Source organism: Lactuca saligna, chromosome 1, assembly GCF_052625555.1.
Source record: "Lactuca saligna cultivar CGN05327 chromosome 1, ASM5262555v1, whole genome shotgun sequence".
In the NCBI taxonomy this organism is placed as follows: domain Eukaryota; kingdom Viridiplantae; phylum Streptophyta; class Magnoliopsida; order Asterales; family Asteraceae; genus Lactuca; species Lactuca saligna.
Window position 1 is genome coordinate 42,069,590 of NC_136417.1, and position 121,677 is coordinate 42,191,266.

Genomic DNA, 121,677 nt, shown 5'->3' on the forward strand with positions numbered 1-121,677 from the left:
CACATATTTGACATATTTATCATAAGAGTTGAAAATAACTCTTACACATTTGACATTAGGAAATGTTGTCATTCAATTATTTACAACACTCCCCCTTGGATGACATCATTTCAAATTAGAGTTCAACCTTGAAGTACTGCCTCATTAAAAACCTAGCTAAAGAAAACCCAGTGGGAAAAAACTTTAGCGAAGGGAAAAAGAGTGCAGTGTATAGTTTACTTCCCCTTATTTAGACATCTGTCACATTATATTCTATGCACATGTCGCATTCCGATGCCATGAACATGTTTCCTGAATATTGCAGTAGGAAGTGCCTTCGTAAAAAGGTCTGCTGCATTGTTACTGGATTGAAAATATTTGATTTCAACTTGATGGTTCTTTATAAGCTCTTGAGTGTACTCAAAAAACTTTGGAGATATATGTTTTGTCCTGTCGCTCTTGATATATCCTTCTTTCATTTGAGCGACACATGCTGAGTTATCTTCATATATTAAAGTTGGACATATATCCTTTTCAAGTCCACATGAAGTTAAAACTAGTTGTGTCATTGATCTTAACCATGTACATTCTCTACTAGCTTCATTTAGTGCAATTACTTCAGCATGATTTGAGGATGTGGCAACAAGTGTTTGCTTTTGAGAACACCAGGAAATTGCAGTACCTCCATTCATGAATACGTATCCAGTTTGAGATCTAGCTTTATGAGGATCGGACAAATAACCTGCATCTGCATAACCAATCAAACCTTGTTTTGAATCGTTAGGGTAAAATAACCCTAAATCACTAGTTCCTCGAAGGTATCGAAAAATATGTTTGATTCCATTCCAATGTCTTTTTGTTGGGGCTGAACAAAATCTTGCTAGCAAGTTTACTGCGAAAGAAATGTCAGGTCTAGTACAATTGGTAAGATACATAAGAGCTCCAATTGCATTTAGATATGGCACTTCTGAACCAACGACTTCTTCATTTTCTTCGCATGGACGAAATGGATCCTTGTCAATATTTAATGATCTAACAACCATTGGAGTGCTTAAAGGATTTTCATTGTCCATATTGAAACGTTTCAAGACTCTTTCTGTGTAATTTGATTGATGCACAAGTATTCCATTAGGCATATGCTCAATCTGTAAACCAAGACAATATTTGGTTTTTCCAAGATCTTTCATTTCAAATTCTTTCTTTAAAAGTTCAATCACTTCAAGGATTTCTTTATTCGTTCCAATGATGTTCAGATCATCAACGTAGACTGCTATGATCACATATCCAGATGTTGTTTTCTTAATAAATACACATGGACAAATAGTGTTATTTTTATAACCTTTACTTGTCAAATAATCGCTTAAACGATTGTACCACATGCGCCCAGATTGCTTTAAACCATACAAAGATCTTTGAAATTTTATAGAATACATTTCTTTGGGTTTTGTACTTAACGCTTCAGGCATTTTAAATCCTTCAGGGATTTTCATATAGATATCACTATCAAGTGATCCATATAGGTAAGCTGTAACAACATCCATAAGACGCATCTCTAAATTTTTAGATACTGCCAAGCTGATTAAATATCTGAAAGTGGTTGCATCCATTACTGGTGAATAAGTTTCTTCATAATCTATTCCAGGTCTTTGAGAGAAACCTTGAGCAACAAGCCTGGCCTTGTATCTTACAATTTCGTCTTTCTCATTTCTTTTTCGTATGAAGATCCATCTATATCCTAATGGTTTCACAACTTCAGGTGTGAGGATAATGTTCCCAAAAACCTTTCTCTTGTTAAGAGAATTTAATTCAACTTGCATAGCTTCCTTCCATTTAGCCCAATCATTTCTTCTTTGACATTCAATGACAGATTGTGGTTCAGGATCATCATTCATAATATCACATGCAGCTGAATAAGATAATATTGCATTTATACTGTCAGTTTCATTTTGGTCACATATTCTATTTGGCTGACCATAATTTTGTGCATCATCCTCTTTTCCTGGGGGAATTTGAATAATTCATGTTTTTCCAGGAACACTTTCCTCATGATCTAGTGCATTTTCTGCTCCTCTTCTTTTTCGTGGGTTCTTATCCTTAGAACCAAACGGCCTTCCACGCTTCAGGCGTGTTTTAGACTCTTGAGTGACTTTATCATCAGATTGTCCATGTGGAATGTCAATTCGAGCTGGAACATTGACAGCGGGTATATATGATTTAGTCACCCTTTTTGTGTCAGTAAATGCATCAGGTAATTGATTTGTCATTTCTTGGAAATGCATTATCTTTTGAACTTCTATATCACATTGCCTTGTGCGAGGGTCAAGATATGATAAAGAAGGCTCATGCCATGACACATCCTTTTCCATGATCTTCTTTTATCCACCTAATGATGGGAAATTTGCCTCATCAAATTGACAATCTGCTAGGCGTGCTGTGAAAACATCACCTATTAATGGTTCAAGATATCTTATAATAGAGACTGACTCATAACCAACATATAGTCCCAACCTTCTTTGAGGACCCATTTTTGTCCGTTGAGGTGGTGCAATAGGGACATATACTGCACACCCAAAAATTCTCAAATGGGATATATTTGGTTCTTGACCGAAAGCAAGTTGTAGTGGAGAATATACATGATATGAACTTGGTCTTATGCGTATCAATGATCCAGCATGTAAGATTGCATGGCCCCAAACAGACACAGGAAGTTTGGTCCTCATTATCAATGGTCTAGCTATTAGCTGGAGACGTTTAATCAGTGATTCAGCTAAACCATTTTGTGTGTGTACATGAGCAACTGGATGCTCAACAATAATTCCGACAGACATACAATAGTCATTAAATGCTTGTGAAGTAAATTCACCAGCATTATCAAGTCTCACTCTTTTGATAGTATAATCAAGGAAATGTGCCCTTAATTTAATAATTTGGGCAAGAAGCTTTGCAAATGCCATATTACGAGTTGATAATAGGCAAACATGAGACCATTTGCTGGATGCATCTATTAAGACCATAAAGTATCTAAATGGTCAAGATGGAGGGTGAATCGGTCCACATATATCACCTTGAATTCTTTCTAGAAATCTAGGTGATTCCCTTTCAACTTTCATTGGAGAGTGTTTTATAATTAACTTTCCAAGGGAACAAGATATACATGGTTTTATGCTATTGGATTGAGGGAACTTTTGGTCCTTCAATGGATGCCCATGTGTATTCTCAATTATCCTTCGCATCATTGTTAATCCTGGGTGGCCCAACCTATCATGCCATAAACTGAATGTCCCAGGATCACAATGTTTTCCTTCGATTACCATATTTGATTCAATCATATGTATATATGTATAATGTAGACCGGAATCAAGTGTTGGTAGTTTTTCAAGCACATGACTTTTGTCTATAATATACATATATTTCTTATTTTCAATGGTCACAGTCTTTGTGTCATATCCTTTGAAATATATGTCATTGAAACTTAATAAGTTTCTATTAGACTTTGGAGAAAATAAGGCATTTTCTATACAAAAGTTTGTACCATTTGGTAATATAAAATGGGCTTTCCCGGTTCCCTCTATCAAGTCTGCAGGACCTGATATTGTATGTATAATTGTTTTTGTTGGTACTAATTTTGAAAAATATTTCTTTGATTTCAGAATAGTATGTGTACTACCACTATCTGCTATACAAAGATCTCCAATCTTTTCTTGGTGTTGTGCTCCAGTTGGACTCATATTAAACTTCACATATGAAAGGAATAATCTATACTAATAAATAAAACCCATTTTCTGCCACATGTCATGTCCTCATTGATTTGGACACATGGCATTTTAATAGATTTTTAAAATTTACTTATTTCCACATGTAATTTTCTGATTTGTTCACATATCACAACTTATTTCGATTACAATATGAGAGAATTAAATGCTTCCTTGAAAAAGAATTGATATATTTATAATGTAATAAATGTCATAATTAATGAGAGCTCTAAAATTGATATTGATATTAAATATTGATTTTAAATTTAAAGTTTAAATATTGATATTAAATTTTTATTTTTAATAAACCCGTGTAGTACACGGGTCTCATACCTAGTAAGTGAATAAACATAATCATAATTATTATTAAAAGAAAGTTCATTTATTGAAGGAAAGGCATTACATGCAAAATAAACGAAGGAAAAACAGTTTTACTAGCACAATAATAGATTTTTTTTTAGTTAATGTCTTCCATGTCATTGCAGAAATCGGCAACATTTAGCGGAGTGAATTCAACATTATCAATGAGGTTTGCTTCCTTTCCTTTTCCTTTAATGGACTCTTGATAAAGTTGACAAAGATGTGCATGTGTGCGACAGGTCCTTGACCAATGGCCTATGCTACCACATCTATAACATGCACCATCAGATTTTTGTGATGTCCCAGTGTCATGCCTTGCCACTTTGGCCTTATCTTGTATGTGGACATTGTTTCTTTGTGAATGTTGGTAATTATTCCTTTTCTGGCCACGACCACGATTATTACCTTGTCCACGACCAGAATTATGGTTCTGATTATGGCTTTGGTTTCGATTAAAATAGCCACGGCCTCGTCCTCGACCACGACCACGCCCTCGTCCACGTGTATTGTTTCGATGACTATCAATATTTGTAGCATTTGCTTCAGGAAGTGCTACTGATCCCGTTGGACGAGATTCATGATTTTTCATCAAGAGTTCATTGTTTTGCTCTGCAACGAGCAGACATGCATTCAGTTCAGAATATCTTGTGAACTTTTGCATCCGATATTGTTGCATCAAGGTAATGTTTGTTGCATGAAATGTGGAGTAAGTTTTCTCCAACATATCTTCATCAGTAACTTCTTGTCCACAATATTTGAGTTGTGAACATATTCTAAACAAAGTTGAGTTGTATTCATTTACTTTCTTGAAGTCTTGAAACCTCAGTGTTCTCCATTCATCTCTAGCATTTGGAAGTATAACTTCCTTTTGATGATCAAATCTTTCTTTCAAAAGATTCCAGAGAATACTTGGATCAGTAACATCAAGATATTCAAATCTTAACATTTCATCAATATGCTTACGAAGAAAAACTTGTGCTTTTGCTTTGTCTTGTGCCAAGCAATTATTAAATTCATTTATAGCATTTGAGATTCCTATGGACTCAAGATGCATTTTTACATCTATCATCCATGGCACATAGTTTTTCCCGCTAACTTCAAGTGCTGCAAACTCGAGCTTTGCAATGTTGGACATAATGTAACTTGATTAAGATAGATGTGATTTCCACTTCTAAATAACCTTTGTTTGAGCTTTCGTGCTGATAACGTGTTATAAATTTGATGTAATTAAAAGAAGATTAGTAAAACTAAACTAAGAACCTTTAAGAAAGAAGAAAGAAGAAAGGAGATTTGGAGAGAATTTGATAACTTATATAAAGTATTCAAATTGGTGTACCTTTTACATATGTGATAATGCTATTTATACTAGTTAATCACTAAACATAATTAATGAGTTCTTACACATATTTGACATATTTATCATAAGAGTTGAAAATAACTCTTACACATTTGACATTAGGAAATGTTGTCATTCAATTATTTACAACAATACATATATATATATATATATATATATATATATATATATATATATGTATATATATATATATATATAATTTAGAAAAATGCATAAACAAGAAAAACCTATGAAATTATGTCGCCTCAACCTTATATGTTAGACAAGAATCCATTTAAACTTTGAACTAAATGATGATACATGAGAAATTGTTTTATATTAGCAAAATATGTTTTTTAACATTTTTATTATGAAAGCTTGAATTTAAAAGTTATTAAGAACATTAAAAAAATAATTGTTAAAACCACATTTGAATTTATATTATCATAATACCATCTAATAAAAATTTATTATCTTTAATTTATTACTAATAAATTTAATTTGTAAAGTATATATGTTTGATTTTTATAAGATAAAATTTATTTACAACCATGACCTCGGCATGGGACATATTAAGAGAGTACTTTTTCTTTCCATTTTTTTTAGAAACTATTTTATAGATAATATGTTTACATAAAGTATAAATAATATATCACAAACTTTTATATTTTATTTCCTATAAATAATAAATAAAGTATTATAATATTGAAAGAAGTCTTTTTTAACTGGTTTATTGAATTCTTTTTCATTTCTTTCTAAAATACTAAAAACTAAAATCTTACAAAAATTCAAAAGTTGTCTTTTTGAGGAAATAAATATATTTTTATTTTTTCTTTCTAGTATCTTCCTATCAATCAATATTAAATGATGATAAATATTATATTTTGATAAAATTAATAGTATTTTAAGTCACTTATAATTATTTTATATGAATAGAAATATAAATAAAAATAAAAATATAAATATAAGGATATTTAATATCTTGTTTCGTAAACACATCCCAAGTTTAAAACCAACCTTTTTTTTTTTTTTTACAGTTTTTTAATAAAAAAAAATCAGAGAATGAAAAATTAACTAAGTCAAACAAAAATTAAAATAAAGTTGATTTCTCTAAAATGTCTATAGAGACCAACATAGAACCTGAAACTAAAAAATTAGAATCAATCATGTCCTAAAAAAACAGTTTTTTATTCATTAGAATCAATCATTTAAGAATAAGAGGAGCAACCTACAAAACCGATCTTTCATCTTTATCCATCTATACTCGGTTGGGGATTGATATCGACCTCCTGGATTAATTTAACGATAAAAATGACTTCATTTAATATAGCAACAAAGACCCCCTACGTGCCTTTAAGGATTTTCAGATGTTATACAGTATAATGTTATCCGTAAGGATAAAGGTGGTGATGAGTACGGTGATCATAATAGTAAAAAAGAAAATGCAAAAAAAAACTTTTTTGGGTCCCAATAAAGTGTAATTTGATTTCTTTTTTATGTCTCATTCTACTAAACTCCAAACATGTTGTAAAAGTATTTGACTGTAATTCGTAAATTTCTTAATTCAGTATTGATTAAAAATATTTTAATACTTAACTATAGGATAAAGAAATATAAATATTAAATAGGTCAAGGTACGTTTTATATAGTCGACATTTAGGGTGTAACTAGATTCAATCATCAATTAGATATAGCCTCTTATCAAACTCACTAATCGATTTTTAATTATGGTGCTAAACAGTCGAATCTGATCGATACAAACTCAACTTATTATTAAGTAATAATTAAATCAAACAAACCTAAAATTTATATTACTTTTTTATATAAAAATATATATATATATATATATATATATATATATATATATATATATATATATATATATATATATATATATAACTCGTTTTTTTTATATATATATTTTCGAATTTTTAGAAGGTTTTCGATTTAATTTTGATGGAGCTACCGATTACCGATTGCTTATGTTTTCTGTGAGCCAGAAAACAAGCAGTCTCTATCTTGAGAGGCCACGTCACTCCATCCGCTCTTCAACATCATTCCACCTGGCCACTTTACCACCATAAACTCACCGGCTTTCTGCCCTTCGTACAAGTGTTCACCTACTTCGGTTCATTCCAAACAACAACAGAGACCTTTTAACCTTGAAAATAGCCACCAGTTTCTTACCTGAACTTCTACCCCCTGTATCTGTATCTACCCTCAGGAAACCATAACAAAAGGACCAATTATCACCCATCTCCAAACCATAAATACACGACCAAGCATATCGATCTTGCTTACAGGTTATAAAACAATTACATGCATGATCGATAATGGATGCTGTAGTATCATCAACCTCAAAAAGCTTCTCCACAAATTCTTTCTTTACTCCTTTATTCATCTCCATATTGGGAATCGGTGCCACTGCGTTAGCCATACTCATGTATCATCTCCTAGTTGTTAGATACTGCATGAGAAGGCAAGCTGCAAGAATGGCGTCGATTCAGACCATGGCCGGAGGAGCCGAAATACCCACCGGCGTCGATGAAAAGACGCTTCTTACAATCCCGATAATCACCTACACGGCACCTGATTCGTCCATGGATCCGTATGAATGTGCGGTTTGTTTAGGTGATGTGGATAATGGCGATAAGGTCCGATTGTTGCCAAATTGCAAGCATATGTTTCATGTCAAGTGTATTGACGAATGGTTCGTGGGTCACACGAGTTGTCCGGTTTGTAGGGTTCCGGTGGTTGCACCAGATGATGAGGCTCGTAGTTGCCCGGTTTGTAGATCGGTGGGAGCGTTAACAGATGATCATAATACGACGTCGGTGGGTTCTACACCAGAAGGTCATGATCATCAAACCGATTCTGGGATCGACGTTTTAGATGGTATTAATGATGGTGAATTGACATCTGGGCCAAGAGTTCGATCGGGTGAAATGCTTCGACATTGTAATTCCTTGGTTTTGCCAAGAGAAACGAAGGAAATGTTATCAGGAATGGAGTTAAAAAGATCGTTATCAATGGGGCAAACTGCATGTGTTACCATTGATATACAGCTAGACAATGTGGACAAAGATTGTCAGTATTATTCTTCAATCAGGGATCAATCCATCAAGGGGTTTCTACGTGTATCCTCGAAGGTGAGGCAGTCGATTTCTCGGATGTGTGTAGGACAAGAGAGTGGCATTCTTCCATACTGAAATGTTTCTATTCTTTTAGGATTACAAGAAATGTTTTCAATGACATGAGAGATTGTTTTTTATAAATAATCTAAAGATCTTGGATCCAATCTAGATGTGGCATCTCCTAGTGGATTACTAGGGATGCATTAATAAAAAGACGAGAGTTGATTCATACTCTCGGATACGGTTTCTTTAGTTTTCGAGCTTCAGTAAGTTGTTAATTTCCATGGGAGGGTTACAGAGGCTTGGGCTCTAGCAAATATTTTTGGTACCTTAATATCTGACATTGAAAAGGTCTAACAAGGATTGCTTCTGACTTCCCAAAACGAAAGGCAAACAGGATGCACCAGATTCAAGATGGTTATACATCAATTTCGTGTGATTATGGCATAGATTGAGACCTTTGGTGGCTATGTGTACAGACCAAGATAAACCAATATCGGAATGTATACATGTCATCTTTAGGTCGTTTGGTGGATTACGTGGACATTGGATTAATACTTGAAACTTGTAAGTGCAAACAACATTGTAACATTGTCCTTGAAATGAACACAATGCGTTTGAATCATACGAATGTCCGTTCCTAAAAGATTTTGACTCTTATGTAATTTGTATTTCTTCATTAGTTCAGGTTCATATTGTTAGCATACCTATATTAATCATAGCTTGAACTATATTATTAGCATAAATACATTAATAATAGGTTGAAACTATATTATTGAATCATTTATATTGACGACATGTATTTACGATCAATGTTGCAAAAGTCGTTATTTTCAGATCGGTCGAGCAGTGAGTAGCGAGTATTCGTTTTAGACAAGGAGTACTCGACAAGTATTATTCGGATTGAGAAAATTATAAGAAATTAATTTCAAACTCTCATGACTTTTCAATTTCTTTCTAATAATAATTATAAATTGATTAATAAAGTTAAACAAATATCATTTGAACTCTCGTGTATTTTTTCTTTCACCATATTCATTTGAAACTTTCATGACTTTTCAGTTCCTTTTTAATAATGATTATAAGTTGGTTAATAAGGTTAAATAAATATCAAATTTAAAGTGTAATCATATATAAACTAAATTTCAATATTAAAAAATATCTTTATTTCTACATACAAAGTTATGTTTTTTAACTTTTAACATATTCTACTTAATTTATTATTTTTAATATATTGTTGGATTTAAACAATTATCATTTTAAATCTGTAATTTTTGAACAATTTGTATAAAATACTTCAATTATTAATTTAAATATCATATTACATGGTCAACTTAAATATAAATTTTAGTTTAACTTAAGCAACCCAAAAAATATTTTGTAAATAACAAAAAGTGATAAATTTTAATGTCCTTCTAATAATGAGTATATTTGGTTAATAAGGTTAAATAAATATCAAACCTAAAGTGTAACTATAAATAAACTAAACTTCAATATTAAAATAATATCTTTACTTCTACTTATAAAGTTATGATTTTAATTTTTAACAGATTATACTTAATTTATTAAATTTAATATGTTATTGTATCAAAATCATTATCAATTTAAAGCTACAACTTTTGAACATTATGGACAAAATACTTAAATTGTTAATTTAAATATAATATTACAATGTCACTTTAAATATAAATTTCAGTTCCACTTAAAAAACCAATGAATATTTTGTGAATAGTTAAAAGTGATAAATTATAGTGTTAAATGCAAAAACTAAATTGTAATCTCAATTTAACTAAAATATTTCCTAAAAATATTTTTATAATCGTTAAAAATTTTCAAATAAGTAGCTTAAAATAACTTATAATAACAATAATTAAAAATAACTCTATATAAATGATTATATTGTTACCTTACAAAATCAAAAAACAATGTTTGATGTCTTAAATAATTATAATGATAACAATTAAAATATTAAACTAATAAATTTTAAAAAATTAATTAACAATAACAACAACTATAAATAACTTTAAACCATATATTATATTTAATTTTATTCATGAGTAACTCACAGGTAGAAGTCATTCAAACGATTGAGATTATGCAGTTATAATAGATGTATATATTATCATATAATTCAAAATAGTCAATATATTATATCAATTTAGTATACAAATTTAACAACAATGTTATTCTTATATTTAAAAAACATATATTTGTAAAGATTTCAACTATATAGGTATTTCTGCGCAACGTGTGGACATTCGCCTAGTGTGTGTGTGTGTGTGTGTGTGTATATATATATACTACTCGTTTGTCCGCGCAAAGCGGCAACGACAATTAGTTTCTTTCGGGCAATTAGTTTAATTCAAAACATGTTATATTTCTAGGAACACTCATACTGTTATTATCGGTTGGTTACACGAAAATAGAAAGTTGAATGCTAAAACCTGTTAGTTTTTTAGAAAAAAAAAATGAAAATGCGATGTTGTTAAAAAAACAGTGCGTTGGGGCAATATGGTCCTAAAACTGTAAAATTTGAATTTTTTTTTAATATAAAAACAGTTTGCAGGAGCAATATGGTCCTAAAATTATAAAAATTGATTTTTTTTTAAATATAAATACAGTGTGTTAGGAATTGAGAAAGCACGAACTAACCTTAAGTCCAATATATATATTTTTTCTTTTTTCCCTCCCTATCGACATCTTCGTCTTGCTCGTTGCTCCAGTGAAGATCATCAGCAAAACTGCAACATAAATTTATCGATGGTGGCATCCAATAGGTTGACAGAAGAACGTTTGTATTCAAAAAACTGAAAAAAAAAATTAAATACATCAATTGAGACTAAGAACTTGAGAAACATAAATTCAAATATGCTTGAGAGAGAGAGAGAGAGAGAGAGAGAGAGAGAGAGGTGCAATCAACATATACTGCGTTATAGAACCTGATGGGTAAGTGTCTTCGTTTCCAACATATCAGGTTATTGTTTCCGGCAAACGGTGGTTGCTTAGGGTAGGGTTTTTACTAGATATAAAGTTTAGAGAGAGGCGTAGGGTTAGAAATCATACAGAAGAAAGATGAACAACAAAATAAATTATACCATCAATAACCTAATGGGAGGACGACATGCGTAGTGGTTTGATGACGCTCTTGGGGAAACCTAAGCCTCTTTTGTTCTGATGATGATCTTTATGTTTCACACACTTACTGAATAAATTTATTAATCCAAAAGGGAAAAAATATATTAGTCGTGGTATGGTAGTTGTAGCAGAAGGTCGATCTAGGTTTCTAGGATCAAGAGAGGTGGGAGAAGAACAGTGACATGTTGACGAATGTTTTGGCGGTGAGCTTTATAACATGAGAGAGAAACAAATGGACGTAGAATTCAAATTTTGAAAATTCAATCAAACATGCAACATTTAAGGATATTTGCGGAAGCTATGGGATCTACAAGGTTCAAAATTTGAATGCACCAGATACCAAGATTTTGGGAGAATTATAAGGATTCAAACTTGGATAAAATGCTAAGTTATAAAATATTATTATTTTATTGATGATTGGTTGTACTTTAAGCTTATATACTTGAACGTCTTAAAAAAATATTATTATTATATTAAAATCATTTATAGAAATAGTAGGATTTGTTTTATAAGATAGTATATATATATATATATATATATATATATATATATATATATATATATATATATATATATATATCTAACTACGACGTTTTAACAACAAATAATTTCACAATCGTTTTGACTTTGCCTCTCTGATCGCCATGTGTACGGTCGTCCCACATCCCTTGATTTTAATTGGATTTTGTCATTCTCCTTCTTGACCTCTACCTTAATTTTCTGAAAACCTAATCAGTCCGGATAATATTCATCCAAAACAAATTGATTACACACCGTTCTTTGGTTGGAGTTTTAAGAGATTTGATGTTCATGTCGATGATGGGTTTTGAACATTCTAACACTGTTATGGTGTATATACAACCCTAGAAACCTTGGATCTATGTTTTCTCTATTATACATGCAAATTTGGTTTTCCAAGGTTTTCAACCTAACTAGCATGTTATGGGGTACTTGTAAAATAAAACCTTAGTAGAATAACATACCTTTTCTTATGGTTGATTGCTTGGAGTCTTGAGAGCCCAGCACCAAAAATGTGGATGCCTCAAGTAGAATCACAAATCACCAAATCAACTTGGAAAGCTTGAGAGAATAGTATGCACTTGTAGAAATCGGCTCACCCTTTGTTCTCACACACACACTAGTCCCATTTCATGTGCCAAAGACCTCTTTATATAGTATGGAGGATTAGGGTAACATCCATGTAGATCCTAATACCCATGACCTTTCATTTCCATAGGATCAATGGGTTAAAAACTCCATGGACTATCCATGCAAGTTTAGCCCATCCTAAATGAACTTGACCAATAATATATATATATATATATATATATATATATATATATATATATATATATATATATATATATATATATATATATATATATATAAGATTCCATATTTAATTAGTTCCTTTTGATCACTAAATTAATTCTTAACCAGTACTAATTAAATAATATGAATTCATATTAATATATTATAACTAATAATATATTAATAAATCAAAAATATAGTATTCTCAAAAGATTATCCATATAAATTGTCTCGTTAAAGTGCAATCCAAATGGACCATGTCGGGTCGGGTCAAGTACATACCAAATATATATAGTACGGACTTAGACACCTTATCCAACTCTCTCCCACTTGGATAAGTCTGATAACTATAATTGCAAGTATGAGTTTAGGAACCGGCCAGCAATCGTAGCTCTTAAAACTCTGTTGAACTATGAAGTGCCATTTTAGATAAGTGATCATATAATCCTCTGTTCTAGATATCACCCGGACAAATAGATGGAACAATGTCGTACTTATTGTCCGACAGTTTGTTTCCTGATTTCCAATTTGTTTGACATAGAACTAAACAGAACATGTCAATTTGTTTCTGACCGGGCCTAACACATAGGTCAAAACAAAATCATTGAGGGGACCAGATATCGCTTTTAATCCTCCTAGGATTAAAAGGAACAAATAAACTTCGACTAATATGCTTGTTCTACTACTTGTTGAATCATACACAAAGGCACATTTTATGGCATCAAGTTACTGATGCGTTTTCGTACAATCAATGCACAACCAACTCATAGTCAATAACTCATATCTCTAGGTTTGAAGACTTATTTGATATTACCTTTTCACGATCACTCGAGATAAATTCCATGAAGTGATACACGTGAGCGTGTTTTTAATCCAATACTCAGAACTTATGAGCACTCATGAATGTTATAGCAACTCTTGTTATGTCCAACACCTTAGACATCTACAAGCCCAATTCATGACAGTCTTGATTCATACCTACTTCCAACATATGACTGATTGTGGAAAGTTTGAATAAGGTAATTATTCTGGAAGTCAAAACATGCAAAATTGAAACAATAGTAAACAATTAACACAAGATAGCAACACCTTAGTTATAAATAAACAACATCTTTTATTTAATCATCAAATGTCAATTACATTTTACAAGTTTCAAAAATATCTATCTAATCTGTAAAACTAATATCATCCCTCATCCCGATGCGCCTCGCATGCTGTAAATGCCTAACCATATTCAATCCCTTCATGAGGGGATCCGATGGGTTCTCTTCTGACGATACCCTTTTTTCCACGAGGAGTCCTTCTTCTATCTTGTGTCTTATGAAGTAATATTTTATATCAATGTGTCTAGATCTGCCATGATCTCTCGGTTCCTTGGCTAAGGCAACCGCACTATTGTTGTCACAGAAAATCTCTATAGGCTCCTTTATAGCTGGTACAACGCCAAGGTCTCTGATGAAGTTCTTCAGCCATATCGTCTCCTTCGCTACTTCACTCGTTGTTATATACTCTGATTCACACGTCGAATCAGCTATCGTGCCCTGCTTGGAACTTTTCCAAGTGATTTCTCCTCCATTTATGGTAAAGATGCAGCCCTACTGAGAACGGAAATTATCCTTATCAGTCTAAAAGCTAGTGTCACTATACCTCACTACTCTCAAGTTATCACTCCCACCAAGGGTAAGGACCCAGTCCTTAGTCCTCCTCAGGTACTTGAGAATGTTCTTCACCACAATCCAGTGAGCCTTGCCAGGGTTCCCCTGATATCTGTTGACCATGCTCAAAGCAAAGGCCATATTACGGCGGGTACAAGTCATAGAATACATGATTGAGCCAACAACGAAAGCATATGGTAATCGACTCATCTCAGTTATCTCAGCCTCTGTACTCGGACTCTGAGCCTTCCCCAGTTTGGCGTTATGTTGGATCGGTAAGTCACCTTTCTTGGAATTATGCATGTTGAATCTTTTCAACACTTTTTCCACATAGGTTTTGTAACAACCCGAAGTTGTTCATCGCCAAAAACCCATTCTACCCGTATAACTCGTCGTATATCGATTCGTTCCGATGTCGTTTTTGGGTTAAATTAATTAAACTTATATGTTTAATTGATGCTAATGAGTGTCCAAACCTGTTAGGAACTCACGAAATTAGCCCAAATTGTATAATTTAGAAATTTTAGAAACGTCCCCGTCGAGTTGTGGAAACTTAATCGGGTGCGACCTAAAGCCCCGTTTAACGTCGGTATCGGGTAGAATTCCACCGTGTTCAAGTTTTGGGACCTATTTAAACATGTTTGAACATTCATTTGAAGCTTTTTCTTCCTCTCTCTACTCTCTCTCTCTAACCTCTCTCCTAAATACAAGTTTAAGGGTCCAAATCTCAAGTTTAAGGCTTCTAATCTCCAAGGTACCTTCCCTAACTTGTTTTGTAACCTCTTTAGCCTTCAAATTCGAGTTTAAACTATGGATTAGGACCATTATCATGTGTTTACGGCCCTAGAAATATCCTAGGCTGTAAACTCATTTAAAGGGGGTTTTTGAGCAGCAAAACCTTTCCTAGACTCAAACAAGGCTTCGATATGAATTTTAGAATAATGGTATTGGCCTTAGAACATTACAAACATAATTTTGGGGGAGTAAATAGGAGTTTATGGCCAAGGTTCATGCTTGGGCCGTAAACCCCTCAAAAATGGAGAGTAAACTCATTTTAACATGTCCAAATGCCTTGAAACTCAACCAATAGCCTTGTGGTAAATCCTAGGACCATCTAAAAATAGTTTGGGGGTCTTAAACATATAAAAATGCAACATATAAGAGTTTACGGCCATAGCTCATGCCCTTAGGCCGTAAACTCCTAAATATATGTCCAATGATGCCCTAAATTCATAACAAGGCTTGGAAAAATTACTAGAATCACATGTGATTATCCTAAGTGCCCTAAATCAATTATTCAAGACCATGGGAGAGTTTACGGCCATAAACTCCAAGGTTACAGCCGTGAACTCCCTTAAACATGGTATAAGTCCCATAAATTTAATCCAAGGCATTTTAGAAGTTCATTCCAACAATTCCCAAGTCCAAAGAAGCCATTAAGCACTCAAAATCACACCATCATGAGTTTACGGCCGTAAACTCATGTATGTGTGTGTTTTGTGGCTGTAAAATCCCTTAAATGTTTACTCTTGGGGAGTAAACTCAAATCCCAAGTCCCTAGTGCCATTACACGTCCGAAGATGTCACCCGGGTCACTCCAAATACTCGTTTTGAGGTGTTTTACCCCATTGGAGTATAATGTTCCATCTAATTAGTAATTGTAAATATAATTAAACATATTTGGACATTATTTCATTTTACATAGGGACATCGCGAGTAATCAGACCCCGAACCAACATTTAGTGTCCAAAACCGTGGCATTTCCTAGTCCGGTGAGTTCATACCCCTACCCTTTTTCTGTGTTTTCAATGGTTTTTCAATGTTTTCAGGGGGAATACAAGCAATAAGTACAAGTGTATTTTGTACTTAAATTAATTTTCAACTCAATGGTTTTACTTACTAAATGTCTTGATTTCCAAATATTTTTGATAACTGACATTTCGAATTGCAGGTTAAATATAAATTTCTTTTAAAAGTGTTATAACGATATTCTCTTTAAATAAGAAATCATACTAATCTAGTACGAATACGAATACGAATGTAATCTAATACGAATACGACTACGACTACGAATACGAATACGAATACGAATATGAATACGACTACGAATGCGAAATGACGCCTTTGGCTGACACTGAGACTTCGAATATACAGTTAGTGTACTCCTTGAGTGTCACCAGAGTTTCGAAATTAATACAAAAATACGCCTCTGGACCTCTACTGAGTTTCAAATATATCCGCCTCAGAATGTCGACAGAGCTTCGAATACACAACTAATATACTCTTTTGGAACTCAGCAGAACTTCGAAAATACTGTAATGTACGCTTCTGTGTGATTCCAAAACTTCGAAAATACAACTAAGCTAGTAGATAATAGTCATTCGAATGTAGAATAACTAAGGGTTTAGAACACGTAACTAATACTACTCACATGGTAATTACTTGTACTTCAAAATCAGACCTAAGAGCCAACCACCACACATAGGAAAATATGGGATTTTCGTGGGTTAACATAACAACTAGTAACGAACTTAGAAACGAATAGACAACTCAACACATAGGAAACTATGGGATTTTCCTGGGTTAACATAACAGCTAGTAACAAACCTAGATACAAATAGACAACTCAACACATAGGAAAATATGGGATTTTCTTGGATAGTACAACAACACCTAAATGGATAAAGTAACAAACGAATAACTAAAACTATAAGGAAAATATGGGATTTTCCTGGAATGATATAATCAACCGTTTTCGAAATTGTTACAAAGGATAACCAAACCGTTTTCATAAGAAAATATGGGATTTTCTTGATCAACAACTTTTCCAGAAAGTAAAGGAACTCGTCTTTTCAAAACTAAATCACTTATGAACTCACCAGCTTTATGCTGATTTTCAAACTGCTTGTATTCTCAGGTCAGCGATAGACAGGTACACCGCAACCTTTTGGAGATGACGGAGCGTCCCGAAGACTCATCTTTACTTTTGTTCATATCATATATGTATAAAACACTTGTACAACTTTACTTGCAAACAAATGTAAACAATATTATGTAATGTAATGTTTTGTGATTACTGCTTTACTATGTGCATTGGATTTGATACTCAACGTGGAGTCAACCCCGGAAATGTTTCCGCCTTTGGTTTTCGAGGTGTGACAGGTTCTTTGACTAATTCCAATTAGTGTTTTACTCCTTTCTCTCAATATCCTTATCCCTAGGATATAGGCAACTTCTCCAAGGTCCTTCATAGTGAAACACTTCCCAAGCCAAGACTTAATCTCCTGCAAAGTTGGGATGTCATTTCCTATGAGTAGTATGTCATCCACATAAAGTACCAAAAAGATAACTATACTCCCACTAGCTCTGACATATACACATGACTCATCTTCACTTCTCGAAAAAACCAAACTCTTTGACTTTCACATCAAAACAAAGATTCCAACTACGAGATGCTTGTTTTAATCCATAAATGGATTTCTCAAGCTTGCACACTCTATCAGGATACTCTGCATCGACAAAACCCTCTGGCTGACTCATGTAAACATCCTCAACCAACTTTCCATTAAGGAAAGCGGTTTTGACATCCATTTTCCATATTTCATAATCATGAAATGCAGCAATGGCTAGCATAACCCTAATAGACTTAATTTTCGCTGCTGGTGAGAAGGTTTCATCATAGTTAACTCCATGAGTTTGAGTGAATCCCTTCGCAACCAATCGCACCTTATAAGTGTGCACTTTCCCATCCATGTCGGTCTTCTTCTTGAAGATCCATTTGCACCCGACCGTCTTACGCCCCGGTACATTGTCAACCAAGTTCCAAACTTGGTTGTCATACATGAACTGAATCTCATTATCCATAGCCTCTTTCCATTTGGCAGACTCAGGGCCTACCATGGATTCCCTATAGTTGTTAGGTTCATCTAAATTTACCAGTGTATTATCACTGATAAATGTATCACCTTTCGCAGTTGATAACTTCATTTTATTTACTTATTTTTATAGTTTATTTTAGTACATTTCATTTGCATTTTAGTTAACTTTCATGCATATTTTCCCTTTTGTTATTTTTATGATCATTTCGGGGTACTTTCTAGTTTCTTGAGCATTATTGCAGATTTTCTTGGAAACTAGCGGGGCGGCACTCTTGCGAGGCGATTGGGCTTGAAGGGGATTGGAGATTTCATGCTTGATGGCTATGAAGGTGATTCATGGGGTGGACTTGTCAATTGCTTGAAGGCTTGGAAGAATTGAGCTTTAAATTTGAAAGATGCGGGGGAACATTCAAGCGTATGAAAATTATTAATCGGGCGAGTTCACGAGCTTTGGAGGATTTAGAGAGGTCAAATTGGGCTTTAAATGAAGAAAAACTTGAAGAAAATGGGCTAGGAGGTGATTGGATTCGATCTGGGCTAGTGGGATATGCTTTAAAGGCCCAAAATCTCAAAGGAGCCCATGTCAGGTACCACCCGCGCAACCCACCCGCGCAGCAGCACGCGGGTCGCGCAAGGCCCTGCAGGGGCAATTTCGGGATTCCTTCTTTTGAGCTATTTGAGGAAGGTTGGTGCCCATCTTTTGCATACACTTGCACATCCGATTTTTGGAGATTCTCTCTGGAGTTTTGGGGACTTTTGAAGGCCAAGAACCCTTGAAGAACATCATATTTTTACCTCTTGATTCTTGCTTAATGTTTGGTACAAATTTCTCTAACTTTGTTTCTTTGTGTTTAGCCATGCTTGGCTAAACTAATCTTGGTTGACTTTTGTTTAATCCTTTGAACTTTTGTTGAATGTTGAAGAATCCATGAACATGTTCTTGAATCTTTATGGAAATATTTTGTGTTTTAACATCTTATCATTACTTGTATGTTTTAGTTCATGAGTTTAAATGTGTTTGTGGTGATTAGTTGGCTAATTTCTTGATTAAGTAAAGGATCCTCAAATTAGCAAGCAACAAATGATTTTTGTGTTGATTTTACTTCACACAATCATAAAAACATTTCCTCCAACATGGTGGTGAAAGCATTTGACCCCTCTTGGATTTGGTGACTTTTTGGTTCTTAATGCTAGTTGACTTTCACTAATTACATGCTATTTGGAATTAGTGACTTTGACTAAGGAAATTGTTATGAGCTTCTCTAGCCATTTCAACAATTAAGAAAAGTCTAGGTAATCTCAAGCTCCTTGGATTACTATAGCCAAATTGAGGATTTAAAACAAGTATTGCACCATTGAATTCTAATGATATGTTCATCAAAAGTCAAAGTGAGAAAACTTTAAGTCAACCATCTTTCCCTTATTGATTTTACATCAAATTCTTATTTTTGTTGCAATTGTCTATTTAAATCATAGTTAATTCTAGTTAGCATCAAGTATTCAAAACACCAAAACCCTCCATTTTATTTTTATTGTTATTTTACTAGTATTTTTACAAAGAGATTTTTCATAGAGTTAGAAATTGAACCAATCTCCGTGGATTCAATCCCTTTACCACTATACACTATTTTAGTGTGTAACATTTAGGGTTATTATTTGTGTTGGCCTCGACAACCACCAGCAGTAATATGGAAACCATAGTAATGCTCAGGTAGATTCCTAACTCTAGTGGAACGCCTCAGAGGTACAGACTCGTCAGTTGATTCAATAGGAGTTTCCTCCTCAGGTTGACTGCTAGGGTTTGAGGTTCCTTTACCACTTGACTCTTGAAGCTCTTCAAGGTCAATTTGCCTCCCACTGTTTCCTTGGCTTAGAAATTCTTTCTCGTGAAAGACCCATCTCCTTACCACAAAGATCACACACTCACTGGGTCTGTAGAAAAGGTAACCAAAGGACATCCGTGGGTAGCCGATGAAAATACACCTCTCACTACGAGGTTTGAGCTTGTCCTGAGTCTCACGTCTCACAAAATCCTCGCAACCCCATATCTTGATGTGGTATAAATTGGGAATTTTCCAGGTCCACATCTCATGAGGTGTTTTGACAACCTTCTAGGTAGGGACTAGATTCAGAATATGGGCGGCAATCTCTAAGGCATACCTGCAAAATGAGGTTGGTAACGAAGCTCGACTCATCATGGAACGAACAATGTCCAAAAAGGTACGATTACGCCTCTCAGCCACACCATTCAACTGTGGTGTCCTGGGAGGTGTCAATTTTGAAACAATTACACATTCCTTAATATAGTCAAGGAACTCTGTACTAAGATACTCTCCACCTCGATCGGATCGAAGCATCTTAATGTTCCTGCCCAGCTGATTCTCCATTTCCTGTTTAAACTCCTTGAACTTTTCAAAGGTTTCTGACTTATGCTTGATTAAGTAGACATAACCATATCTACTGTAATCATCAGTAAAAGTCACATAGAATCGGTTAGCATACCTTGTGGCAGTTCTGAAGGGTCCACACGCATATGTGTGTATTAGGTCCAACAAACCTTCACCCCTAACACAAGTATCAATGAAGGATGAATTAGTCATTTTTCCAAGTAAACAAGATTCGCAACTATCATCTAACCTTAAATCAAATGACTCCAAGACTCCAGCCTTTTGGAGTTGGCTTATGCGCTTCTTGTTAACATGTCCAAAACGACAAGGCGATAAGGATGCCTTATCCAAATTAGTGGAAGAATCGATATGCAATACATTATTTCCTAAGTTGTCTACAACCAACACAGTTTCATATACACCATCACAAGGTAATGCTTTAAAATAAAGAACATTATTATAAAAAGAATTAATACCACCACATTAACTCACTTATTTAAATCTAAAATTAACTCACTGCTTAGCAACAAAGAATAAACTCCAATCTTGGTGACAGGTGAAGCTTTCCTATTCCCCATGATCAAGTTTATCTTTCCAGGCTCCACATCCTCACTTCTTCTTAGGCCCTGCAAATCATAACATATATGAACACCACAACCTATATCAAGGACCCAAGAATTAGTATGCGGTGAGTTATTAGACAATATAGTGTAAATACCTACATGGGTAGGTTTGACCTTCCCATCCTTAACATCTTGCAGGTACTTAGGGCAGTTTTGTTTCCAGTGTCCCTTATCATGACAATAGAAGCATTCAGCTTCCTTTAGGTTGGAAAAAGGAGTAACAATCATCAATAGACTTTCCCTTGGTACCCTTCGAAGGGGTCTTCCTATTCTTCCCTCTACTTTTCCCGATTGCAAGAACATGGGTGGTGTTAGAATGGGAGTAGTAACAACCGATTTATCTTTGAGACCACTTTCGGTGGTCTTCAAAAGTCCTTGAAGCTTGCTGAGTGTGACCTCCTCCTTGTTCATATGATAGGTCATTCAGAACTAATCGTAACAAGTATGTAAGGAGTGCATTATGATGTCCATAGCCAACTCCTCAGGGAAGTTCACATTCAACTTCAGCAAACGGTCCACAAACCTTTTCATTTTCTGCATGTGGCCCGTGATGGGTTCACCATCCTTCATTCGGGTTGTTATCATGGAAGAGATGATTTCATACCTCTCTTAATGTGCACTCTGATGGTAGCGGTCCATCAGGTTCATGTGCATCTCAAAAGAGTAAAAGTCCTCATAGGACTTCTGGAGTTGAGTTGTCATTGTGGCTAACATGATACATGCCACCTTGGTGGCATCTCTTTCATGTGCCCTAAAGTCAGCGATCTCCTGTGGAGTAGCATTAGACTCATCAATCTGTTTTAGCTCCTTGTCAAGGACATAATCTTTGTCCTAACCATGCTGATATTTATGATCCAATCATTAAAGTTTTGACCATCAAAGATGACTCTTCCACAAAGATTCATGAGAGAGAAGAAGCTTGTTGTGTTTGAGCCAGAAGCAGCAGTGTTGGAAGACATCTGAAAAGAAGAAAGACAAGTTAGATTAGATATAGGATCCTTAATAAGATAAACAAATGTAATATTAAAGGTAGGACCCAACACAATACTTTATAACTTGGAAGAGGGATGCCGTAATCCAATCTATAAAATATTTGAAGGTAGGCGAATAACGATTCACCAATTTCCACCATGAAAAACGAAATAAATTATTAGGTTTTAATTGAATTGAAACTCCTAGATTTTTTGTGATTCATTGAACTTTTCAACAGCATGTTTAAATCTCGATTGTGCCATCTCAAGTTTGTGACTGGGATGTTGAGGATCACAAACAAGGTGTGTATAACCATGCAAATTAACTTGGTACCCTTAATCTTTATCACCTAATCAATGTCCTGGTTACCCATGATAAACATTAAGTCACCCTTTGCCACTCTTACTAGTCCATGTTAGTGTGCCAGTTATGCACAAACGCTCCACCAACGACTTGGTAAGGTACAAAGTGTAATTTCATGGGATAACACCAAATTCATATTTTCCTGAAGTAACTAAGAATGAAAATTTATAAAATGTTTAGTTACTTTATATTTATCATTATACTTTTAGTGAGAATTATAGTGCTTTTCATACCCGTTCGGCTAACGTCCCACCACCAGTCAAGGAAGCGGTGGGTGAGAGTGGACACCCATTAAGCTGCCATTTTATAGGCAACAACCTTATACCCCCTTATAGATCGGCTTCGTGAATGAGGCTTACTAACGGTAACACTGCATTGATCTTATACATATATTATTAACTTATAATAGTATAAACTATAAGGGTTGAGTTTTAAATTTTAAAACTCTAGGGTTTGGAATGAAAGTGTGTGTGAGACTTTACAAATTCCAAGACTTGAGGGTAAGTTTTGAAACTATTCAAGACTTTTCATTTCTATAAGTTATGATTTTTAATGGTTTTAAAGAAAATACTTTTGGAATTCCATAACTTAAGGACAAGTTATGGAGTCCATTAATTAGCATTTAGATCAAGAATTACACTAACAAACAATTTACAAATAATTCCTAAGATCAACTAAAACTCATAAGCATGAACATTCATATCAACAATTTCAAGAATCATATAAACATATATAAAACTTGAAAATTTGATAAAACCATTGAAAATGGATTACCATAATCATTACCACATCAAAAACAGGTTTTAAAAGTCCAAAACAGTTTAGGGTAATGATTCTATGTAACGCCCGTAGATCCGGGCTAGTCAATTAGAGACGTTAAGCGTCAAAAATGACTTTTTGATGGAAGATTATTTTGAAGGAATAATCTTAACTAAGTTATAGAATATGTTACAAGGTTTCCTTGCATATAAAGAACGCCGAAATCCGAGTTATAACGAAGAAGTTATGACCTGTCGAAGTTTCGCGACAGAACCGGCACAACACAGCGCAACATAAAATGTGAATTTACGTTAGAGCGATATTTATCCTTAGCAATCTAAATGAAAGTCGTAGAATACATTAAACCATGAGCGTGCATAAAAAGAACGCCCAAATCTGACTTCGTATGAGGAAGTTATGATTTTTCGAAGTTTCGACTTAGCGGTATGCAGCCCGAATGCTCGATTTGAGACCGAACGGTTTTTAGCCGAAACAATCTAAATGAGAATCGAAGGTCTCGTTAATAGGAGTAAAACGATAAAAAGATAGGCGAAAACGGACGTCGGATAAAGAAGTTATGATTTTATAACGAAATTTTCCTGTCCCGACCTACTAAAAATAAATTCAAAATTAGCCGATGGAGTCTAAACCAAAGTTGTAGAGAGTAGTCTCACCTACGCGGGGATATAAAGAACGTCAAAAACGGAGTTCGTATGAGGAAGATATGAATTTTTGAAGTTTATTAAATATTTTCGATATTTAATTTTTATATATATTCCGATATTATCGGAAGGGGGGGAGTCAGCGATCTTATCGCCGTTACGCCCAGCGTAATTCATGTTTCAGCCCCCTATAAAAGGGTGTCGAGGGCAACCGACTTCTTTGCTCATTTCTTTCCGTTTTCTCGCGTTTTTGCATCGTTTTTCGTGCAAGAAACATCCCGAAGCCCCGGTATCATTCCCGACCCCCGAAGCAAGTCCCGAGGCCCCGAAGATCCCGAGAAGTGTGATTCCCGAGCCGAAGCTCTGCCTGCGAGGAGCCCGGTTTTTGTGAAGATCTTCCAGATCTACCGAAGAATACTACTTCTACAAGTCGTAGTGCTGTCCGATCATCTTCTAATCAAGTGAGTGTGTGGTTACTTTCTTCTAACGCATAATTATTAAGTATTTAATATAAAATATGTGTTATGTGTATATTTTGTTGTTATATGCGTGAATATATATTCACTTTCTTCTATCTCATAGATCTGATTTATTTTCTATGAAATACGTGTTATGTGGGTGTGCCTCATCTGTTGTGTGAAATAGGTATTGAATGAGAATGTTATACAGGTTTTAAACTATGTATAAATATATATATATATATATATATATTTTATCTACTAATATGCTGGGTAGAACATGGGTAGATAGTTGATGTGTGATAAACAGATGAGAGGCCCCGATGTTGTTGTTGATCTAGTTATTCAGCGAGTATGGATTAGACCAAGAGATTAGTTTTAGATCCGGGAGTATGGATCAGGTAAAGAGATGAAACTTGTTATTAGTCCGGGAGTATGGATTAAGACTAAGTTAATTGTCCCTAGTCCGGGAGTATGGATTGGGCACAGTTATTGATCTGAGAGTATGGATCAGATCAGGATTAAGGTATAGTTAATTGTCCTTATTCCGAGAGTATGGATTGGGTGCAATTATTGATCCGGGAGTATAGATCAGATCAGGAGGTTAGTTTTAGATCTGTGAGTATGGATCAGGTAGTTTTAGATCCGTGAGTATGGATCAGGTGAAAAAGGTTAGTTTTAGATCCGTGAGTAGGGATCAGGTAAAGAGGAAATTTTTTAGATACGAGAGTTTAGATCGTGTCGTTATGGGGTGGGATAAGAGTTGCCTTTATATGGTGAAATTGTACAAGTTTGAATGTTCTATATTTATAAATATATGATATAACATTGTGGGATGAAAACCCTATATGCTCACCAGGCTCCCAAGCCTGACCCACTCAGTTTTCTTTGTATCACATGTATTAATACGAAGAGAGATTTAAAGGAGATATAAATCAATTTTGTAATTAAATGTAAGTTCTGTTTATGCTTATATGTCTGTATCGGAACATGACATCCCGATGTTTTATTATTAAATGAAAATACATTCTCTTCGAGAAATGTTTTGATAAGTTATTATCATATCTTGTTTTGGGAACAAATTCCGCAACCGTTTTCTTTAAAAGATTACTCTGATTTTATAAAACAAAGCATAAACAAATCGGTCTTTTCTGGCCGTGAAAATGGGGATGTCACATTCTAGTCCATTTCCATCAGCAAAACTCGAAAATCCACACACAGGGCCTCCTACTCGCTGAGTGCAGGAACCTACTCGACGAGTATGATGAGTTTACACTTGGACTTGTCGAGTCCCCCCATGGACTCGGCGAGTCCACTGAACAGTGAACAATTTTTCGACTTTTTCAAGCATTTTGCATCAAGTATAATGAAAACAAGCCTAGGCTCTAATACCGTTGATGGGTTTTGAGCATTCTAACACTCCTATGGTGTACATGCAACCCTAGAAACCTTGGATCTATGTTTTCTTTATTATACATTCAAATTTGATTTTCCAAGATGCTCAAACTAACTAGCATGTCATGGGGTACTTGTAATATAAAACCTTAGTAGAATAACATACCTTTTCTTAAGGTTGATTGCTTGGAGTCTTGAGAGCCTAGCACCAATAATGTTGATGCCTCAAGTGGAATCACAAATCACCAAATCAACTTGGAAAGCTTGAGATAATAGTATGCACTTGTAGAAATCGGCCCACCCTTTGTTCTCACACACATTAGTCTCATTTCATGTGCCAAAGACCACTTTATATAGTATGAAGGATTAGGGTTGCATCCATGTAAACCCTAATACCCATGACCTTTCATTTCCATAGGATCCATGGGTTAAAAACTCCATGAACTATCCATGTAAGCTTAGTCCATCTTAAATGAACTTGGCCCATTCTATATATATATATATATATATATATATATATATGTGTGTGTGTGTGTGTGTGTGTGTGTAAGAGTCCATATTTAATTAGTTCCTTTTGATCACTAAATTAATTCTTGATCAATACTAATTAAATAATATAATTTCATATTAATATATTATAACAAATAATATATTAATAAATCATAAATATACTATTCTTAAAAGATTATCCACATAAATTGTTTCGGTGAAGTGCAACCCAAATGGACCGTGCCGGGTCGGGTCAAGTACATGTCAAATATAGTTACGGACTTAGATACCTTATCCAACAGTCGACCATGACCCAATGATAGTCAACAATTTCAACAAGACCAAGGGAGAGAACTGATGGGTTTTGAGCATTCCAACACTTCTTAAATGTACATGCAACCATAATAACATTGGATCTATGTTTGTCTAATTATCATGCAAAGTTGAATTCCAAGGTTATATTCCTATCTAGCATACATGGGGAACTTTTTTAACTTGAGTGAAAGATACAATAACTTACCTTGTTGTTGATTATGATCCTTGAAACCTTGTGAGCCTAGCACTCTAAGTGTGATGCCTCAAATGCTTCACACAAAACCAAATGCAAAGGAGTAAACTTTTGAGAGAATGCATACACTTGAAAAATCGGCCTAGCCCTCACTTGTTCTTGTGTAACCGATTTTGGTGGAGGAGATGGTCTTTATATAGTGTGACACATCTAGGGTTACACCATGTAAACCCTAATATGTCATGGCTCTTCATTTCCATGACCCATGGGTTTGTAACTCCCATGGAGCATCCTATGGGTTTAACCCAAATTGATAATCCATGGAGCCTCTTAGCCTACTATACAAGTTATGGATGATTTACATAATCAACCCATATATTTAATTAGTTATCTTTTTATCACTTAATTAATTTTAAATTAATTATTGATCAAACTAATTAAATAATACTATTAATATATTAGAACTTATAATATATTAATAAACCATAAGTGTTATTTCTCTCATTTAGTCTATCCAATTGCATGGTGCCATGAAACCCAAATGGACCATGTCGGGTCGGGTCAAGTACATACCAGAAATAGTTATGGACTTAGACACCTTATCCAACAAGAACGACTGATGTGTGTGAAACCAACTAGTTTTAATCCTACTAACTTAGACACAAAATAAACACACGAAAGGCAGTGTACCTATCAATTAGTAATATAGTTCAAGCAAGTAGGGTATCGAACACAGGGAACGGTAAACAATTAAAATAAATGCTAATATTATCTAAATAAAACAAGTAATAGAAAGGGGGTTTCTCTAGTTTTGCAAGACTAGAAACTTAAATATTTTACTAACACACAAACTAAGCAACTAATAGCTAAGAAAACAAAGATCAACTAAATTTAATGATTAAAAAGGCCTTCTGTTTAGGTTTGAATCATTTGTTCCCATGGATGATTTTATGGTAAATATATCGGATTAATTCTTCAATGGTTACCGACTAAAGTGATTAGATTTACATTCGCTATAGCTAATCCTTAGAAAACATATTAATTCAAGCAATGGACAGTTGTCTAAATTAATGAATTTCCTAGTTTGTTGATTCGGGTTTAGAAAGACTTGTAATTAGCTAATCAAATTGATGATTCAATTAACCTCTTGTTGATGGTGTATCACACAAGCTCACACATTAACTTACCTATCTTCAAGTTAATTCTAGTTTCACATTCGTTATTCCTAGACATACAACTATGTGGTCACGTAAATCATATGAAATTAGCAACTAAGAGATGTTCATACAACTTAATTACTGATTTATTAACAGAATAATAGTTATTGTTAACACATAAGGTTCTTTAACAAGCTTAATAAAACATAATCACCAATTAAAATTAATCCTAATCAAATAATCAATCCATGTTCACAAATTCATCTACCTAAACAAAAGTTATGAGTTTTTAGCTCATGATTACAGCAGAAACAAGCTCAAAAACGAAGTCAATTGGTAAAAACATAGTTCAAATAAGAGATTAGGTAAGAGTAAACTTGATTTTTGACTTGATTCTCCTTAAAATTGAATGTAAGGTTGATTCCATTGCTTCCCACGCTCCAACAACACCTTTAGTCGACAATTGGCCTCCAAGGGTTCATCTATCTGCTAGGGTATCGATCTGAAAGTCCCTTTATATAGAATTTCACAAAATAGGGGCTACTCGGCGAGTCCAGTGACCTACTCGGCGAGTCCATCACTTAAAACTCGTGTACGGCAAGTCAGCGCGTCCAGAATCGCGAAACTTCTGACCAACTCGGCGAGTAATCGACCATACTCGCCGAGTACGTTTGGAATCAGCATTTTCTCAAAACACGAAAGTCGTCCGAAATTGTGTCTAGTTTTCAGAACATTTTGAATCTCGTCAATCGGAGTTACGGTTCATGAGATATGGCCAAAACACTGACGAGGGGTCAAGCTGTCCAACAACATCCTTCTTTCTTCAAAATCCAAGATCCAAGCCTCCAATCGCTAGTTCCGCTTCATTTTCCTTTCGAGCATGTCTTTGTTGCTGAAAATAAAATATTTAATCTAATTAAGCACCTTTTGTTCATTAAATGAGACAAAATCAACATAAAGTATTAAGATCATGCTTGAATTTTATAACTAAATATGCCCATATCAACGACCAACACTTAGAACATGTTTGTTGTTTTATTTCTCAGGTTCACCATCCCGGTTCGTCAATTCAATCATCTTCTATAAAGTTCCACCATTTTTAAGTTTCTCGGATTGATGTCTAATTCCCAGCAACAATCAAAGATATTTTTTCATATCTTACTAAAGTTTCTCGGATTGGTATCCAAATTCGATTCATATTTTTGGGTTTTCTAGGTCGCGTGTTTTCGATTTACATTTTGTGGTTTCAATTTCACTAACAATTGTAGTATATGCAGCTCACTCACCACGTGTTCGACATAATTCCTAGATAGAGTGGTATGAAAAAGGGCTGAAAATGATATTTCAGTTAAAGAGGCGGCTGATTTATTTATACAACAGGCACATACAACACCTTAGGAGTGTAATAGATCATTTTTATCATTAATTATGATCAGAAACTTATTCATCATTTTGATCATCAAAATTAAAATAAAATAAAAAAAAAAAAAACTATCGTAATTGGAAAAAAAAAGTTGCTACAAGGAAGAATTCTATCAAAATTGCTAACATATTATGCATATTAAAGTATGTTTTGATGTTCAACACTTCCTATGAAATTAATTTCCTGTAATATAAGAGGTCTCACCAAGACACTTTGCTTCGTCAAAATTGTTAGACAGAAGTACATGTCTAGATTGTTACTTAACTATTGCATTTAAATTGACCAATTCCTAATTTCCAATCAATCATGTATGGTAACTTGCTCATGTGTCTTTTCTTGGGGACTAGTTGCAAAGCAATGATATAGATTTTGATTAAAAAACACACATATTAATTAGCCAAATTGATTTTATGCCTTATTGGGTATGCATTTTAGAGACCTTATAGGGGTATTTCTATCTTTTGAAGAGACGAGATTAAGAATGAGGATCCCAAAAGCAATGTAAGTGATAAAACTTGGTCCAGTTATTATGAATTCTTTAATTGCATGGGTTTTCATCTTGTTATTATTTTTTAATTTTATTTGTATTCTTTTGATCTAGCTTTGGGACAAAATTAAAGAACTTTTCTTGTTATATCTCTTCCATCGGTTGCTATTCTACAGTTGGGGGTGGGGGTGGATGCCACTGGGAAGGTGGTTTGAGATCAATAGAATTTTCAATATGATGTAATTTTTCTGTAAATGAATTTTTGTAGACATTTTATTTAATATTGGGGTGTTATCAATACCAAAGTGAATATATGAGATTGTATGACAAATGCTTTTGTGATAATAAAGTGTTATCAACTGTTGAATAACCAAAAACAAAATCTGAGTGTTATGTTGCATAATAGCATTATGTGAAAATAAGACAATCATTTTTTCTTGTTCTCTTGTTGCAGCAAGAAAGAATGGAGAATGAAGTAGAGATCAGGACAGTGAGGGAACTGTTGCTACAAGAGAACGAGGAAAAAACGTATGATGCTATTATGTGAACTAAATGATAGTGTGATGCTATTTCAGATAGAAAATGAAAAGTGGGTTGCTATTTATGCTCATATATGTAACTTGTTGGTTATGCTACATATGAAAAGTACAGTCGTACAACTGTTAAAAGTATAAGTGCATTGCTAATTTTGATTAAAAAATGATAAGTATATAGCTATTTCAGATAAATATGAATAATGGGTTGCTATTTCAGCTCAATCCACAAAACAATGCATGGTTTATAAACTTTTTGTCAACATATACATGGTTTAGTTACTATACAACACCCCAACATTTTCTAGTGTTTCTATAAGTCTTTCAATTCTTTAAGTATTCCCACCGAATCTTGAGCAAAGAAACCAAATTCAAGATGTTGCAGCGAGATGAAGTGTTAAAACATGTTAAAATGCAATTTGTAACATTCTGGTTACTGATGAGTTTATCTATTTTATGGTTTGTCCACTTCAAATTAGATGATGAAAATCATGATGAATTTCAACAACCTCGTCCCTCCGATGACTTCATAATGGTTCTTGACGACGAGGAATCCAGCAACTTACATCATTCTACCTCCAAGCCCAAGCAAAAGAAAAAGAAGAAGTTGGTTGTGTCAAGAAAATAATTCCTTGATATTCAGTCTAAGGTTGATCAAATACTGGTTGCAGTCACGTTAGCCACCCCAAAGACAACCGAAGACTCAACTCATAAATCACTGATAGACCGAGTTCAAGCCTTGGAAACAAGAGAGAAATTCTCTGCTGATAGAATTCTTTAACGGTTGGAAATGGTCATTCATCAGCTTGACAATCAAAGAACTATTGATCATAGAGAATTCATCTCGAAAGCTATAACTCTCATCAAGGAGGTGAAGGATCTTAAGAACGAGCTTTAGAAAACCATGCTTGAATAAGAAAACAAGTCTCAACAACTCATCAGTGAGACTCATACGGCTTATGAAACAGGTTATTCAGTTCTTCAAGACACTATCAAAGGGTTGAGGCGATCTCTTACAACAAAAGAAAGTGTTGATGAAATCCTTCGTTTTACCAAGGGAATTTATCAAACACTTCTCAATCCTGACATGCCGACCAAAAAGAAAGTGAGTGCTCAAATGGCAACCCAGTTCAATACCACCTTTCAAAATCTTGATGATTTAAAAACTTGATTTAAGGAGCAGATGGAGCCTGCTTCCTCAAAAGGGGGAAGTGATCCAAATCATGGAATAAGGATTGAAACTGTTTCATCCTCAAAATCTTCAAAGTCGAAAACCCCCTCGCTAAACCAATCCAACACTCCTCCTCTGCATTAATCTTCTTCAGAGCACATCAAATACCCAACTCCTCACAATTCTCCTCGGCATTCAACACCACAACCTCGGCCTCAAACTCCTCCTTGCTTGCAAAATTTACAGGAAGATGTTTCATCAATTCACTCTGATGACTCCCCAACCACGGTTAAAAGGAAACAAGATTGGAGAGTTGCCGAAATTTGCAGAAGAGATATGGAGAGCCCAAGGTTTCGACACCACTTTTGATGAAACCCTTATCAACTCTTGGGTGAATTCTACCCAAAGACTTTTGGATTTAGACTACATTCCATGTCTCACATATGCATAACCTCCTCATCATGTGTATTGGGATATTCCTATCTCACCCAACTCTAAGTACTTCCCTGTTTTTCAATCCTTTGAGCTTATCATTCTTGAAGATCAAAGACTTCCCATGGAATTTGAAAGGCTGAATCTTTTTCATGCCAGGCATGGTGATAAGTTTGAAAACATTTGGTCGAATGACAAACCAGAAGGAGTGAAGACCTATAAGGCCAAAAAAGTTCATGAAAAGTGTATTCTTATAATACACCCTTTCCCGCAAAGGGTATGATTACATAAGAACACATGCAAACTTTGTGTTCATGAATCCGGAGGAAATTTTCTTGATTGTCCGAGTATTCCAAGAAAGTTGAGAAGTACCTGAAGATGAAGATTGCATTTGGAAGGGAATGTGAGTTTTTTAAAGCCCTGGTATGCGACTTCGGGAAAATAGATGTTGAAATCCACCCGATACTTGCTCGGAAATTCGAATTCCCTCCATTCGAACCAGTTCCAACAATCACTGAGGGATATCAAGATATGAATCTCGGGGCAACAAATTTTCCAGAGCTTGGGATTGTTTACAAGAAGTCCCGATCTAGTCTAAAGTTCTTCATCCCAGTCACGGCCATTCATCGCCTTACTAAGAAACAACTGCAGATCACAATGATTGCGGTACAGAGATCCAAACACATAACTGAAGAGGTGATGTTTGAAATATCCAAAAGAATCAAATGGCTCTTTGAAGTTAGGAAATTTTGGTGGATCCTTATCAAATTTCTCAAACTTAACAAATGAAGAACTTAGCTGCGAGGTCACTTTGGGGGAAATTGTTGATACAAGAAAGTGACCCTCTGCAGCTAAGAAGGACCCGCAGACCCAAATGCTCTTGTGAACCGGAGAGGTGGATGCTGAAGATTGTTTGTCATCTTTTGGAACCCGAAGACATGAAGACATCTGAGAACATGAAAACTGTGACAAGTTATCTTTACTGACTATGCGTATAAACTTTGTATTATCCGGGGTACCTTGTAGAGTCATCGAAGTCAGTGGCTTTGTAACTGTTTATTATTTCCTCATAACTATTAGACCTCTATAAATAGAGGTTTCCACCTCATGTTTATGTACCAATTATGAACTTATCAATATAAGACTTCTTCATCGCTATACTATCTAAGGTTATCTGATTGACACTTTATCTGAGTCCCTCTTCACTTATGTTGTTCATTATTTACTAACATGGTTTTAGTGCAAACCATGTTACGATTCAACTAAGTGTCTACTTGTTTATGCTTATTGATATAACTTGTTGCTATTTACATTCCTTACTTTTCTGCAATCTAACTTTTATTGTTGAGCTAACAAAGATCCATTGAGATCAGCTTACTATCCTGCAATATATTATCTTGTTATTAAGTTCTTCACTCAACACTTATTCCTTTGTATCCCAACACCATCACTTGATCAAATTTCCGCCCGACATCTCAAAATTATAACATCACTAAAGCTAGGTGTTACAAATATAATCCAATTTGCTAAATAGAACAAACATAAAGATGATGTGGTGAAGTCATCTAATATGGTCTTGGAAGCTCTCACGATCAAATGAAGCAACATAAGCTTTATTTTGATATTTTAAAGAATAGTTAATGTTTTTTTTTGCTAATAATACACATCTTATCCATAATACACATCTTATCCATAATACAAATGTATTTAAATGTTTGAACACAAATAGATAGAGAATGAGGAGGGGCGAGAGAAGTCCAACTAACCAACTAAGTTTAATGGACAAAGTACAAAAAAAAAATGTGTACAATTTATTATGTTTAATGATATTTTTGTGCAAGGAAAAAATTATTACACTTATTAGCCATTGTATTAATTCTACATGAAAGATATTTAAGAAGAATAATAATTTTTGTTCTTTTGTATGAAAATATCATTAAACTTAATAAATTTTATTAATATAGTTTGTATTTATTGATTGATGATTATGGCTTTGTAACAATTATTGTTTATTTAAGATATAATGTTAAGGTATTTTGAAAAGAAGAGTGAAAACAATAAGAGGTTATGGGTTCAAGTCTCATTAGAAAACATAGGTGCTGTTTAGGATTAGATTAGGACTAGAATAGTTTGTCGTTTAAAAAAAATTGAGTGAAACAAGTTTTGTATTTTATGATCTCGTGAAATATCAAATGAAAACAATATATATATATATATATATATATATATATATATATATATATATATATATATATATATATATATATATATATATATGGGTTGACGGGTTGAAAACCTCAACCCAACCCAAACCATATAACTCGTTAAAGTATATGGGTTCATGGGTTTACATGTTAATGGGTCAAATCCAACCCATATAACTCGTTTAATAAATAAGCAACACAATTTCAAAAAATGAGGTTTTTTCAACGTAAAGTCATAAAGTGATTAAAGTCATTAAAATCAAAAAAGTGGTTTCCAACATAAAGTCATAAAGTCATTAACATCCATATAAAATAGAAAAATAAGCAAGTGAGTGAGAGTGGTCGATTTGTGTGTTTTTTGACTTTTCTCGTGTCGGTTGGTGGTGTGTGAGTTGAGTAGCCGACGAGTAGACGACATGTAGTCGAGGGATAGTAGGCAATCGGAGAATCGGCCATGAGTGGTGGTCTGGTGGATGCGTTCTTCGTTTGTGACTCGTGAGTATCTCAAATGATGACATGTGTGTTTTCTTTTTTGATTAGGGCACCGCAAACGCAAACTAGTCACATACGAATACAGAAGGAATACAATAATACATAATATTACAAATATGGAAGGAAATCAGATTTCATTAATAATTAAATATATCTATTTTTTAAATGTAATATATATATATATATATATATATATATATATATATATATATATATATATGGGAAAAGTGAATATACCCTTAAGGGTATATAACCTTAGATACCCAAAGACACCATAATACGTTGTTTTGTTTGATATATTCGTTTTAATGTTCTTTAACTGCAACCTATAACTTGAGTTACTTTCAAGATTTTCGAAATTTCACGATTATCTTTCTCTTACATTACATCTTTTACCGAACACCTACTAGGCTATATATATTGTAGTTGAAAATGAAAAATTATGTAAGAGGAAGATAAATGTGTAATTTATAAAAATCATGAACGTAAATCAAGTTAGAAGTCAAATTATAAAAACATTGGACAATTACAACGTATTATATGATAAAAAACGACGAAGTATGGTGTATTTGGGTACCTAAGCTTATATACCCTTAAAGGTATATTCACTTTTCCCTATATATATATATATATATATATATATATATATATATATATATATATATATATATATATATATATATATATATATATATATATATATATATATATATATATATATATATATATATATATATATATATAGACACACACACACACACGGGTTGGTGGGTTGACTCGCGAACTTAAACGGGTAACTCAACCCAACCCATGAAATAACCGGGTTGGTGGGTTGACGGGTCAAAAATCTTAACCCAAACCCATTTATTTCAGGTTGTGTCAGTGTCGGGTTGTCGATTGGGTCGAGAATTATCATCCCTAATTATAACTCTATAACCAAAACTTTTCACCTATTTATTTTATAACATCATTCAACTTGGACACCCGTAAATTTTAATTCTAGATTCGGTTACTCTTTAGTATTAACAATAACTTTTTTTTTTTTTTATTGTTTGCAATATTACTGTTTAAATCTCATATTTCCAATTATATTAGTGTTTTTCTAATAGTTTAGTAAAATATAACAGTAATATATATATATATATATATATATATATATATATATATATAAAATATAAAGTTTAACAATATTTTTTTATTAAAAACAAAAAAGAGTTGTAACTTGATTTTCGGTTATTAAAATTGTGGAAAAGAAAAGAAATGTAAGTACAAGAAAGGGGCGAGAATTGTTTTCAACATAAATGGGCAAAGAGCGAACATGACCGATAGACGGACCACTTTCATCCTCACAACATCAACATGGCTTCCGTACATGCACTCTCTCCGCTCGCAGCCACCACTAACCACCACCGTCTCTCCTCCGTAGCTCCCAAATTCTCTCTACGAGTTACAAAGCGCCGATCGCTAACAATCAAATCCTCAATTGAAAAAAAACCCAAACCCAAACCCGCCTCCACCGCCATAAACGGGTCATGGGTTGGTCCAGGTTGGCTCACCGCCTTGACTCGCTCTCTTTCCCTTATCCAATCCGACGATTCAAACATACCCATTGCAAATGCTAAGCTGGATGACGTATCAGAGCTTCTGGGAGGAGCCCTTTTTCTCCCGTTGTTTAAGTGGATGAACGAGTATGGACCTATCTATAGACTCGCAGCTGGACCAAAGAATTTCGTAATTGTTAGCGATCCAGACATTGCTAGACACGTTTTGAGGAATTATGGAACTAAGTATGCTAAAGGTCTTGTTGCTGAGGTCTCTGAGTTCTTGTTTGGTTCTGGTTTCGCCATCGCAGAAGGTTCACTATGGACGGTAATTCTCTTTCTGATTTGTTGTAATTCGGTTCATTTGATCCTCATACTAGCCTTTGATGTTGGTTTTTGGATGTGATTTGAACAGATTAGTTAGTTTTGAGTGTTTCCTGAATATGATTTTAGATTATTTAAGGTCAAAACAATCACAAGAGATGAATGAAAAAGATTTTCACACTATCCCTTTCTTTAAGCATTTGATTATGGGATTTTGATTCTTCAAATCCCAATTCACAATAACCTTGATTGAGCAATTGAAGAATGTCTGTTACTTTATATATGTTTTTATAGGCAAGACGAAGGGCAGTAGTTCCATCACTTCACAAGAAATACTTATCAGTAATAGTCGATCGTGTATTCTGCAAATGCTCTGAGAGATTCGTGGAGAAGCTCAAATCGTATGCACTCAATGACACCAATGTTAACATGGAGGAGCAGTTTTCTCAATTAACCCTTGATGTTATTGGTCTTGCATTATTTAATTATAATTTCGATTCACTCAAAGCTGATAGTCCTGTCATTGAATCCGTTTACACTGCATTAAAAGAAGCTGAAGCTCGTTCGACTGACATTTTACCATATTGGAAGGTAAAAAGAAAAAAAAAAAAAAAAAAAAAAAAAAAGACGAAAATACCCTTTTAGTTGTCATCTTTTTTGCTTTGATTTCGGTGGCATTCTTGACCTTTTTTTCGTGCAGAGTAAAACTTTATGTAAGATCATTCCAAGACAAATAAAAGCTGAAAAAGCGGTTACTATAATCAGAGAAACTGTTGAAGAGCTTATTTTAAAATGTAAAGAAATGGTTGAAAAAGAAGGCGAAAAAATCAACGATGAAGATTATGTGAATGATGCAGATCCAAGCATCCTTCGATTCTTGCTTGCTAGCAGGGAAGAGGTTTGTATTTTGTAATTACAATTTTAATATTTAAAAAAAAAAAAAAAAAAAAAAAACAATTTTTTATTTCTTATAAATTATAACATTTTTTTTGTAGGTTTCGAGTGAGCAATTACGTGATGACCTTTTGTCAATGTTGGTTGCTGGACATGAGACGACTGGATCAGTGTTGACTTGGACTGTGTATCTTTTAAGCAAGGTACAAGGGCATTATTGTCATTTTAAGATTTTTATGTCTTTTTATAAAGCTAACGTGTTATGTTATGTTAAATTATACAGGATCCATCTTCTTTAAAAAAGGCACAAGAAGAAGTTGATAGAGTTTTACAAGGGAGAAATCCAAGTTACGAAGATATAAAAAACCTTAAATTTATAACAAGATGCATAAATGAATCTATGCGACTCTACCCCCATCCTCCGGTATTTATTTTCATTTTTTTTTTTTTTATTGAATAAATTTTACCTAATTTTTAAAGATTCTGATAGGTCTTGATTAGAAGAGCTATAGTCACGGATGAGCTTCCGGGAAATTACAAAGTTACCCCTGGTCAAGATATTATGATATCAGTATATAACATCCATCATTCATCTCAGGTATGATTACATCATACATTGCAAATAATTTATAATTCTCTTTTTTTTTTTTTTTCAATTTTATGAAAAAATATTTAAGACCTTTTTTTAAAGGTTTGGGAAAGAGCAGAAGAATTCATACCCGAAAGATTCGGCTTGGATGGACCTGTCCCAAATGAAACCAACACCGATTACAAGTAATCTCTTTGACTTTTGTCTTTGTCAAACGTTTGACTTTTCAATTTCAAATTTCTTTCGTACTTTCTGGTAAATTTGACATCAACTTCTTGAAATCACGAAAATTGAGGAACTATTGAAGTCAAAATTTAGTTTGTCTGACCTTAAAAGTCAAAATTGTAGGTACATCCCGTTCAGTGGGGGCCCACGTAAATGTGTAGGCGATCAATTTGCTATGATGGAAGCAATTGTTGCTCTTTCAATTTTCTTGAAGCATATGGAATTTGAATTGGTTCCTAATCAAAAGATTAACATGACAACGGGTGCCACTATACACACAACAAGCGTAATTTTCTCTTAATAATTATTTTATCTCAAAAAATAAAATATTGGCTAAATGCAAGAAATAACAAATATGATTTAATGTACTTTCAATCTTTTGAAAGTATGATTATAGAATTGGAAGAAATGAAAGTAGGATGGTTTGTACATATTTAAAATAAATGTTTATGGGTTTTGCAGGGTTTGTTTATGAAAGTTAGAGAGCGAAAAGTTAACTATATGGCAATGTCTTCAACATAGATCGAATGCTTCTACAATATCGTAAATCTAAATGTATATCCATTTTTATGGAATTTTTTTTTCCTTTACGTGCAATTTAAAGTATATAGGGGGTAAAATATAGATGAAACATTCTACTATATTTTAACCGTTTGTGTTTATTGATACCGAGATCAAAATATAGTTTACTGTGCTTGATGAGAACAAAATGGGCAGAAAAATTTCATATTAAAGTTCGTTATCCTTATAATTCACTATCTGTCTTAATATATAAAATGTTTTTATTTTGTTCTTACTAAAAAAAACTCTACTAATTTATACAATAGTCATATTAATATGCTTTTATTTTGTGATTTCATTTTAAATCCGTGGCATATATTAATCAAAAGTAATTAAGGATTAAAAATGAATATACCAATTACAATAAGTATAAAGTAAACATTAATATGGTTGGCATTTAAACTTCAACTTCACTTAAAAACTTTAATATGTTTTAAGTTTTTACAAATGAGAATGTCAAATGGATAAGAACATTAAACATTTAGACCAACATTGGAGTGATACACATAGTTCTAAAAGAGAAAATGATTTGTTCTTAAAGTATTGAGATTTTAGACAATTTATTAGCATATGGTTTGAGTTTTGGATCTCGTTTGTGTGTCGGTGTGTGGATACCGTTAGATGAAGTTTGAATGCTAATCATAACATTTTTTACTTATTATAATTATCGAGGTTGGTAATTCATTTTAACGCTTAATTACTTTTGAATTTTGATCAAGATAAGGAGGAGGTTTAAATTGAATTATGAAATAAAAGTTTTAAAATATGAATATTTTATAAATTAGTAGAGTTTTCTTCATAAAAACAAAATGAAAATTTTTTCATATATTAAAATGAATAATGATTTATGAGGATAACGGATTTTAACTTTTATTCAAATTGATCATTTTCTTTTTTTAACATTATTTACATGTGAACTTTGATTTTGGTGTTTAAAAAATACCTTATAACCAGTTACAATGATATTTTTTGAACATAAAAAACAATTTAATTGGTAATAGTTTATAAAAAATAAAAGTTCGAGTGAGTATTGATATAATTATATCTTTTCCATTTAACATAACCAATTTTTTATCTGTACTGTTTCTAATCATAAATGCAAAAAGAGAGATGAAACACTAAATATTAGAGCTGAGTAGTCAGTTTGGATCATTTTTAGGGTAAACATGAATCCAGACAATTTTTGTTTTGACTTTTGAAATCAATTGGGTTTGGTTTTTGGTTGGTTTTTCGGTTTCAATCCATGGGTTGATGGGTTTCAGTTTATTGGTTTCAAACACATGGGTTTTTTTTGTTTCAATTTAGGTTGTGTTTTACGTGCCACAGTTAATTGAAAAACTAATTTATTTTTTGAGTTTTTTTTAAGTTGTCATGTTTGGTAAGTCACAAAGTAGCTTATAAGCTAGCTTTTTTAAAAAGTTACTTAAACTAGCTTTTAAGGAACTTTTTTTTTATTTTCCAAATATACCCTTAATTAATTATAAAAACACATTATTTTAAATATCATTTTATATCATTTCATATTTTTCAGCTAGTTTTACTAAATGTCATTTTTTATCAATTTGCTTTTCAGCTATCAGTTAGTTTTTTATTTAACAACTAGCTTTTCAGGTATCAATTGCATTCTCAGTTAACAGTTAACTTTTCAGCTAGTACGTCAAATATAACCTTAGTAAATTAATATATAGTAATTGTTAATAATATACTTAATGTACTAAGTCATGCTTACACACTAACTTATGCTTCTAATTCTAACCTCTAACCACGTAATACAATAATTATTAACAATATATTAATGTATTAAATAAATTATATAATGTATGGTCGGTTTCAGTTTTTTGGTCGGTTTATAATTTAGTTTTACATATTGGGTCGGCTTTTGTTTTATGGGTTGGCTACAAACATTCAAACATAACTCAAACGAATATTTCGGTTTTAAAAAATCCAAACCCAAAACTACGATTTGAGTTTGGTTTCAACTTTTGGTTTTGTCGGTTTTTCAGTTTTCGGTTTCGATCATGCTGATCCTACTAAATACAAAATATGAAAACTACTAGTTATCTTCGTTATTTTGTTAATTTAGATTTAGATTTAGTTGGTTTTAAATACATAAATCAAATACAAAATTATCCAAAACTTTATGTATCCCATTTTGAACAATCGGTGCCACACTTCCGCTCACTTTATAAAGCCATTGGATCACTTATTGGATAGATCTTTTAAACGAGATGTTCAAGCCTCTATTTGATGCCCCATAAAGCATTTATTCTTTATCGTCCTTTAATGCTATAGTGTAATTTAGGCATTTTGTGGTATGCATCTACTAGTCAAACACAAAGTAGAAGAAGATAAACTTTCACTTTAAACCATCACAATCATACATTCCAAATACTTTTCCATGATTACCATACAATCATTTTGCTTTTTGAAACTTATTTAAGATATAACTCAGTCATTTATTTTGTAAGTATTTTCAATAGTAATGGATACAATAAAGAAGATACCAAGTAATTAAAACAAACAAGACATACATTAAAAACCATAAGAAACTCATATTTAAAAAATCGTTTTTAGGCTATGTTTGATAGATTAATTTAAAAATTTGTTAGTATGTAAAAAGATAGTTGATAACTAAAAAATTAATTGGCAGTTGAAAAGTTACCTAATAACTGAAAAATTAAACGATTAAAAATAAAGTTTGGTAAAAACTAACTGTTAACCTAACAGAGAAATGTAAAATAGCATAAAAAAATTTTAAAAAAAAAAAATCTTATATATTTTGTCATCTCATAGCATTGCATCATATTTGTTCTTTAAGCTTTTAACATGAAATCTTTTATCAATATATTGTAAACTATAAATTAACAATATTGCATTTATAAAATAAATTATGAAACAATATTTAATAATTTTATACCAAATTACCTTTTAATAGATGGTGTTTATTATAGTTATGATCTAGCATAGTACAAATTTATTATGTCTCTTGATAAATAAATAGGTAAGCAGCATACCTAGTTATTATTGGTGATTTTATATCACTAATGTTATTTAAGTGTAATGGGGTAAATTTGTTGATCAATGTTACTTTGACAATTATTGAACAAATCTGTGTGGTGCGGAGTGCACATTTGTTTAAATTTGTCTTTGTTGAAAGTGTACTGCTATTTAGAGGCGAAACCCCTGAATCGATGGGGGTCCAAGGGCAGCGCCCCTGGGAGCGGGGTCCAAGTGGCGGCAGCCCCTGGCGGGGTCCAAGGGGTAGAGCCCCTGGCTGGGGTAAATATACTCGGTTTTGTGATCCATATTCTAGACCCGAATTTGAGTTAGTTTATGACGTTTTGACAGTTTTAGGATATAAAATTGTCATGTGACAATTTTAAAATTGGAAGTTTTTCTAGTTATATGATCATATCCGAAATCTGTTGTTGGTACTCTTCTTCTTCATAACATCTTGAACATTCTCTTTTCTGTTTTCTCAATTCCGAGTCTTGTTCGATTAAAGATTGGAAGTACCATCGAAATACTTTAATCTGAAAGTGAAAACACAATTCTCAAAATTTCCAATGCTATTTTTATCCCGATTTCTTACACTTATCGTTGAATCTTTTATATTTTTATTTCACATCGAAATAAAAACAATTATATTTAGAACTAAGTAATAACTAAGAATGTGTTTGGCACAGAAAGTTTGAAAGTGTTTGATGACTTCTAGCTTCTAGCGTTTGACAAAACACTTTGTTTCAAACAAAAAACTTCGTTTGACACTACAAGTTTTTAATGTTTAGTTTTAAAAAAAAAACGTTCAAAATCTAAAAGCTATCTCATATAATTTTTAACAAAACGTTGTCAGCTATCAACTATCAATTTTCCGCTACCCATTACCCGTTAGTTTTGCCAAATACGTCATAAATAATATAATCTTTGACAAAACAAACAAGAAAACAAAACAAAGGGCTTATAAAGCGGTATCCGGATTTGACGGAATGTTGTCCCTCAGCCAAATGTTGAGGGTTTAAGTACCGTTCGAGACAAAAAAAAAAATATAGATTTAAAAGTAAAGTAGTAAATGTGCGTTAGCCGTTCTAACAAAAATAAAACAATAACCTACATTATAGATTTTATATGTCCAATAATATAATTTTCAATAAATATACAACACATGGAATATATTTTATTTATAACTAATAAAGGATGTACTTAAGAAATTTTCAAAAAAACTCCATAAATTGGTTGAAAATGTATTCTAAAAATAGCTTGGTAAAAGACTAGTTTATCAAGTATTTATTTGCTTGTAAATCATGACAATTTTTTTTTTTAAATTTTATCATTTTTCCATGTTTACTCATTAAAATCCAACATTTTTGACAAACTTAATGACCTTAATGAACTAGAAATAGAAGACGATAAAATCGAACAATTGTGCCAACCTTAAGGGCATTAATGAACTTCTAGCTTTAATGAACGCAAAAGATAAAACCAAACATTTATACCTAACTTAAAGGTTTTTACGACATTAGGCCTTAATTTATATGTAGTCACATACATTCTATTTACCTAGGATGAGAGCTATTTGTATTTTTGGCGGTTGTAAAAAACTATAATATTAACTAAATTAATCATAATTGTAATGTGTAATAAGAGTAAATGACATAAAAACTCTTAAGTTTAATGCAATAAGGGCAAATTGTAACATCCCGAACTTCAGGTAAATTTCAAATCCCTCCTCTTTTGTAAGTTTCAAATTGTAGCCTTGGGATGTTTGAGTTGGGCCATGAGAAGTATAAGGACTGAAGTTGCCACTTTGAGTCAAGAGGGAGTACGTTGAGCGTACATAAGGGTACTATGAGCATACTAGGCGCGTTCTAGTATGATGGGGTACACTCATGTACGTTGGGCGTACTAATGTCTAGAGAAAACCCTAATATTTAGGGTTTGGGGGCTATATAAACACCCTTATGGATCATTTCCCCTGATTATCCTCAACCTCCACAGCCTACATACGTCCATCCCCCCCAAACCCTATCTCTTCTTTGTGGGTGTAAGCTTGATTGGTGTGTGTTTTGGAGTGTTTCAAGAGAAAATCATTGCATTCAAGTGTTGGAGAAGAAGATCAAGTTCATAGATCTGAAGTTAGTTTGTGCTCAAGAAGCTCCTAAGGGTATAAAGTTCCAAACTTTATACACATATGCTTAGATCTAATCATTTTACCTTATTAGAGGCATCTTTTGTCCCAAAAGCCATAAAATGATGTATGTTGTGTTATGAACGTAAAGAGCTGTCCTTCCAGACTCTTGGGGGGGGGGGGGCTTTGCGTGATAAAAATCTGGTCCCATTAGGCTATAAGTGCTCCATACAAGATGAATAAGGTCTTAATGGATTAAGACCAAGCATTTAGGACCTTATGGACGTCTAAAGTGAAAAAGGTCGTGACTTTATGGACCATGGGCATGTTAGGTCTCTGGATCTGAGATTTGAACTTAACTGCTTAATCCATTAAGCACTTAATAAGGTTTTGTCAAGAAATCAAGTACGCCCGACTTAGTTTTGGTACACCCAGCGTACTGGGTCAACCACCCCGACGGTGGTCAACCTCTGGTCGAGTACGCCCCACGTACGACCTCTATTGGACCATGGACATTTGGGCTTCGGGTTTTGGGCCGTCTTATGGACTAGGGGAGTTTGGGTCTTTGTTGGGCTTAATAAATAAGATGCCATGGACCATTAGTGGTTGTGGATCATGGGTTTAGGCCCAATAAGGAGGTTAGGCCCAATTTGGTAAATTGGGCCAAATAGTGGATTATGACTTGGACCATTAAGTTAGGGAATTGGTGTGGGCCTTCGGCCTAACATGTAACGCCCGTCGATCCGGGCTAGTCAAATTAGAGACGATAGGCATCAAAAGTGAATTTTTGATGAAAGATTATTTAGAATGAATAATCTTAAGTAAGTTATAGTATATGTTACAAGGTTTCCAAGAACGTCGAAATCCGAGTTATAACGAAGAAGTTATGACCTATTGAAGTTTCGCGATAGAACTGGCACGACACAGTACGATGTAAATAGTGAATTTATGTTAGAGCGATATTTAGCCTTAGCGATCTAAACGAAAGTTATAGAGTTCGTTAAACCGTGAGCGTGCATAAAAAGAACGTCCAAATCTGACTTCGTATGAGGAAGTTATGATTTTTCTAAGTTTCAGCTTAGTAGTATGCAGCCTGAATACTTGATTTGAGACCGAGCGGTTTTTAGCCAAAACAATCTAAATGAGAATCGAATATCTCGTTAATAGTAGTGAAAAGATAAAAAGATAGGCGAAAACGGACATCGGATGAAGAAGTTATGAATTTATAACGGAGTTTTCTTGTCCCGACCTAATAAAAATAAATAATAAAAATAAAGTCAGAATTAGCCGATGGAGTCTAAACGAAAGTTGTAGATCATAGTCTCACCTACGCGAGGATATAAAGAACGTTGAAAACGGAGCTCGTATGAGGAAGATATGAATTTTTGAAGTTTATTAAATAATTAAAGTATTTAATTTAAATAAAAATTCGGATATTATCCAAGGGGGGGGGGGGGGGGGGGGGAGTCACCGGGCTTATCCAGGTTACGCCCAGCGTACCTAAGATTACGCCCAACGTAATTTGGGTTTCCATCCCCTATAAAATGAAGTCGAGGTTGCCGAGTTTCTTTGCTCATTTCTTCATTTTCTCTCGTATTTTTGCATCGTTTTTCGTGCAATAAATATCCCGAAGCAAGTCTCGAAGCCTTGAAGATCTCGAGAAGTGCGATTCCCGAGCCGAAGCTCTGCCCGCGAGAAGCCAATTTTTGTGAAGATCTTCCAGATCTACCGAAGAATACTACTTCTACAAGCCGTAGTGTTGTCCGATCATCTTCTGATCAAGTGAGTGTGTGGTTACTTTCTTCCAACGCATAAATATTAAGTATTTGCTATCAAATATGTGTTATGTGCATAATATAAAGTTGTTTATATGTGTGGGTGTATAGTCCCTTTTATAAACACGGGTATAATACAAGTATTGTTTGAATGTATTAAGTATATGTTTGGGTGAATGTATAGTTACTTTCCTCTAACACATAAATATGAAGTATTTGTTATAAAATACGTGCTATGTGTTTATATATTGTTGTTTATTTGAGATGAGTGTGGAATGGATGTTTTATATAGTTTTTTTCTTTAATAAGTTAAACTGTATATGTATTTTATATCTACAAATATGTTGGGTTGAACATGGGTAGATGAGATAGTTGGTATGTGATAAAATGATGAGGTATGAAAGATGATTAAGAATAATATCGGTAGATGCACCAAGTAGTGAATGTTGTAATCCTGGCAGATTCGCTTATAGGATAATGTCGGCAGATGTGCCAAATAGAGAATGTCATAATACTAGTAGATGCGCTTATAGGACAATCCTGGCAGATACTCTTATAGGATAATGTCGGCAGATGTGCCTAAAAGAGAATGTCATAAACTTGGCAGTCGTGCCTCATAGTATATGACGTAATCCTGGCAGAGGCGTTTAAAGGATGATGTTGGTAGATGCGCCTTATGTAGCAATAGATTTTGTGCTAGTTCCTTAGGTCAATCCTTAAGAATGAATGAATGACGGGTAGTTGAATTCTTAGGGTAAAATCCTAAGAAATAAAGAAGATAATGGGGATGGGTAATTGAGTTGATTGTTTGATGGTTGAATATAATAATTATATTATTGTGGGTTGAAAACCCTATATGCTTGATATGAGCATATTTAGTTATAAACTTCATGCATTATCTTAATACTTTATGTTTTTTTTGTCTCATTTAATGAAAAAAAGGTGCTTAATTAGTTTAGAATTTAATTTTTTAGCAATGATGACATGCTCGGATGGAAAAGGAAGCGGAACTAGCGATTGGACGCTTGGATCTTGGATTTTGAAGAAAGAAGGATGTTGCTGGACAGTTTGACCCCTCGTCAGTGTTTTGGCCATATCTCATGAACCGTAACTCCGATTGATGAGATTCAAAATGTTCTGAAAAGTAGACACAATTTCGGACGACTTTCATGTTTTGAGAAAATGTTGAATCAAAACGTACTCGGCGAGTAGGGCCGATTACTCGCCGAGTTGGTCAGAAGTTTCGCGATTCTGGACGCGCTGACTTGCCGTACACGGGTTTTAAGTGATGGACTCGCCGAGTAGGTCATTGGACTCGCCGAGTAGCCCCTGTTTTGTAAAAATCTATATAAAGGGACTTTCAGATCGATACCCTAGGAGATAGATGAACCCTTGGAGGCCAATTGTCGACTAAAGGTGCTGTTGGAGCATGGGAAGCAAGGGAATCAACCCTACATTCAATTTTAAGGAGAATCAAGTCAAAATCAAGTTTACTCTTACCTAATCTCTTGTTTGAACTATGTTTTTACCAATTGATTTCGTTTTTGAGCTTGTTTCTGCTGTAATTATGAGCTAAAAACTCATAACTTCTGTTTAGGTAGATGAATTTGTGAACATGGATTGATTATTTGATTATGATTAATTTTAATTGGTGATTATGTTTTATTAAGCTTGTTAAAGAACCTTATGTGTTGACAATAACTATTCTTCTGTTAATAAATCAGTAATTAAGTTGTATGAACATCTCTTAGTTGCTAATTTCATATGATTTACGTGACCACATAGTTGTATGTCTAGGAATAACGAATGTGAAACTAGAATTAACTTGAAGATAGGTAAGTTAATGTGTGAGCTTGTTTGATACACCATCAACAAGAGGTTAATTGAATCACCAGTTTGATTAGCTAATTACAAGTCTTTATAAACCCGAATCAACAAACTAGGAAATTCATTGATTTAGACAACTGGCCACTGCTTGAGTTAATTTGTTTCCTAAGGATTAGTAATAGCAAATGTGAAACTAATCATCTTAGTCGGTAGCCAATGAAAAATTAATCCGATACATTGAAATCATCCATGGGAACAAATGAGTCGAACCTAAACAGAAGTCCTCTTTGTTATTGAATTTAGTTGATTTTTATTTGCTTAGCTTTTAGTTTCTTAGTTTAAGTTTTAGTTAATTGTTTAAGTTTCTAGTCTTGCAAAACTAGAGAAAACCCCCTTTCTATTATTTGTTTTATTTAGATAATATTAGCATTTATTTTAATTGTTTACCGTTCCCTGTGTTCGATACCCTACTTGCTTGAACTATATTACTAATCGATAGGTACACTGCCTTTCGTGTGTTTATTTTGTGTCTAAGTTAGTAGGATTAAAACTAGTTGGTTTTACACACATCAAGTTTTTGGCGCCGTTGCTGGGGAACGGTTCTAAATAGTTAATTTTATTTGCTAATTGTTATCATTTTTTTATTTTATTTGTTGATTAATTTTTTTATTTAGTTTAATTTTTTATTTTTATTTTTATTTTTATGTATTTACCAAATCTCGATGCTTTTGATGCTTTTCTTGAGGAAGTAGTACAGGAAATTGAGCAAGGAGATGAGGAGTATGACTCAGATGAAGATTTGCAGAAATTTGGAAGATGGTTAGATAACATCTTGCCCAACACAGAAGGGACATCTGAGTTACAAGATGAAGAATTTAATCCAGAAAGAGACTTGGAGGAGCTGGAAAGATTGCTAGCAGGAGGGTCAGATGAAGAACAAGAACAAGCTGAATTGCAGGAACCAAGCTGTGGTTTGACCATTACCACGACATGGCCCCCTGTATTTTTGGTTTGTGTTTCGAAGCATGGGGTGACGATTCCAACTTTAGAGAAATTTCTGAGGCACGATCCATTTTTGATTAGTATCCAACCGGTTCCAACCCTTGTCAATATTCTCGGGTTTTATGAATTCAAGCTCGTTTGGCCAATTTTAGAAGAAAAGAGCCAAATTTTACAAATTGGTCCAAAGAAAATATTTAATGCAATGGATGGATTGGCATTGAGTTTATTGGAAGTTTATTAGGTTGGGAATCCAGCTAAAGACTCTCACAAAAAGAAGCGCTTGCGGGAGGCAACCCGTCATTAGAGTTTGCTTTTCTTTTTCTTTCTAAATTCTAGTATTTAGGGATAATTTAGGATTTTTATTTTGATTTATTTTTATTATTACTTGGTATTTGTTTTTGATCTTTTCAGTTTGAGTGTAAGGATGCATGTGAGGGTCTAGAGTCAAGGTTGATGAAGTGAGAAATCGAGTCTAGGCGAGAGAGGAAACGAAGTTTTGAGTCAAGCTATGAGTCCAATTGATAGAAGGGTTATATAGTGTTTATTACCTAAAGAAAAATGAGGGAAATTATTAGTTTATATAACCCCCCATACATCATAAACGGACTTGGGCAGAATAAAAGTTTTGTCACCCAACGGTCTACTCGCCGAGTCCATGTGAAAATTCACGATTCTTCTGCCATTTACGCTTCAACCTGGCGAGTCTACATGCTTACTCGACGAGTCGCTCATTCTTCTTACTTTTGAGTTGAAGATTTGATGACATTTGATATGGGCATTGGTTCTATTCTTTGAAGATCATTTTCCGAGCATTTCCAAGAGTTTTTCCCTTATGTTTGGAGCTTTTATAAGGACTGTACCACACGAGATTTTGACACCCAAGACATGGATGAGTTGTTCCCATGTCTAAAGTCAATTCGAGATGGAGCTGAATAGATAGATATCAACCTCACCACTACTATCCCAGGAAAGTTTGTTCCAATTCTCTCCTTATTTTTATTGTTCTGTATCATGCATGATATGCAATGGGGACATTGCATAAATTAAGTGTGGGGTAGAGGGTTGGTTAAATTAGTTAAAATTTGAAAATCTTGAAATTTTAGTTAAATTTTGAAATTTTTGCGTAAAATTTGCTAGGATTAATTTAGAAAATTTTGGTAAAGCAATTAGGGATTATGCTAGTATTATATTTGATAATTGCATGAAGACCCAAATGTTTAGTTGAGCTTATATACGTTCTAGTGCATTTGTGGCTTCCTTATTCCAGTGAAATCATGGGACAAAAACACGACCTCGCTTTGTTTGAAGGATGCAATATGTTTAGCATCGTGTACCAGAAATGTATCCAGGAAAATTATTATCGTTAACCAATAAAGGTTGAAGTTGAGCGCCCCTGCTTAAGCATGTACGGTTTTGAGTGAAAAAAAAGTAAGTTACATGTTAAAAAGAGAGAGAGAATTAAAAAAAAGGTTTGAAGAATTTTTGGAGCATCAAAGGTAAGTATGAAATTAGAAGATCGAAAATTCCGAAGAAATTCAAAAAGTTGAAGATACCAAAAATCAAACAACAAGGTGGTGAATTCAAAGAAATTAAAGATCAAATGTCAAAGAAGTGAAGAATTCCAAAGAGCTCCAATGTGGTATCATAAATTGTAATTGTCTAGATTATGTATGCTTGGGTTGCTCAACCAAAAATACCTTGAGGTTAAGAGGTTTTCTAAGGATGGATTCGGAGGGATGCATAAAATGAGCATTGTTCGGAAAAAGTGGGCGAATGTTTATGAGGATTGTGAGTATTTGGAGTATGGGGGGTTATTAGGAAAATTTTAGACACAAATGCATGCGTTGCGGTCTTGGCATAATGGCTGGGTTTGATTGGGATTGTCTTATGTAATATTAGTGTACTAAAATTCAGTTTTGCTTGGGGGCAAGCAAAAGTTAAGTGTGGGGTATTTTGATATGAGCATATTTAGTTATAAACTTCATGCATTATCTTAATACTTTATGTTGTTTTTGTCTCATTTAATGAACAAAAGGTGCTTAATTAGTTTAGAATTTAATTTTTTAGCAATGATGACATGCTCGGATGGAAAAGGAAGCGGAACTAGCGATTGGACGCTTGGATCTTGGATTTTGAAGAAAGAAGGATGTTGCTGGACAGTTTGACCCCTCGTCAGTGTTTTGGCCATATCTCATGAACCGTAACTCCGATTGATGATATTCAAAATGTTCTGAAAAGTAGACACAATTTCGGACGACTTTCGTGTTTTGAGAAAATGCTGAATCAAAACGTACTCGGCGAGTAGGGCCGATTACTCGCCGAGTTGGTCAGAAGTTTCGCGATTCTGGACGCGCTGACTTGCCGTACACGGGTTTTAAGTGATGGACTCGCCGAGTAGGTCACTGGACTCGCCGAGTAGCCCATGTTTTGTAAAAATCTATATAAAGGGACTTTCAGATCGATACCCTAGGAGATAGATGAACCCTTGGAGGCCAATTGTCGACTAAAGGTGTTGTTGGAGCATGGGAAGCAAGGGAATCAACCCTACATTCAATTTTAAGGAGAATCAAGTCAAAATCAAGTTTACTCTTACCTAATCTCTTGTTTGAACTATGTTTTTACCAATTGATTTCGTTTTTGAGCTTGTTTCTGCTGTAATTATGAGCTAAAAACTCATAACTTCTGTTTAGGTAGATGAATTTGTGAACATGGATTGATTATTTGATTATGATTAATTTTAATTGGTGATTATGTTTTATTAAGCTTGTTAAAGAACCTTATGTGTTGACAATAACTATTCTTCTGTTAATAAATCAGTAATTAAGTTGTATGAACATCTCTTAGTTGCTAATTTCATATGATTTACGTGACCACATAGTTGTATGTCTAGGAATAACGAATGTGAAACTAGAATTAACTTGAAGATAGGTAAGTTAATGTGTGAGCTTGTTTGATACACCATCAACAAGAGGTTAATTGAATCACCAGTTTGATTAGCTAATTACAAGTCTTTATAAACCCGAATCAACAAACTAGGAAATTCATTGATTTAGACAACTGGCCACTGCTTGAGTTAATTTGTTTCCTAAGGATTAGTAATAGCAAATGTGAAACTAATCATCTTAGTCGGTAGCCAATGAAGAATTAATCCGATACATTGAAATCATCCATGGGAACAAATGAGTCGAACCTAAACAGAAGTCCTCTTTATTATTGAATTTAGTTGATTTTTATTTGCTTAGCTTTTAGTTTCTTAGTTTAAGTTTTAGTTAATTGTTTAAGTTTCTAGTCTTGCAAAACTAGAGAAAACCCCCTTTCTATTATTTGTTTTATTTAGATAATATTAGCATTTATTTTAATTGTTTACCGTTCCCTGTGTTCGATACCCTACTTGCTTGAACTATATTACTAATCGATAGGTACACTGCCTTTCGTGTGTTTATTTTGTGTCTAAGTTAGTAGGATTAAAACTAGTTGGTTTTACACACATCAATGCTCACCCGGCTCCCAAGCCTGACCCACTCAGTTTTCTTTGTATCATAGGTATCAATACGAAGATATATTTCACGGAGAGATTAAAGGAGATGTAAAATCTTTAGTGTAAATAATATAAGTTCTGTTTATGCTTATGTGTCTGTATCGGAACATGACATCCCGAGATTTTGTTATGTAATGAAAATACATTTCTTTAAAGAAATGCTTTGATAAATCTTTATCATATTTTGGGAACAAATTTCGCAACTGTTTTCTTTAAAAGATTACTCTGATTTTAAAAACAAAGCATAAACAAATCGGTCTTTTTTGGCCGAGAAATTGAGGATGTCCCATAACAAAAGGGAATGGGCTTAATGAGTAATGAGGAAACTTAGTTAAGGAAATAATGTTGGGTATTAACCAAGTAATTTCGTTATGTAGCAGTGCGGGATTTTAGGTAAGTCAGCAACCAGAGATTTACAGTATTTCAGCACTACTTACGAGGTGAGTTTCCTCACTATACTAAGGGGTATAAGGCACCAAGGCCGACCCATTGGATATGATATCCCAACAGTTGGTAGCATGTTGAGTATGAGTCAATATTATATGATAGTTGCTATGACAGCTAGGTAGATCTATCGGACTACCTGTGTTATTATGTGTTTATCTGTATGCGTATTAGTTGTTTTATATGTCGACATATTCTGTGGGGTGGGTTGAGGATATTGCTTCGTGCGGTAACCAACAAACCCGAGAGCATTCCAGATACGAGTTGAGGGTCAGGTGGGGCATGCCAGACTCGTACAGTGGGCTCGGTGGCAATCCAGATGTGAGGTGTGGACCCGGAAGGCAATTCAGACTCACATTGTGGGCCCAGGGGTAATCCAGTCTGCATAGTTGTGGACCCAGTTCATGCTGTTATTTGTATATATGTTATGTACAATGTATCGGTATTTTGGGGGACTCACTAAGCCTCGACTTATAGTTTCAGTTTATTGTTTCATGTACATCAGGGGATCGTGGCAAGACGAAGACGAGATCGTACATCTCCTCATAATTTGTTTATGTTTCTAGGAAAATTCCGATGTTAGACAATTTTTGAAACATGTTGTATTAACTATTGACTGTAAGTGTTTTGAAAAGTTTAAAATTGGCTCGAATTTTATGGTTGTTACACAAATGACAAAAAACCCTTATGTTTAACAAATACATACAAATGTATCATTTTATATATTTTAGGTTCATTAAAATTGGATATTTGCAACTTTTTTATTTTTAAATTTACCATTTTTATGTATTTATTATGGCTTTAGACGAATCGAACGAACACAAACAATGATTTGTTTATGTTCGTTCGTTTAAGTTATCCGAACAAACGAACGAACACAAACAGATAAACAAACGAGTTTTCTTGTCCATGTTCGTTCGTTTAACAAATTACATTATTCATGTTCATGAATATGCCAGATGAACATAAACGAGCGGTATTCAACATATATAATTGATCATATATGACCATAAACAAGCATATGTTAAATATGACTTGAGCATTTGGAGCATTCTCATGGAGTAATTAAGTTCGATGGAGCACTTGGGGTTCATGGAGCATGTAGCAAAGGAACATATCTTCCGAGAAAGGAATGGATCATCATAAAAAGGAACATATCAATTGACAAAGAAACGGATCTTCCAAAAGGCAGTTTGGATCAACTTGGAGTCGCTTTGAGCAACTTGGAGTGGCTTGGTGCATCTTGGAGCACATGGACCAACTTGGAGCAACATGTTGTACCATCCATTGGGATGTTACACCATATGGAGGCATCTTGTACCATTCATGAAGATGTTGGGCCAAAGGGAAAAGAGTTGTGCCAAAGGAATGGATGTTGAGCCACACATAGGAGATGTTGCGCCATAAGGAAATTACCAAAATACCCTCATAAGTCAAACTTAGTCAAAGTCAAAGTCAATCGTCTATGTTGACCCAACTTGTCAAGTGCAACTTACAGACTCGTTAAGTTCCTTCGGAACTCAGAAGACCACGAAAACCCCAGTCAACTTGTCGAGTCCATGCAGCATCCAAAATATTGGGAAAACCTTAACCAACTCGTTGATTCATCTTGCTAACTCGTCGAGTTCATGCAGAATCTAAAAAGCAGGAAACCCTCATCCAACTCGACGAGTTGACTATGCAACTCATCGAGTTCCTTTAGCCATTTTGCATTCAGCTTATTCCAGTCGAGTTCATAGCTCCAAACTCCAGATCTGGCTTTCTAGGGTGAAGTTACCACGTAAAGTTGCTAACTTTACGTGCATGCAAGGTCTTAAAAAGGCTTAAAACACCAAAACTTAGTCTAAAAGAAGTTTAGGACATGGGGAAGGGACACAACTTGATAAAGTTGATGACTTTATGAGTATGGGGGCCTAGAGGAGTCTAGATCTGAAACCATGTCCTTGTGACTAGCTCAAACCCGAAAATGACTCCATTTTGCACTAGAAATGACCATTTCTTTCACAAGGGAAGATCTAAGAAATGAGAAGTCAAGGTATTAACTCTGTACCTCAAATTGGTTGCCAATACAAAGTAGATAACGGATCTACAACCTTCTTCTTGATCCAAGCTCCTCAACCTTCGAGTTTCCTTTCAAAAGAGCACCCAAAATGTCTTCTAAGCTCACTCACTCACACAGTGGGGAGATTAGGGTTTTCTCTGGTAACGGGACAATGAAAAGGTGGTAAGGAGGCTGGAAAGGGGACTTAAGGTCCTTTAAATAGGGTGTAAACCCTAAAGATTAGGGTTTTCATAAACAACCTCAACTCGTCGAGTTGGGTCCTCCAACTCATCGAGTAGGTTCCATAAATCCTGCGACATGATTAATCTCTACACGATGAGTTAGGGGCAACCAACTCGTCGACTAGGTTTTAAAAATGTGAAATTTAAAACTTCAAATTAATACTTGGGAGTCAGGATGTTACACATGAGTAACCAGGGAGGATGCTATACAAGTCAGGCAGGGAACAAAGATCAGGGTGCTAGCCAGAAGGTGGAGTTTGCGTCTTAAACTCCAGACAAAGTTGTGATAAGCGATGAAGAGCAAGGCAACAATGAAAAAACTAGACAAGATGAAACCCAATAGCACCCCATGGGATCTTCGTCCAATAGTGATGCCAGGAAGGATGATGGGCAAGAAACTATAGCAAGGAGGAGATCCAAGAGGGTTATTCGGAAACCAGATAGATATATGGGATGTGTGGCTTCAAGTGACCTTGACTCGATTGCTTTTGATTTAGCAACTGGAGAATACATTGACACTAAGGATCCTTATTCGTATAAAGAGGCAATGACGAGTAATGAAGCAACAAATTGGTTGATGGCCATGAATGAAGAAATGCAATCACTAGAGAAAAATGAAACATGGGGTCTAGTTCCATTACTAAAGGGAGCAAAACCAGTGGGATGTAAATGGATTTTTATGAAGACGAAAGGGATACCAGGAGTTGAACCAGATAGGTTCAAAGCAAGGTTGGTGGTGAAAATGTTTTCTTAGAAAGAAGGAATTAATTATCATAAGGTGTTCTCATCGGCCGTGAAGCATAAGACAATTCAGGTTCTTTTTTGCCATGGTGAGTGCATTTGATCTAGAGCTTGAACAACTTGATGAGAAAATTGCATTTCTTCATGAGAACTTAGAAGAGAATATTTATATGTCATAGCCAGAAGGGTTCCATGATTTTAAGAAGGATCATGTATGTTTGCTAGAGAAATCTCCGTATGGTTTACAGCAGTCTCCAAGACTGTGGTACTAGAGGTTTGATTCATTTATGATCTCGCATGGCTACACTCGGAACTAGTTTGATAATTATGTCTACTTAAAGGAATTTTCACGAGATTCCTACATATATCTATTGCTATTTTTTTGATAATATGCTCATCGTAGCCAAGGACATGGCTATAATAAATGACTTGAAGGCGATCTTGAAGAATGTGTTTGAGATGAAGGTTTTGGGAGCAATAAAAAAGATAATGGGGATGGAGATTAGAAGGGATAAAAGAATAGGGTGGTTGTGTATTACTCAACAAAAGTACATTGAAAAAGTTTTGTGGTCTTTAAACTGTGATTATTCCAAACCAATTGGAACTCCTTTGATAACTCACTTTAAACTTGGTCCAAATACTATACCCACAACTAATGAAGAAAGGAAGTATGAGTAGGGTTCCTTAATCTAGTGTCATTGGAAGTCTTATGTATGCAATGGTCTGTACCAAACCTGATTTGGCTCATTCAGTTAATGTGGTAAACAGGTTTATGAGTAATTTAGGGAATGCTTATTGGGAAGCTGTCAAGTGGATCATGCGATACTTGAAGGGAACGGCGGATGTTTGCTTGGTGTATGAAGCTAATACGAAAACTGACTTGGTTGGATATGTTGACTCTGATTATGGAGGTGATTTGTTGAATCGTAGGTCACAGATATGTTATATTTTCAATTTGTTCGGATGTGCCATCATTTGGAAGTCAACTTTACAAGATATTGTAGCTTTGTTTATAACTGAGTCTCGGTACATGTTTATGATGGAAGGAACAAATAAGGAGATATGGTTACATGAGCTTATTCAAAGTCTTGGTATAAAGGTTGAGAAGCCGGTATTGTACTGTGACAATTAGAGCATGTTGAAAAATAATTAAACATATATAAACATAAAATGAACCTAAATGAACGAACATAAATGAACGTTCATGGAAATAATTGGACAAACAAGACCAATGTTCACGTTCGTTTATTTAATTAAATAAACGGACAAACGAAAATTTGTGTTCATGTTCATTCATCTATTAAATAAACGGACTTCCCATTGATGGTTCACAAACAGTTCGTTAGTTCCTAGTATTTATGGCTCATTAAAGCTTTTATGTTTGATATAAATGTTTGTTTTTATTTATTATTATTTTTTTTGGTAAATATTACCATGTAAACCTGTAAAAAAATAAAAGCGTTTTTTTTTCTATGAAATATCCAACTTTAATGAACTAAAATACACAACAAAAATAAATGCATAAAACATAAAACTTTATTGTCGTTTGTCCTGTGTAATTAACTGTATGAAAGAAAAAGAGAAAATTTACACATATTATGTAAAAAGTCAACGGATCAGTTGTTGCTTAACTGCCTAAAATAGAAAGAAAATTTGTAAACGTAATTTTTTATTTTTATTTTATTTTACATTTTGCGATTTAGTTCCGAGATATATATTGCCCCTGTTTCTGTTTATCGAGAAAATCTAGGGTTCTTTTTGTTCTTAAAATTGCAAGTCATGTAGAGAGCACCGGATCAGATAAACTCAGATACATACCGATGATTTTGTAGCGAAAAAGTCTTCGGTCTTTCAATTGGGTTTCCAATATCCTACATTCTTACAGATTCACCGCTGAATTTCTGTTCAGCCCCTTTTTTTGAAACCTAAACTTTGATAATCAGTCGCCATTAAAATCAAGAATGAAGAGAGAACTAGCCTTCGCATTGGAAGCTCGATCTCAGTTCTCTGGCTTCATTGGTCGGACTAGATCTTCGAAAAGTCCACCCCCTCAGTTCACTAAAAGGAAAAGCAAAGAGCGATCGTCTAATGATCGTTCAAAGATTTCGATTGACGAAGTGAATATGAGTAGACGGAGCAAACGGGTTAAAACTGCGATTCCAGATGGCGATTCGATAAATGTCGACGGATCCATAGGCGACGAAGTACCGCTCAAAATGAAAGCAGGTAAGAGCGAAGAAGAATCGTCCGCGGCGGAAGTAGCCATGGTCGAAGAAGCAGCCGATGTGTTAGTAGCCATGGGCGATAAAGAATCGACCGCTCCGGAAGTAGCCATGGGCGAAGAAGAATCTGCCGCGCCGGAAGTAGCCATGCGCGAAGAAGAATCTACTGCTGCTGAAGCAGCCAAGGGAGAAGAAGAATCGGCAGCGGTGGAAGCAGACAAGGGTGAAGAACAATCTGCGGCCGTGGAAGCAGATAAGGGTGAAGAAGATAGTACTAGAACGACGAAGAAGGTGTACGTGAAGCGTAAACTTAGAAAAGATAAAGTGAATAGCAGTACTCCAAAGAGATTTACGAGATCAGCATTGAAGGAGACGGAGGAGAATGTGGAAAAATTGGGGACTCCAACCAGAAAGAATCTAGAATTGAAAATGTCTAAGAAGATTGGATTGAGCAGAGTACCAATTAATATGAGGGAACTTCTTGAGACCGGTCTGCTTGAGGGTTTTCAAGTTTCCTACAATCTCGAGGTACCCTTGCCTACCAATCTATCATAGTTCGTTTTTTGTTGTTTCACTTGTATCTCTTACATGTCTGCATGTGAATCAGAACAAAGTTTTTATATTTCTGTATCTGTTTTGAGCGAAATAAGGTACAAAGGTAGAATCTTCAATGAGATTTGATAATCATGCTTTACGAAAGGAATTCATATTAGATTCAGTATAGTTATTTAGGCAGTTAGGGGTCATCCCATCTGCGTAAGTGACCTTTTGGCTTTCTTTAGGAAAGGAATTCATATTAGATTCAGTATAATTATGTCCTTACTCCCTCTTTCCGGATATACCTGTATACATAGTGGAAATATGTAAGCTTTAATCCTTGTTCGATCAAGCAATCCATGTATAAATTAATGTGCTTTTTCATATTGATAATCTCATAAAAGTTGTCAAGTTTTTAGGTGTGGAAATGATAAATGATTGAACTTTGTCTTTGTTACAGGGAAGTAATCTACAAGGAGTTATCAAAGGTACTGGCATACTGTGTTCTTGCAAGTCATGTAAGGGTACCAAAGTAAGTAATCTTACTTCCAACATAACATGATCATATAAAAGATATGATTTTTTGTAATGGGTTTAAGTTTGACTTTTATTTACTTGTCAAATGGTAGGTTATTGCGCCTTCTAAATTTGAGTTTCATGCATGTGACCAATATAGACATGCGATTAAATATATTTGTCTTGAAAATGGGAAAAGCCTCCTTGAACTACTTGAAATATGTAAATCATCAGCTTTGGAATCTCTAGAAGTAGCTTTTGAGAATGTAATTACTTCATTGCCTGTGAAGGAAGTCAAGGAACCTTCCATATGTACAGACTGCAACGGTAAACAAAACCCTAATTGACCTAACTCTCTGTACTTTTTTGGGTATTTTTTTTCTTTCTGAAATTTGGTATTCTTTTTATGATTTACAGGCCCAATCGAATCATCTTCTACTGAAAATATATTAAAATGTGACTCTTGCTTAAATCAGAAGAATCAAATTCAGTTTCAGAAACAGGAACAAGTGGTGGCCCTTGCTGCAACCAATGTGGAAGTGGAAGTGGAAGTGGAAGATAGGTGTGTATTATTTTGACACGTGTATCTTTATTCTCTACTACATTTTGCTTATACATTCATGTTACTTTTAGTATTTATTGATGTATCTTGATTTTTAACAACTTTAATGCTCAATGTATTTACTTTTAGGCCATCAAGTCCAGTACTGAAGGCCATTACAAATACAGAGATGCCAGTTTTATCAGAAAAAAAGAGAGGAAGAGGGAGACCAAGGAAGTAAGTATTTGTTTTCTGAATATAACATTTAACTTGTAGCCTATTTATGACAGATATATGATTCGACTTATTTCAGGTCAGATTCAGTTCTGAACTTACCTAAAACTGCTAAAAGTGGTAAGTTATCACGAAGTAAGATAAAAGACAAGATACTAAAAAAGTTCAGGTCACCAAGGTCAACTTCTGTAGCAAAGCCACTGGGGAGTGCTTTCTCCTCACAACAGAAGAGTGGAAAAAAGCTGACAATAAAGTTAGATTCTAATCCCAATAAAATTAATTCCTTCCAATTGCTTGATGTAAAAATGTAAAATAATAACTTTTGTTGATATGCAGGAATCAGCAGTTGCATTGGCCTGTTTTTGAGGAAGGAGGTTTACCTGATGGAACCGAACTAACTTATGTTTCTCATGGAAAGGTTATAATTTTTTTTTTTTTTTTTTTTTAAAATATTTGTTAACATCATATCATTTTCTTGAAAAAAAATCTGACATTCTTTTATTAACAGAAGCTTCTAGATGGTTATAAGTTAGGCCATGGAATATTCTGTTCATGCTGCAAGACTGAGGTATATATATGTATTTCCCATTTTGACCCTGTGTGTGTGTTTTTTTTATTATTTTTAAATTCAATAACATTTTTACATCCATGAACAGATCAGCGCCTCACAATTTGAAGCCCATGCTGGTTGGCCTACACGCAAAAAACCGTGAGTTTTTTTTTACATATGTTTCCTTCTATTTTGTTGTTAAGAGAGTAGATTACCTTTTTGGATCCATGAATAAGTTTTTTATATAAATGTTGACAGATATGAAAACATTTACATCTCAAATGGAGTATCTCTCCATGAATATGCTGTTTCTTTAAAGAGAGCCGAAAACAAAAAATGTCCTGTGAAGTTTAATGATGACCTGTGTAGAATTTGTTGGGATGGTGGAAATCTGTTGCTTTGTGATGGATGCCCTAGGTCCTTCCATAAAGGTTAGTTTTTAATTTTTATAGAAAAACAAGATCAAATATTTACAATGAATTAATCAAATATGTTTTTTTTTTTTGGTTGATACATACAGAATGTACTGATGAAAAGGATATCCCACAAGGAAAATGGTATTGCAGATTTTGTAAACAGGCAATGAAAGTCGGTGAAGATAGTGAAAATGCTACAGTAGCTGGAAGAGTTGAAGGGATTGATCTTATTGAACAGATAACAAAACGTTGCATTCGAATAGTCAAAACCCCAGAAAACATTGATCTTGTTGCATGTGTTTTATGCAGGTAACATTAACATTTAACAAACACTTTTTGCGAAAATAGAAAAAAAATGATTATTTGTTTCAGGGACTGTTTTTGTAATTTACTCTTCTCTTTATAATGTTATGATGTTATTGTTTGCAGAGGACATGATTTCAGCAAAAACGTATTCAATGAACGAACTGTTATAGTATGTGATCAGGTAACTAGATTTGAATGTATATGTGCAAATTAGGGTAGATTTAGGTTTATGATCCACTAATCATTAAACATTTTTAATGACATTGTTAGTGCGAAAGAGAGTACCATATCGGGTGTCTAAGGGAACAAAAAATGGCTGATTTGGAGGTGTGTATATTAAATATTATGCAATACTATTTTCGTTGTAAAAGAAATCGGTTGATATATGTATATTTTTTAATTATTTTGCATTTTTTTTATAGGCATTGCCAAAAGGGAAGTGGTTTTGCAGGACGGATTGTGAGAGAATTCATTCTGTTTTGCAAAATTTGTTGACTAAAGAAGCAGAGATTGTTGATGATGACCTGTTGACTTTTGTGAGGGAGAAGCAAAAGGAGAAGGAGGAGAAGGAGAAGGCGGAGAAGGAGGAGAAGGAAAAGGAAAAGGAAAAGGAAAAGGAAAAGGAGGAGGGGGATAAGGACAATAATGTAATTTCTGATGAGGACAAGGATAAGGACAAGAATGTAATTTCTGACAAGGAGAAGGAGAAGGAGAAGGAGAAGAATGTAATTTCTGAGGAGGAGAAGGAGAAGGAGAAGGATGTAATTTCTGAAATGAAATTTGTGCTTTTAAGTGGGAAGAATGCCACCCGTGAAAACAGACCGATGCTTACACAAACAATAAATATTTTTCATGTGAGTTTGTTACTATTTTGCTATAATCATAACTGCTTATATCTTTTCTTTTCTGATTTTACTATATTATTAATTATTATATTTATATTTATATTTATATTTATAATAGGAAGGGTTTGACCCTATTATTGATGCAACTAGTGGGCGTGATTTTATTCCATCCATGGTGTATGGGTAAGAATTAGTTAACGGAACATATATTAATAAATTTCTCCCTTTTTTATTTAATAATCTAATACACACACACCCTCTCTCTCATCTTAATAGAAGGAAAATTTGGAGTCAAGATTTTGCAGGGATGCTTTGTGCCATATTGACTATAGAGTAAGGCCATTCTTTCTTTTTGTGCTTTCCAATCATTAAAAACATAGTAAATTTTTTAGCAAACTCAGGGACCAATCTTGCAATATAGTGAAAGCATAATATAAAAATATAATTTGATGTTTTGAATTAAATAAAATGTGCAACAGCTCAAATGTAGTAAGTGCGGGGACTCTTCGAGTTTTTGGACAAGACATTGCTGAACTTCCAATAGTTGCTACAAGTAAATGCAACCAGGGGAAGGTACCCTATATAAATATAATTGATTAATTTCACATCACTTGTTACTTACTGCTGATGTGGCATTTGATTTTTTATTTATTTTGTTTTTTTTGATTGCCAGGGATACTTTCATGTATTGTTTAGCTGCATTGAGAGATTACTTTCATCTTTAAATATAAAGAAGCTTGTGCTTCCAGCTGCAGATGAAGCTAAATCCATATGGACCAAATTAGGCTTCCAAACAATAGAACCAGAAGAGGTAGATTTTATCATGCATCTTAACGTGTATATATATATATATATATATATATATATATATATATATATATATATATATATATATATATATATATATATATATATATATATATATATATATATATATATATATATATATATATATAAAAGTCTATTATTTTATTTGGATTAATTTTAAAATATAAATATTTATTTTTTGGGGTGGGGGGTCAACAGCTTGGTGACTTGAGGAGAAGATGCTCGGCTATGATGACATTCAAAGGCACATCCATGCTACAAAAGGATCTTATTGCCAAACCTCAAAATGGTGGCCAGGATAATAAGGTTGATGTTCAAAAAGTGGATAATATTATAGGTGATGTTGATATTCAAAAAGTCGGTGGGGAATAGTAGGGAGATAAAGGAGGAAACTTTTTTTTTTTTTTTTTTTTTTGGTGGAGAAGGAAAGAAGGTGGTTGTTGATGGAGTTTGGGTGATGATTATAGTTGGTTTTAGACAGAGACTACATATAGAGTAATCTATGGAAGAAGTAATGTTTTTTCTTTTTCTTTTTTGTGTGGGCAAATTGTTCAAAATGATAAATATATATTGCCTCATGGTTTATGATGGTTTTAGCGGTTTGTCTTTGTACATTTCCCGTATGTGTGTTCTTTTGGTATATATGTATTATTTGTTTTGCTTTATTTGTCTTATTAGTTTGTTTTGTGTAATCTTTACTTTAAAGGACAGTTGAAAGGAGGCGAGAGGGGGTTGAATGTATCACATTAATATCACGGTAATTGCCATCACCGTTTTAAAAGGTAACTTCATTCTACACTATATCTAGAATGAACTATGGAAATTGTCCTTATGATAAGTCAAAAGGTTTATATGTAGTCAGGCTGTTGCATTTGTTACAAGAATCGTCTGTAAATTATAGTCATGTTGCATGTTTGGTCCCTTAACCGTTTAAATTAACATTACATCCGTTAAGTCCATTGCTAAATCTTCAGTTGTTCCAAAAGGAGTATATCCATATTTACCCTTGTCTACTCCAATTCTTTATCTCCTTCAGACGGTTTATCTTAAGGTTTGGGTAGAGATGGATACAAACAAGGTCAATATGGTCATTTGTAGTAAAATGAATTAACGGGTGTATCCTTAAGTTAGATAGCCAAGTGAACAAACAAGCAAAAAAAAAAAAAAAAAAACCTTTTAAGGACCATCTATGCAACAAATGAAACATTCAGACTACATCCATAACTTTTGAGGAACATTAATGCAAAACGTTTAGACGAAATCCATAACTTTTGAGGACCATTTACGCAACAAATGAAACGTAGGGTTAATTTAATAAAGAATCAAACACTACGATCTAACCATATAACCATACATGCATGTTCATGTCTAAATATAGGATTCTACATAAACTGAAAACAGATGTTCATGTCTAAACATATATATGATTATATGTTCATGTAGGTTCGGTTATAAATACCCATATTCAGACATAAACATGTGTGATTAGGTCGTATAATTTAGTATATATGTGTTGACCGAACTCTATTACATACACCATTTCAATAATTTTCTCTTAAATCTATAATAAACAATGCTTTTTGCTATATTTTGTTTGTAATTTGCCAAATAGACAAAACTTTCACCCACTCACTCACCTTTCATCATGGTCTTATAAAACCTGTGGTCTCTTATCTTGGCGTGTGGACCATTCTTCCTCCATTTGCCGCCCTTGTTCCAATTCTTTTTCCATCCCTTAACTCCCAAGCGAATCCTCACTCTTCAAATTAACAAATCATTAATTTAATTAAGACCACGTTTCTATTTTGGGCAAAAACATATCCCAATCCAAAATCGTGTTAAAAAGTAACATGTAAATACAATAAATAGTGCATAAAAGATAACACGTAAAATCTTTCACATGATAAGTGGCTACTAATTGGCCGATATATATCTTTTCTTAAACACTATTCACAACATATATCTACCTCTAAACGCTTTCACTTCAATCACATCCATGGTAGATCTTATCTGTCTTGTAATAATTTGAAGGTCATAGGTTCATTTCTTCTAAGGTAATCATATGCTGAATAGTGTTTAAGTAACATGCTTTAAACGAGACATAAGTGCTTGAGTGCTGGAAAAAATAAGTCCTCATTAAGCACAACACATTGTAAAGGCATATATAATATCTTAAACAATGCTTTTTCCTCTATGTATATATAACAACACCTTGTATATACCCCCACGACAGTTCTTAATCTCACAATCCTTTAATCCAAAAAAATGAACACCAATTCAAGAACCATATTCTTTTGGATATCTGTCACTACCATTGCTCTTCTTTCCATCATACTTTCTTTCTACAACACTAACTCAACCATAGCTACTACCATCTCTTTACCTGGCTTTCAAGTCACTTTTATCAAAAGGGTCGTTGAGAATAGTGGAATTTACGAGTTATTCTCTTTCATAAGCCAAATCTCCGGTCATCATCACCACCACCACCATCATCACCACCATCATCACCAGAAGGTCGCCTGTGTCAACAAGTGGAACTCTAGTCTTGTATCAGAATACCGGGTGTCACTTGTTTTGACCGTTGACCAAGAGGGTTGTGGGAACTTCAGCAGTTTACAACAGGCCGTTGATGCTGTTCCTGATTCTAGCGTTGGTGCGACTCTTATCATTCTTGATTCAGGAACATACAGGTAATTCATGTTTATGTTTTCATGATCATGAGATCTTTTGTTAAGTTGTGCACAATCTAAAAAGAAAGAAAATGTTATTGTTATCGAAGGGAGAAAGTGACAGTGAACCAGAGTAAAAGCAATTTGATAATTCAAGGCCAGGGTTATCTCAACACAGAGATCACATGGAACGACACTGCAAATTCAACCGGAGGCACTGTTTACAGCTCGACAGTTTCCATTTTTGCTCAAAAGTTCACTGCTTACAACATCAGCTTCAAGGTAATGCATGCAAGTAAATCATTTTTTTTTTTTTTTTTTAAATCTTTTGAAAATCGATCACATGGTTGAATTGTTATTCGATCAATGGAAAATAAGAACACAGCTCCTCCCCCAAACCAAGGCGCAGTTGGAGGACAAGCCTTGGCACTAAGAATTGCAGGTGATGAAGCAGCTTTTTATGGGTGTGGGTTTTATGGAGCTCAAGACACTCTTCATGATGATCGAGGAAGACATTACTTCAAAGAATGTTTCATTGAAGGATCGATAGATTTTATTTTCGGAAATGGTAGATCACTTTATGAGGTATATTAAGTAATCGTTTCTTCAAGAAAACATAATGAACTATTAAATAATGGGTTTTGACTTTTAATAATTTCAGGATTCTACACTGAACTCCATAGCCAGTGATGCCGCGAATGATGGTGGGGTAACCGGAGCAATAACAGCACAAGGGAGGAGCTCCGAGAATGAAAAAACCGGGTTTTCGTTTGTGTCTTGTAGAATAGGAGGAAGTGGTAGGGTGTGGCTTGGAAGGGCGTGGGGTCCTTATGCAACTGTGGTGTTCTTGAAAACCTACATGTCTCAAGTTGTTTCATCTGATGGATGGAATGACTGGAGAGATTCCTCTAGAGATCAGTTATGTCTAATTTAGTCTTTTCACCCATATACTAAAATTAATGATATGAACTATATATAGTTAGTCGTAACGTTTAAATGCATTTTCAGGACTGTTTTTTATGGAGAATATGGGTGCTCGGGTCCTGGAGCAAATAGCACATCTAGGGTCTCATATGCAAAACAACTAAGTGCAGAAGAAGCGAATCCATTCATGGATATCTCCTTCATTGATGGAAAGGAATGGTTATCAGAGTCAAAGTTGGTCAACACGATTTAAGACAAGTCGTAAACGTTATTAATATAGTGGTGTAAGGTGTAATACGACATGCAGTAATAAGCGATCGAGGATTATAGAACAAGTGAGAGACATCCATCAATTCATTAATAAAGTAGTTTCATATCATATTGTTCATATCACGTCAGCGTTTTTTTTTTGTTGGGTGTAACAAAATCATTACTTAGATATTGTTGATAATGATATTGCATACCCAAAGATCAGTAACGAATTTGATGCCTTAACATAATTTATAAAATAATTTCTGCTACTCTCGTTTTTGTCATGGTTATATGCTTTCACTTAAATTGCATCGGTCAATCTGCCCAGTAACAAAAGTAAAACATTAGGCATCCATAATATATTAAATTTTATAAAGTTTAATAGATTTCTACATTATTATTTTATCTTTTATTTTTTCCTCGGCAATGCATTTGAATTTTATAAAAATTCAATGGAACATATTTTAAACATAAAAAAGTAATATTTTTCAATTCAAATTCAGTATCCATTAAATTCTTTATGTATTGAATGCAAATATGACATCTTCGTTATAATTAAGTTTAATCCATTTAAATAAATAGTCTTTCTTTCTAATTCAACTCTTCCATTTGTGCATCCGTAGTCTTTCTTTCTTATAATAATCAAGTTATATAAAAGTTCATAACATGTATGTTATATAGACCAAGATTGTATTCACAAGTAGAAACATGAACCATAATTTTTGTTGATGCAAACTATATAAATTAAGACGAAAACATCTCAATCACAAAAGAAGAAAAAAAAAACATTATTATGATTTACAACTAAAGGCTTAAGATCACAAATGGAATATGATTAGTGTAAAATGTTTAATTGATGATGAATAGATAAAGTGATGATGTTTTATGAGGCTTCAGCTTCGTACAACTTGCAATACTTGATTTCATATTGAATAGACAAAATTTTCATTTTCGAACCGAGCTTGATGTACCATATTAAATTGGGAAGCACAAATTATTGTATATAGAGAAAAATTGTTGTGTACGGATCAACTCCTATTAAATTAGATAGAGACTAATTAATCACATAAAAAAGTAGAGGCGAATTTGATACCGGAACCGGATTGAACCTATTGGTTGCAAAACCGATTGGGGTCAAATGTAAGAAACTAATACCAAACCGATTAAGGGTATACAATACCAAGTTCAAGTTTTCGTTACTAATCCCATGTCAGTCTCGAATATGCATAATACAACTTTCAAAGCAATAAGTACAAACTGGAACATGTTTTCTGAAGCGAACCGATATGACATTAACACATGCAAAATTCGTATAACTTCTGGTGAAGTGTACCATCTAGTTTCATATAGTTGAGGTTTTGTATATCTAGACTTAAATTTTCTAGCTTTTACATTTCTACCAATAGTTTGGAATACCTTGAAAACCTCTATTCTTCCTCTTTCATCTACACTTCCACACTAAATCCCTCTACACCAAAGGTAACTTTTTGTTATATATTTAAGTATTGATTCTTGTTTCTTGAGCATTGCTTTTGTTTTACTTTTGAATTTTGGGGTTTTTATAATGCCATTGAAGGAGACAAACAAAATGGAGAAGCTACGAACGAACGTAATGGTCATTTTTATAAATTTAACAACCCCGTATTCATAGAAACTCATCAACTAAACGGATTGTCTGTAACTTATAAAATAAAGCAAAAAAGTTTCAAATCAAGAAATTGAAGGATTATTTTGTAAATGTGAAAATGTCTTCTAATGTGTTGATAGATTAATTGGTCTGTTGAATTATTGTCAGTCTTTTAAACCCCCCAATTTGAATGGTAATTTGTTTACTTTTCAAGAATCTACATTTTTCCAAATTTTTACATCCGTATGAGACCAAAAGTCTCTTTTCAAAACTGGAAATTTCTTAGAAAACCACTAACAACAAAGATGCATCCAGATCAAGAACCAAGATTCTCCTCTATAAAAATGAAGAATTTATCACTTCAAACCAATACTTCATCAATCCTCCATCTTCACGAGAATTGGACAATGGCTTCAGAATCCATTCTTCACTTCCTCTTGATTCCCTTACTAGCCCCTGGCCACACCATCCCCATGATCGACATCGCCAAACTGCTTGCACAGCGATCCAATGTCAAGGTCACCATTGTCACCACACCCATCAACGCCATTCGATACATCCCTACCCTTCAAGACCACATCAACTCCGGACTCCCCGTGCGTTTCCTTGAACTCCCATTTCCGGCGGCTGAGGCTGGACTACCGGAGGGATGCGAAAGCGCCGATGCTTTACCTGGTCTACATCTACTCCCAAACTTTTCCGTTGCAGTTGACATGTTACAAGAAAGACTCGAACAACGTTTTGATTCTCTGGAGCCTCGGCCTAGCTGTATTATATCCGATAAATACATGCTCTGGACTGCGGATACCGCGATCAAATATCAAATACCCAGAATCATATTTGATGGTATGAGTTGTTTCAAACAGGTGTGTACTCATTATCTTTACGCATCCAAGGTGCTCGATGATTTGTCTGACTCAGAACCTTTCTTACTCCCTGGGTTACCTGATCGTATTGAGATAACCAGAGCACAACTGCCACCCGAGTTTAACCCTAGTCCTTTCGCTTCACCTGAGCATCTTGAAAAAGTAAGGGAAATCGAGTCAAAAGCTTCCCTTAATTACGGGATAGTAATCAATAGCTTTGAGGAATTAGAGCAAGAATACGTTCACGAACTCAAGAAGCTAAAAGGAGGTAAAGTCTGGTGTCTAGGACCTTTATCACTATCAAACAACAACGATTTGAGTAAAACCCTAAGAGGAAATAGCACCTCATCAATCGATGATCATCAATGCTTGAAGTTTCTCGATTCCAAAAAACCCAAATCTGTAATCTACGCCTGCTTCGGTAGCAGCAGTCAGGTCATCCCTGCACAACTGATCGAACTAGGTTTAGGGCTAGAAGGATCTAATCACCCATTCATATGGGTGATTCGAGCAGGTGATAGAGCTAAAGAACTCGAAGAATGGATGACACAAAATGGATTTGAAGAAAGAATAAAAAACAGGGGGTTAATAATCAGAGAATGGGCCCCACAACTCCTGATCTTATCACACCCTTCAATTGGAGGGTTCTTGACTCATTGTGGGTGGAATTCGATTCTCGAAGGAGTTTCTGCTGGAATCCCGTTGATAACTTGGCCACAGTTTGCAGAGCAGTTTCTGAACGAGAAGTTAGTGGTTGACGTGTTGCGGATTGGTGTGAGTGTTGGAGCTAAAGTTATGGTGCATTGGGGTGAGGAAGATCGGTTTGGGGTTACAGTGAAGAGTGAGGAGGTGAAGAAGGCGATAGAGAAAGTAATGGATGATGCGATTGAAGGAAATGAGAGAAGAAAAAGAGTTAAAGAACTTGGAATGAAGGCAAATAACGCAATAGAAGATGGAGGCTCTTCTTACCTCAACTTGTCACTACTTATACATGATGTTACACAACTTGCAAAAATTAAATTGAACTTTTAAATATTTATGGTGCTTTTATTGTATGTATTCGATTGGATTGTAGCGTACAAAATATCTTAAATAACTTTAGTATTCTTTGCTAATAATTGATGAATAACATCTTGAATCATCAAAGTCATGTTGACATGAGAAGACCCATCTTCCTCCATAGCTCTCTTCGCCATTTCACCAAATTCTCTAGCTCTCTTTCTTCTTACTTCTCCTTCTCTTTCTTTCTCCATTACCATTTCAACACACAACTTTATGTTTTCCTTCTTCACCAACTTATCTTTCTCTCCAACCTCCATGTTTACACTCACTCCAACTTTCAACACATCTACAACAAATCTTTCATTCAAAAACTGATCCGCAAATTGTGGCCACGTAATCATCGGAATCCCAGCAGAAACACCTTCAAGAGTCGAGTTCCAACCACAATGTGTTACAAAACCACCAACGGCTCTATGGGACAATATCAACACTTGTGGGGCCCAACCACGGATAATTACACCTCTACCTTTTACTCTCTCTTCATATCCTTCTGATAACCATCTTTCCGATTCCTCTGTTGTGTTTCTTATACACCAAATAAAGCTTACTTTTGATAACTCCAATCCTAACCCAATCTCAAACATTTGATCTGTGGTTATGCTTGACATACTTCCTAAACAAACAAAGATTACAGATCCTTGTTCTTTCGTGTCAAGCCACTTTAAGCAATCGTGTTCATCGATTCCAGCTTTGTTTCCTCTCTCAGCTAAATCAAGGAAGCTTCTGTTATGTAAAGAAACAGGGCCTATACACCATACTTTTTTCTTTTTTGCCTTTGAGAGTTCTTCAACGTAGTTAGGCTCCAACTCCTCGAAACTGTTAACCACAATTCCATCTGCAGCTTCTTCTGCAACTTCCATTCGTTGAAAGAAATCCACCATCTCCTTCGTCTCTCTTTTCCCCCAACCTGAAGCCTGTGCTTTTGTAACTTGAATCCGGTCGGTGATTCCGGGTATGATGAAGTAATCGGAGTCGGATTCGACTTCGTTTAGTATATTGGTATTCATTACAATGTGTAAGCATAAGAACGTGAAGCATCCAGGTCCATGGAAAACGAGTCTGGGAATACCTAACCTCTGAGCTAAATTGGTTGTCCATGGGAATTGGTTGTCGGAGATGATGCAGCTTGGAGCGGGAGTTAGTCGTCGGAGAAGGTTTTCCGTCGGTTGTTCTAGCATGTCCATGGCGGCGTACATTTTGACAAAGAGATCGAATGAAGGAATCATGTCGAAATTTTCGCATCCTTCTGGCAACCCGACTTCAGATAATGAGAGTTGGAGTTCGAGAACTTGGATCTTGAGATTAGCTTCGATTGCCCGGGCAATGGCTGACCGGAAACGATTGGCATTGACCGGAGTTGTGATAATGGTGACGGTGGCGTCACGGTGGGCTAGGATTCGAGCAATGTCCACCATGGGTATCATGTGGCCTTGCTGCATTAGAGGAATCAAGACGAAGTGAAGGTCTTTGGAAGCCATTGGAGTTGCAGATGATAAGTTTGCTGAATCACTGAAGATGGTGTTTTAATTTTGGCTTATTTTATATTTTATACTAGTATGTAATAACATATAATAACATTCTTGATTTATTGATACACTCGTAGCAAGTGGAAATGACGTTAGCATTGACATCATCTATGTGCTCAACACTCCTCTATGCTTGATCAATACGTTTGGACTTTGGATATTTCACCCAAGAGTATATTTTAATTTTAATATTTTAATGTATAATACAATATTTGAAATGTTTTATTAAAAAACTTCAACTATTATTATAATGAGCGGCGGATATGGATCTGAAACCCAAGTCCACCAACTTTGACTTCCGCTCCATCGCAGGAAGATACAAAAAGGATGACTAGAAGAGTTGAATTTACCAATAGTGATGAAAACATTATATAAAGCGTAACAAAGTATAACTTCTATTCGTTAGTAAATGTAATTTTACATAATTAGTCCCTCAACTTCTGTCTTTATTCTATATTCTACCCCATAATCTATTTCTTTTACTTATTTATTGGAACTTTTATACAACTCAACTTTTATAATTTGTCATTTTTAGTGAAATAAATTACGAACATTTTTTCGTGCAATATGGTTGTCTATAATGATTATAACGGCGTGATTAAGTTCAAAATCGAAAAATATTTAATTATAATGTTTTAATTCTTTTTACGAATTTTGTCTAAATTTATTTCCATTTTTTTAACAATTTTGTTTTTATATGTTTTTAAGATCTTTATTTTTTTAATATTACCTTTTTTAATTGTTTTACATCTTATTTTACAACTTAGTTCTACGAATGCATTTCTACATTTTTTATATATATTTGTGTGAATATCTTTTTAATTTTTCTTTTTTAATGTTTACAAATATTTTTTTCAATTTGTTTTCTTTTAGGTGTTGTCTGGTTTGCAGAATGTTTTTAAATTAATTAGAATTATAATTGAAAAAAATATGTTAGGAATTTGATTCCAATTCTATATATTGTTTGATTGGCAAGAAACAAAATTAAAATTAATGATAGATTCTGTTTGGTTGATAGAAAATGAAATTGTATATCCACGTAAAATGACAAAGTTTTTTTTGTTTGTCTGTTTGTTTAATTTTACTTTGTTTTCTATCTTACATTTAAAAATATATATTATATAAACTACAAAATAGTAAATTTTCATTTTATTAATTGAACATTCATGTTAGTTGTGGTGATCGATGGCGGTGGCGGTGACCTTGGTAAGTGTTGCTGCTGGTGGTGGGTGGTAGTGGCGGTAATAGCGGTAGAGGATGGTGATGGTGTCGGTGATGGTAAGTGGTGGTGGCTTGTGACAGTAGTAGGTGGTGGTGTTGGTAACTATGGCAGTGGCGGTAAATGGTGGTGGTGGTAGCAGTTGTGGTGACGGTAGGTAGATGGTGGTGGTGTAGCGATAACGATGGTAGGTGGAGGTGGCGTTGGTGATAGTTAATGGTGGTGACGGTGGTTGGTGGTGGTGGTGGCAGTGATGATTGTAACATACTAAAAATACGATCCAAAATTTTCATTTTAAAATCATTTAAGTAAACCATATTTCATCAATCGTCACAATAAAGATCATAAGTCATGTATCTTAAATCATCATAACAAAATACTGTATCAAAAACATATGTCAAAATATCAGAGTAAAAACATCCCAGGCTAAATCAATGGTGTGTGCACTGTAGTTATCCTGAGCTCTTACCCTTGCTACTGGAAGTAGTTGAAACCAAAACTGAAAACTGAAAGCACAAAGCTTAGTGAGTCTTCCCAAACTACCACACTCCGTTTATTAAATAAATAAATAGATTAATGAATGTATAGTAGCCTTAAAATCAATAATTATATAGCAAAATGTTGGTCTCGATGAGCTAATTGTCATAATTTAGACTTCGGGGGTTAAAAGTGTAAGTTTCAGATTGGTTTCGTAAATAATTACGAAGGCAGTGACTACTTCGTAAATTACTGGGACTTAATTTGAAGAGATTTTGTAAGCTAAGGGGATGAATGGTAACTTATGGACTTTATTTGAGAATAATTTGTAGAGGAGGGGTTGTTTGGAAACTATTGGACTAAATATGTAAAGAATTGTGGGAGCAGGGGTATGAAGAGTATACTATAGGCCTTAGTTTGAAAAGATTTTTGTAGGGAGGGACCATTCCTGCCATTATGGGATGAAGATTGTTAGGGTATCGGGTATTTAACTGTTGCATTGCCCTAACCCTAGGAGCTGGATATAGTCGCCACCCTCTTTCAGCTCTGGCGCCGCACCACCCATATACCCCCGATCCTTCCCCCCGCCACCGCTCCATCGCCACCGTTCACCTCTCCCGTTCTTCCGATTAACTGATGGACGCCAGCCGACTAACGTTAGCAGCCGAGGCCTTGCCACTGATACGAGCTGTCAACCAACAACAACAAGGATCAAGGACGGAGGTCCCTTCTTCTACTACTACCGTCGTCGCTCGTGACCTCCAACCGCCTTCTTTCCAGTTGAAGCCGGAGTAGACCACCGTCGATGGAGCCGATGACCACCAGGATATGTTTGCTGCCACCATCCTTCCTTTTCTTCCCTTCGTTCTGCCGCCCGTAGCTCCAAGCAACCACCGATTTTCTTTGCTCCGGTTGCGTATGATAGCCTTTGTGTGGCTGTGGGTTCGTAAATGTATGTACATGGCAGATTCTTAGCATTGTATAGTTATTGTATGTGTTTATGGGACATTCTAAGCCGTCGGAAGCAAGGGCATCACCATGGCAGCCAACCATGGTGGCTGCCGCCATTTACACCCTTTCTGCCGCCACCAACCACCGTGAGGAGTGGTTGTGTACGAGTTGTAGTGTGTGAGTGAGTGTATTTGATGAGTGTGTTGTCGTATGTGTTTTTTGGCCAGAGTTCATAAAAAAGCCACCAGGTAACGCCACGTTCCCGGTACGCATTTCAGTTGTTAAAATATTCATTTTGTAAAAGCTACTCGACGAGTAGAAGCCTTAACTCTTCGAGTAAATGCCAGATTTGGACGCACATCTTAAGTGACCTACTCGGTGAGTCGAATCCTTGACTTGACGAGTAGGCCAGTCAAGGGCAAACCCTAACCTTTAGGGTTTGCACCCTATTTAAGCATCATTATAGGCCTCTGCCCCAACCCCCATCACCTCTTCAACTCACTCTCGAAACCCTACTTAGCCTTGTGTAATATTAAGCTAGTTCTTGCCATTTTTGTGATCTAAAGCTTGAAGAAGGAATCAAAATCTTGGAGTTTCAGAAGGAAGGTTGAAGATCCAGAGATAAGGGCTCAGTTCTATCTTCATAAAGGTATAACACTTATACCTTGGCTGTTATCCATTTAGATCTCCTTTCTATCTTGAATGTTGTGATTTTGGGGCTATTCTCAAAGTCATTCCAAGATTTGAACTCTTGGGGATGATAGGGCTTCGAATCTAGGCACTATTGAGAGTTAGAAGCTCAAAGTTGCCACCTTTATTTGGATATGACTCTATTCTATGCCTTAGATCTTCATTTCTTGCTTGTATTGGGTGGTTTAGCTTCATAGCTTCATGCATGCACGTAAAGTTAACAACTTTATGTGTTACACTAGCCTAAGGAGTCCAGATCTACATGTTAGAAGTAGTGGAATCATTTAGAATCGACTGTATGGTCTAGCATGCAAGAGACTTGCCGAGTCGGGTCGAAGTCCCCAAACCCTTTCCTGGTTGTAAGTGAAACCATTGAGTTAAGGAGATGACTCAGTATGTTGGGCATGATTGGGACTCAGAAGCTGAAAGAACTCGACGAGTCCAAGAGATACTCGACGAGTAGAGTCGAGATGTCCCAATGATATGACAGATTGAACTCGATGAGTCAGTAGTGGGACTCGGCGAGTCGACTTAGCTGGCCACAGGTGGTCAATCCCGGTACTTGCTGAGTTGGAGGATAACTTGACGAGTTGGGTCGACTGAGACTTAACTTTGACTTTGACCAGGGGTAAATGGGTCATTTTACCCTAAAGAATAGTTATCAGTTTTTGACTGATTGTCTTTATGAAATTATAGTCGGAGCAACAAACAAAGATTTCTCACCCAGAGTTTTAGCAGTCAGACACACGAGGTGAGTTTTCCTCCAGTAGGAACGGGTCTAAGGCACCAATACCAACCCGTTTATGTAGTTGCAATATGTCGGGTTAGCCCGATGCAGTTTATATTTTTCGGGCTTCGGCTTGATACCGAGGCGGTCCCGAGAAGTAGTTATGTATGCTTGATGTCTTTGTGATTCATGCATGTTTATGTTATATGTTTCGAACTTCGGTCCGATGCCGGGCAAGCCCGATGCAGTATATGTGATCATGTTATATGTATATGTTTATGTTATGTTCAGCTTATACCAGACTTTGCTTCGATGCCGAACGGGGCCCAAGTTATTCCGGACTTCGGTCCGATGCCGGGCGGGGCACGATGTAGTGGGCGAAGCCCAATATATGATCCAGACTTCAGTCCGATGCCGGGCGGGGCCTGATGCAGTGGGCAAGGCCCAATATGTGTTATATGTGTTATTATATGGTATGGGATAGTTTGGGGGAGCTCAAAAGCTTCGTGCTAATAGTTTTCAGTTTTGGTTTCAGGTACTTCCGGTAGCAAGGGAAGAGCTCAGGGTGATCGCATGGCACACACCACAATATTTTAGCCTGGGATTATTTGAGACTCTAATATTTTATCATTTGTTTTGCTACAATGTTTTATATGATATTTGAGATATATGACACTTGGTTTTCTTATTGGTTATGAATGATTATAGTTTTATAATATTTTTCAAGCGAAATTTTTGGGCCGTATTTTTGGGGATGTTTCAAGTTGGTATCAGAGCCTTGGTTTGAGGGATTCGGGCACACTCTCGAGTGTGTCTGAACTCAAACTAAGGAAGTGGTATAGAATTTCAAAAGAAAATCATTTTTACAAAAAAAGGAATTGGAAAATAGAAAATAATTTTGAAAAGAGAAAAAGAGTGTGGTGCATGCAATCAGCCGAGCTCAAGTAAGTACTCCCAAATTACCCATACAAGTTTATGATATGATATGTTTTCCAGCTTTATTAGAACAACATGCTAGATTAGGACGAAGGATCCAGGAAGGATGCCTTATGTGCCTCTTATATGTGTATCAACTTTATGAATTGCATGCTAGTACAAATCAGATAATATGATAGCCAAAGTAGTATGTGCTTGATTATGTGTACTTAACGCCCGAATGCTGCTTGCTTTGTGCTTTTAGAAGCTCTAGTTGTATTTCTCTAATTAGTAAATGAATATGTTAAGTTACATATTGCAAGGACTAAATAATTTCAGAAGGTTAGGTCTAGCTCTATTTCCCAGCTCTTGTTTGAGTCCAACCGTTGTAGGGTACTTTTTCTCATTCGAAGAATAATCTAGTCTGAGTAATATGTAATAGTGTTCGCAAGCTAGTTAGGGGAAGAATACAGGCACTTCTTATGCAGCTGATGGCGGAGAGTGAGTTGGTGATTACGCTAGGGAAGCCTAGGATGAGAGTAGTAGAGAGCAATAGTAGTAGAAGGGACTTGGTGGAGTGAAGGCAGTTCTTGAGGAAACTACAGATAGATGTGGAAGGTAGTATGGGCCCGTATTATTGAAAACAGAGGATCCGTACTCGAATCAAGGAAGCCTGAGATAAAGCCAGGGAACTTATAGTGTAGTAACCCCACGAGTTTTATAATATTATGATATTAATTCTAATGTGTTTCTTTTCCAGAATGGTGGTTTTATGTCCTAGGCCAGCAGTTGACAGTTCAGGTAAAGGATCAGGCTCGGGCTCTAGAGCCGAGCAGTTGGATGAGAAGATTAGGGAGTTCATTTCCTTGGAGATTACGCATTGCATACCTGAGCAAACTTCTGTGATCTTCGGTACGATCAAGGATGGTATTCTGGAGCTTATGGAGGAGAAGTTTAGCACTTTCTGTACCAAATGGCGGCCATGATGGGGTCGCACACACTCACTTTCCGGGAGTTCATATCATGTGGATCTCCCGACTATCATGGGGCTCGAGATCCCATTGCTAGCACCAGGAGGTTGGTGGATGTCGTCAACGCTTTCCGCACTAGCAGATGTTTCGAGGGGGACAAGGTTAGATTGGCGTCCAGTCTTCTGAAAGACAGGGCACAAGATTGGTGGGAGGAGGCTAGGAGAGCTATTGGTGATGATACTGTGTTGGATGTGATGACCTGGAGTGATTTCACGACCAAGTTCAGGGCTGAGTTTGCACCGGTCATTGAGGTGCAACAGCTTGCTAGAGAGTTCCAAGACGTCCAACAGAAGACAAAGATTGTGGAGGAGATCACCGCCAAGATTAGGGAGAGGGCTCTTCTCGTTTCGCAGTATGTGGCGGACGAGGAGATGAAGAAGGCCCGATATCATGAGATTTTGCAGAGTGATATTCGCAAGTTTGTGAGCTGTTCCAGATGCAAGACGCTGGAAGACATGATTGTGAGGGCTCATGAGAGAGAGATTGATCTTGAGATGGAGAGAAAGAGGAAGCCAGAGGTGGCGTCTGGCGCAACGGGTTCAGGCAAAAAGCCCAAGGTGTCTGATCACTGGTCTAGGGGACAACAGAACAACATTTTTTGTGGTAAGTGTGGCAGGTTGCACGATGGGGTGTGCAAGGCGGGGAGTTCCGGCTGCTTCAAGTGTGGCCGAACTGGGCATATGAGTAGGGATTATACAACTACTACCACTACAACCACCACACCATTTGATATATTTTCTTTCATTACAATTAGAGGGGACACAAGAAGTCCCATTGTTCGAGTCTAGCATCAGTAGGACATGTGGTGGCACCCGCCCCTACTACATTGAGGAATACAAACAGCCGTCAGGGCCGGGCTGAGATGCCAGTGGTGAAGAGCAGAGCCTTCCAGTTGACAGCAGAGGAGGCACGTGCAGCCCCTGATGTGGTTACGGGTATGTATCTTCTCCATTATCTCTCATTTATTCCTGGTTATTTCTCATGTTTTTGTGTTTATTTATAGGATCGTTCTTAGTGAACGATATATCAGCTATGGTATTATTTGACTCGGGGGCTACCCAACCGTTTGTGTTGCTCGCACTTAGCAAACAATTTAGTAGAGTTCTGGGGTAGCTGGATTGCCCACTTGATGTGGATATAGCAGATGATAGGACTGTCAGAGTTGCGAGGATTCACAGGGGATGTACACTACGATTATTTGATGAGCAATTCTCAGTTGATTTGGTCCCTATTCCCCTGCGAGGGAATAAGGTAGGGGTGAGCAGAAACTGAACTGAAACCCAAAAAAACCGAAGTAACCGCATAAACCGAAACCGAATAACCGAAACCGAAACGAAAACCGATGGTGCGGTTTTTAATTTTGAAAAACCGAAAAATTGCGGTGTGGTTCGGTTTTAAGTTTAATAACCGCACCAAATTAACCGAAATAACCGCAAACCGCATAATTTAATATATTATTTAAATATTTATAATACTTATATTTAATTAATAAAATAAATTATCAATTTTATCATCTTAAGCTTTTATTGTTTAGTTTTTGGCGTGTAAATGGTGGTTAGTAAATGTTAGACATATTGTTAATTATTTAAATGAAATGAATTGAATATAACATAATAAAATGCATCTTGAAAGAATAAATATGGACGAAAATTGTGTATTATTTGCAATAAAGATCTTAAAATAAATGAAAGTCGACTAAATATTATGTTTTGAACATGAAAAACCGCACCTTTTTAACCGAAAAACTGCACAACCTCATTTTGTGGTTAAAAATCGAAACCGCACCAAAATAACCGCAAAACCGAACCGAATCAAAACCGCAATTTTCTATTTTTGGTTTTGAAAAACCGCAATTTGCGGTTGCGGTTTTATACAAAAACCGCACCGAACCACACCATGTTCACCCCTAGAATAAGGTTATAGTGGGTATGAATTGGTTGAGCCCTAAAGAGGCAGTGATCGATTGTGAGCTGCAGCTAGTGAGAGTTCGCACTCCTAGTGGGGGAGAGTTAGTGATCCAGGGCGAAAGGCCACAACACGGACCAAGTCTTTTTTCGGCAACGAGAGCGAGACACTACTTTCAGCAGGGTTGTACAGGATACGTCGCCTATGTCATGGATACCCGGGATAAAGGTAAGGCGACAGTTGATGATGTACCAATGGTGTGAGAGTACTTAGATGTTTTCCCAGAGGATTTGCCTGGGATACCTCCGGAGAGACAGGTGGAGTTTCGGGTTGACCTGGTCCCTGGTGCGGCTACAATAGCCAAGGCACCATATCGTTTGGCTCCTCCCGAGATAAAGGAGTTGTCTATGCAACTGCATGAGCTTCTAGACAAGGGTTTTATTAGGCCGAGCAGTTCGCCATAGGGAGCCCCGATTCTGTTTGTGAGGAAGAAGGATGGATTGCACTGTATGTGCATAGATTACCGCGAGCTGAACAAGGTAACAGTGAAGAACCGTTACCCACTTCCGAGGATAGATGACTTGTTTGACCAGCTTCAGGGAGCATCTTGGTTCTCTAAGATTGAGCTATGGTCCGGATATCACCAGATGCGGGTCCGAGATGATGATGTGCAGAAGACCTCTTTTAGTACCCGCTACAGTCATTATGAGTTTGTGGTGATGCCATTTAGGCTCACTAATGCTCCATCCGCGTTCATGGACCTCATGAACCGCTTGTGCATACTAATATTGGATTGGTCTTTGATAGTATTCATTGATGACATCTTGGTTTACTCCAAGACTCAAGAGCAGCACGAGGAGCACTTAAGAGAGGTGCTAGAGACACCGAGGAAGGAGAGACTTTATGCGAAGTTCTCCAAGTGTGACTTCTGGTTGCGTGAGGTGCAGTTCCTTGGGCACCTTGTCAACGAGAAAGGTATTTTGGTTGATCCGGCTAAGATAGAGGTCGTGATGCAGTGGGAGACTCTAAGGTCTCCAACTGAGATTCGAAGCTCCTTGGGTTTGGTAGGGTATTACAGGAGATTTATCCATGACTTCTCCAAGATAGTAGTTTCGTTGACCCAACTGACTAAAAATTCGGTGGTGTTTCGTTGGGGTTCTGAGTAGAAGACGACCTTCGAGACGCTCAGACAACGACTATGCGAGGCGCCAATTCCCACCCTTCCAGAGAGAGTAGATGACTTCATAGTTTACTGTGATGCTTCGATCACAGGTTTGGTAGCAGGTACGATGGGGGAACTCACTAAGCTTCATGCTTACGGTTTTTAGTTTTGGTTTCAGGTACTTCGTTTTTAAAAGAAAAAGAGTCGGCTCGATCGCAGCGCATTACACTATGTTTTCCGCACACGAGATCTTTGGGATTGCACTCTGATATTGTTTTATGATAACATGTTTTGATTATTGACACTTTGTTTTTGACATGGGATGTTTTATAGATGTTTTTATACTGTTGGTTTTTAAGAATTATTAAACTAAAAATGAAATTTTTGGCCTTGAATTTTGGGGTGTTACACCTTTGACCCGTTCCTACTGGAGAAAACTCACCTCACAAGCTGACTGCAGAATCCCATGAATAAGCCTCTTGCTGCTAGCTGGCAGATCCCTGAACTGCTGACTCTCGACTCCCCGAACTATCATCACCAGCGTAATCCTTAGTCAAAACTGATAACCCTTCTTAGGGTAAAATGACCATTTTACCCTTGGTCAAAGTCAATGCTTGGTCAAAGTCAAAGTCAAATTCAACACCCCGAGTTGACTCAACTCGTCGAGTTGCTCCAACAACTCGCCGAGGTCTATAAATCAGAATCCTGAAATCGCAATCCAACTCGTCGAGTCACCCCCTGGCTCGTCGAGTTCCATGGCTACTTATAGTCGCGATTTTGCGAATCAACTCGTCGAGTCCCTTCACAGACTCGTTGAGTTCTACCTTAAACTGGGTCGGGACATAATGACTCAGCTCGTTGAGTTCCTCAATGGACTTGACGAGTCCCATAGTTTGTTTGGGCCATCTTAACAGATTAAGTCTCTACTCTCCAGATTAAGGCTCCATACTTCTTCTACATACTGAAAAATCCATCTTAAGGGTAAAGTTTCCAACTTTACCTGTTAATAGTCCTTCTTAATGGGTTTAGCTCAAAACCTAGTTCTTTAGGACATAGATCTTTGTCCAAAAGTAATAACACTTCAAACCAAAGCATGAAATGAACACGTAAAGTCTCAGGCTTTCCTTCCATGCATGGCCTTTTGGGGCTAAAAAGGCGATAACAACACCTTAAAGCTTGCATGGGGCTTCCATGGCCATAAAGTTTGCACCTTTATGCCATAAAACCCCTTCTAGACCTCAGATCTGGAAGGTAAGTTACTTGGGACGTCCATTTCCCAAGGACTAAGCTTCTTGGACCAAAAAACCCTCATAAAGTGAAATAAGGAGATCTAAGAGACTACTAGACAAGTTAGAAGCTTGATTACCAGAAAATGAAGAGGATGAGATGTTGCTTCTAGATCTACAATCTTCTATTGGAATCCTCTACCTTCTTCTTCTATAATCTTCAAATCACACAAGGTTCACTCAAAAATGGCTCATAAGCATTAGGGTTTCGAGATCTAGGATTTGGACAATGGAAGCTGGAAATGAGGCCATAAGGTGGTGATTAAGATTCTTAAATAGGGTGAAAAACCCCGAATCTAAGGTTTCCCAAAACCATACCAACTCATCGAGTTGGTCCTCCCCAACATGGTGAGTAGGTTTCTTAACCTGTGTCCAAAAATGTATTTCTACTTGTTGAGTTGTCCCCTCTTGGACTCGACGAGTAGACTTTCATTTTGCATAATATCTTTCCTTAATTAGCCTTTTGGTTTCTGGGTGTTACAACAATGATGGTGGTGGTGGTGGTGGATGATGGTAATATAAGTTATGTTGTGAACTAAAATAAGGGTAATAAGGTAAAATGCCACTTTCCTTCATAGTATGGAATTAATTCCATCATCTTATTGAAGGAAAATGTTTTCCCTTATTTGATGGAAAGTTTTTTCATTTAGGATTTTTATTCCATCATACAAAGTTGTACTAAATACTGGAATGTGGTGGAATTGGATTCCTTTTTCTCCCGAATTCCATTCCATTCCAGAGAACCAAACGTATCCTTAATTTCTAAATAATTAATATTAATAAGGAAGCACTTAACTTATGGTAGTCATTCTCACTTCACAACACACTGCCTTGCTATTTACATTCATATTAGTAACTTACCAACACAAGGATCTCATGATATCAATGAACGACTACCAAACTACCATATTCAGTTGTCGCTAGATTTTGTTTATCAAACGAACATATGGTATCTGTTGCAACGCGAGGACGTGCAAACCGTAGTTATAGATATATAAAACACTATTTAAGGGTTTTATGTTGTTACATTTTAGATATATTCATGAGGATGTAACAAACATTCAATGATTTTGGAGCGGTAAACTCAAAAGAATTTCAGAGGAACAAGGATGTTTCCTTGGATGTTCTATTTTCTCTTGATGAGGTTAGACATGTAATTTGATTTTTGGTGGGATAAGGGTTGAGGCTGAACAAATCTTTGTTTATTTTTATCATGAGATTTTACTAACCAAAAAATTCTGTTTAAAATACCAACATAATACCAACAAGAGAACTTGGCGACATATTTGTGACATATTAACAACATAAATGTATCTGTTGGAAATTATCGAAATATGATATATATATATATATACATATATATATACATATATATATATATATATATATATATATATATATATATATATATAATAGAGCATTTATCAGTCAGAAATCCATTGGAAGTTACCGACATAATACAATGAAGGTAATTTACATTATCGTCATCAACAACTACTTTAGCAATGGTATCAGGAATAATGAGACCTAATTGAATCCATGCCTGATCCCCCTTGGGGAAAAACGGTCCATATCCCCATCTGCAATGCGGAATTAAGGATTTCCCCGTTACAAACTCCATTTATAGAATCTTACAAAATCACGTTAAAGAACTCCAATCATTGAATGTCTTCAAGTTTACAAACTACAACCATTTTTTTGAATAAAAAGCATAATAGAAATTTTAAATCATTGACATCCATTTCCAAGTTTCATATTAAACCATCAAAGGCCACCTATCAATCATAGGAATTTTTTTTATAAAGAAATGAAACTTTTCTAAATTTCTTCACATCCAAAATTTGGAGCTTTTTCTCTGCATTTTGAAGCCTTAGGAACACCAAGAACACTTCCAGAAAATCATCATTTTGCTCTTGCTATATGTTTAGTACTCTTAACTTTTATTTTGTTTTCTTGTGTTTAGCCATGCTATGCTAAACTAATCTTGATTGACTTTTGTAGATTTGCTTGTATGTTTGGTTGAATATTAAAGAACTCCATGAACTTGTTCTTAGATCTTTATGGAAGTGTTTTACATCTTAACTTCTTCTTGCTACTTATATGTCTTTATCATGAGTTTAGATGTTCATGTAGTGATTAGTTGTCTAATTTCTTGATTAAATAATGAATCTTCAAAATACCAAGCAATAAATGTGTAGGATCCGAATCCTTGAGGTACTTAAATTCTTGAAGTTTTTCATTTTGGAGGAGGCTCATGACGTGAGCCATAGTGGACATGACATGAGAATTCTTATTGACCATTTGACATGTATCCTCGAACCTCACGACGTGATGCATAAGGTCTCACGATGTGAGCCAGGTCTGATGACCCAAAACCCTAACTTTTGAGTATTTAATGGAATGAGAGGGATAGGATCGCCCATCCTCAACCTCTCTTACTCTCTAGCCCCTTGAAAACCCGAACTTCGACTTCCTTGAGACTTTGGGCCATTGTTGGTGATTTTGAAGAGCTTACTTGGAGGTTTTTGGTTCTTTGAAGTGGAAGAAGGCTCTTTTGGTGCTTCATTTTAGCAATCTAGCTTCCACCTCTTGGATTTTCTGAGATTTTGAGCATTTATAAGTCATAAATCTCTTATCTTTTTGCCCTAAGCATGATAGATGTAAACTTTAGAACCTTTCTTTGCATGGTTGGGTTGTTTAACATGCATAAGATCTATAAAGTTGGCAAATTTATGGATCCTTGAGACATCTTCTGTATGTGAGTCCTTGGATCTGAGTTTTGGTGTCGGTTTTAGGCTCTAATCTTGAGTCTTGATCTTAATACCCTTCTTTTGACCTAGTTAGTACCTAAGTCGTGAATTGGTCATGCATGACTGAAAAGCTATAGTTTCTATGGTCCTTAGGGTCGAGGAAGGTGTTTTGGAAAGTCCTAATGTAGTTCTTAAAGGATTAAGCGCTTAATGCTCAAATTTGGTTAGAACCAATCTCACGATGTAAGAAATAGAACCTCACGACGTGAGCCAGGTAGTTGTCCCGATATGAGGATCCCGTTGGATAAGTGAAACTGAGTCGACCCGCTGAGTGGGTACGGGTCGAGTCTATCCTTACGATGTGAGCCTTAGTGGTCACGACGTGAAGGGCAGATCTAAGGTTTGCCTTGCATGATTATCTAGATGTGGAGTAGCACCGATGTAGCTGATTGTGAGAGCAGCGATAGTTGATTATCGATCGAGAGGTAAGTGTTCCTTCCTGTATCTATGGGTTGAAGGCACCAATGCCAATCACCTAGTTATGATAAAGTATGTGATTGTCTTTGTGATAATTGTTAGTTATGCTTGTATTTGTTTGATGACTCTGTGATTCTTGTTATGATATAATGTGGTATTAGTAAAGGGTGAAATAGACCCAATATCCCGTTGAAATAGATCGAAGGGGATTGCAAGCACCCAAATATGCTTGACAATATCTGGTAAAATAGACCGAAGGGGATTGCAAGCACCCAGATATGCTTGATAGTATCTGGTTGAAACAGACCGAAGGGGTAAGCAAGCACCCATATATGCTTGGCTGTATGTTTGTTTAGTATGTGGTATTTTGGGGGAACTCACAAAGCTTTGTGCTTACACTTTTTGGTTTATGTTTCAGGTACTTCCAGTTCGAAGGGGAATGACCCGACCTGATCGCACAACATCGCCTTAAGGTTTCTGCATTTTGAGATTTTGGGAATTTGTACTCTGATAACATGTTGCAATGATACACTTTTGTCTATTTTGTTACTAGTATCGATGATTTGAATGAATTTAAAAACACAAATTTTATCTGTATTTTTGGGATGTTACAAAATGGTTCTTGTGTTAGTTATCACTTCACACAATCATAAAAACATTTTTCTAACATGGTAATGAATGCATTTAACTCCTCTTGGTTTTGGTGACTTTTTGGTTTTTAATTCTAATTAATTTTCACTAATTATATGCTTAATGAAAATTGTGACTTTAACTAAAGAAATATTTTACGAACTTCTCTAGCTATTTTAATAACTAAGAAAAGTCTCGGTAATCTCAAGCTTCTTGGATTACTACATCGAAATTAGAGATTTAAGACATATATTGCAATTTGGATTCTAAAGATATATTTACCAAATGTTCAAGTGATGAAGCCTTAAGTTAATCATCTTTCTCTCATTGATTTTACATCAAACTCTTGTTTTTGTTTAATTATGTTCTTTAAATCTTAGTTTTACTCTAGTTTTCTTTAAAGATATCAAAAGACTAAAACTCCCATTTTACTTTTATTGTCATTTATAAGTATTTTATATATAGATTTGCATTGAGTAACAAATTAAACAAATCTTCGTGGATTCTATGCTTTTACCACTATACACTATTTTAGTGTACAAACTTTAGGGTTATTTATTTTGTTAACCTTGACAACTACCAACCACTTAGTGGTGTATATGGAAGTTTAGGAATAAATTGATTTTTGAGGATAAACTTTCAAAGAAAAACCTTATATCTGATGAGATTGTATCTCAATCTCTTATTTGGAGTTCTAGTAGGATTATGAAGAAGTTTTACCCGATGGTTTGGAGCCAAAATCCTTCTTGTATTATGATATGATTTGTTTTTTTCTACCTTCTTTCTAGTGTTCTAATAATATCTTTGCAGTTCTAAAAAAATTATAAGAACCAAATTCAGGTTTGTATAAAAATAAAAGTTTGTATGAAGTTATAAAGAAGAAAAGTTAAAGGGTGAACAAATGAGATATTATTAAAGTTGAGGGATAATATAGAAATTTTAATAAAAATAAAAGATATAGAATTTGTGATAAATTATGGAATAAAAAGAAAAAAAATTGAAAACTAATACTGTAAATTGAAAAAATTTGTCCAACACACTCTCACTTAGGGGTGAGCATGGTGCGGTTCGGTACGGTTTTCAGCTAAAACCGAACCGAAAACCGCAACTTCGGTTTTTTGAAGTTTAGAAACCGCACCGTTCGGTTTTTTGCGGTTCGGTTTTTTTTTTGTGGTTCAGTTTTTTTGGGTGTTCTTTTACCTTTTTACTAAAACTCTGGTAACTCAACGAGTTAATTTGACTCAGATGAGGAGTATTAATCATTTCTTGAGAAATTTTATATAGAGATGAATCGATACCACCACTTATTGTTTTGAATTCAAAGTTTGAACTCAAATGACATAACCACTCATCCAACATGTTTTTAATAGTAGAATATAATATGCATAAAATATAATATTTGTTTTACAAGTACATGTGATAATATCAATTAATATATTTATAAAAATGATATTATCATCATTAGTACTCTTCATATTCAAATCTTAAAAAATATAATAAAGATTATTTGTTCTTGTCAATATCACTATATATGCTTAAAAATATATAATCATCCTTTCATAAGATAGATATCTATATTTATAAAAACATTAATTGTCATGAGTTCTTTATTCTTATTCTAATAAATATCAATACTTAATATATATATATATATATATATATATATATATATAGGTTTAGGTTATTTTGTTTTTACTAAGTATTGTGTGCCAGAATGCAAAGATCTGGACCAATGGATGAAATTAATCAATGGATATGATTTGAGAGTGTATGATATTACAATTGAGTAATATGTACCATATAATCACACAATTTTTAATAAAAGGGTATTTTGGACAATTAACTACATTTATAAAAGGAAATTTTCGGATTTTTAGGGATAATTAATTCTCCTAATTTAAAAAATCTGAATTTTTTAATTAATTCAATTTCAAATTTTACCGATTATATTCTGTCAGAATATTTTTTGTTAGAATGATGCTCTTTCAGAATTTTATTATAATAGAATATTAATTTGTTAGAATAATGCGCTTTCAGAATTTTATTCTAATAGAATATCATTGAAGAAAAACAAAATTCTTGAATCAGATGTTGAAAAATAACAAACATCCTAATATATTCTTATACATCTGAACTTAAATACAAATTCATACATATTCTTACAGACTAAAATCCTTATATATTTTAATATAATTATACATATTCTAAAAGAATATGAAGGTCTTCAACGTCTTCTTCCAGCCATTCCTATCACAAATACAACAAAAACTAATAATTGTTAAAAACATGTTACTTGCAATTAACTATCACTTAATATATTATGGTAGAATAAATAGAATATGACAGAATACATATAATACATTCTGGCAGAATATATCGATTCTATTCTGGTAGAATACATAATTTCCAGCAAAATATTTGATTTAGGATGCATACCACAAGGTTCAAAGAGTAAATTAATTTGGTTGAAAGTTGTCTCAAAATTTTTCCACAAACATTATCCATGTACATTGCCTAACAATTTTTCCACAACCAACATACATGCAAAAGTAGAATGCTATATCAGATAACAAAATAGTTTTTAATGATTTAATCACTACAGAAATTTTAAAATAACATGAAGACAATTCACCTAAGGAAGATATTTAACAAACATCAAATAACATGAAGACAATTCACCAATTGAGAAAGTTATACTGATACTAACATTTTAGGATCAATGTTTATTCAGTTTAATTAACTTTTTTAATGTTTTGATGAGCAGATAAACTCATTATGATTATGTTCTGATTCTGCATTATAATTATGATCAAGAGTGATGCGAGTTGCATAGCTAAGTAGTTCCAGAAAACCCTAGATAAAAATACATTGCCTAACAATAGCTTAAAGGAACCGATTATCTTGTTGTGTGATTTTTGATTCTAAGTTTCATAATAACCTCTTGACATTGAACATTCAAATACCTAACTAATTTGATCAAGCTATTGTTTTTTCTAGTTTATAAACCACCAAACAACAAAATTCATGCCCAAATTGAGGGTTAGCACATACCAATTTGCAATTTAACACATTGAGATTTAGTTACTAATGAATGTGATCAATACCTCAAGTTTCTAAGCAGGAATCATCCCAGCTTTTCGAGCATAGGCAAAGATTCCACCAGCTTCGAGCTTCGATCACAGGTCTAGCATCACCAATCGGCTTCAATTTATACTCTTTCCCTATTGTATGATTAATCAGAAGGCTTTGTGCAAGCTCAATCGTCACTGTATCTCCAGTTTTACACTCTTCACAAATCCTACCCTCTGATTCCAATGGGTAAACCTCTCCTGTTGTAACCGAATTCCTAAAAAATATCCTCGCGTATGATTCCACCACCACCGCCGCTACTCCAGTGGCCCCCAGATCCACCAGAGCGTGTTCTCGTGAGGAGCCGCAACCGAAGTTATCTCCACAGATGATGATCGAATATTTTGACTGGTACTCCCCTGGCTCAATGAATCGAGTCTCGTACGACACCGGGAGTCCGATGAGAGTGTAGGATCCTAACTTCTTGTATCCATCAGGTTTTGATGGGACCAGGGTTAGGTACTCAGCGGGGATGATTTGGTTGGTGTCGATGTTGTGTCCGACGACATAGCACATACCGTGAAACGAGGTGGCGGAACCTAATGAAGATGAATAAGATGTTGCCACGGAGAAGATGGATGTATGGCGTGTTACCGGTGAGGTAGAAGCCAATATAGATTGGGAAATTAGGGTTTTGAATGAGCGTTGTTTTCTGGAATTCGAGAAACTGAAGGTGGAGACAGAAACAGACGCTTTAATCAAGCTATTTAGTTTAATTCCTTAATGGAATGATTAGTTTATTTCCTTAATTGAATTATTTCAATTAAATAATTTCCTTAAATAAAAGTACAAAAGGTCCAAAATACCCTTTAATGATTTAGTTAATTATTTATTATTTCTTGAATTCTCATTGGTGCATTTAGGCACACAATAGTTGTTAAAAACATTTGAACCTAACTCTCTCTCTCTCTCTCTCTCTCTCTATATATATATATATATATATATATATATATATATATATATATATATATATATCTTCGGTACGGTTCGGTTTTTTGCGGTTTTTGCAAAACTAGAAACCGCATGAACCGAACCGCCGGATCGGACTAATTCGCTATTTTGATCGTTAGGACTGGTTTAATAAGAACCGGTTTTTTGATCTGGTTTTGAACTTATTAGCCCAAAAAAAAAGCCCAAAAAAAAAATAGAAAAGCTTATTTTCGTCGAACCGGTTTTGAACGGTTTTTGATGAACCGATTTCTATTAAACCGAACCGGTTTACATATGTTCGGATATTTTTGGGGCTGAACCGGTTTGGAACCGAACCAGTTTTGACTACTTTAACCGGAACCGAATCGGTTTTCTGAATCTCGCTCCGGTTCAGAAAAAAAAAATGGTTTTTGCATGCCTACCTTAGAGGTGGTTATTTGAAATTGGGATTGTTTAATTGATTTGGGCTGAGCCTAGTCCGAAATCAGTTAGTGGATGGAAATTTGGTAAAATAAAAACGTATAAAACCACGATAAGCGGTTTTGTGGGTGTAAAGAAACTATATGAAAATAAGTAGGTGTTAGACCTGTGTGAATAATAAATATTTTTTAATGTACAAGAAGAAACTTATTTATTGTAATTTAATATATATATATATATATATATATATATATATATATATATATATATATATATATATATATATAATACTTTATGTATATAAGTATATGATTTTAAATTTAAAAATTAAAACAAATCAAAAATTAACAAGTGGATAATATTTATTTTAAAAATACCACAAAATGATAAGTGTCAAAACTAATGAGAGATTGATATGTGGTAAAAAAAAACCTTCATTTATTAAGGAAGATGATTAGTTAACCTGAAATTTTTACGGTAGCCCAATTTTTTTCCCGATATAAAACCGCAATATAAAACGAATTTCTCCGAAAAAATTAACACTATTAAAATTTTTTTGAGGGATATCCCGGGATCCAATATAAATCCGCCACTGGTATAGAGTATACAATGCAAAGTATAATACAACTGCTGTCAAATAACTAACTGTATGTTCTGTATAACTATTGTCAACAAAAAAAATATTAACATGATTACCTATATGAAGAGTAAAAGATTATCCGGTAAAAAATATATTTACTTAATAATTAGTCTTTTGGAGGATGAGATGGATAGCAGTTTCCGTTTTTGGAGCGATATGGAAGAAGATACCATCCACATGCATAGCAGACGGTGGATCTTGAAAAACATCGCCCATAAAAATAAAACTTCCTCTCAGTAGTTAATTCACAGGGAACCAGCAAAACTATATTCCGAAACACCAATGGCTTCCCTACACACAGACCTTCATTTTGTCTTGTTTCCTTTAATGGCTCAAGGCCATATGATACCCATGGTGGATATTGCCCGATTACTAGCCCAACGTGGCGCTACAGTTACCATAATCACTACTCCCGTTAACGCCAACCGTTTCAAACCGGTCATTGCTCGGGCAATCGAAGATAAACTCAAGATTCAACTTCATGAATTCCCACTCCAATTAGCTGAAGTTGGATTGCCGGAGGGATGTGAGAGCTTTGACATGATCCCATCTGCTGCCCTCTATGTCAAACTGTTTCAGGCGGCTGATTTGTTAGAGGAACCGGTCGATAACATGCTCCGGCGACTAACTCCGGCTCCAAGTTGCATCATTTCCGATAATCTTTTTCCTTGGACTAATGATATAGCTCGAAGGTTGGGTATTCCAAGGCTTATTTTCCATGGCCCTGGATGCTTCACGTTCGTTTGCATACATATTCTGATGAATACTAATATACTACATGAAATGGTCTCCGATTCAGAGTACTTTGTGCTTCCTGGTATTTCTGATCGGATTGAGCTCACCAAAGCTCAAGGGTTGAGTTGGGGAAGGAAAGACAACGAACACATGGCGAACATGTTAGAACGAGTGCGTGTAGCAGAAGAAGCTGCAAACGGGATTGTTGTCAATAGTTTCCAGGAGTTAGAGCGTCACTATGTTGAAGAACTTGCGAAGGTGAAAGATAAGAAGGTATGGTGTATTGGCCCAGTTTCACTATGCAACAGATGTTTCCAAGATATAGCTGAGAGAGGAAGTAAGGCTGGAATCAACGAACATGAGTGCTTGAAATGGCTAGATTCGAGGGAGAAAAGTTCCGTAATCTTTGTTTGTTTGGGAAGTATATCACGTACTTGTACTGAACAAAACATTGAGCTTGCTTTAGGATTGGAGTCATCGAACATACCCTTTGTTTGGTGTGTGAGACATGCAACAGAAGAACTCGAGAGATGGTTCTTAGAAGAAGGATATGAAGAAAGAGTGAAAGATAGAGGCCTTATCTTTCGTGGATGGGCACCACAAGTGTTGATTTTATCACATGGAGCAGTTGGAGGTTTCTTAACACATTGTGGATGGAACTCAACTCTTGAAGGTGTTACGGCTGGGGTCCCTATGGTTACATGGCCACATTTTGCTGACCAGTTTCTTAACGAAAGATTTATGGTGGATGTCTTGAAGATTGGTGTGAAAATTGGCATGGAGTTTCCGGTTATAGCGGGAGAACAAGACAAGTTTGGGGTTTTGATTAATAAAGAAGACATCAAGAAATCAGTGGAAAGCGTAATGGAGAAAGAAGAGGAAGGAGAAGGAAGACGAAAGAGAGCTAGAGAGCTTGGGGAAATGGCGAAGAGAGCTATGGAGGAAGGGGGTTCGTCTCACATCAACATGACGTTGATGATTCAAGATATTTTCAAAGAATTAGGCAATAACGCTAAGCCAATTCAAGATATTGGGATTAATGCATTGTAAGGACATCTTTAAGTTGTCACATTATTATTATTTCTTTTTCATACTACATTGACACGTTATAAAAAGTTGAAAAGGTTTTATTTTTTCCATTTAATCATTTTATATATAAAATAATCCAAACATTTTTAATTTTTTCTTTTGTCGCAACATAAGCTAATCACTTTTATTGAAAAATATTTATTTGATTAAATAAACTAATAAATACTATACTTTTATCAAAAACAATATAGTTGGTTAAAAACACCTTTTAGGGGACTTAAAAAGGAAAAGCAATACGAGCTTTATATCATAAATAAGAAAATAATAATATATTATTTTAATCGGTTTTATTTAAGGAAAAGAAAAAAAAAAAAAGGCAATCAAAGACATCCTCCGTTTTCTTTCTCTTCTTTATCAATTTCGAATCTAGATAATTACTACAATCAAATTCGTTTTTGTTTCAGCGAATTGTATTGAAAACTTGGTTCACCCACACGGAAATCTTGTGTTTAGGTGGAGTTTGAAAGATTGCACACAAGGCGTTCGATAAAAGTACTCAGTAAGATTACATTATTCTTGAGGTTCAACAACGTAGGTATTAATGCATTTTCTGAACTGGGTGTGTAAGAAAAGTTTTTGAAAGTCACCAAGTTTTTCACGAGGTAAAAGGAGAAAACAAAGCATACAAGTTGTATATATAACCCACACAACGAAATAAAGCACATAGCTACACTATAGTCTTCTTAGCTACTTCTTCTGTAATAGCTTGAATCATCAATGTCATGTTGAGATGAGACGAACCCCCTTCTTCCATTGCCCTCTTCGCCATTTCCCCAAGCTTCCTCGCTCTCTTTCTTCTCGCTTCTCCTTCCTCTCCACCATCCATTAAACCTTCAACAGCTGCCCTAATCTCTTCCCTCGTCAACAACAATTTGTCCGCTTTATCTTGCTCATAGAACACAACAGGAACCTCCACACCAATCCTCACACCAATTCTCAACACATCTATCACAAATCTTTCATTCAAAAACTGGTCTCCAAAATGTGGCCAAGTAACCATTGGAACCCCAGCAGAAATCCCTTCAAGAGTCGAATTCCACCCACAATGCGTCACAAAACCCCCAATCGCTCGATGTGACAGAATCAACATTTGTGGTGCCCAACCATGGATCATCAATCCTCTGTCTTTAACCCTTTCTTTGAATCCCTCTTCTGAAATCCATTTCTCAAATTCTTCAGTTGCGTTCCTAACAAACCAAATAAAAGGTTTATTTGATAACTCCAAAGCTAACCCTAGCTCAATCAATTGTTGTGTAGAAGCATACGATAGACTTCCCAAGCATACGTACACTACAGACTGTGGATCCCGCAAATCCAACCATTTCAAACAATCTTGTTCATGAATCGCGGATTTGTTTCCTCTCTCTGATATATCTTGTAAACTTTTGTTACATAATGAAACTGGACCTATACACCAAACTTTCTTACCTTTCACTTTCGCAAACTCTTCAACGTACTTGGGCTCCAATTCCTCAAACGTATTAACCACAATCCCACTTGAACTTTTCTCGGCTTCCATCAGTCTTTCAAAGTTCTCGGTTGTTTCTTCACAATCTCCTTTTCCCCACGTTGAAGCCTGAGGTTTAGTAACTTCAATCCTATCAGGAAGCCCAGGCATTACAAAGTACTCCGAGTTGGAGTCAATTTCGTTTAGTATATTAGTATTTGTCACAATGTGTATACACAAAAACGCGAAACATCCGGGCCCATAGAATACAAACCTAGGAATATTCAACCTTTTTGCAATATCCATAGTCCATGGAAAACCACCATCTGAGATGATGCAATTTGGAGGCGGGTATAACCCACGGAGCATCTTTTCCGCGGGTTGTTCTAGCAACACCATTGCTGTGAACATGTTGATCGCTTGTGCTGCTGTTGGGAGCAAGTCAAAATTCTCACATCCTTCGGGTAAACCGACTTCCGATAATGGTAGTTGGAGTTCGAGAACTTGGATGTTGAGTTTAGCTTCGATTGCACGATTTGTGATGGATTTAAAACGGTTTGCATTGATTGGAGTTGTGATTATGGTGACCATAGCACCATGTTGGGCTAGGATCCTTGCTATGTCTACCATTGGTATGAGATGACCTTGAGCCATTAATGGAAATAAGACTATGTGAAGGGAAGCCATTGGAGTTTTGGAATTTGATCGATGTAAGTGGGTGTATGTGAAACTACTCTTCACGAACTCTAGAAATTAAATAGCATGCGAAGATGAACAAGTTGTTACAATGTGTCTTTTTGTTTTGTACTTTTCGAAAACCAACATTGAAATGATAAATGAAATTAGATGGTAACTATGGTAGCATGAGAGCCAAAAAAAAAAAAAAAAAAAAATTGGATTTTACAATATCACATCTTATGTTCGGCACTTATATTCGGCAGAATCTACCTCTAATGATGTGACTGAAATAACGTACGTAAGCAGCCATGACATTGACATTATCAGCATCTTTATGTGTTCGGCAGTATCTATATACCACCTTTAGATTTGGTCCATTTGGATGCTATTAATGCATCTTTTTGAGGAATCTTGAAACTAAAACTTTTATCACTTGTTATATAGTGATACATTTTTTGGGGTAGTCGGTTGAATAATAAAATAAAAATAGCATTATAACTCTAGGCATCGAAATAATCAAAGTAAATTTCAATTTAATTATTCAAATAAAACATACTCGTACAATGTTTAGTCTTGAAAAATCGTGCACGGTGTACGTAGTGCTTAAAATGGCTACACAATATCTTGAATTGGGTTATTGTTCTTAGCTACTTCTTCGGAAATAGCTTGAATCATCAACTTTATGTTAAGGTAAGAAGAACCCCCTTCTTCCATTGCTTTCTTTGCCATTTCCCCTACCTCTCTAGCTCTCCTTCTTCTTGCTTCTCCTTCCTCTTGCTCATTCATCAAAACTTCCACAGCAGTCATGATGTCTTCCTTCTTTACCACTTCAAACTTATCTTTCTCTTTATACATAAGTGGAAACTCTGCACCAATTTTGACTCCAATTTTTACAACATCTACGATAAACCTTTCATTTAGAAATTGCTCTGCGAAATGTGGCCATGTAACCATTGGAATCCCAGCACAAATCCCTTCTAGAGTCGAGTTCCAACCACAATGTGTTATGAAACCCCCAATCCCTTGATGTGACAATATCAAGATTTGAGGAGCCCAACCACGAACCATTAAGCCTCTACCTTTTATCCTTTCTTCATATCGTTCTTCTGAAAGCCATTTCTCAAACTCTTCACGTGTTTGCCTAATGAACCAAATAAAGGGTATGCCAGATAACTCCAATCCCAAAGCAAGCTCAATGGCTTGTTCTGTGGTAGCATACGATAGACTTCCCAAGCAAACGTAAACTACAGACTTTGGCTCTTGTAAATCCAACCATTTCATGCAATCATGCTCGTTTTTAACTCCTTTGTTTCCTCTTTCGGCTATATCTTGGACACTTTTGTTGCATAGAGAGACAGGGCCTATACACCACACTTTTTTACCTTTTGCCTTTGCGAACTCTTCAACATACTTTGGCTCCAACTCCTCAAAGCTATTAACCACAATCCCATATGCATCTTTCTCGGCTTCTTGTGTTTGTTCAAACGACTCCTTGGTTTCTTTTGTGTTTCCCTTTCCCCAACCTGAAGCCTGAGGTTTGGTAATTTCAATCCGATCAGGAAGCCCGGGTATTTCAATGTACTCTGAGTTGGAGTCGATTTCGTTTAGTATATTAGTATTGTTCACTATGTGAATGCACAAGAAAGCAAAGCATCCAGGTCCATAGAAAACAAGTCTAGGGATATTTAATCTCTTTGCGAGATTAGTAGACCAAGGAAAACCACCATCTGAGATGATGCAAGTTGGAGGTGGATATAAAACCTGAATCATCTTCTCCATTGGTTCTTCTAACTTCTTCATAGCTGTGAACATGTTGACTATATACGCAGCTGATGGAATTAAGTCAAAACTCTCGCATCCTTCAGGCAAACCGGATTCAACGAATGGGAATTGGACTTCGAGGATTTTGATGTTGAGTTGACCTTCGATTGCTCGATCAATGACTGAATTAAAACGGTTTGCATTTACAGGAGTTGTGATTATGGTAACAGTTGTTCCGGTTTGGGCTAGTATCCTGGCGATGTCCACCATGGGAATCATATGGCCCTGAGCCATCAATGGAAGCAAGACGAAGTGAAGGTCGGTGGAAGGGGAAGCCATTGCTGTTTTGATGTTGCCTTTGGTGATTCTTTCTGAAACTACTGAAGCATGTGCACCACTTCTACGAATACCATGACAACATTGGTAATTAAGTGCGTATCATGTGTCGCTTTGTAATATTAAAAAACAAAAAAGAATAAAAAAAAAAGTCGACTTACGTAAATTAACGAAAACATTAAAATATTAGATGATAACTATGGTAGCATGATCTCGTGTGGTCAGCCACAGCCTAAAGCTGATAGTTCTAGAAGATGTGGTCACTACAAATTGCATTTTATGTTTGGCTTCATCTAACTACATTGATGCGATTCGAAATTTTGGTTTAAAAAAGACGCTAACCAATGTATCAGCATTAGAAAATATATCTTAGCATTAAATATAAAATCATATCTTTTCAATTTTATTGTACTATGTAATCTATATATTTTAACTAACTGCTTTTGTTAATCTCTTCTTTGCCTTATAGACCAGGAGAGACCAAATAATCTAACCTTTTTAACGTGTATTTTAAAAAAAAAAAACTTGGATTTTATTTATTTATTTTGCAAAAATAACAATTTTGTCTGGAATGGGTATTCAGAACTAAGATTTTTTTGACTAATTCTAAACGGATATTTTTGAATTTGAACCAACATTCCGGATTCCAGATTAAAATTTTGGATTTCGAAAAAAAAAAATCCGAAATTTCAAGAACAAGTTTGTAATATGAAAATAATTCCAGAATTTTGAGAAAAAAAATTTGTTTTTTACTTAAATTTAATGAAAAGTTCAAAAAAATAATAATATTAGACATAATATCCAAAAATTATATACGATATTATTGCATGAAATTAGATATATTTAAAAAAAAACGATGATATTAAACATTTGAAAATGTAATATTTGGAATCCCAAAATAAAATAAACAATTCTTTTGACTTTATATATATATATATATATATATATATATATATATATATATATGTGTGTGTGTGTGTGTGTGTGTGTGTGTGGTTCAATTGATAAAAAAAAGTTGAGAACGAGAGAATGAATCTGGACCACTCATTAATCTACCGCTTAAATGTTCTAGCGTATCGAGCCGATGGAACATATCATATTCATTTATAAATACATATGAATACATATATTCATATATGAATAAGGGCGTGTTTGGTAAAATTAACTGTTAGCCAGAAGTGGGTAGCGATTAGCTGGTAGCGGGTAGTTGGTAGCGTGTAACAGGTAGCTAGTAGTGGGAAGCTGTAACTTTTATTTATTATATGAATGTTTGGCAAAAATAGATGGAAGCTTTTGAAATATATAAATTCACATAAAAGAACAATTGAGTAAAAATAAATAAATATATAAATATATTTTTAAGGGTAATTATGAAAATTGATTTCAAAAGCTTAGGAGCGTTTTGTTAAACGCTACATGAAGTAGGTTTTAGAATCGGAACGTTTTGTTAAAACTAAAAGCTAAACGTTTGTACTGCCAAACGGAGCTTTTTGTTTAAACTAGAACGTTTTATCAAAAGCAAAAAGCTAGAAGCTCCCAAATGCTTCCACAAGCTCCGTGCCAAACACGTCCTAAGTATAGCGGAAATGATTATTCATATATTAATATGGCAGCGACGGGTGCTGGTAGAGGTGGTTGTTGGTAGTGGTGGTGGTGGTGGAGATGGCGGTGGTAGTTGGTGGCGACGATGGTGGTGGTTGGTGGCGGAGGGGAGGTGATGTATTCGTTGATGTGAAAAGTAAAGAATACATTGAGAACGATCGTGTATTTTAACAAAATGTGGAATGTATTCTAGCAGAATGTGTTCTTCCCTAATATATAAAACATAAAACGATTCTTAGCAATAATATTCTTTTAGAATATATTTCTGTTTTTGTTAGATTTTATAAAAACCATTTTTAATTTTTAAACTTTAAGAATAAATGTAATTGTTAACCATTATTGATTATAATCAGATTCTTTAAAAATTAGTGTAATTACTAATTCTTAAATAAAAAAATCCGTTTCATATAACATTCATATTATATCTTGAATATAACCATATTCTGTAAGAATATGATTGAATATATCTTTACTAGTCTATGGTTGATCTTTGTGTCATTTTGCCGGAATAAACTCGGATATAATTAAAAATTACGTTAGAATTAAAAGTGAATTAATTAAAAAAATAAGAATTTTTAAATCAAGAGAATTGATTATCACAAAAATTTGGAATTTTCTTTTGAGTAAATTACACAAATGGTCCATGTGGTTTTGATTAATTTACGCGTTTGGTCCCTAACTTATTTTTTTAATTTGGAAGGTCCTTACAATTTGATTTTGTTACGTGCTTGGTCTCTACCGTTTGTTTCCGTTACGCGTTTGCTCACTGTCTTACCTAAAAAGACTATTATTTAAATAGGAAAAAAATGATGGTATAGATACGGTAAGGTGAGGGAGGTGAGATTAGGGGTATGTTTGTTTAAATAAATTAAAAAATCAAGGAAAAAATCTTTTTATGTAAGACATAGACCAAACATGTAACACAAACAAAAAGTAAGGACATTCCGAATTAAAAAAATAAGTTATGGATCAAATGCAGAAATTACCCTAAACCATAAGGACCATTCGTGTAATTTACTCTTTAATCTTTTCAAATTTATATTGACTAAAATATTTTTATGGTTAAATTAGATGATATTTTTTAGTTATTTTTAATTCAATAATATTTATTAATTACCTTTTTAAAATAATTAAAATGATTGATCTATAGTCAACATTACATCCACATCATAATAGATTGTTAATATATATATATATATATATATATATATATATATATATATATATATATATATATATATATATATATATATATTAACTCCGGGATATAAACACTATTCTAGAGTTAGGCATTTAAGAGAAAATGATTATTTTTCAAAAACTATTTTGTTTTCTTTTGAAAACCTTATTTATAACGGTTAGTTTACTCAAGTTCCCTTGAATCTACCCTCACACTTTCCAACATTCTCTCTAAACGAATCAAAATGAACACGAACAAATGCTTGTTTATGTTTATTTGTTTAAGTTAGTTGGAAAAACGAACAAACACGAACAGATAAACGAATGGGTTTTTTTATTTATGTTCGTGAACATGCTAAACGCACATAAACAAACAAACAAAGATAAACAAACACAATTGAACATATATGAACATGAACAAATATATTATATAACAATTTGATAAAAAATTGAGCAATTTTGAATAGAAATAAACTTAAACGAACGAACATAAACAAACAACATAAACGAAAATTCATGAATATAAACTAACGAACGACATCATTGTTCATGTTTGTTCGTTTAACTAAACGAACTATAACTTGTATTCATATTCATTTATTTATTAAATAAACGAATATAAACGAACTTTCCGCCGAACAGTTCACAAACGGTTTACCGAGCGTTTCGTTCATTTACAACATTAAACTTTACTCCTCAAACTATAAACCGTGGAAAGGCCAGCCTAGTCTCCTTATAACTTACGGCTTCAATTTCACTCACGACTTATAAATGATAATTTAGTCATTTTGATTTGGAAAGGGATCAAATTCACACACAAAGATGGTAAAAAGATCAAAAAGCCAAAAAAAATCAAGGTTTGTACTAAACCTTAGAAATAATATATACCATACGAATTATTTTTGCAATTTTGTAAAAAAAAAAAAAAACTACACTCTCATTTATCTCATTTAAATGCATAAGGTCAAAGATCTTTTTGACTTTTATTTATTTCTTATTTGGCTCTTTGACTTAGCTGCAAGTGACACAAAAATACGGCACAACAATTTATATAAATAGTCCTAATAATTGCGACATAACATTAAATCAAATACCCTATCTTGAATTCTATGTAATTTAAAACATTACACACAAAATAAAGCGTACTTGCACACTAACGTGAAAGGAAAGTTCTGTATGTTTTGTCTTTAAAAATCATGCATGGTGTACAAGTTACAATGGCTACACAATATCTTGAATAGGTTTATTGTTCTTGGCTACTTCTTCGGCAATAGCTTGAATCATCAACTTTATGTTAAGGTAAGAAGAACCCCCTTCCTCCATTGCTTTCTTTGCCATTTCCCCTACCTCTCTAGCTCTCCTTCTTCTTGCTTCTCCTTCCTCTTGCTCGTTCATCAAAACTTCCACAGCAGTCTTGATGGCTTTCCTCTTCACCATCACTTCAAGCGTATCTTTCTCTATGAATGTGATTGGAACCTCTGCACCAATTTTGACTCCAATTTTCAATACATCTACGATAAACCTTTCATTTAAAAATTGCTCTGCGAAATGTGGCCATGTAACCATTGGAATCCCAGCACAAATCCCTTCTAGAGTCGAGTTCCAACCACAATGTGTTATGAAACCCCCAATCGCTTGGTGTGACAATATCAAGATTTGAGGTGCCCAACCACGAACCATTAAGCCTCTATCTTTTATCCTTTCTTCATATCGTTCTTCTAAGAGCCATTTCTCAAATTCTTCACGTGTTTGCCTAATGAACCAAATAAAGGGTATGCCAGATAACTCCAATCCCAAAGCGAGCTCAATGGCTTGTTCTGTTGATGCATGCGATAGACTTCCCAAGCAAACATAGACTACCGACTTTACTTCCCTTGAATCCAACCATTTCATGCAATCATGCTCGCTTCTCACAACCTTGTTTCCTCTCTCCGATAGATCTTGAAAACTTTTGTTGCATAACGACACCGGGCCTATACACCACACCTTTGTATCTTTTGCCTTTTCAAACGCTTCAACATACATGGGCTCCAACTCCTCAAAGCTGTTAACCACAATTCCGAATGTAGCTTTCTCAGCTTCTTGTGTTTGTTCAAACACCTCTTTGGTTTCTTTTCTGTTTCCCTTTCCCCAGCCAGAAGCCTGAGGTTTGGTAACTTCAATATGGTCGGGCACGTCGGGCAGCGCAAAGTACTCGGAGTTGGATTTAATTTCGTCTAGTATATTAGTTTTGTTCAGTATGTGAATGCACAGGAAAGGAAAGCATCCTGGCCCATAGAAGACAAGCCTCGGGATATTTAGTCTCTTTGCCACATCGGCAGTCCAAGGAAAAGCACCATCGGAGATGATGCAACTTGGAGGAGGACATAGAACCTGAAGCATCCTCTCAAATGGTTCTTCGAACATCTTCATAGCTTTCAACATATTGACTATATGCGCAGCTGATGGAAGCATGTCAAAAGTCTCGCATCCTTCAGGCAAACCAGATTCAACGAATGGGAATTGGAGTTCAAGCATTTGGATATTGAGCTCAGCTTCGATTGCACGATCAATGACTGATTTGAAACGGTTTGCGTTAACAGGAGTTGTGATTATGGTAACAGTTGTTCCGGTTTGGGCTAGTATCCTGGCGATGTCCACCATGGGTATCATATGGCCCTGAGCCATCAGTGGAAGCAAGACGAAGTGAAGGACGTCGGTGGAAGGGGCAGCCATTGCTGTTTCAGATATGATGTTGCCTTTAATTTGGTGGTTCTTTCTGAAACTACTAAAGCATATGCTGATATGCACCACTTCTACGACAAATACCATGAGAACATCGGTAAGTGCGTACGCCATATGTCTTTTTTGCTTTGAAGTTTTCAAAAAAGAAAATAGAAAAAAGACAAGTTACGTAAAACAAAAACATGAAAACATTAGATGATAACTATGGTAGCATGATCTCATGTGGCCCAGCCGCCCAGCCTACTAAAGCTGATTGTTCTAGAATGTGTGTGACCACTACGAATTGCATTTTATGTTTGGCATCATCTAATTAACTACATTGATATTGATGTTACTGGAAATTTGGTTTGAAAAAGACGGTAACCAAAGTATTAAACTATTAGTTATATATCTTAGCATTAAAGTATATATATTTTTAGCATTAATTATAAAATCATAATTATTATTGTAGTTATCGTTTTCAATTTTACTCTACAATGTAATCAATATCATGTCGATGCAATATTATTCATCGGGACGGTGATGTTTTTTTCTCTTGAAAAGAGATTGAAGTACAAAAATTATTAAGGAGTATAAAGAATAAGAAAATACTAGGTCCCAATGAGTGAGAGAAAATACATTTGAGAGATCCAACTAAAGTTAAGGGAGAGACAGGGACGGCTCAACCAGTTTGGGTGATATAAACGAACCAAAAATTTGGGAACCTAATTCATATTTTATCTTAGACATGATTCTGGACTAATGGAAATACTTGCTTTGCCTATGACTGTCTTAAGAAAGTGAGTTCTTGTCTTCTTGAGTCTTGAGAGCCTTGATGCATTAATCAATGGATGTGTCATCTATTGCAACTATTAGAAACAAAGTATCACCCACAAGTCAAATAGAAAGTTTTTGGAGGGAATGTTAAAGTTCATAGAAAATGTTCAAACATGTTGATCCTTTAGATGATGGAGATTTTTAGTTTCTTGTACTTGAGCTGCTATCAGATATTTATGAAAACAAACCTAAAATGGTGTTCAAAGTGGAATTCAGACCAACTCACAACTGAAAAATAAAAGATGAAAATAAAGAATTATCAAAATACTACAAAATCATCCAAAGAATATATATTGTATCAGAATTACATTACTTTATCAGTCATTTTTGGTAATAAAATGGTTCAATAAACCATACTACATAGTCTACACTAGTATATTCGAGAGGCAAAACATCAAATTCCCAATGATTTTTCCAGGCACGCTTCCACTTATGAGGAGCAAGTGATTTCCAGTCATAATCAAGAACAATACCTTCCCAGATTGACTTTTGGGAATGACCCATTTGTAGGAACATATTGTGACTTACTTAAATGATAAAAATGAAAATTTTACGGAATAAAATCATCTATAGAAACTGAAAACGCCAAGAAGCTAAAATTCTTCTTTGGTTCTTCAAGAATAATCGGTTACTCGGTGTACTAGAGATATTCTTATAACAGTACATTTAATCTAATCTTTTATTTTTATTGCATTTAGGTTGTATATAGTTGCATTTAGAGTTAGTCATTTAGGGCATTCATAAAAATTGCATAATAAATTCAAAAATATTGCATATTTTCTTTCTTTCTTTTCTAATTTTCATACTTTTTAGATGCATTCTAGTTTAAGTTCATGCATTTTTGTTCTCTCTTGTCTTCTCATCCCACAGGTACCATAGCACCAAGTTATAAGTATTGAATCATAGATTGGTCCTGGGTCTTGATATGGAATTCCTTGTATTTGATGAATGGGGCACGTTTTGAGCCTCACATACCACTTTGAGACCGCTTGTGTGGGGGTCAGATGCAGGTAGCTTGATTGGGTCTAGGTGCGGAGGGATGTGGTTGGTCATGCCAATGTGTGCGAGCAAAGACTAGCCCGGTAAGGTATTTTGAAGACATTGAAGATATTGAAGACTCGCATCTTGGTTTTGGAGGGAGTACCCCTTAGTACTCCCGAGTCTCGTCCGAGCCTTGTTTAGTTAGATTCTCACCGCCTTTTTAGGATAGGCTATCATTTTTCTAGGGGTCTAGAGTAAATAGTTAGATAGATTTTATTTATCACACCTTGCATTGAGGTGCTTGATGAACTTTGAAATGGGTCCCCCAATTCACATCTTTTGGGACCAAGTCTTTTCGGTAACACCCATTTTTGAGTCATTTCCCGCCCTTTTTAGTTGATCTTGGCACATTGTCAATGATCATTAGGTGTTCATATTAATCTCTATCTATCACTCAATTTTCACTATTGGAGTCCTATGTTACTTGGTGAAATTCCTTAGACCTTCTAAGAAGCAACACAAAGAATGAAGAAATTTGAAAAAAGTGAAGAAAATAAGAGCCTATTAAAGATGATTCAAGAAAAGCAACAAAAACAAAGAAAAAAAAACTGGATGTCAAGCAGCAAATGTGATTGAAGACCCAATAACAGAAGTTCAAGATTGAAGATTTAGGTTGTTAGGTTTAGATTTAGGTTAAGTATAGTTTTTATTATTTTATTTTATTTTTTGATTTTTGGTGAGAAAAGGCCCCGGCGATGAGACGGTAGATTGTAAAGGATAGTACAAGGGAGAAGCCTCTGAAATCGGATGTTTGCCCGGAGGCCGTGCTACAAAACCCTATTTCGTTATTATACACTTTGGCCTGACAAATGTAGGAATCATAGTGTGTGAAGAGGTGCCTTTCCTTCATGCACTATGGTCTACATTGGTGATTTAAAGTGCCCCCACTGGGCGCATCTCTGTTTTCTTTGTCTTGCACACCGCGACCGCATCCAACCGTGATCTATTCGCCCATCAAGTGGTTGAGAATGTGGTTTATGGCTCTAAAGCGGGGAACATTTTAAAGATGCGTAAGGTCCATGAAGGACTAATTATGACCATGTTGACTGATGTTGACCAAGTTCTATGGTATCTTTTTTTTTTTTTTTTTTTTTTTTTTTTTTTTTTTTTTAGATAGTTCATCCCGAGCTCATTTTTAGTCTTGTTCGGTTTAAGCTTGGGGTGATTTGATAGCTTATTTTATTTCCTTATTTTTATTAGTTTATTTTAGATTTTTTAAATCTTTTTATCATTAATGCATTGTATTTTGTTTATTTTTCTTTAGTATGGATCGTACCGGGTGCTCGTTATGTTGCATGGGATATTTTGTAGGTTTTCCGGTGCTTGTTGCGGTTGCGGGTTGATCGGAGACGGGCTTAGTGGGCTCCCGAGGCATTATTGGGCTTGGCGGAATCAAAGAGGAAGAATTGGGCTTTGAAAGTTATTGACTTGGATTATTTGGGCTTGTGAAGATGGATCATAAAATTCAAATTTTGGGCTTGGAGCATCCATTTGGTGGCTAAATGATGATTGGTGCATTTCAAATTACATGGACAAGGAGGGGGGACCAAAGGAATCTTTGGTAGTGGAAGGGTGGAGTGGCTTGGTGGACCAATAGCATTACAGCAACATTTGCGCGGGTGGAATTTCCGTCGCGCGGGTACCCGCGCAACTGCCTAGTTTGGGCATTTTGGTCATTTGGCTTGCCATAACCCTTGAGGATCAGATCTAGAGGCTCATTCACGATTTTCCACCATTGGAGACCTGCAAGAGGCGATTTTGGGAGCTAGAGATCATTTCCTTTCATCTTTCCAAATCTTAGGTAGTTTCTTTATGCAATTAGATTATTGTTCTTGTTACTTTGTTGCCATGAGTGGCTAATACTCTTATTTGGTTGACTTTGGCTGAAAACCAATGAATGTTTGTGGGTTTTGAAGGATTTATGTTGATTATCAATTTATTCCATGTTTATGATTCTAGTTTGCAATTCTTATGCTTATTTGATACTTTGATCATGAGCTTAGTATTTGATTGAGCAATAGTTGATTTATTTCATTGATTTTGCATTGGATCATTGAATTTATCTAGAACAAGGGCTTTATGATGGTAGAAATCATCTCTAGCTTATGAATCATATCTCCTTTATGGATGTGTAAGCATTTGACATCCTCTAGGAATTGGGGATTCCTTCATTCTTAAGGCTAATTGATTTCTTGGGATTAATTGCTTCAATTGACCCTTGATCTTAATTAAGAAGGTGTGTTGTGGGCTTCCCCAACCTCCATACTACCTATGAGGAATCTTGGCATATCATGCTTCATGATTGCTATAACCAATTTGGGATGAAGGATAAGCTTTGTATTAGATCCTAATGATAAACACACAAATGTTCATTGTGTTGAATTGCCTTAGTTAACCAATTATTCACAATCTTTGAGCATCTCATCAACTTGCTTAATTGCAAGGTTTTTAGTTATTCAAGTATTTTAGTTTTCAAGTAATCAAACACCCCCCTTTTATTTTAATTGTAGTTAGTTAGTTTAATTTCACTAGTTCTATTGAATTGCATTGGTGATTGAATACAACCATTTCCCTGAGGATCAATACCCCTTTTTACCATTATATTACGTTTATTTAGCAATCAAAGGATGTAATTTGCTTGGTGGGCTTGACATCCCGACCAAGTTTTGGCGCCGTTGCCGGGGAAATTGGTTTTTGTTATTTGATTGTTTATGCCTAGGTTTACAAGAACCGGTGAACTACTCTATAATCCGGAAATTGAAAGAGAAGCAAAAAGGTTGAAAAAGTTAGCCAAACAAGCAAAGCAACAACAACTAGTTCAAGCTTCTTCCTCTTCTCCACTAATCAACATAGAAGATCAAGTTCATACTTCAAGTGATACCGACACCGAACCGAGTTCTCCAATTGTTGGTCATTCCTTTGAAGACATTCCATTTGAAAACCACATAGCCATGAATCACACTCCACCTCATAATCCCAACCCAAACCCAATTAACCAAGATGCCAATACCCCATCCCATCAACCAAGACAACAACCACAAGAACCTCTCATCGATATGCCACCTTGGAATCAAGCCCCTCCTCAAAACCAACCCTATTATCAACCACCACCACAACTACAAAACCAACACTTCCACCAAAACAACCAACCTCAAAACAATGCTTTTCAAGTTCAACAAGTACATTACCCAAATCAACCTAATTACCAACCCCCTCCAATGTACCAAAACCCAATGTACCCACAACAACAACCTCCTTACAACCAATACCCTAACTACCAACCTTATCCACCACCAATCTACAATCCCCAACTATACCCATATCCACCTTACCAACAACCACCCAATTACTTGCAACAATATCCCAATAACCCCAATCCACCCAATCCTCCTCAAGAATTGACACTTAGATAAATGATGGAAATGGATGTTACTCATACACCTCTTGCTATTGTTTTCCCGCAAACCGCCGAGGGATTGAATTGAAGTCGAGTTTCATCCATCAACTTACCAAGTTCCATGGGTTGGATAGAGAAGATCCTCAAAAGCATTTGAAGTCATTTCATATGATATGTGTTAGCATGTTGCCCGACAATGTGACATTGGATGATTTCAAGTTAACCGCATTCCCGCTCACCTTGGAAGACAAAGCTAGAGAGTGGTTATTCAACTTACCACCGGGATCTATTCACACATGGGAAGAGTTACTCAAGGCCTTCAATAGCAAATTCTATCCCACCTCCCGGATATCAAGCCAACGAAGTGACATTTTGGGGATTCGTCAAGGGGAAAATGAAACATTTCATGATTTTTGGGAGCGCTTCAATGATTTGTGTACAAGTTGTCCTCAACACAATATACCCGAACAACTACTTCTTCAACAATTTTATGAGGGTATGAATGAAAAAGATCGGAGGATGATTGATGCTTCAAGTGGTGGTGACATCTTCAACAAAACCCTCACGAGATTCGATTACTTTTTGGTACCATTTCCCAAAATCAAAGGAATTTTGGGACTCGAAATGACATGAAGAGAAATTCTTCACAAGTGGTTGGTGAAGTTAGAAACACTCAACATTTGGAATCAAAGCTCTTGGATTTGACTAATGTGTTAAGTCAAATGGTGGTGGGAAGTGGTCAACAATTGATGGTATGTGGTATTTGTGCAATGACGGGTCATTATACGGATAAGTGTCCCACACTTGGAAGTGAACCGGAAGATGTGAATGCAATGGGCGGATATCAAAGTCAACCAATACCCATGGGATTTCAAAATAACTTCAACCTAAATTGGAGGAATACCCAAAAAAACCCTTATCCACCAAAGCAAAATCCACCAAATCTTTTGATGAGACCCCAACATCCACAATACCAATCCCAAAAACCCCCATATCCACAAAATTCTTATAACCCTCCACATTACCAACACCCTCCACAACAAGGTCAATCAAGTGGTAACCATCAAATGAGTCTTCAAGAACTTGTTACTTCTCTTGCTCAAAGTCAAACCTAATTTCAACAAGAAACCAAGAATACCTTCTCCAACATTCAAGCACAAATTGGAGACTTGGCAACCGCTCTCAACAAGATAGAACAAAGGGGTAAACTTCCATCACAAACCGAGAAGAACCCCAATGTGAATGCCATCACCTTGTGAAGTGGGAAAACACTTGGAGAAAGTCAACCTAAAAGAGTTTCAAGAGAAGAAGAAGATGAAGTGATCATAGTGGAACCTCCAAAAGTTGTGGTTCCTCCAAAAGAACCGGTTGTGCCAAATGTTGATCAACCCGACCCTTCCAACAAATCCATCAAACCATTGGTCATACCACCACCTTTTCCATCCCGTTTGGCTTCCTCAAAGAAACAAGAAGAAGAGCAAGTGTTTCTTGAGACTTTCCGCAAAGTTCAACTCAACATTTCACTATTGGATGCCATTAAGCAAATCCCACGTTACGCCAAATTTCTTACGGATTTGTGCACCAACAAGATAAAATTCAAGACAAATGAGAAGATTCAAGTAAATGCAAATGTATCCGCGGTCATCCAAAAGAAGCTTCCACCCAAATGCAAAGACCCGGGAATGTTTGCTATACCTTGTACCATTGGTGATTTACATGTTGAAAGTGCCATGCTAGATCTTGGAGCCTCAATTAACGTCATGCCATACTCGGTTTTGCAATCTCTCAATGTTGGACCTTTGGAAGAAACCGGAGTCATTATTCAATTAGCGGACAAGTCAAGTGTATTTCCAAGAGGCATGTTGGAGGATGTACTCGTTCAAGTTAATCAACTAGTATATCCCGCGGATTTCTATGTCATTGACCTTGAAGAAAAGACTCCTTCCAAGCCATCTATCATTCTCCTTGGAAGACCCTTCATGAATACCGCTCACACGATTATTGATGTCCACAATGGGAAGATCACCATGGAGTTTGATGGCGAGACCATTCACTTCAACATCTTCGAAGCAATGAGATATCCTAGCAATATATCTCCGTTGTGTCGAGTTGATGTGATTGAGCCAATCACCCAACAATTATTCGAGTTATCAAATGAGGATCTTTTAAAGATGGTGCTTAACATGAGTCTTGAAGGTGAAAGTTTGAAGAATACCTTGGATATGTATACATTGGATTCCGAAGTCGAAAATATTGTGAAGGCTTTAGAAATTACTAATTCCACAAAGAAGGATGTTTCTCAAGTTGCATTATCTCATTCTCCAATCAAGATGCCACCTTCCATAATCCAACCACCCACACTTGAGTTGAAAGCTTTACCTATCCATTTGAAATATGCTTATCTAGGTCAAGATGGGACTTTACCGGTGATTATCTCTTCTCAATTGAAAGACTTTGAAGAAAACCAATTGATTGAAGTCTTGAAAGAGCATAAAGAAGCCATGGGGTGGACCATAGCGGACATCAAAGGGATAAGTCCTAATGTATGCACTCACAAGATACTCATGGAAGATGATTGCAAACCTAGGAGGGAAGCCCAACGACGATTAAACCCTCCCATGATGGAAGTTGTCAAGAAGGAGATAATCAAGCTACTTGATGTAGATATGATTTATCCAATTTTCGATTCCAAATGGGTTAGTCCGGTGCAAGTGGTTCCCAAGAAAACGGGAATCACGGTTGTGGAGAATAACAAAGGTGTAATGGTACCAACTCGAGTTCAAAATGGATGGAGGGTGTGTATTGATTATAGAAAGTTGAATTCAAGCACGCGGAAAGATCATTTCCCTCTTCCTTTCATTGATCAAATGCTCGAGCGATTGGCGGGGAAATCGCATTATTGTTGCCTTGATGGATACTCGGGTTTTCACCAAATACCCGTTGCCCCCGAAGATCAAGACAAAACGACTTTTACATGCCCCTTTGGCACATTTGCTTACAAGCAGATGCCATTTGGATTATGAAATGCTCCCGCCACATTCCAAAGATGCATGGTGAGTATCTTCTCCGAGTATGTTGAAAGTATAATCGAAGTGTTTATGGATGATTTCACCGTGTATGGCAATTCGTTTGATGAATGTTTGGGTAACCTTAAGAAGATTTTGAAAAGGTGCATAGAGAAAAAGTTGGTGTTAAACTTTGAGAAATGTCACTTCATGGTTAATCAAGGAATCATTTTGGGACACATTGTCCCCAAAAAGGGCATTGAAGTTGATAAAGCCAAAATTGATGTCATCCAAACCCTACCTTACCCAACATGTGTTAGAGAAGTGAGATCTTTCTTGGGTCATGCGGGATTCTATAGAAGATTCATCAAAGATTTCTCCAAGATTACGCGACCAATGTGCCTTCTTCTTCAAAAAGATATCGATTTTGACTTCAATGATGCATGTCAAGAAGCCTTTGACAAACTTAAAGACTTGCTCACTTCCGCACCAATAATCCAACCTCCAAATTGGGAGCTTCCATTTGAAATAATGTGTGATGCAAGCAATTTTGCTATTGGAGCGGTCTTAGGTCAAAAAGAGGGCAAAGCATCACATGTCATCTACTATGCTTCTAAAACATTGGATAATGCTCAAGCCAACTATTCCACCACTGAAAAGGAACTTCTAGCCATTGTATTCGCCTTGGAAAAATTCCGGCAATATCTTCTTGGGACAAAAGTAATTATATATTCCGACCATGCCGCATTAAAGTATCTTATGACCAAGAAAGATGCCAAACCACGGTTGATTCGTTGGATTCTTCTTTTACAAGAATTCGACCTTGAGATAAAGGATAAAAGTGGTGCCGAAAACCTAGTTGCGGACCACTTAAGTCGGTTGAATGTTGGCGGTTCTTCTTCTCCTATCCTTGATGAATTCCCGGATGAGCACCTCTTCCATATCTCAAATTCCATTCCATGGTATGCGGATATTGTCAATTACTTGGTTACTAAAGAAATTCCTCACGCCTTTACCAAGCACCAAAAGGCCAAGTTGAAGAGTGATTCCAAATACTACGTATGGGACGACCCTTATCTTTGGAAACATTGTCCGGATCAACTAATATGGAGGTGTGTTCATCAAAATGAGGTCGAGTCAATTTTGAAATTTTGCCATGAATATGCATGCAGGGGACATTTTGGTCAAAACAAAACCATGCGAAAGGTGCTTGAATGCGGACTCTATTGGCCAACAATGTCAAGAGATACCTATCTATTTTGCAGGAGTTGTGATAGATGTCAAAGAACGGGCACCATATCCATGAGGCATGAGATGATTCAAAGTCCTATCCTTATTTGTGAAATCTTTGATGTGTGGGGAATAGACTTCATGGGTCCCTTCCCCATTTCATTTGGTTATACTTATATACTCTTGGCAGTTGATTACGTTTCAAAGTGGGTTAAAGCAAAGCCTACACGACATGATGATTCAAAAACTGTTATTGACTTCTTGAAGTCAAACATTTTCGCAAGATATGGTGTACCGAGAGCCTTGGTGAGTGATAGGGGAACTCATTTTTGCAATAAAATGATGGAAGCAATGACGAAGAGATATGGTGTCACACACCGGATATCAACCGCTTATCATCCACAAACAAATGGCCAAGCCGAAGTGTCAAACAGAGAAGTCAAACAAATTCTTGAAAAGACCGTCAACACTACCCGAAAAGATTGGAGCTTAAAGTTAGAAGATGCTTTATGGGCGTATCGGACCGCCTACAAAACTCCAATCGGTATGTCTCCATTCCGCCTTGTCTATGGAAAATCTTGTCATTTACCGGTGGAATTGGAACACAAGGCATATTGGGCGGTTAAAAAGTGCAATTTCAATCTTGAAGAAAGTGGAAAGCACCGAAAAATGCAACTTCAAGAAATCGAGGAGTTAAGAAACGAGTCTTACGAAAACGCAAGCATCTACAAAGATAAGACGAAAGCGTTTCATGACAAGCACATCACTCGAAAACACTTTATTCCGGGCCAAAAAGTTCTTCTTTATCATTCACGCTTAAAACTATTCCCGGGAAAGTTGCGATCTCGATGGCACGGACCTTTTATTGTCATAAAAGTGTTTGATCATGGTGCGGTTGAAATTAAGAGTTTGGAAACAAATCAAATATTCAAAGTGAATGGGCACCGCTTGAAACCATTTTATGAAGGCTTTGATATGGGAGAATTCGACAACATAACATTGGAAATACCAAATTACGAAAGTTGATGGAAGCGGGACTATGTCTTGGCAAAGACGTTAAATAAATGCAATGTAAATAAATAATGTCCATTTGAAGTTTTGGGTGTTTCTACATTTGAAGTTAGCCATAAAAATAAGCATATAGAAGTCTTCCAGTGATTTTGGTGAAGTTTGAAAATTTCCAAAAATTTGACTTTTGCGCGGGTGCCCGCGCAGTCTTTGCGCGACCAACCCCAGCTGCACAGGTCCCGAGTTCCAAATTACACAAACAAGGGGTGCAAACTGATTGTTGCGCGCGGCCAATACCCACCCGCGCAGGACTTTTGCGCGGCCAAGACTAAATCATTTTATTTATTGCGCGGCCACCATATTTGCCCTAAATTGCAAAACTCACCCGGACACCCGCCCCATACCCACTATTTGAACCGGATTCGACCCATTTATCACCCAACCTTATAACCCCTTTAACCCGTCGGCCCCCTTTCCCTCCTTGTGCCTCCCATCAGCAACGAACATCGACTACCACCGCTTCCTTCTCCGACCGCACATAGCCGTCGCGGCTGTCTACGCCACCGGTTCCATCTCCGACCGCACGTCGGCGCTACCTGTCAGCGCGTCGCCGTCCCTCCGTCGGCAACTTCCAGCGCCGTCGGCATCCCATTCGCGTTTACCCTCCGTCGGCGTCCCCGTCGCAGCTGTTTTTCGTCACCGGAAAAGCAACGCTTCGCCGGCGCTCCACCAGCACTACCTTACCCACCTAATTCCGCCTAGACCCCACCCTTTTTAACTCCGAAACCGTCACCGGCCGCCACCCTTCTCATCGTCGCCGGAAAACCGAAAACCGTAGATCCCGACGCAACCTTACATCCAATTCCAAAAATTCTTAGGGCAACCTGTACCAAACACTCCACCGCGCACCGATCTACTCTTAGTTTGGGAAAATCTTATCGCCGGAAAACCAAGCTCCACCACCGGCCGCCGGCCGCCGCCGCCAATTTTCTCCAAAAATTTCAAAATTTTTGTTTCTCACCGGAGATTCAAAAGACTTAATTTGTGGGCCAAAAATTCAAGCTTGGGGTGCGGATTTTTACGGATTTCTTTCGGACTTAAACAGACAAAGTTGGTAATCCCTTTTAATTTATTGCATTCAATTTCTAATTTTACTAGACTTGTGCTATGCATTAGGTTAAATAGAATTAGTCTTAGCTTGCCTTGAATTGATTGAATTGAATTGCATTGTGCCAAATTGCCAATTTGGAATATTACCCGGTTTTAATTATTTGATTTGATTGGATTGGTGTGAGGCGAGTGTGAGGGATAATCTTTTTCAAGTTTTTGTCTTTGCTAGATTCATTCACAGGTACAATGGCAAGGGATAAGACCATTTACGCATCTCATGGTTCTTCGCGTGAAACTCAATTCTCGGGGCCATCCAAGAAAATGTCCACCGACCATGTTGATCGTGATGGGAACCTTACCCTCACGAGTGCCCAAAGCCGAGAGTTCAAATCCAACCTTCAAAAGCATGCAATTCGCGCCACAAAATTTTACCACCAAGATTCTATGTATCAACTCGGCCTTGACCACCACTTGCGACAATTATTTTTCCACATTGGTTGGCACCAGTTTCTCGATCTTTCTGCACGAACCTACAAGCAGCCCACAATCGAATTCCTCTCCACCTATGCTCGCAATGACACGGCGAGGGTACTCACTTTCAAACTCCATGGTCGGCAGGACCGACTCAAGTACAAAAAACTCAACAAGATCATGGGCACATATGACATCTACAACTCCGACATTTACAGCCACCAATGGAGTCAATTCAAAAGCTTGCCCAACGTAGAATTTTGGACCCAAATCACGAGCTTGCCCAAGTTCAATCCCAGTCATTAGAAAGACCCGTTTATCATGCATCCTTGCTGGAGAATTGCCCACCGGATCCTATCCACATCTATCTTTGCTCGTCACGAGCCGAGACAAATCAACACCGTTGAGTTGTATTTTCTCTATTGCATGTCGCGCCACCGTTGGTCTTTGACCGATTTTGCCACTTTCTTTTTAGACAAATGTGACAGCCTCAGGACGAAGACCACTGGTGACATTTGTATTGGAGGTCTCATTACCCTCATTGGTTTGGGTATGGGCCTTTAATTTCCAGCATCAGAATATGTACCAGTGGATGATCCACCTCTTTACCTTCTCGATTGCATTACTCTCATGCGGATGGAATTAATTCTACCTCATCCTAATCTTCTTGGATATTTCTCTTGGCTAAACCATGTCAAGGACCCAGTTTACATCTTACCCAATCCAAGTCTCTCCACCTTCACCACCAATGACCCCGAAACATGGTTTTTGCCTCAAGACTTGCCAGACGATGATGACGCAGTCGCGGATGATGACATGCAGGTGGATCCTGACAATTCTGATAGCCCATTCGAGGCCGAAGACCATTATGATCTTCCAATCCGCCAGCTACCTCCACCTCATCCAGCTCAAGCTTCCGGGTCACACTTTCAGCCCTCGCGAGAACACTCCCAGCCACAGTATGACTACCATTCACACCAGCAACCCAATGAGCCCGACCCTGCACACGAATTTCCTCTCGATATTTACAGCCAGCTTGCTTCCTTGAGCCTTCAAGGCAATAGAAACACCGCAGCCATCCATCGCATAGAGGAACAACAAGCACGCACCCACACTTACATGGAGGACCTATGGTATCATTTTCGGCCCGAGGACGGTTATCCTCCTCGCGGACCTCCTCCATCTTGATCCCGGTATGATCCTTCCATACTCTCATCCTAAGCATTGAGGACAATGCTTAATTTTAAGCTTGTGGTGAGGTAATCTAATCTTTTATTTTTATTGCATTTAGGTTGTATATAGTTGCATTTAGAGTTATTCATTTAGGGAATTCATAAAAATTGCATAAAAAAATTCAAAAATATTGCATATTTTCTTTCTTTCTTTTCTAATTTTCATACTTTTTAGATGCATTCTAGTTTAAGTTCATGCATTTTTGTTCTCTCTTGTCTTCTCATTCCACAGGTACCATAGCACCGAGTCATAAGTATTAAATCATAGATTGGTCCTGGGTCTTGATATGGAATTCCTTGTATTTGATGAATGGGGCACGTTTTGAGCCTCACATACCACTTTGAGACCGCTTGTGTGGGGGTCAGATGCAGGTAGCTTGATTGGGTCTAGGTGCGGAGGGATGTGGTTGGTCATGCCAATGTGTGCGAGCAAAGACTAGCCCGGTAAGGTATTTTGAAGACATTGAAGATATTGAAGACTCGCATCTTGGTTTTGGAGGGAGTACCCCTTAGTACTCCCGAGTCTCGTCCGAGCCTTGTTTAGTTAGATTCTCACCGCCTTTTTAGGATAGGTTATCATTTTTCTAGGGGTCTAGAGTAGATAGTTAGATAGATTTTGTTTATCACACCTTGCATTGAGGTGCTTGATGAACTTTGAAATGGGTCCCCCAATTCACATCTTTTGGGACCAAGTCTTTTCGGTAACACCCATTTTTGATTCATTTCCCGCCCTTTTTAGTTGATCTTGGCACATTGTCAATGATCATTAGGTGTTCATATTAACCTCTATCTATCACTCAATTTTCACTATTGGAGTCCTATGTTACTTGGTGAAATTCCTTAGACCTTCTAAGAAGCAACACAAAGAATGAAGAAATTTGAAAAAAGTGAAGAAAATAAGAGCCTATTAAAGATGATTCAAGAAAAGCAACAAAAACAAAGAAAAAAAAACTGGATGTCAAGCAGCAAATGTGATTGAAGACCCAATAACAAAAGTTCAAGATTGAAGATTTACGTTGTTAGGTTTAGATTTAGGTTAAGTATAGTTTTGATTATTTTATTTTATTTTTTGATTTTTGGTGAGAAAAGGCCCCGACGATGAGACGGTAGAATGTAAAGGATAGTACAAGGGAGAAGCCTCTGAAACCGGATGTTTGCCCGGAGGCCGTGCTACAAAACCCTATTTCGTTATTATACACTTTGGCCTGACAAATGTAGGAATCATAGTGTGTGAAGAGGCGCCTTTCCTTCGTGAACTATAGTCCACATTGGTGATTTAAAGTGCCCCCACTGGGCGCATCTCTGTTTCCTTTGTCTTGCACACCGCGACCGCATCCAGCTGTGATCTATTCGCCCATCAAGTGGTTGAGAATGTGGTTTATGGCTCTAAAGCGGGGAACATTTTAAAGATGCGTAAGGTCCATGAAGGACTAATTCTGACCATGTTGACCAAGTTCTATGGTATCTTTTTTTTTTTTTTTTTTTTTTTTTTTTTTTTTTTTTTTCTTTTTTAGATAGTTCATCCCGAGCTCATTTTTAGTCTTGTTCTAACTTGAGGACAAGTTAGGTTTAAGCTTGGGGTGATTAAAAATGAGCTCAAACCACATTCTATCTAAAAAAGAAAAAAATCACCCCAAGCTTAAACCTAACTTGTCCTCAAGTTAGAACAAGACTAAAAATGAGCTCGGGATGAACTCTCTAAAAAAGAAAAAAAAGAAAGATACCATAGAACTTGGTCAACATCAGTCAACATGGTCAGAACTAGTCCTTCATGGACCTTACGCATCTTTAAAATGTTCCCCGCTTTAGAGCCATAAACCACATTCTCAACCACTTGATGGGCGAATAGATCACGGTTGAATGCGGTCGCGGTGTGCAAGACAAAGGAAACAGAGATGTGCCCAGTGGGGGCACTTTAAATCACCAATGTAGACCATAGTGCACGAAGGAAAGACGCCTCTTCACACACTATGATTCCTACATTTGTCAGGCTAAAGTGTATAATAACGAAATAGGGTTTTGTAGCACGGCCTCCGGGCAAACATCCGGTTTCAGAGGCTTCTCCCTTGTACTATCCTTTACAGTCTACTGTCTCATCGTCGGGGCCTTTTCTCACCAAAAATCAAAAAATAAAATAAAATAATAAAAACTATACTTAACCAAAATCTAAACCTAACAACCTAAATCTTCAATCTTGAACTTCTGTTATTGGGTCTTCAATCACATTTGCTGCTTGACATCCAGTTTTTTTTTCTTTGTTTTTGTTGCTTTTCTTGAATCATCTTTAATAGGCTCTTATTTTCTTCACTTTTTTTCAAATTTCTTCATTCTTTGTGTTGCTTCTTAGAAGGTCTAAGGAATTTCACCAAGTAACATAGGACTCCAATAGTGAAAATTGAGTGATAGATAGAGGTTAATATGAACACCTAATGATCATTGACAATGTGCCAAGATCAACTAAAAAGGGCGGGAAATGACTCAAAAATGGGTGTTACCGAAAAGACTTGGTCCCAAAAGATGTGAATTGGGGGACCCATTTCAAAGTTCATCAAGCACCTCAATGCAAGGTGTGATAAACAAAATCTATCTAACTATCTACTCTAGACCCCTAGAAAAATGATAACCTATCCTAAAAAGGCGGTGAGAATCTAACTAAACAAGGCTCGGACGAGACTCGGGAGTACTAAGGGGTACTCCCTCCAAAACCAAGATGCGAGTCTTCAATATCTTCAATGTCTTCAAAATACCTTACCGGGCTAGTCTTTGCTCGCACACATTGGCATGACCAACCACATCCCTCCGCACCTAGACCCAATCAAGCTACCTGCATCTGACCCCCACACAAGCGGTCTCAAAGTGGTATGTGAGGCTCAAAACGTGCCCCATTCATCAAATACAAGGAATTCCATATCAAGACCCAGGACCAATCTATGATTCAATACTTATAACTTGGTGCTATGGTACCTGTGGGATGAGAAGACAAGAGAGAACAAAAATGCATGAACTTAAACTAGAATGCATCTAAAAAGTATGAAAATTAGAAAAGAAAGAAAGAAAATATGCAATATTTTTGAATTTTTTTATGCAATTTTTATGAATGCTCTAAATGAATAACTCTAAATGCAACTATATACAACCTAAATGCAATAAAAATAAAATATTAGATTACCTCACCCCAAGCTTAAAATTAAGCATTGTCCTCAATGCTTAGGATGAGAGTAAGGAAGGATCATACCGGGATCAAGATGGAGGAGGTCCGCGAGAAGGATAACCGTCCTCGGGCCGAAAATGATACCATAGGTCCTCCATGTAAGTGTGGGTGCATGCTTGTTGTTCCTCTATGCGATGGATGGTTGCGGTGTTTCTATTGCCTTGAAGGCGCAAGGAAGCAAGCTGGCTGTAAATATCGAGAGGAAATTCGTGTGCAGGGTCGGGCTCATTGGGTTGCTGGTGTGAGTGGTAGTCATACTGTGGCTGGGAGTGTTCTCGCGAGGGCTGAAAGTGTGACCCGGAAGCTTGAGCTGGATGAGGTAGAGGTAGCTGGCGGATTGGAAGATCATAATGGTCTTCGGCCTCGAATGGGCTATCAGCATTGTCAGGATCCACCTGCATGTCATCATCCGCGGCTGCATCATCATCGTCTGGCAAGTCTTGAGGCAAAAACCATGTTTCGGGGTCATTGGTGGTAAAGGTGGAGAGACTTGGATTGGGTAAGATGTAAACTGGGTCCTTGACATGGTTTAGCCAAGAGAAATGTCCAAGAAGATTAGGATGAGGTAGAATTAATTCCATCCGCATGAGAGTAATGCAATCGAGAAGGTAAAGAGGTGGATCATCCACTGGTACATATTCTGATGCTGGAAATTGAAGGCCCATACCCAAACCAATGAGGGTAACGAGACCTCCAATACAAATGTCACAAGTGGTCTTCGTCCTGAGGCTATCACATTTGTCTAAAAAGAAGGTGGTGAAATCGGTCAAAGACCAACGGTGGCGCGACATGCAATAGAGAAAATACAACTCAACGGTGTTGATTTGTCCCGGCTCGTGACGAGCAAAGATAGATGTGGATAGGATCCGGTGGGCAATTCTCCAGCAAGGATGCATGATAAACGGGTCATTTTGGTGACTGGGATTGAACTTGGGCAAGCTCGTGATTTGGGTCCAAAATTCTACGTTGGGCAAGCTTTTGAATTGACTCCATTGGTGGCTGTAAATGTCGGAGTTGTAGATGTCATATGTGCCCATGATCTTGTTGAGTTTTTTGTACTTGAGTCGGTGCTGCCGACCCTGGAGTTTGAAAGTGAGTACCCTCGCCGTGTCATTGCGAGCATAGGTGGAGAGGAATTCGATTGTGGGCTGCTTGTAGGTTCGTGCAGAAAGATCGAGAAACTGGTGCCAACCAATGTGGAAAAATAATTGTTGCAAGTGGTGGTCAAGGCCGAGTTGATCCATAGAATCTTGGTGGTAAAATTTTGTGGCGCGGATTGCACGCTTTTGAAGGTTGGATTTGAACTCTCGGCTTTGGGCACTCGTGAGGGTAAGGTTCCCATCACGATCAACATGGTCGGTGGACATTTTCTTGGATGGCCCCAAGGATTGAGCTTCACGCGAAGAACCATGAGATGCGTGAATGGTCTTATCCCTTGCCATTGTACCTGTGAATGAATCTAGCAAAGACAAAAACTTGAACAAGATTATCCCTCACACTCGCCTCACACCAATCCAATCAAATCAAATAATTAAAACCGGGTAATATTCCAAATTGGCAATTTGGCACAATGCAATTCAATTCAATCAATTCAAGGCAAGCTAAGACTAATTCTATTTAACCTAATGCATAGCACAAGTCTAGTAAAATTAGAAATTGAATGCAATAAATTAAAAGGGATTACCAACTTTGTCTGTTTAAGTCCGAAAGAAATCCGTAAAAATCCGCACCCCAAGCTTGAATTTTTGGCCCACAAATTAAGTCTTTTGAATCTCCGGTGAGAAACAAAAATTTTGAAATTTTTGGAGAAAATTGGTGGTGGCGGCCGGAAGCGGCGGCGGCGGCCGGTGGTGGAGCTTGGTTTTCCGGCGATAAGATTTTCCCAAACTAAGAGTAGATCGGTGCGCGGTGGAGTGTTTGGTACAGGTTGCCCCAAGAATTTTTGGAATTGGATGTAAGGTTGCGTCGGGATCTACGGTTTTCGGTTTTCCGGCGACGATGAGAAGGGTGGCGGCCAGTGACGGTTTCGGAGTTAAAAAGGGTGGGGTCTAGGCGGAATTAGGTGGGTAAGGTAGTGCTGGTGGAGCGCCGGCGAAGCGTTGCTTTTCCGGTGACGAAAAACAGCTGCGACGGGGACGCCGACGGAGGGTAAACGCGAATGGGATGCCGACGGCGCTGGAAGTTGCCGACGGAGGGACGGCGACGCGCTGACAGGTAGCGCCGACGTGCGGTCGGAGATGGAACCGGTGGCGTAGACAGCCGCGACGGCTATGTGCGGTCGGAGAAGGAAGCGGTGGTAGTCGATGTTCGTTGCTGATGGGAGGCACAAGGAGGGAAAGGGGGCCGACGGGTTAAAGGGGTTATAAGGTTGGGTGATAAATGGGTCGAATCCGGTTCAAATAGTGGGTATGGGGCGGGTAT

At 35.9% G+C, this 121,677-nt stretch overlaps 6 protein-coding genes and 7 pseudogenes across 7 annotated transcripts; 7 read left to right on the forward strand and 6 right to left on the reverse strand.

Annotated features, from left to right (window-relative positions):
- Positions 1 to 4,188: 4,188 nt before the first annotated feature.
- LOC145005357 (uncharacterized) lies at positions 4,189 to 5,226 on the reverse strand. The gene has a single exon (XM_078964439.1). It carries the CDS (start codon positions 5,224 to 5,226, stop codon positions 4,189 to 4,191), a length of 1,038 nt encoding a protein of 345 aa, XP_078820565.1.
- A 2,414-nt stretch (positions 5,227 to 7,640) lies between these two features.
- Positions 7,641 to 9,196, forward strand: LOC144997596 (RING-H2 finger protein ATL52-like). The gene has a single exon (XM_078957491.1). It carries the CDS (start codon positions 7,761 to 7,763, stop codon positions 8,634 to 8,636), a length of 876 nt encoding a protein of 291 aa, XP_078813617.1. The 5' UTR covers positions 7,641 to 7,760; the 3' UTR covers positions 8,637 to 9,196.
- A 27,143-nt stretch (positions 9,197 to 36,339) lies between these two features.
- Positions 36,340 to 39,383, forward strand: LUT1 (Cytochrome P450 superfamily protein). The gene is made up of 9 exons (XM_078982495.1): positions 36,340 to 36,924; positions 37,215 to 37,511; positions 37,621 to 37,818; positions 37,916 to 38,017; positions 38,098 to 38,238; positions 38,305 to 38,412; positions 38,506 to 38,588; positions 38,752 to 38,914; positions 39,091 to 39,383. Exons 1-9 carry the CDS (start codon positions 36,415 to 36,417, stop codon positions 39,148 to 39,150), a joined length of 1,662 nt encoding a protein of 553 aa, XP_078838621.1. The 5' UTR covers positions 36,340 to 36,414; the 3' UTR covers positions 39,151 to 39,383.
- An 18,274-nt stretch (positions 39,384 to 57,657) lies between these two features.
- Positions 57,658 to 63,521, forward strand: LOC145034108 (uncharacterized). The gene is made up of 19 exons (XM_078982501.1): positions 57,658 to 58,674; positions 59,144 to 59,215; positions 59,313 to 59,526; positions 59,617 to 59,761; positions 59,891 to 59,977; positions 60,054 to 60,227; positions 60,311 to 60,392; positions 60,483 to 60,542; positions 60,631 to 60,683; positions 60,783 to 60,955; positions 61,045 to 61,249; positions 61,370 to 61,427; positions 61,517 to 61,573; positions 61,669 to 62,100; positions 62,210 to 62,274; positions 62,368 to 62,424; positions 62,571 to 62,664; positions 62,765 to 62,902; positions 63,118 to 63,521. Exons 1-19 carry the CDS (start codon positions 57,886 to 57,888, stop codon positions 63,289 to 63,291), a joined length of 3,129 nt encoding a protein of 1,042 aa, XP_078838627.1. The 5' UTR covers positions 57,658 to 57,885; the 3' UTR covers positions 63,292 to 63,521.
- Positions 63,522 to 65,060: 1,539 nt separating this feature from the next.
- On the forward strand, positions 65,061 to 67,018 carry LOC144997605 (putative pectinesterase 15). Its single transcript, XM_078957500.1, has 5 exons — positions 65,061 to 65,609; positions 65,699 to 65,870; positions 65,967 to 66,173; positions 66,250 to 66,506; positions 66,597 to 67,018. Exons 1-5 carry the CDS (start codon positions 65,185 to 65,187, stop codon positions 66,763 to 66,765), a joined length of 1,230 nt encoding a protein of 409 aa, XP_078813626.1. The 5' UTR covers positions 65,061 to 65,184; the 3' UTR covers positions 66,766 to 67,018.
- A 1,558-nt stretch (positions 67,019 to 68,576) lies between these two features.
- LOC145034160 (UDP-glycosyltransferase 73E1 pseudogene) lies at positions 68,577 to 71,797 on the reverse strand (annotated as a pseudogene).
- LOC145034120 (UDP-glycosyltransferase 73C6 pseudogene) lies at positions 68,637 to 71,913 on the forward strand (annotated as a pseudogene).
- Positions 71,914 to 89,178: 17,265 nt separating this feature from the next.
- LOC145005367 (3-isopropylmalate dehydratase small subunit 1 pseudogene) lies at positions 89,179 to 91,400 on the reverse strand (annotated as a pseudogene).
- Positions 91,395 to 93,636, forward strand: LOC145034130 (UDP-glycosyltransferase 73E1-like). Of its 2 annotated transcripts, none has more exons than XM_078982513.1 (2): positions 91,395 to 92,965; positions 93,462 to 93,636. In XM_078982513.1, the coding sequence occupies exons 1-2, from the start codon at positions 91,467 to 91,469 to the stop codon at positions 93,496 to 93,498; spliced, it is 1,536 nt and encodes a 511-aa protein (XP_078838639.1). In that variant the 5' UTR covers positions 91,395 to 91,466; the 3' UTR covers positions 93,499 to 93,636. The 2 variants fall into 2 exon arrangements, with proteins under 2 accessions (XP_078838639.1, XP_078838645.1); XM_078982519.1 differs by having other exon boundaries at positions 91,396 to 92,965; positions 93,413 to 93,636.
- A 39-nt stretch (positions 93,637 to 93,675) lies between these two features.
- Positions 93,676 to 95,198, reverse strand: LOC145034149 (UDP-glycosyltransferase 73E1 pseudogene; annotated as a pseudogene).
- A 448-nt stretch (positions 95,199 to 95,646) lies between these two features.
- On the reverse strand, positions 95,647 to 97,324 carry LOC145034170 (UDP-glycosyltransferase 73E1 pseudogene; annotated as a pseudogene).
- Positions 97,325 to 101,075: 3,751 nt separating this feature from the next.
- LOC144997615 (UDP-glycosyltransferase 73E1 pseudogene) lies at positions 101,076 to 102,779 on the reverse strand (annotated as a pseudogene).
- Positions 102,780 to 108,618: 5,839 nt separating this feature from the next.
- Positions 108,619 to 113,250, forward strand: LOC145005377 (uncharacterized; annotated as a pseudogene).
- Positions 113,251 to 121,677: the final 8,427 nt, after the last annotated feature.

Coding starts and splice junctions, on each gene's coding strand:
- LOC145034108 (XM_078982501.1), top strand. CDS start 57,886: ATGAAGAGAGAACTAGCCTTCGCATTGGAAGCTCGATCTCAGTTCTCT. Junction 60,684..60,782: donor TGGCCTACACGCAAAAAACC/GTGAGTTTTTTT, acceptor AAATGTTGACAG/ATATGAAAACATTTACATCT. Junction 60,956..61,044: donor CCCTAGGTCCTTCCATAAAG/GTTAGTTTTTAA, acceptor TGATACATACAG/AATGTACTGATGAAAAGGAT.
- LOC144997596 (XM_078957491.1), top strand. CDS start 7,761: ATGGATGCTGTAGTATCATCAACCTCAAAAAGCTTCTCCACAAATTCT.
- LOC145034130 (XM_078982513.1), top strand. CDS start 91,467: ATGGCTTCCCTACACACAGACCTTCATTTTGTCTTGTTTCCTTTAATG. Junction 92,966..93,461: donor GATATTGGGATTAATGCATT/GTAAGGACATCT, acceptor TCTTGTGTTTAG/GTGGAGTTTGAAAGATTGCA.
- LOC144997605 (XM_078957500.1), top strand. CDS start 65,185: ATGAACACCAATTCAAGAACCATATTCTTTTGGATATCTGTCACTACC. Junction 65,610..65,698: donor CTTGATTCAGGAACATACAG/GTAATTCATGTT, acceptor TTGTTATCGAAG/GGAGAAAGTGACAGTGAACC. Junction 66,507..66,596: donor AGAGATTCCTCTAGAGATCA/GTTATGTCTAAT, acceptor ATGCATTTTCAG/GACTGTTTTTTATGGAGAAT.
- LUT1 (XM_078982495.1), top strand. CDS start 36,415: ATGGCTTCCGTACATGCACTCTCTCCGCTCGCAGCCACCACTAACCAC. Junction 38,018..38,097: donor CTGTGTATCTTTTAAGCAAG/GTACAAGGGCAT, acceptor TAAATTATACAG/GATCCATCTTCTTTAAAAAA. Junction 38,589..38,751: donor GAAACCAACACCGATTACAA/GTAATCTCTTTG, acceptor TCAAAATTGTAG/GTACATCCCGTTCAGTGGGG.
- LOC145005357 (XM_078964439.1), bottom strand. CDS start 5,226: ATGTCCAACATTGCAAAGCTCGAGTTTGCAGCACTTGAAGTTAGCGGG.